This window comes from Electrophorus electricus, chromosome 11 (assembly GCF_013358815.1).
Source record: "Electrophorus electricus isolate fEleEle1 chromosome 11, fEleEle1.pri, whole genome shotgun sequence".
Lineage (NCBI taxonomy): Eukaryota > Metazoa > Chordata > Actinopteri > Gymnotiformes > Gymnotidae > Electrophorus > Electrophorus electricus.
This window is the reverse complement of record NC_049545.1, coordinates 15147313-15288300: the sequence shown is the minus strand read 5'-3', so window position 1 is coordinate 15288300 and position 140988 is coordinate 15147313. Positions and strand designations below refer to the sequence as shown.

General features: G+C 41.9%; 9 protein-coding genes across 15 annotated transcripts; 4 read left to right on the top strand and 5 right to left on the bottom strand.

The window, feature by feature from the left end:
- Positions 1–3843: 3843 nt before the first annotated feature.
- Positions 3844–5668, bottom strand: lhb (luteinizing hormone subunit beta). The gene is made up of 3 exons (XM_027027610.2): positions 5616–5668; positions 5177–5363; positions 3844–4255 (listed from the first exon to the last, which is right to left on the bottom strand). Coding segments are annotated over exons 1-3 (429 nt in total). The 5' UTR covers positions 5618–5668; the 3' UTR covers positions 3844–4015.
- Positions 5669–6198: 530 nt separating this feature from the next.
- On the top strand, positions 6199–8168 carry LOC113587690 (cytochrome c oxidase assembly protein COX20, mitochondrial). The gene is made up of 4 exons (XM_027026474.2): positions 6199–6344; positions 6641–6755; positions 6918–6981; positions 7795–8168. The coding sequence occupies exons 1-4, from the start codon at positions 6312–6314 to the stop codon at positions 7919–7921; spliced, it is 339 nt and encodes a 112-aa protein (XP_026882275.1). The 5' UTR covers positions 6199–6311; the 3' UTR covers positions 7922–8168.
- A 1681-nt stretch (positions 8169–9849) lies between these two features.
- Positions 9850–43314, bottom strand: arfgef3 (ARFGEF family member 3). 2 transcript variants are annotated; one of them, XM_027026455.2, is made up of 36 exons: positions 42821–43314; positions 41467–41518; positions 39165–39246; positions 38496–38627; positions 37223–37291; positions 36221–36343; positions 35740–35776; positions 35351–35435; positions 34942–35046; positions 34322–34649; positions 33917–34029; positions 32849–33807; positions 32407–32573; positions 32026–32191; positions 30465–30572; positions 29694–29909; positions 28576–28686; positions 27444–27594; positions 24999–25310; positions 24240–24373; positions 23872–24017; positions 23404–23583; positions 22928–23069; positions 22723–22845; positions 22487–22590; positions 21921–22065; positions 21609–21737; positions 20078–20254; positions 19711–19825; positions 19423–19525; positions 17347–17478; positions 17087–17217; positions 16456–16464; positions 14308–14647; positions 13009–13896; positions 9850–12555 (listed from the first exon to the last, which is right to left on the bottom strand). In XM_027026455.2, the coding sequence occupies exons 1-36, from the start codon at positions 42936–42938 to the stop codon at positions 12364–12366; spliced, it is 6624 nt and encodes a 2207-aa protein (XP_026882256.2). In that variant the 5' UTR covers positions 42939–43314; the 3' UTR covers positions 9850–12363. The 2 variants fall into 2 exon arrangements, with proteins under 2 accessions (XP_026882256.2, XP_026882265.2); XM_027026464.2 differs by lacking the exon at positions 16456–16464.
- A 712-nt stretch (positions 43315–44026) lies between these two features.
- On the top strand, positions 44027–50161 carry fbxo9 (F-box protein 9). Its single transcript, XM_027026551.2, has 13 exons — positions 44027–44181; positions 44754–44831; positions 44998–45120; positions 45278–45335; positions 45451–45550; positions 45844–45974; positions 46102–46216; positions 46407–46525; positions 46617–46707; positions 46967–47062; positions 47718–47811; positions 47964–48118; positions 48362–50161. The coding sequence occupies exons 1-13, from the start codon at positions 44179–44181 to the stop codon at positions 48468–48470; spliced, it is 1272 nt and encodes a 423-aa protein (XP_026882352.2). The 5' UTR covers positions 44027–44178; the 3' UTR covers positions 48471–50161.
- Positions 50162–50571: 410 nt separating this feature from the next.
- elovl5 (ELOVL fatty acid elongase 5) lies at positions 50572–63682 on the bottom strand. Of its 2 annotated transcripts, XM_027026572.2 has the most exons (8): positions 63161–63682; positions 61762–61826; positions 58031–58218; positions 55828–55905; positions 54543–54714; positions 53753–53877; positions 53426–53560; positions 50572–52848 (listed from the first exon to the last, which is right to left on the bottom strand). In XM_027026572.2, exons 2-8 carry the CDS (start codon positions 61823–61825, stop codon positions 52720–52722), a joined length of 891 nt encoding a protein of 296 aa, XP_026882373.2. In that variant the 5' UTR covers position 61826; positions 63161–63682; the 3' UTR covers positions 50572–52719. The 2 variants fall into 2 exon arrangements, with proteins under 2 accessions (XP_026882373.2, XP_026882365.2); XM_027026564.2 differs by lacking the exons at positions 61762–61826; positions 63161–63682 and adding an exon at positions 59053–59483.
- A 5200-nt stretch (positions 63683–68882) lies between these two features.
- gclc (glutamate-cysteine ligase, catalytic subunit) lies at positions 68883–80199 on the bottom strand. 3 transcript variants are annotated; one of them, XM_027027822.2, is made up of 17 exons: positions 79937–80199; positions 79555–79801; positions 78638–78750; positions 77889–78071; positions 77559–77672; positions 77386–77444; positions 76775–76911; positions 76567–76641; positions 73329–73445; positions 73073–73211; positions 72829–72941; positions 72590–72682; positions 71046–71150; positions 70776–70857; positions 70489–70601; positions 70292–70412; positions 68883–70072 (listed from the first exon to the last, which is right to left on the bottom strand). In XM_027027822.2, exons 2-17 carry the CDS (start codon positions 79702–79704, stop codon positions 69891–69893), a joined length of 1896 nt encoding a protein of 631 aa, XP_026883623.2. In that variant the 5' UTR covers positions 79705–79801; positions 79937–80199; the 3' UTR covers positions 68883–69890. The 3 variants fall into 3 exon arrangements, with proteins under 3 accessions (XP_026883623.2, XP_026883631.2, XP_026883614.2); XM_027027830.2 differs by having other exon boundaries at positions 80070–80199; XM_027027813.2 differs by having other exon boundaries at positions 79555–80199.
- Positions 80200–83837: 3638 nt separating this feature from the next.
- On the bottom strand, positions 83838–88012 carry klhl31 (kelch-like family member 31). Its single transcript, XM_027027839.2, has 3 exons — positions 87925–88012; positions 85829–87031; positions 83838–85732 (listed from the first exon to the last, which is right to left on the bottom strand). Exons 2-3 carry the CDS (start codon positions 87001–87003, stop codon positions 85000–85002), a joined length of 1908 nt encoding a protein of 635 aa, XP_026883640.2. The 5' UTR covers positions 87004–87031; positions 87925–88012; the 3' UTR covers positions 83838–84999.
- A 470-nt stretch (positions 88013–88482) lies between these two features.
- On the top strand, positions 88483–95598 carry eloal (elongin A, like). The gene is made up of 11 exons (XM_027028127.2): positions 88483–88572; positions 89620–89676; positions 89881–89993; positions 90144–90867; positions 90952–91054; positions 91281–91439; positions 91525–91622; positions 92097–92277; positions 94008–94128; positions 94693–94799; positions 95160–95598. Exons 1-11 carry the CDS (start codon positions 88501–88503, stop codon positions 95219–95221), a joined length of 1797 nt encoding a protein of 598 aa, XP_026883928.2. The 5' UTR covers positions 88483–88500; the 3' UTR covers positions 95222–95598.
- A 943-nt stretch (positions 95599–96541) lies between these two features.
- lrrc1 (leucine rich repeat containing 1) lies at positions 96542–130570 on the top strand. 3 transcript variants are annotated; one of them, XR_004776699.1, is made up of 16 exons: positions 96542–97134; positions 102007–102124; positions 102910–102988; positions 103929–104018; positions 121727–121783; positions 121880–121943; positions 122306–122380; positions 122566–122710; positions 123229–123347; positions 123748–123831; positions 126573–126688; positions 127022–127191; positions 128637–128785; positions 129032–129151; positions 129826–129892; positions 130473–130570. XR_004776699.1 is itself a non-coding variant. In XM_035531864.1 (14 exons), the coding sequence occupies exons 1-14, from the start codon at positions 96976–96978 to the stop codon at positions 129188–129190; spliced, it is 1584 nt and encodes a 527-aa protein (XP_035387757.1). In that variant the 5' UTR covers positions 96542–96975; the 3' UTR covers positions 129191–130570. The 3 variants fall into 3 exon arrangements, 1 of the variants encoding a protein (XP_035387757.1); XR_004776698.1 differs by having other exon boundaries at positions 129032–129892; XM_035531864.1 differs by having other exon boundaries at positions 129032–130570.
- The last annotated feature ends 10418 nt before the right edge of the window (positions 130571–140988 follow it).

Below are 140988 nucleotides of genomic sequence, written 5' to 3'. Positions count from 1 at the left end.
TCACAACTGCATATGCAAATCCAAAATTTCTACGGACAGCATACATCTGATAATATCAGTGCAGTGCTTAAAAGAACTATAGCACAAAGACCACAGAGAAACTGAGAGTGGTTAAAACTGACAACACAAACTTATTCAGTAAGTAGACATTCACTGGAACTCAGTATTGTACATGCTGGAGTGGCTTTCTGAGAAGAATGAAGTGGAGACCACAGCCCACTGCTAACTAGAGAGGAGTGAACTGTTTTTAACTATGGAGGAATTAAGCCTGATAAATAAAACACTGAGGCCATTTGAAGAAGATATTTGTGAAGTGTATTCTGTGTCTAAAGTGACTCCACTTGTCACTCATTCACAGAGCTGTAGCAGCATGTGAACATCAGGGCTGCTTCCTCACAGTTGGTGCAGCAATGCCGGTGGATTGAGAGCATTCACTGTTTTGCTCCCAGTTAATTTCTGGATGCTAGGTTTAAACACCTAGGATTCCAAAATAAAGACAATGTTGAGGCAATGAAGAAATGACTCCTCACTGAGATGAAGGAAGTCTGCCAGACAGTAGAGTCTGTTCATTACCCTAGCTCTACAGTAGCATCTACTTGTAGCTCAGTGCCTAGCCTACCATCTACTTCTAATTCAACCTCAGTGCTTAGCCTATTGTCTTGCTACTCTTGCAATGGTGCTAGTGCAGTGGTTAAGGTACTTGACTTGTAATTTGAAGATTATGGGTTCAAGCCCTGCCACTGTTGGGCCCCTGAACAAAGCCCTTAACCCTAAATTGCTTGACTTGTACTCAGCCATAATTGTAAGTTGCTTTGGCTAAAAAGTGTCAGGTAAATGTGCAACAAAATGAGGTTTATGGGCAGATTCTAATTCTTGTGTTTTGTCACCTCAACATTACCAGTCAGCTGAAACACATATAATAGCTGAAATGTGATATTACTGTGAGGAGAATCCAAAATCCAAAAAGCAGTCAACAAGGTAAACAAAACTAATAGAGAACAGGCAAAGAGGGTAATCCAAAAACAGGTAGAGATCCAATAAACCAGAGAAACAGACAATGATAAACAAAGGCTCAGAAACGTATCAAGCGATGAATAGACTTCACATCGACTGAACAGAAATGCAGGGTTTAAATACAAAGAAGACTACCAAGATACAGGTAATTAAAATAGCAGGTAATGGAACTAACTAGGGGGTGGAACCAAAAGAAACCAAAACAAGGAAAACGCGAGGAAACAAAACCAGGAAGTAAACAAACATTATGGCATTGCCGTGAGAACCACGACACGAGGGAGGGGCAAACGTGACAGAGCCCACCCCCCACCCCACCCCTAATGCACGGCTCCTGACATGCAAACAAAAAATGAACAAAACCCAAGAACCAGGGAACAGAACCAATAATAAATGGGTATAGACACTGGAAACATAGAAAAAGCAGGATGCTGAACCACTGAATAGATTCTAGCTTACACAAATAACAGCAGGACTGGAACATAGACAGAGACTGGCACTAGAACAGATACTGACACAGGTACCACAACTGAGACTTGAGTAACCACAGACATTAACATAGTGTCCAGAACAGGTGATGGGAGGAACATGAAGTAGAAACAGGAGCTGACTTGGCAGCCACAGAGGGTACAGGAATCATTGGGGTCTGGGAGGCCAACAAAGAGGCCTCAGGAGTCACTGACCGGCTGTGGGATGTGGCCTCAGGAGTCCTGAGCATTGTGGAAGGCCATTAGGGGCATAGGAGAGCCTCAAGGTGTGGCTGCTGGGACTAGCCTGGCACATGACGCGGGGACAAGTCTGGCATGAGGCGCGGGGAAAGGCCTGGCATGAGGCATGGGGACAGGTAGAGCGGCTTCCTCCACACCAGAGATAGGAACTGGCAGTGTGGCATCCACCACCCGGGAACAGGAACTGGAACAAGAGGGACAGGTTATTTCACGCCGAGCACAGGATCAAGCTGGGCAGCGTCCTTGACACTGGGAACAGGAATAGGAACAGGCTGGGCAGCATTCTTCACACTGAGAACAGGAACAGGCAGGGTGGCTGTTTACTTTAAAGGTTATCACAGTAGCAGGTAATGGAACTAACTAAGGGGCAGAACCAAAGGAAACCAAAACAAGGAAACACAAGGAAACAAAAACAGCATCACAGAAAATATTAGGGCTTATATTATTACACTATGAAGTTATGATGTTGTGGGCTTTTTTGTAATATTTAGAAATAATAGTATTAGTAATTAGAAATAGCAATAGAATTAGTATTTAGAAATAATAGTATTAGTAAAAAACAGTAAAAGTTAGAATTATTTTCTCCCTTAATTGCTATGGATCAGCGGCACCCCTAGCAATCATCTATACTACCTATACCGCGGGCCAGCTCTGATGTACCCTGATATGAATTTTGCATTATAGAGAGTGACTAGTATACTATTATTCAAAAAGAAATATAGCGAGGGAATAGCATGCATCTAAACACACTAATAAATCTCAGTTTACCAGTGCCAAAGCACTCAGATTCTTAGGTGAGTAATGCAGAAAGATGAATATGATGATTACATGATGGTGTCGATGACTTTTAAGTCAAAATTAAAAAATACTTTTTCAGACTTTTCAGCCTGCTCAATCAGACCTATAAGGGTCCCTGTTGGGACAGCAGGGCCTTTATAATATATTAAAGAGTGCAGAAATCATTTTGAAAGGAATTAAGTAATCAAGAACACATTGCGTTCTTGTTCGTGGTTTCAATGCTTCCTATTAGGCAGGTTTTTAGACCCTTTTGTTATAATTGTATAAAATATATAAACCACTTTGATGCAGAGAATATTTTTTGTATATCGTAAATATCCATGATTATTAATTGGTTAGCATAATGCTGTCAATGTTTGGGCAAACCACTTTGATGCAGGGAATATTTTTTGTATATCATAAATATCCATGATATTAATTGGTTAGCATAATGCTGTCACTGCTTGGGCAAAGGCGAGAATTAAAAAGTAACTGAAGCTAAAGCTCTAGAGCTGGACCTGGCTAATCTCAATCAAAGTCCAACCAACTTGCGAAGTACCCACCAAGCACTTCTCTAGTGTGAGAGAATTTTGTCGATTTCACTTGCATCCAGCTCCTCAAAGGCATCGATTTCCCATTCACGAAGAAGACCTCATTGGCCTTTCACTTGACAGCACTGAGCAACACATAAGAGCAATTGATTAATCTATCTGCAGACTTGCTGGTGTCTGCTCTTTGGACAAACATGTCTGGCACAATAAAAGTAAGTCAGCAGAGCGCTGCCAGAGCTGCGAATCGGTTCTCAGATCTCTGATCATCAGCTTCTTGGTTGAATTTCTGACTCCACATACCGATTCATACCAAGGCTTCTCAGTTACTGTTCTCAGTATGTATACCTTAAGAGTAATATTTTAATTCAGTATTTCATTTAATTATGTTTGTTATTGCCTAACTGTATCTTATTGCATTGTATTACTAAATAAAATTGTTACTAAATAATACACACATGTCTTGGATGGAAATCTGTCATTGCTGAGTATCTGGCCACTAAGTAAAAGTTCCCTGAAATGTTCCAGAAGTGAAGAACACTCCGCTCATAGTAATGGTCAGTGAAAAACATGGATGTTTGAAAGATGAAGGTCAATCAATATCAAATGTTATGTTTTGTAACAGAGTGTGATAAAACTATGATAATCTTACAGTCCACATTCGTTTGTTTGTTGCTGGTGGTGGTGTAGGATCCTTTGTGTCACTAAATTTCTCCCTCTGTGAAAATGTGTAACCTTTAGTCCAAGAAAATTTGTCCAAGAAAATGCATTTGGTTTTTACAAGAAATTGGTAGATTTCATTAAAGCTTTACAGTTAGTACTGGATTTACCTATTACAGTAGTAAGTTTAGAATATGGTCGAACATGAAATAAAATTGTCTTATTGAATTTATATTGCTTGCATCTATTTGTATGCAAATACATAAAAACTACACATTTACTGGTCAATGTTCAGTAATCAAATACAATCTCTCTCTGTGTCATGCAATAATCTGGCTTCAGACTCTCAATTGTACAGTCAGAGGTGTCCATGGTGCACAGAGAGCAGTCACAGCTGAGAGCAACAGGATATGTGACATGGGGGTCCACACCAGGAGGGCAGTCAGGCAGGCGGATGGTTTCATAACGGACATCTCTGTAAGTGCACACATGCTGATAGATAGTGGAGAATGGGCTCTTGTACACCGGCTCCTGTAGGGGACACATTATATGGGAAACCATTCATTACCTAGGCAGAGGAGTCTTTAGGATGCATTAGTAGATTGAGTGATGTAACAAAAAGGAGGTATTCTGGCTAGAAAAGAAGCTACTTATGCAGTACATCTTACTTAGGACATGCCAAATGAACTATGAACACCCCCGAAAAAGTCGATTTTTTTGTGCATACGTGCACACTGCATTCTCTTTACTGCTGCTTTAAAGTGGTCTGATGTTACTTTTCTGGACTGTTCAAAAGCCCCTCTTCCTTAATTATACACTTTACTGACAGCAACTACCTTGTACCTACACCTGGCCACTGTGTTAGGTACACCAATCTTAAGGGTGCTTGGTATAGATATACAGTTGCAGACTGTAGCAGATCTGTTGCTATATTTTTTCTCCACCCTGGTCATCACCATCACTGTAAATAGAATATGATTTGGGTAGCAAACCATTCTAAAAATGCCAGTAATACTGATGTGGTAGTGGTTGTTTTATTGATAGCTGTTGTTGGATTGGTGTATCGGACACAACAGTTTTGCAGAAGATTTTCCATATGTCAATGACACTGATGTGTTGAGATGTCTGCCACCATAAAATATATAGTCAACAAGCCAATAGTGGTCCTGTGGTATGATGAGCACGTGCAAATTATGCATGCCATAGTAACACAGGACTATAGACTCTATTTATGCCACTACAAGGTCTCATTGTTTCTAATAAAAGTGACTGGTGAGTGGATATGCAACTGCATGTCTCTCACTTATATTGATTTACAATTAAAATGCTTTATATCAAAAATATGACTGCTGTTTTCATGCAAAACAGGTGTTCAAGAATATTTAAGAATAGCATTTGCTTCATTCTAAAACAGGTATTCAAGAACAGCTCCCAAAAGAGCAGTGTAGTCACCTTGGTGAGGCAGTGTCCACTGCAAATAGTGGTTTGAAATACCAAGCATTTCGGACAGCCTTCTTTCTCCACTGACACGGTCTCGTTGACCAGCTCACAGGGCTCTAGTAGGTAACTTTTGGCAGGTGAGAATAAGGCAGCAGTGCAGCACAGGAGCAGAAGAGAGCAGACTGTAACCACTGACATCCTGTAAGAAGACAAATATAAATACAGTCAAATGTACACTGACAGGATAGTACATTAGAACATTAGGAAAACAAGAAGCTGGGGGAAGATATGTGGGGTTTATACAACAATATGTGTTTTGTGTGTGTGTGTGTGTGTGTGTGTGTGTGTGTGTGTGTGTGTGTGTGTGTGTGTGTGTGTGTGTGTGTGTGTGTGTGTGTGTGTGTGTAATATTCACTGCATTAAATGCCCACTATCAGCTTAGTGGTCTTACATTGGAGAATCCGCTGTGTGGTTGGTCAGCAGGCTGTTGTACGTTGTGCGGTAAGTGTTCAAACACTTGTGCATCTTGATCCATTTATATAGAATCGAAACCTTGGTTTGGATGTGTTGTGCTTTGAGTGACCTTATAAAAATCGTATTAATCTCAAATGGATTACATTTAAGTGCGCTGACATAATGACTTCCTAATTTCTCAAGGCTACATTGATTGTAAGAAGACACTAAAAACAGCAATTCTCTGTCTAGAATATCCTTTCCCAAGATAATGAATGAATAACCTTTTTTGACATTTAATTTAGAATTAGGATGTGTTCAGTAATGGGCAAGTGATCATTATCGCATGTATATTCTTAGAGAATGGAGTACTGGAACTAATCAAGATCTTCATTCAGGCAAGCTTGTCAAATATAATAGCTCAGTAATACAACGTATTAATGTCATTAATCATCTACGTGAGCATAATTAATTCCAACTCTATTTTTTCATTAAGTAATTGGATATTCAAGGACATTTAAAAAAAAACTGAGATACGGAACTTACGAACTTAGGTACATGTTGCAGTCGGGAATATTAGAGGACCGTAATATTGGTGGGAGAGTGATTGCCAGTCGGCCCTCAATGTCACTCATATTGTAACAAAGGAGGTGAATTAGAAACCGTATGATGATAAAAGTGTAGCGTTAAAAAAATGGCAGATCCGGATCCCGGGGACAAAAAACAGGTTAGTATTTTCTTTTCTTTTTTTTATTTTGGTGTTAGTCGGTAACCCTAGCTAGCTAGCTAGTAATAACAAATCTTTTAGCAATAGCTAGTAGCTAGTTAACGTTAGCTAGGTAGGATTATGTAGCCTATTTACATAACTACCTATCTTAGTTTAAGGAGTAACGTTATCAAGAGTGGTCGAAAGGTCTTTCAATTCGTAATGCAACATTGGTGTATGCCAACCCCATACAGTACGTATGCTATTGCGCTTATTGCTTTTTTGCCTTTCTAATATTTTACTATTATGCTTCACAGGGCTTCAGACTTTTAGGGATCATTGACATTGAGAAAACTCCTTGTTCACGAGATGCTATTCTCCATGGTGCCGGGGGATCTGTCGTTGTAGGACTCGTACATTTTTTGGCAACAAGTAAGTCTAAGATTTTAATACTTTGTTTAACGTCTTATTTCATTGCTGTTTATTTAACCATACAGAAGGCAGTATCTTATAAACATCAATTATTATTAGCTTTGTAATGGTCTTCAGCCTAGAAAAACATGGTTCTACTGCTTCTTTCACCCTTTTTTACAGGCAGAGTGAAGCGGTCATTTGATGTTGGCATGGCTGGATTCATGCTAACAACACTGGGTTCATGGTATGTGATCACACTGCTGAAGTGCATAATCATGTCAGGTTCCTCATGTTTTATTGTTATAATGTACAGATTATTATATATTATATACAATATGGCAATATAGACCAGACCATTTACTCTCTTCCTAGGCACTTGGTGTGTATATTAATGTGAATATTCTTTTTGAATAATGTCTGCAATGTGTATACCCTATGATCTAACATTAGCAGTAACACCATCACTGTTCATGAGAACTCATTTGCTAGTGTAAATAGTTTGACCAGTTTGTTCACAAAACAAAAAAAAATCTAATTTAAAAACAAAGTGTCGTTCACACAGTTGCAAGAGTATAATTATATCACTGTATCTAGGATTGTTAAAAAGTGCATAGTAATTACATAACAAACTTATGACTGCTTGTTGTTGTTACATTTGGAGCTTTTAAGAGGGGAAAAAAAGAAAATAAACATTTTTCTACCTTCTGGGATTTTTTTTTAACGTGGATAAATGTTCATAAAATGACAAAATATGGCACACCGATAAACTTGATTGGCAACATTTGATGAGAATATTTTCTTTCAATGAAAATATTACTGATGCTTCCTTTTATTTAGGTTGTGTAAACATCTTGGACAATTTCACTAAAACAATTTAATTGTTCAGTTATCTTACAATCTTCATTTTTACTTTTTTTTTGATGAAATAGTTTTGTAGGTATGTTGTTGGATGATCTGTAACTGAAGGCATCTTTAAAATCATCTGAACAAACTTTGAATAAAACTAATTATATTCCATATATTGAACATCTAATAATGCTGTTCTTATACATTGTAGGTTCTACTGTCGATATAACAATGCAAAACTACGGATTCAGCAGAAGATTATTCAGGATGGGATAAAGAATAAAATGATATACGAAGGGACAAGTCATGATCCCACACGTACAGCAAGAAATCAGTGAAATAATCTCAATGTTGAACTGCACTTTTATTTCTTCCTCATCTAAATCTTTGCATTTCATCCTTTCATCTAAATGTGGGTTTGTTCAGTTGCTTAAATATGAAACACATTTGCCTAATCTGTTAAATTTGGAGAAAAAAAATGTATGAAGTTAGTGACATAATAATACGTATATACTGTGTGCTTATTGTTTCTGTATGTAATGATAGTAATTACTGTTTTAAAAAATGAAGCTTGTTGTTTCATAATCTCATGGTTTATGAAGATATACCATGTATATCATAGCATGAAGGCCACAAGCAAGAACTCGTCAGTCATATCAGTACTGTTGCCAGATGGATTTTGTTCATCCAAAGTGGGAGCAGTTGGAGTCCTATTGGTGCTATCAAAATCCATCGCGATTATATTAGTTCCGTTCTCCTTGAGCCCCAAGCACGTTTTGTAGAGGAAGACTAAAACTCAGGAACAGCAAGGAGCACATTGCTATGACAACGTACAAAGTGACCTCCATTCTCCTGGCCTTGCATGCAGTCAGTTCATCCATTTGGTAAACCTAACAACAGTACATATTATTTTAGTAATGAAATAGCCTTTGATGGTATTTCATTGTTCTGGCTATGTGTGTAATATTTTATTCCATATATATATGGGCATTCACACAAGTCTATCTGTCAAGGTACTGAAAGAAACACCTGCCAATGCAAAATGGTACCAGATTTCCAGTAACACATTTTGTTATCTGTAAGCTCTGCTGGTTCAAACACCTGGACTTTTTGGATTTTTATCAAGGCATTATTTATTTATTGCATATTTGTCCCTCATTATACCTTCAATGGGCTATAACCCTATCCATTCATATAATTCATTATCACTTCATTCAATCATGCAGTATACCTCCACCTTTCCCCATTTAAAACTTGAAAAATGAACGCAAATGCAATAAACTCATTACCGTTTCATAGCATTATGCCTGTGCAACAGAAAAGGGAGGGGGAAATGTTGCTAAAACTGCCCTAGTAAAATGTGGCAGGTCTACTGTGCATCTCATATCTTAGTCTCCAGCTAAATCATACTCAGTTTACACTACCAGTCAAACACTTGGGCATATTAAAACAAAACAATTTGCACACAGAACAAGAATGAAGTTCAGAATTGAGTCTGGATTATGTGTTCCATTTCAGAACTGGACAAAATATGCAAAACTGCCCCCACCCCAACAGTGTGTGCTATGTGCACCCCTCCCCTACACTACTTAAGAACACATTTCAATCAACACTGCGTTTACAACCAATTAGTACATGCATTGGTGAGAAGCTGCAGCCAATCACACAGCATTCTCTCAACCAGTAACCACAGCCCACTGGAGGGCTGCATTGGGCAGAAACTCCACCCAGATAGGCACATGAACGCAAGGTCCTAGCACTGAGAGTGAAACATGCTAACCATCAAGCCATACCCTCATAGCATATGTGAGAATTTATTTTAATATATCATAGGTGGCTGCCTCATTAAGCTGGTTAAGAGAACACTGATAGCATTCAAAGTGGTCATCAAAGATTTAGATTTTGATGAACGTAAAATCTAAGAGTCAATATTTATTAAAAACAGCATAAATCACGTTATTTCACTGTTTTGATGCCATCACTTTTTAAAATGTAGTTAATAATTAAATATTAAACAGAGTAGGTGTGTCCAGATATTCCACTGGTAGTATTGCAGAAGGCTAATTTGAGCTCACATGTTCTCTTCAGATACAGATGATGGAGGATTACTGAGTGTGGGTGAGATGAGGTACATGCCTATTTGAAGATAGGAGCCCTGTTGACATCCTCTAATCCAGTGTTCTTTGTGTGATAGTAAGAACTGTAATGAGTGCAAGGTGTTAGTCAGGCAAAAAACAACCAACAAACCAAAAAAACAGACACCAAGTACTAACTTTGTGTTTTTATTCTATAACACATGAATTAACATCTGGCAAACAGGTATTCAGCATGTGCACATACAGTATGTCTACCGCAAGTTTGTTGTGGCACAAAAAATATGAAAATAAGGTTAAAATAAATAACATTTCTCCAGGTCTTTAAACATTCAGACAAGGTTGTACCATTATTATATAATCATAAGGCCTCATAATCAAGAGATTATGCGGTTCTGTATTAAACTTAAAATACATAGCACTAGAGTGTCACTGATTGATAGTTCATGAGCTGACTGAAGTCAACAGTAAATTCAGTGGGGAAAAAAAATCATATGGCATTACTTTATTTGAATAATTTGTTTGCTTTGCATCAATTGAGGTGAAGTGAGATGGATCACAGGTTCACACGTGTGAGGTGGATCACACTTTTATTTTTAAGGTGGTAGGGTCTCAGAAGTCAAAACAAATATGCAAGATCATGTGTATATGAGCCATTACTATACATAAAAGTCTCTTAAAGAAACAGAAAATGGTAAATATACACAAGAAATGACCAAATGACCACCTGTAATGACATGGTTGTTGAACTTGAATCATATTTATGAAAGGGTGAATTTGCACAAATATCACTTCTGATCTCCTACTAAGATAGCAATAAATATTATCCCCTTGGTTTAGAAATGTTGACTTGTTATTAATAAAAAAGAGGAAAACTCCTGACCAAAATACATCAATTCTGTTAAGACAAAATTTGCCTTAAAACACACAACAAAAACAGCTCATACTTTAACTCTTAGTTACAAACTCAATAAAGCACATAGAGTCACACTCCCAGTCATTTTAATAGACGTCTTTGGTCCTTTTCATTCACTGAAACAATCATATTTAACTGTCTGTCAAATAATGCACAGGAATTTGTGATAGGTTTTTACATTTGAATTCAGCATAGTTTTCCTTTGTGCAATACAAGCCCAACAAAACCTGTGCTTAAATACTATATATGAGGGTTGCCTATTCTAGGGTTACTGGATTCTGTCAGTTATAACTGCATAAAATTATCAGAACAAGTATTTTGTAGTAATTTTGCTTGGTAATTTATGGTGAACAAAATATATTAAAACATACATATTTTACTTAACACATAGTAGCTAAGCCTATTAATAAATCCTTGGATATGTGTGCTCCTAGATCACAGTCTTTGAAAAAGTCCATTGACACATACAGGTCACATGATGCATTGCTTACAGAAATGATTACTGAACAATCCGTTCTTCAGGATGCATGAAAATATCCTGCAGTTTCAAACATTTCTCCATTAAGCTCACAAACAGTACAGTAAATGTTTAAGTCACAGCCACTGTTAGAAACCAACTAAGAAACCGACATTAAAGCGACAAAAACTGCCAACTGAAGCACTTTTGAAGAGATACATTTGCTTCTGTTGCCCATTTAACAGCATTCGCAACACACAGCTGTGCTATATACAGTAGTAATAATCCATTCATAGATGTGGAAACTGTAATGAAAATGTATGACCAAAGGGCTCAAGCAAAAACCTAAGGAGCTATTAAAAGTTATTAAGACTTAAGTCATTAAGGGTTACGGAACCTGAGGCCAGCATCAAGAGGAGGAGGGTCTGTCCTGCAGTCCTTATATGTGGAGTTTTCAACTATTTCAACTGCCAAAGCTAATGGAAACTCTGAACAATTTCTCCTCACCTCAAAAAGTTTGAGATTTTCTTGTGATGGCAAAAATAGCAAAAATAACAGCAGAGCGCAGATTTATGTGCAAGCAACTGCGGGGATTCATTCTAAATCGAGAAGGAACTCACTTGTTTGCGCTTGTTAATCAGTCGGTCTCTGTCTTCAAAGACGGCATTAATTGCATCAGGTGTGCTCCTTCTGGGCTGGAAGGAAAACCTGCAGAAGAGCCTGCAGATATGCCTGCAGTCACTGTAGACTTATCGGATAAGACTGCACACACCTACAGCATACAGTGTAAGAATGCATGTTGGGAATGAACCCATTACATGTGCTTTTTTGGACATCAGAGAAGGATTTAAATCCATTTCAGGCTAAATATCTACAACCAGTGAACTATCATAGCATTAAAAAAACTTTATTATATCATAGACATTGGTTACCGAGTCAACAAAATTGCATGAAGTAACCATTGATTCATGGGCGTTAAATATTAAAGCTGATGGATACATAATGATAGATAAAATAATATGAATAAAGTAATTTCAAAAGACACTGAATAATAAATTATAGATTCCGTGTTGTAATATCTTACATTTTGCACAGCGATCACATAAATATGTTCTGCAGAGATTACAGGGATCAACAATAAATAAAGTAATTTATACAGAAGAAATCCTTTATAGCCCAATGAGTGCTACAATGTCAAGGCAAAAAAAAAAAATTACAATCAAATGGGACTACGGGCAAAGCCAATTCATGATACCAGCAACAACGACGACAAAAATAAACAATGCATCAAACAAACAAAAAACAGCAATCTCCTCACAGGATGATGTCATACACTCGACCTACACGTCCCAGCCACTCACGCACTGCCTGCCGCACTCTGAGGTCAGTCACATGACATGTCAGCTGACTGATGCACGGGAATACGACCGGCTGGAGGGCGATGAAGATGGGGTCTGACAGCAGTTGGATTTGGTTCAGGATGGTAAGGACCATATTGGTCCATGCCTGGATGTACGAGAAGACCAAGTTAAGACAAAATTGCTAAATGAACGCTTCATCCAAAGACATCAAAATCTAGTGGTCTAGTTTGCAAAATGCTAGCTGAAACTTACTGATGCTGTAATAGATTTTTAAATTTATGTTAATTTCTACCAGCTATGTAAGGAAACCATCCCCTCCCTTCAGAATCAGGCCCTTCATCTGAATCCAAAGCCCCTCCCACCACTTAACACTTACACTTAACACCTACTCAATCACCTCCCTGTAGGGACGTGTCCTGAATGGTTAATGCAAACTGTTGAATGTTTTGGAATGTTCAGAACCCAATGCAGTCACAGGGCAGCTATTTTCATGATAGCAATTGGAATGTACAGTATGACCATGGTCTTTAAGACTCCTTAAACTTTTATCAGACGAATACAAACATAAATAAGGTAAGCATAAATGCAATTCTCTTACTTGTATTTGTGCCTCCGAGTCTCTCAGAGAGACATTATGGGAGCTGGCAGTAGAGCCCGAGCGGGGCCGCTTGTCCTGCCGCAGTAGCTCTGGCCCTGCACTGAACGAGTGGCGCATGGGCCCCTGCTCCACCAGCTGCTGGGGCCTCTGGGGCCCCTGCGAGTCCGCTGTGTCTGCTCTCCTCTCACCAGCCTTTGCCTCCCTCACGAATGCAGCGTGGTTGTGCTGCTGCTTACGCTTCTTGTACTCGATCATCAGCTTGGTGATGGTTTTATCTGTAGCAATGCTGTACAGCTTGTTGCCGGCACTCTCCCACCATTCCTTCTTTCGGGCGGCCTCGCCACGCCTCTCAGCCCACTGCTGGAGCTGCGGCATGGTAATGCCTGGCCCAGCAATTGCCCCAGGGCTACGCCGCTCCTCGGGTAGCGCGTCAGCTGAATGAGGGCGAAGCCCATCCTCAGAGGGCGTGCCATGGCCAGAGGGCCCCCCGACTGAAGGCGTGGACGTCTCAGATGGGAAAAGGGGAAGGAAGAAGAGGGCGTCGGGCCGCAGGGTGGGCTGCTCCTCGCTGCCACTCTCCAGGTCCAGGTGCATCTGGATGTAGTTGTTGCAGAGGTCTGCGCAGAGCTTGTGCAACCGAGTGACCAGCCAGGCCCAGTCAGCACTGCTGGCTGGCTGTGTGCTCAACGAGGGCACGCGCACGCGCCACTGGCGCTTCTCCCGCCCACGGGGAGGGCTCACCTGTGCCGTCTCCTCGAAGATGTCCTCATCTTCAGACGAGCACTGCTCGGATGAGTCCGAGGTGCCCTCCTCCTCTTCGCTGAGGATCTTCTTCACCTGGTCCACCGTGATGTTGTCCTGGTTGACCAGCATGGCACACAGCAGAGCCTGAAGGGCCCGGCAGACAGTAAGGAGGATGAAGTAAATGATCATCGGGACTCTCTGTACTAAGATGGTGAAGGTCTGTACAGTAGATGCAGTAAATAACTGCTTCACTTTAAAATGCTTTCATTTTAAAATATTAATGTGGTCCAGAGGCTACGATTCAATAATAACCAAGGTTATTGAAAGGGCCACATTTACAGAAATGATTGTTAATGTACACTGTTTCTGTAAATCGAAATTGACCAAGAAATTAGTGTGCATGGAACCAGTTATTATGACCTCAAGTTCATCTTTAATTCAGCCTTAGAAAAATGTGCATTTCGGAATGAATTCCCTAAATCCCATTTCACCAAGAATTCACAACATCAGAAAAATAAGCATAGAAACACAGCCACCAGGCCTCAGAAACAGCACCTGGAAGTAGATGTTGAAGCTCATGGCGGACTGGCGGTAGAGGTTAGCAGCGCTGCACACCCCCGACACCTTCATAAGGAGGTACTTGAGTCCAGGCCGAGTATCAAAGTCTCGTGCCGTGCAATACGATTCCAGCAGCAGGTCGAAGATGATGGCCAGGTTCTGCATGGAGATATAGCGCAGGAAGCCAGCAGACTTGGGCTCTGACACGGGTGTGACCCGATCGTGGGCCTCAGTGCTTCCTGAGCCCTTCACAAACTCTTCCAGCAGGATGTCATAGAGGTTTTGTAGGAGCACTTGATGGGACAGCAGACTCACCACTATTGTCCGGAAAGGAATTCTGTGGAGGACAGCACAAGAACCCATTCCAGGAACCATTCAATAATCATTCAAAATTATATTAACAGCAAATATAATTAAAAAACTATTTTTAAGTCTTGGCTTAAAAGCAGTAACTGAAGGAGCGCATCTCATGTTCAGTGATGGGCTGTTCCACAGAATCTTTGCGGTAACTTCAATGGCACGGTCACCTTAGAGTTTCTGAGACCATCGAGCATCCAAAAGTAACTGATCTGAAAACCTCAGAAACCTAGGAGCTGAGTAAGGGTTCAAGAAAGTCATTCTTACTGGAAAGGGCTTTCCCTGAGCAAGGCCCTTAACCCTCAATTCCTCAAACTGTATTCAGTCATAATTTTAAGTCACTTTGGATAAAAAAAGCATCCGCTAAATGCCACAAATGTAAATTTAGCTGATTTTTCTCATCTTCAAGGCACTTAGAGACACTTCAATGAGCACAGATCATTAGGCAAATCATCCTCAGATGGCAACAGAGCTGAGTTTCATCAGCATAGCAATAGAAAGAGATGATGTACTTCTTAATGATGTTACAGAGTTGTAGAATATTTAGTGAGAAGTGTATGGGCCTTACAAAGGATCCTTAAGCAACTACACAGCTAGTTACAATGATGGGTAAAAAAAAATCTGTTAAAGTTTTAATAGAAAAAGTCTATGATGGCCTATGATGCAGGTCAATCATATTCTCAAGATATTAATTTGTTATAATCTATGCTGTCAAAGGTGATAGTGAGGTCTAAAAGGATCAAAACAGCAGTCACCAAACCTAATTATAAATAACAAGTCATTTCTCACATTAAAAAGGGTAATGTTTGTGTTTCAAAAGCTTGAAAGACTGAACATTCTATGAAAAATATGAAAAAATTTGTTTGGGTATGAGCAAAGTTGGGAAAGACTACCTAAAACTTTGAAGAGGAAAATAATATGGAAATAAATCAGAAATTACTAATTACCTCAAATTTGAGTTCATGTTTTCTAAGCAGAGGCTGCACTAATAATGATTGCAATGCACAGGAATGTTTCTGAAGGTTAAAGAAGTGTTTACAATGGAAAGCACTCTAGAGCATGTTACATCAAATCTAGCTGTTAATGGACATGAAGGCATGAACATCACAAGAAGACATAATGGGCTTCATGTGGCATACAATACAGACAGGCTCAAACTGATTAAAAACAGAAGTATGGCCTGAGTCAAATGAGTGATCATAATCAGAGGGCCTAATCTATAATTTGATATTCTGTAATATGAAAATGATATTCTGTAATAATTTCAGAAATTATTATTGTATTTACAGCTAGCTATTTAGAGGGTTACATACAATACTACAAGCATTGCTGATGCCTAAGACTTGGTCCTAGTCCTTGGTTTTAACATAGCAGTTCAATATCTCTATGACTATCAGTTACAGGATAAACTACATATTGCTGTGGTGCCTAGACAGCAGATTTAACACTTCTTTTAAAAATCATTAAAAATACATTAAAATGTATCAGAATGCATACAAAACAGGCCAAAAGTTATTTCCTAAATATCCTCAAATTTTGAACAGGCTAAACTATTCGTCTTATAATCAGACTTGCATATACCTCCTTAATGTTAAAAGCCTGAAAGTCTGAAGATGAATCCAAGAATAATTTTACATTTCATTGTTTGATCTGAATCAAACATAAAACGCTTGAACAAAGTTCTAAACGATTTCAGAAGACCTGTGAGGTCAGTGCTAGGGGGATCAATGAAGAGAAACCAGCAGAAATATATTAAGTGATTTTAGTGCAAGACAAACAAGCTCTTACCCAATTTTCCTGCATCATGGTGAGCATGTGGGAAAAGAAAAGTAAGTCAGCATGCAAATGTGAAATTCAATCAGTGCATCTGGGAATAATAATCAGGAATTACTGCAACTGTCATTTTTAGCACAACAATGGTGTTTTGTAAAATGTATATTATATATTCACAATACATTTACTATCCTCTGTTGATGTACTCTGAGGATAGCACAAAGAATTAATCAGTTTCTGATTAGGGCTTTTATTGTGTGTGTCTCTCTGTTATTTTGAGCTTTAGCATCAGTAGATGTACTTGTCTTGATTTTCTCTTTTTGATTTCAGGAATTGTCATATGTACTGTGTGTTTTAAACATGTTTTTAAAAATGCTTTCCATCCATCTGCCCAGGACAGCAGATTAAAATTAGCCTTTTGGTTAACTCTAGCTCAGTTTTTTATATTAACAAATTAAACTAACTTATGCACACTTTCTCTGGTTAAAGAAGCTCCCTCTTCTACCTTTTAAAAACTCCTAATATAAAAAAAGCATTCAACTCCATTAAAAAAAAGGAACTTAAATAAATTTAAGAGTAGAAGTGTTTTACAAAGCTATAAACAATGTGTTGGGTGGCCGTATTCATCTAACTAGACGTTTCCCACCTCTTCTGAGTGTGACCATTGGATTGCTGGTCTGCAGGAAGTTCAATGATGAGCACACAGGACTGAGCATGCTCAAAACCTTCTTTGCTGCTGGGTGTCTTAGGAGAGCACTGTGTATCCAGCATAAAGACCTATAAGACAAAAACAAATGAACAGCAAACTTCAGTATGCCACTGACCACTGGAGAAAAAGCTGTCTGGGTTTCTGTGCAGCAGCGTCTGTGACATAGGCTGAGGGACGTGTGCCGGACTGCGGAGCACCTGTTGTGCCATTGCACGAATCCTCAAGTACTCGGCCTCCGCGGAAGCAGAGTGGGTCGGCGCCGCTACTTTCACCTCACATGCGTCGCCCGTGAAAGTGTCTGAGCCACTCCGGAAACAGGCAAGCAGATTCTACAGGAGGAGAAGGGAAATGCTCAACAATGATAGCGTCTGGATCGTTTTCTGCTGCTTATACTTGCGTGCCACTGGATGGTCCACTTGCTGGATCTAAGTCCATTTACATTCAACAGCTACTTTATTAGAAAGGGCTACTTTATATCTACATCCACTGGCCATTTAGTAGGTACACCGATCTTATAGGTCTCACTTACAGATGTGAACAAGCGTGAACAAGTTATCAAATCAACCTCTACCCTGGTCAGGGCTCCTCAAGCTTCTATACATGTCCCTGCTGAGCAGTCTGACACCCCAAAGCATCCAGTTAACAGCAAATTTTGCCTGGCTATAGACCCTCACTATAAACCCTCAAGGTGCTTGTATTAAAGTGGTATTTCTAAAAAAGATATAATAATATCAATTATAGGGTATATTATTGTGTATAGTTTAGGCAAATATACTAAACAGAGCATCACTAAGACCATACTTGACGAAAACGTTCATGCCCACCTCAAGTACATAAAAGATATGTTGAGCTGAGAGCCCAGGGTATTATTCTGAGTGGTGTCATTAAACTGGAACCAGTCTCCCAGTACACAATGGTGACTTACATCAAGCCTCTTATAGCCAAGAGAGCTGAACGGGGGCTTCAGCATATGAACTGACACATTCAGACATGTCAGAGAGAGCTGAATGAGGGCTTCAGCATGTGTAATGAATGATACACTCAGACATGTCAGAGAGAGCATTTAAGAGATGTTCACTCCAAGACTATAAGCAGTTTTCACACAGTTCATTTGGAATTATTCTAGAATCATAACCATTGTGTTGCACAGGTTATTTTTGCATATAGAATATTCCTTTTCATAATTTTTATCATCTCCATATAAAACAGATAACTTCGTCTTTAAACATTATTATATCTGTCTGAATATTGTTGGTGATAGAGGACATTTTTGGCAAAAACGTTTTTGTTGATGACAAATAGCTTAATGCAACATGGACATTTATGTAAACATGTGAACACCATGTAGTGATTGAGCACACATAGAAAATGTTCTCATTTTTCCATGAAGAGTTTACTAACTGCAATCAGACACATTAGGGCAAAGACAATATTAAATTATGAATGTTCTTTTAGGCAAAGTTAAATACTCCAACTGTGTTAGCTTCTCCTTTAAAACATGGTGTTATGAGCTCTGAGGAATAGTACAAATCAATCACCTCTGTGAGTCAGTGAACGTTTGCACTTTATACATTGCAAAAGTTTGTAATGTAAAAAAACAAACATCCGTCTTTAGCTTTGGAGTACTGATCATCTCCAATGTTTTTCCCATACATGTCATTTTTCAAATAGAGCTCATAAGTGCATCCATATAAGACTATTTTGTCATTCTTATTGAGCATGCAGTTAATTTCAAATGGCAATTGATAAATTCTCTCACTTAATGCCAGAGATTGAATGAATTCAGAGACTGAAGGAACATTCCGTTTCATAAAAGTTTGCAATTTCAGAGGAGGTGACAGATAGAAACACAATGTATAAAAGCCATAAGTTGTTAGCTAAAGAATACTTTTCATATATTTTAGGTACGCCAGTAGTTTCACTGAGATGATATGCAGGGTGGCTTGTGAATCTTAACAGCTTTATAGTAGGCCCTTTGTCTTGTTTGCCACATTTACCAGGCAAAAACTCAATGATCCCTGCCAATCTAAATAATATCCACTGTGGCACAATGCCTTAACCAGCAGTATCAGTGCAGACTTAAGTTACTAGAAGTTAGTGCTAAGGTGATGCATGTTTACCTTCCTATTTCTTGGAAGCAATATGCATTGGGTGCATCATCTGCCTATCTTGGAACAGCCACTGCACATTACTGAAGGAATCCAATCATTCAACAAGATAACAGGACCAAAACAATGTGCTACAGGGTTCCTGGATGGTAGCTGGTGGCCTACCTTCACTGGTTCAAGGGTGGCTGAGAAGGCATCTTGCAGGGCACAGCAGGCCAGCTTCCACATCTCCTCAGAAAAGACAGGCCCTGCTGTCACCAGCACATACCTGAAAAGAGCCCACTTCTAGCATTTGCATACTCATCAAGATGCATCATCGTCATGTGAACACCTGCAATGTGACCTGGCCTCCAGCTCTGCCTGCCATGCAACAGTAGAGCAGGGGCATCTGAGGAACTGGAGGTTGAGCATTTTTTAGTAGAGTTCTGCTGCGCTGCACACAGCCGTACTGACCTGATGCAGGAGCAGCCCACGCGAGAGATGATCTCTGCAGGCTCAGACACACACGCCACCAGCAGCTTGAAGAGGTCCTTCAGCATCAGGTTAATGAGACTCTCATAACCCATGTCTATAGGAAGACATGAGCACACACAATACACGCTGAATGCAGGACATTACACAACATGCAATGTAAAGTATTTCTAGTGCATCATACTCATTAAAGTAACAGTGCTCAATTCTGTTGTAAATGCATGACATGTAAATAATCTCCATAATTTGTATGGCTGAATTATTAATAAACAGAATTATTCAGGACATAGAAGCTGTCTGTCTTTTGTTATACAAAGCAGAAGTTGTTTCTTTGAAGTGGCAGTCCTACCTGAATGTATGAAGCTTTGAATGTGCTCCACCACCAGTTCACAGGACAGGCCGATGGCATGCTTGAAGTTTGCAGCAGCAACATCCCAGTATGAGTAGTCTCCATGGCTACGCTGTAGCCATAGCGACATGACTGGCAGAAGAAGCTGGATGACAGAGAATATGGCAAAGCCTGGGCCTTTGGAGGTAAGCAGAGAACAGTACATATGGGAGGTGGATTGTCAGCAGAGAGAGCCCTTAGATAGCAGAGTGTATCCGAATAGTAAGGCACAGGTGATCAAAAATATTTAAGAGCTTTTAATTAAGAAATATTAAGAATTTTTCATATGCACAGAATCAGAAAGGGGGTATGTATGGATGGAGGCAAGACTGGAAATTAAGAAAGCAAAGTTAGAATACAAGGATACATTTGAAAATAAGTTCAGGATTAAATGGTAAGGAATAACAAGACTGGTCGTAAAGAGAGAGATAACAAGCCTATTAGACTTGATGGTTTTAAGTGTAACAGAACTGGCTGAGGCTGAAGTGATGCATTTTAGATTTGGAGCAAGAAAAAAATTCAAACATTGTGGAAAATGTTCATTATTGTACCCATTGCCAAGTGATAATCACCCACAGAGATGAATGATTTTCACCCTGTAGCTCTAATATGAGTGGTAATGAAGGCATTGAAGTGAAGAAACTCATTAAAGGGGAATTATTGGGCTTAGTGGAGAATCATTGACCGAATGCAGTGTGCATATAGATCCAGTAGGGTAGAGCATGATGGTACTGGTATTCTGATGAATCTCCTGTACAGACATCTTCAATGTTCAAAAACTCAAAAAAATCTGCCTTCAACACAACAGCGCCTCAAATTTTAGTTAACAAACTTATTACAGGTCAATGTAGGTTCTAACCTAGCAGTTTGAATTATGGATTTTTTAAAATATATAGAACACAACTGGTAATGTTAATTGCTTTTTATCTGTAAAACATCTCTTCTCCATTGGCTCCCCTTAGGGCAGTGTTTCATCTCCACTTGTATGTGCTTTATATAAACAATAGTAGGAGTCAACTTCAAGAAGATAAATCCTAAACTGAACATGAGCCAGTGGTTGAAGACTTGGTTGAGGTGCAATGGAGTACACCCGTCGATCGCAGGGTAGACTAGAAGGTGATTAACCCTTTTTATATGTAAATTAATTAAACTTTCATTACATTTTAAATGATTGCTTGGAAACCAGAATTGAATAGACCCAATAGTATAGTAAAGGTGGCAGTAAAACTGTGACTGAGTTTCAGCCTCTTACTTCTGGATGTAGATCCAGGGTCACAGTGGGGGAAGAGTAATAGATGGAAAATCTCTTTTAAACATAAAGCTATAGGTTTTTTTTATCTGCGATAAAATGTCTTAACACTATTTGACTGAATATAGGATATGAGATGTGTTTTTGTGAAAGTTTGTGTGTGTTGTTTTTTTCTTCTCATTGTCCCTTTGGGGACAATAAAGGAGCTATCCTGAATCACCATTGTTCTGAGTTGCAGTTTACCTGGCGTTTTGGTGACCTCTCGGAGTAGCTCAAACAGCAGCTCCAGGGTGGGTGGTTGGTGCTGACGGGGGCAGTTAGATACAGCTGCAGTCAGCTGCTCCAACAGGAGGATCCACACCTGGATTAGACCTGCAGAGAGAGACATACCCACACCGACACCCCCATCCACACCCCACCCCCACACACCCCAGGTTGAGAGTTGCCTCCAATCAGTTCAACAAGAAACAGCCTAAATGCGACATGCATAGCACACGGCTACATTTTGCAGCCTGTGCAGAGGACGACAACACAGCCATGAGCTCAATAGGTCACCTGTATCATCGTCGAACTCAGCTAGAATGCAGTCCAAGCCATCTTCGCTGCTCACTGAGCGTTCCTGGGCTCTCATTGGCAGGCTGGCCAGCCGTGCCCCCAGAAACACCGGCTTAGAAGGCATCTTGTAGATCCTGGCCAGTAGCTGGAACCCATAGACATCATGTTGCACATAATGTTCTATAAAAAGAGCATTTCACATCCAAACTGATTTGTTCTTCTATACTGAGTGTACTTGAGTCTGGTTTAAGGCAGCAGAGGAATTATGGCTGAATTTGTACTTGTGTCTCAGAAGATGCACAATGCTTGTGACATTGGTAACCTGTAGAAAAACTGGGTAAAATTATAAGTAGAAATAGTAGTAGTAGTAGTAGTAGTAGTAGTAGTAGTAATAATATTATTATTATTATTATTATTATTATTATTATTAATACCAGAAGTAGTAGTAACAACAACAACAACAACAACAACAACATCTAGGGGGTACCAGCATGACTGACCATGCATGTTGTCTGACATTAGTTTTGGGTAGCTGCAGGCAGCTAATAAACGAGAGTGTTACTTACGTGTGAGCACTTCCTCAGGTAGTCCAGGGCAGGAAGGCACAGGTCTGTAGAGCTATATCCACTCATGTGAACACAATCCCCAATCTCCTTATAATCCACTTCACCTGAAAACAAGTTGGTCCCAGAGTAACACAAGTCCACATGGCCAGAGGTACAAAAATAAGACGAAAACTCTCCTGTAGTCTTGTGTGTGTGTGTGGCTTTTCACCAGTCTCTTTGTAATGCAGGTGCCTTACCTAACCCTTTCACGAATTTCATAAGGCACATGATGTAGTCAGTTGCTGCGTTGGCAAAAACCTGAATGTTGTCTGTGTTAATGAAGGCTTCAAAGACGTCGAACACAGGTGCCTGGGATTTGCCTGAAATTATGCAAAATGAAGCAGTAAAGGCTCTGCATCTGTGGTACGGTAATGACACGACAACCAAATATTCGACACTGACCCATAGAGTATTCTCCAATCAGATAGTCCTTCATGTCGCTCTTGCTTCCGTGCACGGTGCGGAGGGCGCTGAAGAGTGGCCTCCAGCCGGACTGGATCTGAGGAGAGCACAGTTCCACCAGCTCCCCAATGGAGGTGATCACCTGGAAGCCAGGACAAACAGAACAGGGGTGAGGGTATGGGTGAACACATGTTGTGATCACATACAGAACAAAATGTATTTTTTAAAACATACATGTGTTCATTGGCATGAAATGGTAGAAACAGGCAAGTATTAGTTTTGGTAATTAATGTATTGGATAATAAGTGGATAAGGTCTGATTTTGTAAAGATGCATTAAGTGAAGTGTTGGACTAAATTATATGGTAAATGGCAGCTCTATATGTGTGTAAGAAAAAAACATTGATAACAGCTATGACTTTTAAAGTACAAGCGCAATGCACTGGTCATTGCATGTGCATCAGTGAGCGGAGTCACCTGGTCCTGCACGTCCTCATCACACAGTTCCAGCTGCATGATGTGCTCAAAGGGCCGGAACAGTGCCTCGTTGAAGTGGAAGTGCGCTAGCTCTGCCCAGCTGGTCAGCACCTCCACCAGCACATCGTGGATGAACGACACAGCCTTCTGTGACACATGTCGTTCTTTGTGACAGGCGGCCTGCATAAAAAGTGGAAAAAAAAAAAAATAGTGGCTTGATGGTTAAGTGCTGTAATGAGGTTGAGTCATTTCATTTTTTGAATATCAGTGGTATTCTGTACAGAGATATAAACCTTCAAAGCTTCCAAAAATGTCTGTTAAAGTCTTCCTTGAATACGTATGTGAATTAGTGAGCACCAAAAAGGCCTGGTAAACACAGGATGAAGATTTGTCATTCCCGTAACATTAGTTAATTGAGAGTCATTTGCAATGAGCCATTTTGTCTTTAAAAAATTATTATTTTTTTACCTCTACCAGGTGAGGGGCCACCACACTCCAGGCTCTCATCATGTGCAGTAGAGGTCTGCTTCTGTTCCGCACGACGTGAAGCATGGCCTCTCCCAGCCTGAAGAGATGGAGGGCACTACGCTTGTCGTGAGTCGATTTCGCCTCCCCTTCAGTGCAAGAAACAAAAAAGAAGCTTGTAATAAACAAAAAACCAAACTACACCATCCCGGCAAATTCTTCAGCTGTACTGCTCTGCTGTTTACACAAAACAGTACCCCCTTGAAGTCTCAAACAATTTAACTGAAGTCTTGGTTAACAAGAAATGAGGAACATCAAAATAAAGAGAGCTGTTGTTTTTAACCTAGCAGGCAGTGAGATACTTTTCCTACCTGGCATGGCTAAGGAGTAATCTCCTGTCTCTGTGACTGAATCAAAAAGCTGTGACTGGGAGGCTTTCCTCAGCTGGTGCAGGAAACCCACCAGACCCACCAGGTTAAGTTTGCTCACTGCATCTTCATACAGTCTACAAGATAGAAGCAAGAAACAGATTATGCACACATATATAGTTAAAAGATGATGAAACAAGAGCAGGAGTGTCATAAAAGAGCATAAAGTAAAAAAATTGTACATTTACATAAATTCATCTACATAAATTTAATATCAACTACTTAGTGAGCTGTAAGTTAAATAAGTGAAATAATTCTCATTTTCCAACTTTAAGAGCTAGCAAATCAGTTATCCACAGCGCTGCCATTCAGATAGACTTAAGAATACATAAAATGAATTTAAAATGATCATACATTTATGCATGTCTTAAAATTAATTTTCTAAATTATGATTGTCACTTTTAATATCATAAATAAAAAACATTAAGCAAGCATATCTGTACACTGAATTCAAGGTTGTTATGAAGTCTGATTACAGATTTTTTTTTTTTTCATTAAGTAACTAAATAAAGATTTGGAGCACAATTTTAAAGGCACTTTCCTAGCCAAAAGCACTTGAAGGCCCCTAGCTGCAAGAGGGATCACAGCAGGATTCATGCAGGAGGCAAAGATGTAAAAGCAGCAAAAAGAATAAAGCAGAAGACGAACAAGAAACACAGCGACCCCTACCTCCCAACCCCACACCCCAACCTGGCGCAGTACCTGTCTGCCTGCGTTGAGAGTGCGTACACGGCCTTGGCGGCGGCAGTGCCCATCAGCAGGCTGCCCCCCCGGAGGTCGAAGCCTCTGGCTTGGCTGCCTTCGCGCAGGAGCTCCTGTATGGAGAGCGGCTGGATGACCGGGTGGCCCAGGCTGAGATCCAGGGATGGGCCACACTCGGCGTCCAACTCCACAGCTGCGCCTGCCAGCCCTGCTACCGACACCTGCTGCGGTGTCTGAGTGATGGCCACCGGAGGCTGTGGGGTGCCATCACTGAAGTGGGTGTGCTCCAGTGAGCTCACATACTCCATCACCCTGAAATGGAACTAGTGAAGGTCAATGGGCAGGACAATGCTTGTGAAGCCTACTTGTTTGTGCTAAGATTTTAATTTAAAGTTAGAACTAATATTAAAGTTAGAGCTAAAAGCTTGAACTAATATGTACAGGGCCTTGAAGTATTCATACCCCTTGACCTTTTCCACATTTTTTCATGTTACACCTACAAACTTGTATTTTATTGGGATTTTATTTTATAAATGAACACAAAGTAGCAAGTAATTGTGACATGAAAAGAGAATTATACATGGTTTTCAAATGTTTTAATAAATAAAAATCTGGAAAGTGTGGCATGCATTTGTATTCAGCCCCCTGTACTCTGATACCTCTAAATAACATCCATTGTGACCAATTGCCTTCAAAAGGTCACCAAATTAGCAAATAGAGTCCACCTGTGTGTAATTTATTCTCAGTATAACCACAGCTGTTTTGTGAAGCCCTCAGAGGTTTGTTAGAGAACATTAGTGAGCAAACAGCATCATGAAAACCAAGGAACACACCAGACAGGTCAGGAATAAAGTTGTGGAGAAACGTAATGCAGGGTTAGGCTATAAAAAATATCCCAAGCTATGAACATCTCACGAAGCACTGTTCAAGTCATCATCCAAAAATGGAAGGAGTATAGCACAACTGCAAACCTACCAAGACATGGCTGTCCACCTAAACTGACAGCCCAGGCAAGGAGAGAACTACTTAGAGAAGCAGCCAAGATTCCCATGGTCACTCTGGAGGAGCTGCAGAGATCCACAGCTCAGATGGGACAATCTGTCTACAGGACAACTATTAGCTGTGTACTCCACAAATCTGGCCTTTATGGAAGAGTGGCAAGAAGAAAGGCATTTTTAAACGCAGGCCATAAGAAGTTTGCGGTTTGCCACAAGCCATGTAGGGGACACAGCAAACATGTGGAAGAAGGTGCTCTGGTCAGATGAGACCAAACTTGAGCTTTTTGGCCTAAATGCAAAACGCTATGTGTGGCGCAAAACTAACACTGAATATCACCCTGAACACACCATCCCCACCTTTAAACAAGGTGGTGGCAGCATCATGCTGTGGGGATGCTTTTCTTCAGCAGGGACAGGGAAGCTGGTCAGAGATGGATGGAGCTAAATACAGGGCAATCCTAGAGGAAAACCTGTTAGAGGCTGCAAAAGACTTAAGACTGGGGCGGAGGTTCACCTTCCAGCACGACAACGACCCTAAACATTCAGCCAGAGCTACAATGGAATGGTTTAGATCAAAGCACATTCATGTGTTGGAATGGCCCAGTCAAAGTCCAGACTTAAATCCCATTGAAAATCTGTGGCAAGATTTGAAAATTGCTGTTCACAGATGCTCTCCATCCAATCTGACTGAGGTTGAGCCATTTTGCAAAGAAGAATGGGCAAAAAGTTCAGCCTGTAGATGTGCGAAGCTGGTAGAGACATACCCCGAAAGACTTGCAGTTGTGATTGCAGCAAAATGTGGTCCCACAAAGTATTGAGTCAGGGGGGCTGAATACAAATGCACACTACACCTTCCAGATTTTTATTTATCAAAAACTTTGAAAACCATGTATCATTTTCTTTTTACTTTACAATTACTTAATACTTTGTGTTCATTTATCACAAAATCCCAACAAAATATATTTAAGTTTGTAGGTGTAACATGAAAAAAAATGTGGAAAAGTTCAAGGGGTATGAGTTCAAAGTTCAAGGCCCTATAACACACAAATCACATCTTGAAGTAATCATTTTTCTGCAAACCATTTAAGAACATAGAACTAACTGGATCTTTCCAATCCCACAACAAATTCAAATATACTGGTAGTAAAAATTCTACAATGCAAACTTTGTGTGTCTGTATAGGACATAGCACAACTTTATCAGTTCAGTCTCTGAGAAACCATTCTCAAGATTTTCAATGAAATCTTGGCTCAGGACTTTCACTTAAACAGCACATTAGGTCAGATACTTTCATTTCATTCCATTCCTGCCTTCGACGCACACAATTCAGGAAATCTGAATAATTATTTACCAATTCCCCGACCAAGGGTCAACACAAAACCTGCACAGCTTGGGGTGAGGAACCACTCGAGTAGATGCAGTGGGAGAAAATCCCACGACCCCATACCTGAAGACATGGGGCCAGCAGTCGTAGTTATGGCTCCCCATCTCTAGTCCCACGTTGAGAATAGCGTCCATGCACAGCACATGGGCCGTATGCAGCTTTACTCCCTGACAACGGCTCATCTGCTCCAGCTTCTGCTCCATTCGCTGTTTGACTAATGCCAGCACAGACAACCGCACCATTGCTCTCAGCATTGTATGTATATAAAGCTTGTGGTAGGTAAAATATAAAGTGATGTATATGTAAGGAGCCAAAGGTTTCATGTCCTGTTCTGAATGTTTATTGCTGAATGTAATGTCATGGCTAAGATGAAAATCAGGAAAATAAAACTAAAACAATATTACTTCTCTGCTCAATGAAGTGTTGACACTTTGTTGTTTTGACTCTTCCCCAGCAGATTTGTTATCAAGGTAATGTGTAGACTGTAAAGGTTAAATTCATATTGTATGCACATGCATAACTTATTAACTGAATTGGAGCAATTTTTATACATGGCCTTCCCATTTCCAAGGACCCAGTGTACTTAAACAATTGTCTGCTCATTTTTTTATTTCTTGTTTCTTGCTAGGCGTGTGTACCTGTATTATTAGTTCATGCACAAGAGATTTGATGTTGCATTTGTAACACGGCTTGAAAATGCTCAATTGAAAAAAACTCACTGGAAGGTTTACCTACTTCACCTTGTAGCAGGACAATGCAAACACTCCGAAAGGAACCGTGTGTTTCTCAGAGCCATAAAATTGAATGTTGCTGGCTGGCCAAGTCAATCACATGACCAGAAACCCACTTTGCATGCAATTCACTTACTGAAGACAAGAAAGGAGTCAAAAACTCCACGCAGGAAGAGAAAGGTCCTAGCAGACCATCACAAGGTAAAAATACTCAGGATACCCAGCATTTGCACTCTGGCACCTTTAGTGGCTATGCAACCATGTACTAAATGTGGTCATTAAAAAGAAATGAACTTAAATTAAAAGTTGACATTCTGTACAATGACATTGTTGTTTAATTTCAAATCCAAGCTGCTGGTGTACAGAGACAAAACAACAAAACTGTGTCACTTTATTAAATATTACGGACTGCATGGTATGTATAAAAGCATAACAGGCCCCATACCCTATATGTGGGTGAGTACCTTGAGTAATAGCATCTCCAGCCTCAAGCAAATCTCTCTCTTCCTTCTCCTCCTGAACGCAGGAAGCCGCTGCCATCTGGGCTACAGCTGACGCACAGTTGGCAGCCACGCCTACTCGTGAGCACACATCAACGCACATTTACAGTCATGGCCAAAAGTTTTGAGAATAGCACAAATTTTGGTTTTCACAAAGTTTTCTGCTTCAGTTTTTATGGTGGCAATTTGCATTAACTCCAGATTGTGAAGAGTGATCAGATGAATTGTAATTAATTGCAGTCATTACTTGCCATGAAAATTAACTTGATCACAAAAATGACTGCATTCCACCCACTGCATTTCAGCCCTGCCACAAAATGGCCTGCTAACATCATTTCAGTGATCTTCTCGTTAGCTCAGGACAAAGTGTTAACGAGGACAAGGCAGCTGATATCAGGTGATATTTGTCAATAAAAGCTTAAAAAATGAAATGCTTATAATTGTACATCACTATACCATATAAACATGTGAAAAATTTATATAAAAAAAAAAAAAAAAAAAAAAAAACTGATGCAGTGAACTTTGTGAAAACCAAAATGTGTGTCAGTGTCAACTTTTGGCCATGACTGTACACAAACACACACATTTGATCAGCACTCAGAGGCAACCATGTTCTCCAAGTGCCAATCTGCATCAGTTTTGCCATGGAGCAAAATCTTTGTTTGAGGAAATTTCATGTGAAATAAAGTTCTACACTGTCCTGTATCAAAAGGCCAAATTTGTAAGACTATTATTTACAATTTTAAATTGGTCTTAGTTTAAATAATTGTAAGAAACTGTAATAAAAGATGTCAGTGTTAGCAGTTACTAAAACTTAAACAGCCACCAACTGCAGACACTGCAATTTCCAAACACTATTTTCTGATGATATCTTATTTTTTGTATTTGTATTATTTTTTGCATTTTATCTCATTTATTTTAATGCATTATTTAAGCTAATTTACTTCTTTCCTCTTCCACTTTGTTCTTTTATCATCTTCTATTTTTTTCTTAATATAATCAGTTGAACTTTATTTCTGCTGTATCTTTTCTGTAAAGCACTGAGTAAACCTCAAATAAAATGCAATGGGGCGGGTCATTACCCAAAGCGCAGCTGAGCGCAGCTGCCTTTCTCAGGCCGTCCAGGCTTAGGCAGATGGTGTCACGCTCCCTCTGGTTCTGCACCTTCACACCCTCCGCCCCCAGGATGAAGGCCAGCCCCCGTGAGCTCCCGGCCATGCGGCCAGTGAGGGGCGTGGACAGGGTGTCGATCAGGTTCTTCCAGCAACCAGTCAGGATGTAGCGGGCAAAGACAACACCTTTGAGAAAGAAAGAAAGAGAGTGAGTGAGTGAGTGTGTAAAAGGCAAATACTAAAATAGCAATAAATAAAAAGGTAGTGGGGGCAGCTTCACATTATATGAATGAGACCATCCTAAATAATCCTTATAAGCTTATGATCACTGCTATCTATGTTAGCATTCCTAATGGGTTGAAGCATTCACTATTAGTTTCGTTTTGTGACTGACAAGGATATAATATGGGAAAAAACTGGATATGGTAGTACAGGAGTAAATGGCCCAATGTATAGAACATTATCCCTGAACAATAAAGAGGCATGGAGATTTCCAACCAGCAGAAAAATGATCACACACCATATAATCTGCTAGCCGAGCTATAGCAATCATGGAGAAGACTTTCTTTGTACTGTTTAGGCTTTATGCTGACTGGCAGCTGTTGTCATGGGAAGCAGGCAACCGACCTGCCTTTGATGTGAGTGCTCACAGAAGACGACAGCCACCCCCACGCAGCTCCAGGTGTGCACACACACTCACTCACACAGGGAAGTGGTGGAAAGCACAAACACTGTACCTACCTGCTGCCATGGTGTCACTGCCATTCTTATCACTTATAAAGGGTGATTGCATTGAGGCCCTTCTGATCAGTTGACCTCCAATAGCACTGCTGCCAAGACCATCAATATCTAGAGAGAGAGTGCATGTGTGAAGCCTGTTTGATATCCATCACCACAATCACATTATTGGTTGGGGTAAATGGGGCAAAATATAATATAGGTAAGATATTGGCCTACATTCATATTTTATATATATATATATATATATATATATATATATATATATATATATATATATATATATAAATGAAATATGTAACAATGTGATGCTTTATTTTACATTTTTAATTCAATCATAAATCATTAATATGTTTCACAATAAATATCAATATACACTACATGGTCAAAAGTATGTGTTCACCCCTCCTATTTATTGAGTTCAGGTGTTTCAGCCACACCTCTTGATAGTAGCTTTAAAAGATTAAGCACTTAGCCATGTCATCTCCATAAACAAATATTGACAGAGAAATGGGTCATAATGAGGAGCTCAGTAACTTTATATGTGGCACCTCTGCCATAAGTCAGTGTGTGAAATTTCTGCCCTGCCAGATCAACCCCAGCCAGCTGTAACTTCTATTACTGTGAAAAGGAAGCATCTAAGAACAGCAGCAGCTCTGCCACCAAGTGGTGTGTCACGTAAACCCACAGAGTGGAGCTGCCGAGTGCTGAAGCATGCAGATTGTACACATCACCTGTGCTTAACTGCTTAACTGCTTAAACACAAACTCAGAGTTCCAAACTACCCATGAAAGCGACATTGGCACAAAACAGTGCATTGTCAGATCCATAAAACAGGTGTCCATGGCTGAGCAACTGCACACAAGCCCAAGTCACTAAATTCGATGCCGAGGATTGGTGGGAGCAGTATAATTTTAAACAATTATATATTTTCAACAGTCTGAGGAAGGTTTTTTTCTGCTCCCACATGACTGCTCATGTGCACAAAGCGTGTTCCATAAAGACAGGATTTGATGGAGTTTGGCGGCAGAAATTCCAGTCGCCTGCACAGAGCCCTGACCTCAACCCCACTGAATACCTTTGGCATTGGAAATTTGACTGCGAGCCAGGACTTCTCGTCCCTGACTCGGTCTGAATGGGCAAACATTTCCACGGAAACACTATAAAATCTTATGAAAAGCTATCCCAGAAGAATGGAGGCTGTTATGCAATGGGACTCCACACTACTGCCCATAGGTTTGGAATGTGATGACTAACAAGCTCTTATAGGTGTGATGGTCACTTATACACTGTGTTGCTTGGCCATTGTTTGGTCAAAAGTATGTGGATATAATCTGCGTGAGAGCAATAACTGGCTGTAGATATGAATGCATTTAGCAAGATCTGTACTGGTCTTCACTCATCAACTAATAGGTAATTATTTTAGAAAAGGTTATGGGGAACACAGTTTTATATATTTCTATATATTTTGATATACATCATACTACGGAAAATATTGATGCTCAAACAATATACGAGATCATATTTCCCAGTGCTACATCAGGCCTCAGGCAGTATGTGTTACCAGTAAGCATGGTGATGAGAGGGAGGGAGTGGTTCTCAGGAGAGCCCCAGTAGTCAGCCTCGCCCAGTATGTTCCTCTCCAGTACCTGGTGGTACATTTCCTCAATCCAGGCCTGAGAGAGCACCACCAGTACTCCACTGCTCTGGATCTGACGCACAAACTCTTTCTATGTAGAGGGACGCGAGCAAGCATACAGATACAGTTTTCATTTAGACCTTCAGATTTCAACATTGTAGATTTCAACATTGTGTGTGAAAGAGAGAGTTCCTGCAGAAATACATGGCTGGCAGTGCACCAAAAAGCATTTAAACAATGTAGATGTTGTTTATGCAGCCACCTGGAGTGAAAAGCAGTGATCTGGATGCAGCTGTGGGTTTTTACCAGAGTGATGGGGGCTGGCGTGGGCTTCCTGTGGTAGTAGTCGCAGATGCAGAGTTTGAGGTTGAGGAGCAAGGCATAGTAAGACACCAGATACAGTCCGTCAGCGTTCATCAGAGCCTGGCAACTCAGATTCTCACTGCCCTCGAAGCCAGGAGAGTGGATGCCCCCTGGATGGTAAACACAACAACAGGACTTCCACAACTACTAAGAAGAGCCTAAGAATCAGTTGTAACACAATAAAAGCAATGTTTCCACAGCTAGAAGAGCCTAAGAATCAGTGGTAACACAATGATAGAAGTACTTCCATAACTACAAGGGAACAGGAACTAGTGGAAACCAGAGCGTGGTCTTGGAGTTCAGCCCCTACGAGCCTTCATTTACCACAGCAATAGCTTATTTCTGCTTGGCATTGGTCCATCTTTGGCTTCTTTGCACAACATACCTGCTTGCAAGCCAGAGCAGAAGGTGGAGGAGAAGCTCTGGAAGGCCACGTCTACATCGGTCGGGCTGCACATAGCCAGGAGGCGCGGCAACAGCGCGGCTAGCGACTTGACGAAGAGGCGGGCACTCTGCTGGTCCGCCTCCTGGTTCTTTAGCAACTTGAGTGAGAGTGCGGCTGTGCGCAGAGAACGGTGGCCAGGGAAGTCACGTGGCGTCTGCTCTTCATCAGCCAGCGAGCAGTTGTCTGAGCCCATGTCGGAGACGTCCGAGCGGCCCGAGTCCTTCTCAGCCGCCATGGAGTACTGGTCACATGAGTCAAACTCAGTGCGTGACAGCTCCTGCTCGTCCACGCTGAAGTTGCTCTCGCTGTAGCGTGAGCCATGTGAGCGTGCGCGAGTCTCCACCGACAGGAAGTTGGTGATGTCCGGGTAGGCCAGGGCGTGGCTGCGCTGCACCACATCAGGTGGGGCGGTGCTGCCAGAGGTGGGTGCATCTTGGCCAGCACTCTCCCGGGTGCACGCTGGCAGGTCTGGTGCGGTACCCGCTGCTCCCCTACTAGAAGAAGGCGAAGGCAGACGTGGCTCTTCCCCACACTCCTCTGGAGTGGTTTGGCCTAGATCCCCCTCCAGAGTGGTCTTGCCTGTGTCGGTGGTGACGCTGATACTGATGTCAGGGCTGCACTCAGGGATGCCTGGCTCCCACGGGGCATTTTCATTGGATAGCACGCGCCGCTGCCAGCGGAAGTCAGCCTCGTTCAGCTCGACTGATTCCCGTGCTGACTCTACCCCCTCTTTCAACTCGTCCAGTCGCCGCAGCAAAAGGTGGGCCTGGTCTGTCTGCAGGCCCCGCCCCTGGCTGAGCTCATCCAGGGCACCCAATAAGGCACAGGCACAAGAAACTGATGAATAGCAGGCTTCAATCCCACCTTTCACACAAGCCTCGGTCATCCCATCCATCACCCTGTGAAAGCAGAACCCAGGAATGACATGTTAACAAAAATACCATTCAGCAGCATTAGTAATTATCAAGCTTGTGTTAATAAAGAACCTTCATAAAGTTTGACATTTACAATTTGAGGAGGTCAAGATGTGACTTCCTCTTCGAGAAGGATCTCTTCCTGGTTTCAGGCTCAGTAACACATGGGCCAGCGAGGTCAAACAAGCGCTGTGGGCTTCCAAGGATCTGGGCAACAGACCAAGGCAATGAGCCAGGTACAACAGATAAACTTCCAAAACGTTGCTCCCAATACCAACACAAATGCTAATAATCCATGAAAGTTAATTGGGGTGAGTTAGCATTAGCTCATGTTACCACTAGCTTTTCACCTATTTGCCATACTATTAGCCACAGTTAGCCATGTTAACATTTGCGAGTGAAGAGAGTCTTTAAAAAGGTCCCAGGGTCCACCACCACACCAGTATATTTAACCAAAAGACAAGCCACAAACTTTAAAGCCATAAAAAATAATCTTCACCTCCCTCATGATCTTGATAGCCTCTACCCTGTGCTGTGGTGGTGGGTAGAGCAGGATGCGATGGTAGAGCGACTGCAGCACGGGCTTCATGGACTCCACACAGCCCACCAGGCGGACCAGCTCGGCAGCGATGTAGCAGACGGTGCGCACCACGGGGCCGATGATGGCGGGGGCGCTGGAGGAGCAGCCCGAGCCCCTGCCCTGGTCGGTCACCCCTGCCCCGCATGCAGGCTCCGACTCTGGGCAAGGGCCTCCATGAGCTGAAGTGATGGTTTTGTCATTGACAGGGTTCCCTGTGATCACCACCAGCGTTGGACACAGCTGTTTCCTATGTGGTGATACATTTCAAAAAGAGTTTCAAAGCAGTTAAGGCAGTTTAGAGTGAGAACAATTAATTACCAATAATAGTTAAATCAAAAGCTAATAAGTATATGCATAAACAGTAGCTACTATTCAAGACTCTAAATAGCACCCATCACCAATTAAGTGCAAATGCTCTTGGTCGACACCTGTGCCATTTTGTTACTTAGAAAATTAAATACTACAAAAATGACCACCCCACTCAAAAGCATTTTGCATTAACACACAGTGTTACATGGATGGCTGGAGCAGTAGCTCACCAGACAAGGTCCATGAAGAGACGGTGCAGGTGCATTGTGGGAGGACAGCTGTTAAGCATGGCTAGAATGCACTCCAGATACAGCAGCTGCAGCAGTTGGTTCTCACTGTATGGAGGGGAAAAGAGCAGCCGTTTAGGAACGTGGCTTGCTTCGATCTCTCAGAGCCAGACACGCCAGCAGAAACACAGAGAGAGTTCAAACAGGCTGCCTGTAGGGCAAACACCTGCCAGAGATTCACAGTTAGCACCAATTGCATTTCATTATAAAATGTGGTTACAAATTGCTTGAGGGTAACAGTGATGTTACTGCACACCTTTAAGAAGAAAAATAGAAGTCTATCAATAGTGGACCAAAACTGTCTATTGACACAATAGGGTGAATCAGCGCTCTCATTAAGGTGGATACGTACTTTGAAACAGACTCCAGTTTATCGCAGAACACAGTGAGGACGGTCACCACATCCTCAAACAAGGCTGCAGTAGTGGGAGAGATGTCTACACACACACACACACACACACACACACACACACACACACACGCACGCACGCACGCGCACAGCATTACTGTCAAATCAAAGCCAGGACCATCGTCTACACTGTTCAGAGAAGCGTGTTTCTATCACATATCTTTGCTGGCCCTTCTCTTGTTAGTACATCATTAATTCAATTAGACGTAATTCACTGTCTGGTCAACATCTCAAGTCTGGGATGGCAGTATGTGGAAGTCTATGGGATCTGTTGAAGGGAACATTCATTCAACTTCTAGCAGTTTATGCTCCATCAACATGACCAGAAGTACCTTTGCGCTGGGGCAGAGACTCCACTCCATCTGCACCCTACAAGACAGTACAGATTGCTTAGAGTAAAGGTTTGCTGCTTATGTTTACTTGAGGTTGAGCATCTGATTATAAGAGCCACATGTCGTCATTAAAGATTAAAATAATGGTAAAATAATTGTATAAAATAGCGAATGTATCAGGCCTAAATATTTGACAAATAAGTCAGCATTGAAGACAATGTCACAAAAGTATTGGTCAAACTTTGAAAGATGAGTTGACCTTTCATTTAAGATGCTGTAATACACATATGCAGCTTATGCTGTTTTTCCATTTATAATGCAGTACATAATGGTAAATATTGTTTAATGGTGTATAACAGGTAGAATGCAAGGAAGCTAGCACTTAATTAGACAGGCAAGAGTGTCTGTGTGTTCTTGATGGAGCTCAATTAGTGTATGTATGGGTTTGTATGTGTGTGGGAGGGTGTGTGTGTTGACTCACTGCATTCTCATGTCTATGGTGCAGTTGGAGGGTGAGATCTCCAAGTATCTGACTGAGTGTGGCCCTCACTGCTGTGTTGATGCTTCTCTGATGACAACTCGATATGTATGTGTCGATACACACCTGCAGGCCACACCCACACACCCAGAAAATATCATTTGTAAATGTTGATTTGGTTGGCTTGAATAGCCAGTGATGTATCACTAAATAAATAAACAAAGAAAAACCAGGAACTCCTTGTACCTTGTAGAAACCTATAAAATTATATAATAAAATTAAAAACTCTGAAGAAGTGGTCACATTCAGAAATTTCTAAAATGTATATAACGAAATGTCATATCCGCACAATCTTCTGCAACGGCTAACCAGCAAAGAAAGCCTCAAATGGAAAACTCCTCATTCTGCCATTAAGTCACTGACATGACCGCAAATAAAGTCTGCACCTGCTCATCCACGTTGCCTGGGAACCCATCGCCCCTCTGACTATGTCATGGAAACAGGACCTTGTACGTGACATATGGCGCCAACGTAGTCACATCAGTGACACCATGGCAGAAATGTTAAGGATTGGAAAAGAACATTTCATTCACAGTGATTAGCTTCCATGGGGTAGTCAAGCCTGTGTACTTCAGGCTGATCTGGCCGGATACTGAGTCATACATACACGTCACGGGGGGGATGAAAGAGTGATGGAAATACTAAGCAAGAGATTGCTGATGCTCCTTCTTTGTGTAGCAGCCCTCTAGCTGTGTAGGAAGGTTACAAATGGAAGCGTCTTTCAGGCCCAGACTGATTTACATGCTGTTTCTGATAGTGCTACAAGCACTTGCACACTCTTTGAATTACAGACCTGGATCATGGGGCTATGTTTTGAGAATACCTAATAACTAAAATATCTCAGTATTTTACACCATTTCTTAATGTTTCTTATAACCAGGTATGAGCTTTGCTATTTGTGTGGTTTTCCTCTCCTCTGACACACCTGTATTAAAATGGCCTTACCTCAGCAATGCTCAAAATGTTGTTGCCATTGACCTCAAAGGCAGATGAGTAGGTGACACACAGCAAGACCTGGACAAGAACAGGAAATGACAACTGGTCTTCAGATGAAACTGCTGCTCGTGTTAATGGCAGTAAGGAAAGTCACAAACAGATTCCCTGGGCTGACTTAGTAGTGTTATCACCACCAGCAAAAGCAGAAAACCCACCCATGGACAGTACATTGAGCTACATTTAGGCTATCAGTTAACAATAGTCCTGATACTACAAAGACAGCCAGTAATAGAGCAAGCTGAATTAACAGTATGGTGATACCAAACTGATCAGATCTGCTAGAAGAAACAGCACATTTGACATTAACGCCTCACATGGTGCTGAGTACATTTATTTCCAGCAGACTGTGACTGAAAAAAATTTAGAGTTAGAGACTGAATTGACTTTTTTTTTTTTTGCCCCAGTTCTTACACATGGCTTGCCTTCTGTCTAGCCAAAGGCTAGTGTTCATAAGAACTGCAAACCACTTGTAAATTGCATATTAAAGCTGTTTCTTAGGAACTCAGTACTGAATAAAATTATTCCAATAAAAGAGAATTAAAAAAAATAAATACTTGTCTTAGCTAACTTCTAACTTAGAAATGTTAGCAAAAAACAAGAGACCCAAAGAATGAGCTCCAAATCGGACATGACTCATAATATTAATAATAATAATAGTATTATTATTATTATTATTATTATTATTATGAAAGCATAATTGTCTAAAACATCTTTGTATTCTGTAGCATTAACAGTACACTTCACTAGAGCAAAGGAGCTCAAAAAATCGACAAAAACAGCTCCAGACTATTAGCCTTCCTTTTTTAGTCTTGGCACTGCATTCCAATAGGCAGTGTTCTACTGGCACTTCCCAGACACTTCCATTTCACAATCATATATGACTTACAGTTGACTGGGGCATTTCTAGCAGGCCAGAAATTTCATAAAGTGACTCCTTGTGAAAACAGCATTGCATTACATTTGAAGTCACAGAGCTTTTCAGTGCAACCCATTCTACCAACAACGTTTGTCAAGATTTCATGGCTAGGTGCTTGATTTTAGACAGAGCTCAGCAATAAGTTCAGCTGAAACACCTGAATTCTAATTACAAGGGGAGTCCATATACATTTGGCCATGTAACTTCTTGCTGGTAAATCTGTAATTAGAAAGAACAATTTAAAATATGTTTTATGCAGTGAAGTAACACACACACACACACAGACACACACACAGACACACTAACCTTCATGACCTCCACCTGTAAGTCTTCATTCAGAGTGGGAGTCACGCTGACAGCCTCGAGCACTTGACTCAGCAGTTGCTTCCCTGACCCCTTTGTTTCCGCAGCAACAAAGCGATCCTCACAAAGGATCTTCTATCATAGGACCATGGCAAAAGATCCATGATAATTACAATATCCATGATCAGTACAGTATTCCTTATATGAAATCAATTTATTTCCCCCACTTATATGTACACAGCATATGGTCTCCCAGCTCTAACAAACAGAATATGTATGCCTACTCTGTATTACACTAGAAAACTTAAAAATTAAAAAAAACTCTTAATAAAAGTAAACAAAGGTTGATATATAAAAAAACAAATATATTAGGTTTCATATGCTTGTATACTCTTAAAAACCCTCTAAACATTTAAAGAACATTTACTGTCCCTGAGAGGAATTCTTGTGGCCACGCAATTGTGTTGTCAGGACAGTATGTTCACTTGCATTATAAGTAAAACACACTGGTATGTTGAAAATGTAGGATGAATTATTTCATACCCACAAAATCACATACATTTTTTTTTTTGTTTGCTTGTTTGTTTAGGATTCTCTGTTTGTTTTTCTCCATATTTCCTGATATGCAATTTGGCTGAAGAGGAAGCTGAATAATCAAAATAATTCTCTAACCTGCATTCCTGAGAGGGCTGTCTGGGCCAGCTTGGGGTTTTTGGACTCCAGGGCCAGCTGCAAAGGGAAGAGGCATCTCTCCCTAAAAGCACAGTGCAGGTAGTAAGCAGAGGATCACAAACAATAGCATGCTTCACTAAGCACTGGCTTATGAGAATAATAATCCATGAGTGTCAAAACAGAAGAAACAAAATTTAACTCTGTGTTTCTCCATTTTTCAAGCCTCAAAAGCTTCGGGGTGGATCGAAATTTGAGAATATTTTTCCTAAATTTCATAGTCACTGTTTAACATGAATAGAAGAGATGTAGGCAAAGCACATTTCATGATTTTAAAATATTTTGTATCACAATATAAAAAACTTAAATGTGAAATCTGAAAGAGAACAGTGTTCAAAATTAGATAACACTTTGGGATACTTCAGTTATTGCAGGTAATATAGCAACTAATTCTAATGCCCTTAATTATCTGACAAGCCCCATTTATCTGACAACAATCACAGCCATTTTGCAAGATGGGGAGTATCTAAAACATGACTAAAACCCTGTGACAGGGATGACACTTTCAGCCACTGCATGAGAACTCCGTCATTCCAAGAGTGTGATTTCTAGAATAAGAGGAAAAAAATACACAAGAGAACAGGATGATACGGAGACACTCACTGGGACCTAACTCAACACTGCAACTGGAGTTGCTCGCCGATTTAGCACTGAATGGGTCAAGGCTGTCTTGGTGTACAGCGAGTTGCCGTCTGATAGAATTCAGACTGAAAGTTCATTGCACTGTAACCAAGCTTCTCATCAACAGAAAAAATCAAAAGGCAAGAACTTTGCTGAAGAAAATGTTGTGTAGGTGGAGGAGAACTGGTCCAAAGTCACTTTATGACAAAGTCACTCATCACTTTAATGATGAGAGCAAGTTTAATTTAGTTGGGTCATATGGGAAACATGTTCATTGTCAAACTTGGGACACCCAGAACCCAGAGTGAGTTAAAAAATTGTTTTTTTGGAGAACGAAGTGATGTGGTTTGGTGGATGCATTCTGCAGCAGGAGTTGGACTTCTAATCCAGTTACATGGCAAGGTACTGCTAACATTTATCAGAAGCTCCTTCAGCAACATGTGGTTCCTTCCCTGTGAACACTTCCCAATCAGACAGCAATGTGTATGCACAATCATGCCCTTTGTCACACTGCAAAACAGGCAAACACTTTCTTGAAGCTGAGTACACTGAAATAATGAAATAGCCAGCCCAGAGCAACAAAGTTATGGTTAGAAAACCCACTACAGTTACCAAACTGTGGAAGAGACTGGTTGACGATTGGAACAAGTCCAAATGAGAGCAGTGTGAGAAACTGGTGAAGTTCCGTGGGTGCAGATAAGCTGAAATCATCCAAAACACTTCATACTACTTTCCAAAAGCTACAACTATCAAAATTTCCATTTGTAAGCTTTTCTGCTACAATGGTTATTTTTCTCTAATTTTCATCCCTGTATTTTCCACATATAAAAGCTTTGTAAGTGTCGATTTTGAATAACAACCAAGTAGAACAGTGTTTCAAGTGAGAAAGATCAGAATAAAATCAAGTTTAGAATAAAATCAAATGTTTATGAATCGATCTCTAATCTTGAGCTATACTATACTTTGGACATCACCATCTTCCTGCACATCCCTAGAGGCTAGCTAGAGGATAACCCCATCTTGCACTTCACTTGTATATTTTGCCAAAAAGCTACCAGAGGTAACAGTGATCAATGTACTCGCTCCTTTCTGCAAAGATGTTTGAGCAGGTTCAGCACAGCTTTGAGGCTTTTTTAAAAGAAGCATAGTATGTGAACTACTTTAGTAGTTTGTCATTTTTCTCTTGCCCAAGTTTAGGTCTGCAACATATCAACTAGTGCTGCTAAAGTCAGCAGAAGCTTAATTTTATTGAATGTTACATTTAATAAATGTTTTATTCTTCTTGATGTTGCCTCATTTTTTTGGCAGGTCTTTTGGCAAGAAGCAAGCCCAGTTGACTGAAAGAATGCCCTGGTGTTTTCTGAGAATGTAGAGAGACAGAAGAAATGAAACAACTGATGCAGGAGTTCTCATCTCCAGCATCATCTGCAGCATCTGCAGCCATGGGTTTGCAGCCCTGCACGGTTCCAGTAATGAAGAAGAAGTCATGGCTGGTGCGGAAGCACACTTTTACAACAAACAGCCAATGTGTGGATGCTGCAGTGCTCTGCAGATACACATGGGTACAAACAGGGCCACAACTGATATGCCTGGAAGACGTAAACTCAAATGAAACCCAACTTACCTGAGCTTTGATGGTGAGGTCTTAGCTGAGCCATTTTGAGCATCTAGTGTTTCTGTTGAAAGCACAAAAAAATACTTGTAACTATATTTACAGAACTGTTTGCAATCTTGTGCACTAATTCCGAAGACAGGTGTAATATACAAATATTAGACCAAATTAGACTGGGGGGGGGGGGATCCCAAATCGCATGGAATATTTCAGAGTTGTTCAAGACAACCTCACTCTCTGAATTAATTAGTGTTCTGCATAAAATCTGATTAATCTCACATGTGCGTACCTGCTCTGTTATTAGCACATCAGCAAAGTCTGACTGCCTAGTGCATGAAGACTTGGTTAAGCCAGAGAGAGAAAGGTGACAAGGGTTCTTAAAAGATCTGCTAAAAACCTATTCAACAGCATAACATCATTGATTGGTACAAATGTCAGTTTGTTGGTATACTACATACCATATTCAGCAGTCACACCACCATTACTGTGATATTAAGGTATTAAGTCCATCGTACAGGTAACATCTGTCTTTTACAGTACTGAGCCTACTTATTGATTGCCAGTTTAATTTAGTGTTAATTAAAAACAGCAGTTCTGATGTAAATCATTTAAATAGCTGCAATATGACATGGCCTACACTGTTGCTTTATGACATCCCTGTATTGGCTGTTTAGTGTTTCCTATGCTTACAACTGGTTCACTTTTTTTGTTCACTTCTTCAGCACTAATAATTTATTTCTAAATAAATAAAGGACAGCTTTTAATCAAGCAATGGAGAAGGGGACTGCCTCCTCTATAAACTTCTAATGCAATCATTGGAAGGTTATCTGTTTATTTATTTCTCCCAAATGAATAATGAAAGTGAATTCAAAAATCCTGTAGATTTAGTCTGCCCTACACGCTTTTGGCCTAAATACGGCTAAGCTGTAAAGGGAAAGACGAAAGATGACCATCAATAGTTAAGCCGGTGTAATGTATTCAACTGAAGCAGCGCAAAATCTAGTCTAAAAGACAAAAATAATTCTACAGATACAAATTGGAGCAAGAAATAAACACCTCGAAGAGTGACGGAGCTTGATCTATTCATTAAAAGAAAATTAAGGCAGGCGTTTGCTCTTTCGCCATAAGCTATCGTCCAATGACGACCAATAAGTTCCAAATATTAAACGTATTTTAGGTCGCGTAGTTTCGAAAAAGAAATCATATAGGCTACATATAGACATAATGGTCTGCGATAGATAATGATGTCAATATCAGATACCCACAGCTAATATTTATACAACTGTATAAATGCACACTGTAAGCTTGTGCACTAATTCCGAAGACACAGCTGCTGACAGGTGTAACACGCAAAAATTAGACTTACCGCACGCGAAGGTACAAGCATCCCGAATAGCTTTATATTTACTCCCAGAGGCATCTTTTTGAAGCTTTCGAAGAATTTCCTCCATTGTGAGACTTGTTGGTTGAGATTCAAACGGCATAAAAGACAGTTTTAGGCCTCCTGTTTAATGCAAGGCATCCCTACCGCCTGTAGCTAGGCTAAAGATGATTCACTCTTAGCCAGTGCTGTATGACTAGACGTCAGTGTCTTAAATTAGGAAGAATCCGTTTATTCACTTTAATTACAAACGAAACTCTTGTCCTTTTTATGGGCTATTAACAATCTAATACCCCAAATATTTGTGAGTAAAACGCTGGTATAAATACATTCCTGCTCTGAACCTGAAATACGCAGCTGTTTCATTCCCTGAATCCGACCACCTCCTTCCAGTCGGAAACGGTGGAGTGAGGAAACTGCGGGTCTGGATTTTCAGGAGATTCAGTGATGTGGGTCTTCCATCGTTTAGTACAAGGGTTGTTGAGGGATGTATCCACATAGCCTACCTGGGGGGTGGGTGTGCGTGTGTCTATATATATATATATATATATATATATATATATATATATATATATATATATATATATATATATATATAAAAGTACATATTGGCTACATGGTGCTGGTGGTTTTATTGATGATATGGTTTTATTATGATATATATATATATATATATATATATATATATATATATATATATATAGAGAGAGAGAGAGAGAGAGAGAGAGAGAGAGAGAGAGAGAGAGAGAGAGAGAGCGAGAGAGAGAGAGAGAGAGAGAGAGAGTGAGTAAGAGAGAACGTTTCGGACAGAGATCTTTTATCAGCTGTGCGAGCAAAGTGCGCATATATATATATATATATATATATATATATATATATATATATATATATATATATATATAATAAATTGGTAAATATATAACATAAATATATAACGGTGGTGGAATTTGCTCATTATTTATGATATTGATGAGTTTTATTATGATTATATATATATAAACATAAAATGTGACATTATGTGACATTCTTCTTAAATGTATTTATTAATTTACTCTTTAGTACTTTAGTCCTCTATGTGATTATACGTTGGAAAATAAAACTTTTATTTTGAAACAAAAAAAATACTGTTTTACAATATTGTTTGCTTCACATTTCTAGGATATTTTAAGTAAGCAGTCTTACGACCTTGCATCCTAGATTTCTGCAACAGTTCCCGTGATGGCTGCCGTGTGGCGAGCTCGTAAATTTGTCCGCTGTGTGGTCCGTTTCTCTGACCGTGATCTGTAAAAACTTCGACCTTACACATTTCACGCGTCAGAACAAGAGCTCGCAGATAAAGCAACATGGTAAATATGTTTGCGTACCTATTTGTATTAACCAGATAGCTAGCTAGGCTAAGCTGGCTAATTTTACTCCCCTTATTTAGACAGTATGACGTGTACATATACACCAACGTAACGCGAGGTGCTGAGCTCACTAACTTAGCTTAGCTGGCAGGGTTCTTGTTTACCCGCAGCCAGTCATGTCTGGCACCATAAACTGAAGGGTAAGCTTATCGTTGTCAATTTATTTCTATCTGACGCATAACTTTAAACTGTTCAGCAGCCTGTCAACTACTTAACTATTTAGCTAACAAACAACTTGATGTCGGATACTTTGCTATCTATATATAAAATACTTAGCTATGTATATAGATCTTTTGCTATATATATATATATATATATATATATATATATATATATATATATATATAGAAGACCGTTATCGCCAACAAGCCAGTGAAGTCATAGTCGATTTGTGTTGTGCTATCATAGGTTAGCTAAATTATGCTATTTGCACTATTTAGCTAGTTAGCTAATGGTATTCTACCAACCACGCATTTACCCAAAGTCGTATTTGTAACCTCACCTACAAATAGGCTGAAAGCAACCAAAACGCAGATGCTGGTTCTGTCGAAGAGGGTGAAGATGAAAATTCAGAAGACTCTAATTTGCAGGTCAGTTGCACTCATCACCGTCAGACAAGCTTGCACTGTCTGAACTGTCTTCATCTTCTTTTACCTACCTAAGACATTCCTAGTTTTGGTGTGTTTCAGCTAACAGACAACTGGGTAGTGATTTTGGTGATATATGTTAATGATTAACCACATGATTTACTTCCAGCTGGAGCTTAATGCTTTCAGGGCTCAGTGGATGTCTGAGCTACTTCCCACCTCTGGTGTTAAGAGAAGTCTTTCCAGGGCTGCTGAGCTGAAAAAGAAGCAGGAGCTGGCTAGAGAGGAAAAGGTATGTGTTCAGTGTAGTAGTCACTGGCACTGCAATTAGGTTTTGTGTTATGACACAACAGTACACAGTTAGCCTTTAGGTACACTGTTTCAAATCATATAAGGAGAGCTCTGAATAAAAGTTAACATCTGATTAATTGGCATGTATTCTGCCATAGGCCCGAGAGCTGTTTCTTAGAGCTGTTGAGAAGGAACAAAATGGGGCCGTTTATGAAGGTACTTTTTGATGCTTTACTTCTCAAAATAAAGAGCAAAACGGGGGAAAATGAACTTGTATTTTAAGATTGGATGGATATACCTGGATATGTAACTGCATCTTTTGATGTTGCAGCCATCAAGTACTATAAGAGTGCAATGCAGCTTGTGCCTGACATTGAGTTTAAGATCAACTACAGCAGATCTCCTGATCCAGATAGAGCTGGTGGGAGCTAGTAAGTCCACTGGACAGTATGTTCTTACATGCGTAATGGTATGATTTTTCTTTATTGGAAGGCCAGTGTAATAGATCACAAAACGCACATCTAGGAGGTGTTGCGTGTAGTTTTTACTCCTCCCCGCCCTTTTTAATTTTTTTTTTAGCCGCAATTTAAAGCGCTTTCCTCACATGGTTACTACAAAGTACCTGACTTGTGATGCAGTTTACTTTTGTTTCAACAAGTGAAATTTCTTTCTAATGTTTTATTTCTCTTCGCTCTCTCACTATTGCTTTTCTCTCTTGCTGTAGTTTGGAAGAGAATGAGAATGACGGTGAGATCGATGACCTCCTCGCCTACTTCCAGCAGCAGCTGACTGTAGGATGCTCCTCTCTGAAGATCTGTGAGCCTGAGGCAGAGACTTCCCAGATGCACATTTCCGGTAACGCATCAGCATGATTTTGCTGAAGTGTCCCCGCACAACCCCTCTCCTGACCGTTTGCATTACGGTGTTCCTGCGAGGTCGCTGACATTTCAGCGCACGGTCCTCGGGCCAAATTTGTCCACAGCATTGCCGCTGGAAGTGCTGATGTACATCTTCCGCTGGGTGGTGTCCTCTGACTTGGACATGCGGGCTCTAGAGCAGCTCTCCTTGGTCTGCAGGGGCTTCTACATTTGTGCAAGGTGGGGCTTTTGGGACATCTGCATGCTGTTCGCAATGTTAAAGTTAAAACTTTACTGAATTTAGGCAGCAGCAGAGGGAAAAGCAGATTTATGAACTTTGCAGACCTAGTGTTTTACTTCATAGCTTTATAAACCATGGTCGGCACTTTTGGGAAGTTGGATGCATATGAGCTGTGATGTGTCCTCACAGAGACCCTGAGATCTGGCGCTCTGCCTGTTTGAAGGTGTGGGGCCGGAGCTGCACTAAAATGCTGCCGTTTACCTCCTGGAGGGACATGTTTATAGAGAGACCACGCGTGCGCTATGATGGTAAACCTTGTGTGTGTATGTGCGTGTACTTAAGCCTCATATGTAAAATACTCATGTCCAGAATACACCTTTTCTTTCATGTTTCTCACAGGTGTTTACATTAGTAAAACATCATACATTCGTCAGGGAGAAGAGTCGTTGGATGGGTTCTACCGAGCATGGCATCAGGTAGATTACTACAGGTAGGCTAACTGCTGCATTGTTGTACTGCAAGTTTGAAAGTTTCACTGCCTTTCCTCTCATGTCCTATTAATTTTAAAAGCACATAATCTCTTTTATTCAATTAAGTCATGAGTTGGCAATAGGAAAAACACTACGTGTACAGAAGAAAGAATGGGGGGGGGGGGGAACTCTGCTTTTAACTAATTCCATAGCAAGCCTTCCCTAATGTGTGGGTGTGTGTGTGTGTGTGGGGCGGGGGTGGGGTCTGTCCATCCCCAGGTATCTGCGCTTCTTCCCTGATGGTCAAGTGATGATGATGACCACACCTGAGGAGCCTTTGGCCACCGTTCCACGTCTACGCAGCAGGAACTCGAGGTGTTTCTCTTTGGATCCTCTAACAAACCTGTTCTGAGCTCAAACATTGTGCAGAAAGACCGCCCCTGCTCCTGGAGGTCTACCCTATTGCAGTCCTTGGTTCCAACCCTTCTTGAGTTTGTTGGAGAATCCATGTCCTGCTGAAGACCTTGATTTGTCTGGGTAGAGTAGGACAGATCCAGAGAAAGAGCTGGGGATGCTTTTATGCCATTTGGTTGCGCTGTACTCGGGAGCATTGGACAGTGCATCACAATCAAATCAGGCGATATTTGCCAAGTATGCTCACACAAGGAATTTCTTCTTGGTTACAGTATCAACTTGGTACGGGATAGTGGTGGATCTAACTACCTGGGGTCCTTATTGGCTGTTCGGCCTCCAGTAACCTCAGGAATAAATGGATTTTGGCTTTTGAATTTTTATACTCTTATTATAACTATAAATAATACCAGACTGTCTTGCATGATGAGTTCTGTTTGTCTGCGTGTTTTCCTTTTTGTTTTTTTTTCTTTTCTTTTTTTCCTCCCCGCCTATGGTGGAGAGTTGGGACAAACTACTGTGTAGACTCCCAAGATTTGGTGCTATGCCCCTGGCTGTACTCAACCTTTTTTTTTTGTGAAATTGTCATGTAATCACTCTGCATCTCTGGCCGGCACAGGATGGAGTCGATCTTGTTTGGCCACTACCGGCTGTCCCAGGACCCGGACAATCAAACCAAAGTTTATGTTGTTGTCTCGAAGAGAAAAGAGGAGGTAAGCTACGGTGGTGGGAAACTGCAGTGTTCCCAGAGATTTGAATGTGGACATGTTGGTAGACAGAGGCGTGGTTTTTTGTTTGTTTGTTTTGCCTTTTTGTGTTCACATTCAATAGTGATAAATCTGCCTGTGTTTGCATGCTGCTGCAGAGGGTACCTGACTACCAGCGGAGCCGGTTCTGCAGGCGGAACCCAACCCCTGACACTGACCGCACCTTTCATGTTGGGCTGCAGTTGTCCTCTGGGGGGCGCCAGCGTTTCAACAAACTGGTCTGGATCCACCACTCTTGCCATATCACCTATAGGTAAACTGCATTGTTGGCTGTAACTTGTATGAAATGCAATAAATTTTTTTGTTGTCACATCACGTTATTTAGCATCAAGTAAATGTGAGACAATTTGTTATTAAAATGCCAGCTGCTTGTCCCGCTGGATCTATAATCCCATGTCATCAAGGCTTAATACTGATGATTTAAATGTCTGTCTGAATGTGGCTGTCTGCATAAATGGTTGAGTTGGCTGGCTATTTTCTCTCTTTGCTCTTCCAGATCAACTGGGGAAACTGTCATCACCGCATTTGACTTGGACAAAATGTACACCCCTTTGTTTTTTGCCCGTGTGAAGAGCTACACTGCTTTTTCAGAGCGCCCCCTGTGAGGTGGTCCATGAACTGCATGTAGAACATCTGCCCACCTAAATGTTTACGCCCAAATGTCGCCATGGAAATGCAAAGCCCCCTTCTCCTTTCGCTTTGATGCGCCTCCTTATGAATGTAAGCAACATTTTTGTGAGTATTTTTAGTAACATGTAGAGTACCTGTCCATTTTAACTGATGTAGGATGTCACTGATGTCCCAGTATAACCTCCATAGGTACAGTAGATCTGTTGTCTTCTGGGATGAAACTAAAGCAGAAGGAACACAGCTGTCTTCTGCTCACTTTATCCCAATAATGATGGGGGTTTTTTTTTTAAGCGTGAGTGTCTACTTATGACTTGAACAACCAAATAAACCAGTTAAAAGCTGTTTAGCTTGCCCCCCTTTTTGTTTTGTTTTTTGTTTTTTTTTTTCCTTCTTCTTCCCCCCACACAGCGCTTTTTACATAACACTTGCAGTGTAGCTTGAACTCTGCATGTTTTAAATTGGGGTTTGTTTGGTTTTTTTTTTTATATAAACCTGGCATCAAAGATCACTTGCAGCTATTCAAACTAGTTAAAAGCATAAGCTGACTTGCGATTGTCTGGCCATTTAATGCAAATATCATTGCAAAGAAGGTCTGTAGGTAAAGTAGCTGGTAGTGAACATGCAGCACAACTGGTGTAAGTTACATTTGCATTTCCAATCAGAAACCCTCCAAAATCAAACTCCACTTCTGTGTTGAAATACCACAGGACTTGCTCAGGCAGATATGATAGTAACAGATGCATACAGTACATTCTGCAACTTGGAGGGGTGCAGAGAGTGTGTATTTAAAAACTGTCCAGACCTGTCATGGTAATTAAACACTTAAACTGCAATGAGAACCACCATGGGAAAAATAGCTTTATTGACTTATACATTGTCCTGTCTCTATATAGGACTGACAACAATAAGCTAAGAAGTTTCAAACTTTCTCGTGCTGTTTTTCATTTCAAAGTGGAAAACTCATACACTGAGGTGCTGAACAGTTAGGAAATGCAATGTGGGCTGAATGTTTGTTTGTTTTTCCACATTCTCGGATGTAAAACCCAGAAAACTAAACAGTGAATCCAGAACATTAATAAGGACATGGTGAAAGTAAACTCTAGTCTAATACCATGATGGCTAACAGGGATGCTGGCTCAGGTAGTTGAAAAGTAGTCAATAAATTACAGATGGCACCAGCATGAGCAAAGTCCAGTGTGTGGTTGTGCTACGGTAATGCTATAATATTGGTATACAAACCCTTTATTAGTATATCAAACCTTTGGCCATTTTTACAGTCAGTATAATGCATGATTTACTGTATACTAGACTGATAAACTGGATGTTTTCCTGCCCCAGTGTCAAAAAAGCACAAATTAAAAAAAAGGACAAATAAAGGAGAAATGCATAAAAATTTAACAACTTGAAATGAATAGAAAATGTTGCATTACAAAACAATTGCTGCAAGATTTTTTAAAAAATCACTGTACTTCAGTTTTGTTTGCAATGTAATTTTTTTTTTTTTGTGACTGACTGTGGCTTCATGTTTGTGACAGTTTTCACTTGTCCACATCTAAGACCCTGTTTTGACTCCATAACACTGCTGTTGACTTTTTATGTGGATCAAGAAGATTATTTGTATATGAGTTGATATGAGTCTGATATAAACAACCCATTGAAAATTTTACACTTTTCACAGTCCTTTGTAAGTGTTCTGCATCTATCACACTTTGGATTTAAATGTCATTCATACTGTCTCCACTAAGACCACTTTTGTGCTTCCTAAGCTAAACTGTCAACTGCATAAGCTCCTTAAGGGGACATTTGGGTTGGGACAATGTGTGTTGAGAAAATAATCCAAAATCGTGCAGTAAAAAGGAAACATAATTCATAATATTTCTGAGTCATGTCTGACGCCTGTGGAGATCAAGGCAGCACAGCACAGCTTTCTTTGCAGAAACCTGCAAGGTTGTCTGAAGCAAGGCAGCCATAACACTGCAACCTAGGCCAAAGTTTGAGCCTTCATCTTGAAAATACAGCAAATAATCCCGGCAAGTAAAATGTAATTAGTGCTGAAATCAAGCACAAATGGCAGGATAAACACTAGTGTCTTTATTCAAACTACTAAAACAGACCACTGTGTCTATTGCAGCTTCTTTGCAGCTTTGTATGTCTGATTTTAATACAATTAAAACACCTTAGAGGGACACAGCACTGCAGAGTTAAGAATCAGATATCAGATGGATATTTTTGGCCCAAGTGCTGGCATTTAAGGCATTTACTGGCTACATCATATTACCAACTCAAAATATTGTGACAGTACTACAAAGAAAATACATAAGTTACAATCACAGAAACTGGCGACGTGATGTCTTTTAAGGCAATTTTGAGATCATTTTAAAAGTTTTTTTTTAAGTTGACTTTAGTTGGTTAATTTACATTAGTGGCAAAGAAACAAATGTCTCAAATTGTCGAGTCACACATTAGCACATTAAACTTTAGCAGGTAAATTATCTGTTTGTTGTGCAGAATTATTCTTTTTTTTCCACACTTCAAAATCAATATTTCTGTGTTCCCTATTCCTAATTAAAGCTATTCTTCTAATTTCAGTTTTGATGCTTCTAACAATGCTACACTGAAAGAAACACTCTGAATACAATATTGTTGCTTCATCTTAGCACATTATTTGCCATTGCACTGGAATGCATTATGACTAAAGGTAATTTCCATGGTTTCATTTGTTGACACATTATGGCTTGATTGACTTTATAATTTCTAATGTATGATACTTTAGTAACATACGAACTAATTAAAATAGTACACTAATCAAACCACTGATGTCTTATTTTGAAAACACTGGAGATGAATTAGAACAATTCTACAATTAGATCTGTGGACCCAAAGCATGGATACAATCCTGCCTGTGTTAAAAAACGCATGTCATAGGCCTATACAGCATAGTAGAAATGATGCCAGTGACATCATCCATGCAATTGATGATCAAGTCGAGTTCAAACAGGGCTCTTCTGGGTTAGCTTCTGGCTTGATCCTCAGCAATCAGGTGAGAGGATTATGACATCTATGTGGCAGCTGATTGCCACTATAAAATGGAAGGATGGAAATGGTGCTATGGCTATAAAGTTTAGAGCAAGTGTCAATGAGAGCAGTGTGTGTCTGCACAGACACAGTGTGCACATCTATAGTGTCATTTGCAAGCAGCTGCCACTTTGCTAAAATGAAAATAGAAATATGAAGCACTAGTGTTTATTAAGATCTCATACATTTAATCACTTCTCAGTACTAAATATGAAAAACACACTATATATCATGATTTATTGGTAGTTTTCAATGTGTATGTAATGGCTGTAATGCTGTTTAAACATCCAGTCTTGGAGGTCAGGTCTTGTTAGCAACTAAGCCTCCCAATGGGTGATTCATTTTTGCCAAGTCACACTGCTCTGGACACAATGATTTGAAATACATCTTAGTTGATTACTGTGTAAACCTACAGTATAATATAAAACAACAACAACAAAAAACAAACAAATAAGCAACAACTCCAAGAGCAGTCATAATGTAAAAGTGGTCCACTTTTACAACAATCGCTAACAAGTTTCATCAACCAGGAAAAAGGACCCAAAATCAAACTTGCCAACTTCACATAATTTCTTCTACTTTGGATTTTTTTTTTTTTTTTTTGCTGAGATCAATCCTCTCCACAAGTGAATCATGTTTAATAATTTTGATTAATTTACAATGATTTCCAATAAAGATATAATTCCAATAATAATACAGTGCTGAAGTTTTTTTGGTCTATTCTATGAAGTCATTTTCCCCCTAAATCCATGCTTTTTCCTACATCTATTAGAAATGTTAAGACTTTGTTAGAATGCTAAATAAGTTTAATTTTGTGAAATTAATTCACCTTTGATACTAAAAATGTCCTATGTAACTTGAACCCTGTTTTTAAAATTAAGTAATTTTACTTTTACTTCACCCTGTCTCTCCTTTCTGAGTGTTATGGTCTTTGATTCAATATGAACAATAACAGGTTATAGTATGCAAACTGTTAGGAATCTCTTAAAGATTAAAACTTCAGTTGTGTTGTTTTGTTTTTTTTCTCTATAGTGCATATACTAAGCTCTTGTGGTGCAAAGTCCTAGATCATCACTTTGACAGCAATGTTACACAGACGTATAAACCATGAGGATCAAAAGACGACTCAGAAAGCTACTGGACAATTGGTCAATCAGCCCTTGGCTTCCTATGTTTTAGTTCCTCTGATGAAGCAGCCCCGTTCATGTGGCCGTTGTGGGACGACATGGCACCATGCCCGAAGTCCTTTTCCCAAGTGATTCCACGTCTCTTATAGGTCTGAGAGAGAGTTCCACACTTAGAATTAGATCACACTTCTTGCCATATTTGCTGACCATTCCACCACCAGATTTTATGGACTCCTTTCTCATTGATTTTGTTTCATGAAGCCAGTAACACAGCACAAAAGGTGGAATAAGATACTGTTGCTGAAAAAAACTCACACATCCAAGTCCCATTTGAGAGTGTGTGAAGCCATTTTTGTTAACATGAACATAAATAAATAAATAAATAAATAAATAAATAAATAAATAAATAAGACTGATTATATGCACTGATTCTTGGATGATCTTAACTCTAGTGCCTGCAACCACTAAAAATGTTAGCATGTTAAGACATTAACACTGGCACTGGTTACTAGCCCTGCACTCAGAGCTCAATTCATGACTCCATAACTGTGGAATATGCCCCGTAGCTATTCTTTCAGTGGCATCGAAGTCTTAACATGTCTCTTACATTTGTAAGCTGCATTAACATTTCATTTAAAAGAACTTTGTTCTGAAAGAGGCCTTAAAGTGAGTCTTACAAGCAGAGACAAAGACAGGACCACCCCCTAAGAAAAAAAACACTGTCCTACCTTTACGTAGAAGTTCATGAAGAGAATGATGAGAGTGATCATATAACTGATCTGGAAATACAACCAACCCATTGGGAAACCGCACGTCCAGACCACAGCACAAGCTGTCTGGATCATGGTCATAACAAACTGGATCTGTTGGAGTGGGAAGGAGAACGCAGAAAGTCAAGCACACTGACCGGGAACACTTTGTCAGCCATAGTTGTATGTATTCATTCTGAAAACATGACTGCGTAGGAAGGACAGCGATCATGATGCATATCATGATTTTACGCCACTTTCGTCAGTGTTTAATGAAAACATTTTCCAAGTTGGTAGGCAGCTCACCAGCTGCCCTTGGGTTATATACTTCTTCCACCAGAGGTATGGTCGTATAGCAGGAATGGCAGAGAGCCCGTAATAGGAGTACATGAGCACATGGATGAAGCTGTTGAACGTAGCGCCAAAATAAGCTGGAGAAACAAAGGAAAACAGACCATGAGATGGTGGGTCTTCTTAGAGGGCTCCTCATTATTACCCTATACTCCACAGGTCCTTGATAGCAACTGCTTGTATTTCAAAACATGCCCATGCAACTGTTTTGATTGACCAATTTGAGTCTTCATCTGGGTTGAGCTGAACCGTGCATGTTGTGAAGTCTATAATAGTTAATCCATCTCAAGTGCATTTACTACAGGTTAGAGCAGCAGTTTTTATTTGCAGCCATGTTTGAATGGGACCATGCTGATAAGGCAGGGTGCACTACAATTTACGGAACATTGCGTTCTAGATAAGCAACCACCGCAATCATACAACAATCAGTGCACCTTCAATGTATGGGCACCCATCTTATCATTGTACACATATGCATATCTCTAAAGTATAAATTATCCATGATCTGCTCAGTAAGGTGGCAGTAGACATACATGCCACAACTCTATGGAACATGTAGAAAAAATGTTCACCTCTTAAGTGGGGTAAAACCAAGAATTACATGATGCTGCACTTATTTTCAGGAGCAACTGGACACATTTTTGTCTTGGTGCATTTGCTTTCGCGCAACTGATTTATTCAGCACATAACCTGTGGTCCTCAGCGCTTTTGGAGCTGGAGCTGAGAGACTAAGTCGGAGACTCACAATGGCCACATGGCACCCAGTTCATGACGAACCACCAGATGTTCAACATGGTGGCATGGTGGTAGACGTGCAGGAAGGTGATCTGGTGGTTGTTCTTCCGCAGGATGAAGAAGAATGTGTCCATGAACTCGATGACCTTGGAGAAGTAGTACCACCACAGTACGTGGATGATCTGCCGGGGAGGCCGTAAAAGAGAACGAGGTTAACAAACCAACACTTGGAGCAGCTCAGCTTGCCACTCAGCTGAGCATTCCAACTTGCTACTCTTGTGTGTCAATCCTTTGTATTACATCAATGAAGATATTCCCATAAACACAACTGGAATAATGCCTCACTGCCAAAGGTTCATGATTGCCATTTTTAAATCATGCCCCTTACTGATTGGTCTTACCTCAAAAACGATAATGGGCTATTTCAGACTTTGCATAAATTTACAGCATCTGGCAGATCCAGAGTAACTTACATATTTATCAGTGCGACAATATGTGTGCTCCCTGGGAATGAAACCCCTCACCTTGGTGTTGCTAGTACCGTGTTCATCCTGTTCTACTATATGGGATGTGCGAGTGTTATATTCAAGTGACTTTGACTTTGTTAGCATGTTCTGACTAAGGCTACTGAATCGACACCTTTATAGGTAGATATGATCAAATCAACAAATAAAATCATTGCAGTGTGATCAGAGGGACAAATTTAGAGTCACATGGCTCATTTATCTGTCTCGAAAAAATGCAGGGAATAACTGATAGTCTATAGATCCCATCAGTATTTGATACTTGATATAAAAAAAAAAACAATAAACATGTTCTAAAGAAAGAACAAATGCAGGAACATTCAGAGTCTTTAGGTGTGCACCGATGGACATTATTATTGCTACATTACTGCAGTGCTTAACAGAGACGCTGTGCCTGCTGCTGCTACAGGGGTGGTGCATGACGACTCACGGTATTGTGATTATCACAGACTGGCCTGCCTATCAAGGTGTTTGGGGAAAAGGTTTGCAGCAGAGCTGTGAGCCCTACTGAGACTTGGCAATCATGATGCAATGCACCTGGTAACGGCTCAGGCATCCCAGGAAGCTAATGAAAAACAATTCACCTGGAAAAGATTGCCTTGCACTACGTGACGTCTCAGGAGGATGTGAGTAATATCGAGGTGTGTGACACTTAGGTGCAAGAATAGACCAATACCCAATAAGTTACTGGGGGGGGGCGGTTAAATTTGATGAACGCACGAACTGACTAAATGTGTGAAACAGGAAACAAGATGTGTGTGCTTGTCTTACCTTGTCATCAGCCTCTCCGGCGCTGTGAGTGTCTTGACAGAAGAAGTTATATCCACCTTGCCAGACAGCGGTCACAAGCTGCAGAAACACATGGGGGTGGAAGGTGGGAGGGTTCAAAATCATTAACACTACAAAGCCAGTGAGCCTTAATGTTTATGCAACCAGAACCTGGGCCTTTCAGTGCACCGTTTTGAAGTCTTCCACTGAGATTAGTGCCCATGCACTGCAGCGCAACACATGAACATAAGGAAGCATAAACAAAGGAATATTGGTTCAAAGAGGAAATGGAATCACCACAGATTACCACATGGCTGTATGCATTGGTGTTCAGGGGTGGGAAAGAGGCACTTCTACATTTAAACACCAATGTAGGGATGAACCGCTCTTTGTCTCCCTGTGCGTTCATCAGTGGGCGGGACCTTCTACACTGAAGTGTCCTCTGAGCTCGTGACCTGCCTTTGTTTACTGTGTCACTTCTGCGGCATTCTTTTTTTTTAACCTTCTCAATCAGATCTTTGTTTCTTCTTTTTGTCCAATTTTTGCATGCAAGCAGCCATATCGAAATCTATCCTTTTCACATGACAAATACTTGTACAATAGGAAGTGGCTTAAAACTTCGTATGGGTGGAGATCTAAACTCAAACAAATTTATCTAAACTCAATCTAAAAGACAGTTTCAGAGAAGCTAAGAAGAAAGTTAATTAAGCTTCCAGTTACAGGGCATTGATAAACCACAGCAAAGTAACTACATATAAACATCTACTTTGTTACACTATAATAAATTGCTTTTAAAGCAGTTACCTACTTTGAAGTTCATGAGAAACAGGAATGATTGAGCAGCATCTAGCCTAATAAGGATGACAACAACTGGATCTCCTAACTAAATGACACTTAACATGGGTTGCTGACAAAGGCTTGCCCATAGTGGCCTAATGGCACTTATAACAGAAGTCATTCAAATTCTACTGCCTCAAACTGGACAGAATTCAGAATATTTAGATTATAGGACTAAGGACCAGACTAACCTGGTAGCAACTTCTCTACATCTTTCCTATACTTATATACTATATTCAGGTGAGGGCATTCAGGTGACACAAAACACAATTAAAGCTTTTTATAAAGCTTGATTACCTTGGCTTTTGGAAGGATGGCAGATTGACATGACAATAAAGGGAACTTTAGTCTATCTGGAAATCTACCCTATTCAACTCATATGAAATCATCCAGCGCTTTTGCTATGCCCTGTCTCTACTTCTCCACATGAGACCCCTGAGTCTGGTCCTACTTTTGAGTGAAAACAAGAGTCTCATCCTGCTAATTGCACATGGATGGACAAGTGGACCCCTGCAAAGCCTCTGGCAGATAAACATCAGATCGATTCTCTATGGGCCAGGATGGAAAATTAGCTTAAAACTACACCTCTTCTGGAGAAACTACAGCACGCAGACCGGTTAGGAATACTTTCTTCTCTATGCTACTGTTTAGATTAAAAGATTATTTGCATATTTTGGGTATGTTTTGAAATCTAACAGTTGACAACGAGCAAATGAGTTTTGAAAAAAACGATCAACTACTAATCAAGACAAGTCGTTCAACTTGCAGGTTTATTGAGAGTTTAATCGATTAGCCAAAGTAAATGAACCTTCTCTGAAGTATTTTTTTTATAAAGGTCAGTCAAATATTTATGCTGATAAAATGAGACTGCTGAACGTACTACAGCACAAAACAACTTTTAGGAAGGGCGAGCAATCATTTGAAGCTACTCCAAAGACAACACAGCAGTAGTGTGCTAGCTGTGAAGAGCCAGCGCCTATGTGCTTGTTGAGGCAACAAACGTGGTGAAGGCCAGAAGCCCCCCCCAAGGGCCTTTCAGAACACAGACAGCAGCCTGACATACGCTTATGAATATAAATTAATTAACCAACTTTGCACTGATTATTTAGCAACAGGAATTCTAACTAATGCTGCACTGCTACTTGCCAGTGAAGCAGTATGTAAGAAATCATAGGTATATAAGAAGTCTATATTTTTGATGCAGAATAAAAATTAATAATATTGTAAAACAATTTGTGGTTGAGCATAATGCTTGTGTGTAGCCACGTTTTTGCACGTTTTTGATTTGCATAATACTCACTGTATGAGTAGCACACATAATATCACAATACTGGCTACAAAGTGAAGAGAACCCATACTATTGACCCACCTGGTGAAACATGTAAAGGGAGAGCAGACTGAGGGCCAGGTTATACACCACTAAAATCCTCTGACAGGAGAACGCCTTCCTGTTCCTCATGCACTTGGGCCCCATCCACACAATCAAGAGGTATGTGATGGTAAAAGCTAGAGTGGGTAGGTAGTTGTCTAGCAGAAACCATCCTTTCACACGAGGATCTGAGAAGAAAAAAATAAAACTTAATTGTGCCTGGTTTTCTCCCTCTGGTGTTGTCATTTCAATCGATCACATCCAGGCTGGTAAATTAGGCCATATAGCAAGATGTTTAAAAGAAAAAGGGAGAAACACTGTACTACTCTGTGATATGGTCCAATTTAGATCACTGTATTTTGAAACAATAATGCATTGCTTCGTCAGTCTTAAAACTAGTCTGAGACTTTGTCAAAACAGAGAAGAAATCAAACAGTACAAACAAAGCATTTTGGAATTTCAATCATTCAAATGAAGAATTAATACTAAATCCTGTCAATCCTACAACAAAGTGTGCTCAAACACTAAAAACAAATCAGGAACTGTCTATGGTGGAAGAACAAACAAATGATATACATAAAAAGCATTTTTAGTGTGAAATTAATGTATTTCGGAATAGGGCTGGGCAATAGAACAATCTCAAAATAGGATCGCAAGAAAATGTCAAAATCGATGTTTTTTTATATTTTTACTCGATAAGGATAGATGTAACAGCATATAACGCAGCAGAAATAAACACAACAGGAGCCAATCAGTCAGTTTTGGGTTGCACATCAAAGTATGTTTATTCCCTACTGCGAAGCCTTGTTTGAGCTACCAGCGCTGAAAACTAGGAACTCTAGGAAAAAATTTGTGAAATGTGCAATATCCTCCAAAGCTGAAGAAACTCTTGAAAAAAAAGTTAACAGGATATATGCACATGGTTTGGACATCTAAAAAGTGATGAACCACGATTAAGACAGTCAGCAAACTATGCCATTGGTCGGTGCATACCAAGACAGGAAACAAATCTTTTCCATCACCTGGAAAAGTGCCATCCCAGTGACCACAGTCACTATATCCAGAGTGGGAAAATGTGGCCCATGTTAGTCCATCCATGTTTAATCAGCCCTAGTGGGACTGTGGCAAAACAACAAATTGTGTCATCTTTTGTGGTCATTACCCCATATGAAACGTAATTAAAAGGATCAGATCTCAAAAGCACAATTTCAGTGATATAAAAAGTGCAGATGTAGCATATTGACTGGTTTACAGTGTTTACATTTTGCACATTTTACACAGATTTCTATCTTTAAAATGCAAAACCAGTCTATAATTATTACTTTATTTTGTTAAAATACAGTTTGTGAAGTGTTAGAACCCTCTGGTTTCCTTAGGTTTCAGTCATTAGCAGGATACTCTTCAAGTTGGCAGCATTATTCAATTATATATCATGATAAATATTGATATTGCTCAATATGGGAAAAATTATCATGATCATATTTTTGCAATATCACCCAGCCCTATTTCAGAATCATATCAGCATATTTGTTAATACATGTTAGGTTTCTGTTAATTGTTAGGTCTCTAACAATCACAATCGGAGACCTAATGGTGCATTACCATTAATATCCCACAAAACTCCTGTGGCCCATGATATGACAAGAATTAATTGACAATACGAACTGACCTCATAAAGAATTTAAAGCAAGCAAAGATCCAGCTTTACTTTTAACTGTGTTCTATTGAACATGCCATGAAGTCGAATTAAATTAAAATTACCTTTTCAGAATTTGGCAGACATCCTTACTAGAGTAACATATATTTATCAGTATAACAGTATGTGTGCTCCCTAGGAATGGTACCCCTGACCTGGTTATTGCTAGCACCTTGCTCTGTCTGTTCTACCAGGTGGGGTACAGGAGGATAATTTACATAGGCATATTTACATATGCACATATACATAAACTGAATTAGATGCTCTGTTCTGGAGCATAGTTGATAATAAATACTAGTAAAGAACTCTAGCAAGTACCTGTAACTTAGGGATAATGACTTTACCAGAGGCAACTGCCCAGGCTACTCACTTCCAGTCATCCTCTGTGTTTCCTGGCATGTCCTCGTCCAATCAGAATGGTTTATTTTCTGCAATTACAGCCACTGTCCTCAACGAGACCAAAGCCGAAGTTCACACTGTTCCCTTTTTTGCATGGAAATTGGATTTCCTGATGCTTCAGGAGGATGAGGTGATCAGTCTGTCTTTATGTTTTAAATAAGCACATACAGGTCTACTATTACAAAGAAAATCTTATGGCTGCAGTCATGGATTTGTCCCTGAATGGACACCAGGCAAAGTTAAAGAAATTTCCCCAAATGCAATGTTTGTGCACTGTTATGTACACAGATTAAACCTAGTGTTGTCCCAGTGGACAAAATGCTTGCCTGAAGCTAGTGTGTTTTCGCAACACTCACTGGATTTGCCACATTTTTTGCTAAATCTACAAAGAGGATGGCCTTTCTTGTGCCTCCAGGATGTTCACGGTTTAAATTACAATACATGACATTTTAGAGGATGAGACCATAGTTGACTAGAGAAGGACACATTCAATGCCGCTAAAGGCTTCAATCAGGACATCAGAGGACATGAAAAAATCTCAGAAATTGCTGCGGTCTTTGACGCTGTGCAGCAGAGGAAGTCCTCTTTTGCAAACATACAATAGAGAATCTTCTTTCTTTTTCAAAGGGGAAGAGGTCAGATCCTCCAAATGAACCTATGCAAAAGATTCAGTGTCTGTCACAGTTGTCGGATCTCGTGGCCATCTTAGACAATCTTAGCAATCAGATTTCTCAGTTCAGAAAGTATGTGCTTCTTCGAAGTAATCAAGCCAAGCAAATTTGTTTAAATGAGTGGTGTGTTCCTTTCCTGAGGAGGCATTCCAAAACTTGCTTAAAAGTTATGGCCATTTCTCTGGTGCAGGGAGACTGAATTCTGAGCAATAATCCTTTACTCATATCATGACCTTTAGGGCAACAGGGTACAGCTGTGTAACTGTCAAGCCTATTGGTGTTATATAAGAAGTATCAGAACTATGGTTTAAAAATATATTTGTAGTACAATTGTTTTCTATTTATTTTGATTTAAAAATTATTTGTTTAGTTGAAAAGTTTATTTTGATGGAAAAGTCATATGCCTGTTATGCGCTTTTTCAAGAGCTCATGTGTAATGAAATCAATTGGTCACATTACAGGTGTGGACTGACCAAATACGCTTTTCCACATGATATTTGGACAACTCCAGCAAGTTGTTCTATACAATATTTTAGTGAATACTCAAAAAGTGGTTGCAGGAAAAAGTAGGAGGAAGTCAGAATTCACATATGAATAACAACAAATGTAATAATTGACTAATTTTATGATATGGGCATAAACTGTGCTTCCCCTATTTCAAAGACTGCCAGTATCCACTTGTCTTTAACATGTCTGTTCATGTGTTACTGATGTGCCAGTACAATAAAACAGTTACTAATTACTAAGAACATTAAGCATACATGACTCATCAACAAAACTTTCAAGTTTGAGAATAAATGGTCTCTCCAGCATTGTTTGATTGTTTGCTTTTGAAAGTACAGTAGAAAGCAGCAAAACACAGGTGCTGTCCAGATCGAACACAGCAAGGCCACCATGCACTCCTGGACTGGTTCCTTCTCATAGGAGGGGCTGTGTGCGAGTTAGGGGAGCCATGCTGAACTTACCTCTGGGGCCCATCCATGAGTCAATATATGTGTTAAGTCTGTGATTAAAGGTCTCCATCTCCATCCTGTGGCAAAAGATAGAGTGAGATGCCTGAGTTTTTGCTCTCCCCTCTGAAGTGAGCGAGCCATCTTTGACAACTCAAATAAATGGGATCTATATAAGGATACTACAGAACATGACCAAAGAATTCCTTTGGAGAAAGAGTCAGGTTTGGCAACGGTGAGCCAGGATAACAAACAGTCTTTACATAAATAAAGATGAATAAAGTCGTAGTCATAGGGACAATTCAACTTTGTTTCCAATTGTTAAGTTCATTTCTTAAAAGTATTGTTTTGTAATATTGGATTCTAGGAGCCTTACACATGGGTTGGCTATTTACATTTACCTGACACTTTTATCCAAAGTGACTTACAATTCTGACTGAACACAACTTGAGCTCAGGGGCCCAACAGCAGCCGTGGTTGTGGGGGGACTTGAACTGGCAACCTTCTAGCTACTAGTTAAGTACCTTAACCACTGAGCTACCACCATCCCCAGTTCATGTGTTCCACTAGGGTGCATCCAACTATTGCTGAAAACTGATCCATTCAAAATCAGCTGTCATGCTCCATTTTATTATGAGAGTTCAACTTTAATGTCCTGCCAACCACACACAATTACACAGCATTATAGAACAGTCCTTCACAACCCCTTTAAGCATTTAGATACAAAAAAACAGAAATACATTTTCCAATATGTATATACACAGTACACCCCCCCCCCCCCCCCACACACACACACACAATAAGAGTATCCTTAGAGTTTTTTAAGTGGCATGAAAGGCATGACAATTATGCACATTTAGATCAGCCTACATGAAGAAATATAGCTTCCACTACAATTTTAGCCTCCACTACATCAGTTACATCAACGGCAGTTGCGATGGACAACAGTTAATCATTTCTTAAAAGCCATTGGGTGTGCAGAAATCTAGTTTTGCAATCACAACATGGCATGACATTCCAGTATAAAACTTCTTGCCAGGAGGCACACTTAGACCTTAGACTTATAATGATACTCGAAAACTATCCTAATACTGAAGATGTGGTTGTAGCCTTACGTCTATCTCAGATCCTATCGTTGAGGGTTTTTTCCTGGTCTAAATCCAAAATAGACTAGCTTCGTATTAAAAGAGTGAAGTGAAATTAATGTTTTTTGTCATACGTAATACGGGTAACAAGACATCTCTGCATTACAGGTCATTAAAACAGGCATCAGACGAACCTCCGTATCTTATTAGTAACGATCCATCTCTTAGTCCATAAGGACTTACAGTTCAACTAACATGTTTAACACAGTGGGCTGAACATCAAAACATTCTTGCTAATTCAAAAGAAATGAATGAATTAATGAACATACCTATTTCCGGATGTCCTTGGGTACGTCCTGCCGCTCCTCGCGTACCTACCCAACTCCTCGCGAATCTGTGCGAAGAGTGTAAAAGCTTCGTGAACTAAATGGCCCCGTGCCCTTAGCGTCAGAAGTGACGGTGTCCTACCTCGAGGCGTATAACGGGATGGGAACTAAATATCATAGTAACCTGATAGGACAAAGTCTACAACGCCTTGCTTACTCAGTTGGGATGATAATTTCCTGATAATAGAACAAATTGTAGGGAAAATGTAAAGAAAAACTATTATTTTCCTTTGTGCAAGTTATTATAAGCCGACCCTTCCACGAATTATCCTATTGTTAAAAATAAGTAATGTTCTAAACAGAAACGCACTTCGCTCTCAATCTTTTTCATAGTTAGTGAATTTACACTTGGTAGAATCGTGGATCGTATTTTAATAGGATAAAGTTTATATTTAATGCGTTACTTCGTCTACACTTGGTTTAGGAACGCAATGCTGGAACTATATGTGTTTTATGTATGCCTACCAATACTAGCTACAGAACCTACGTAACAGTACCGTTGTACGGGTTTAGGGCCCGTGTCAGAAATCATGACGCTTCATAGGCGTTGACCGTCTCTGCTACATAGTCACCCCATTCGTATCGAGTTAGAACGGGCCAATCACAGCGCTGCCCTCCTGTTCCTGTGAAAAGCTGTGCGAGCAGGCTGCGCGTGACGTACTGCTCTTTGTGTGAGTTAGGGATATCTGCGGCGTTGCGCGAAGCCCTCACCTTTGGGCTATGTTTACACAGTAGGTATAAGTGCCCCAAAGCCGATTTGTTAGGCCGTTCACAATATCTTTTTAATTTGGCTGTATCCGTCTGAACAAACCACGCTCCTAAACTGGCCCGCCTGCGCAAAAGAGGGATGCTTCACGTGGCACGCTTATCCTGAGCTAATGGAGTAAAGAGTAACTGAAGTTAATGCTCATGTTAATCTGCAGGGGAGGCAGTGACTTTAGTAACACCTAAAAGGAGGACATATGGGGAATGTGTATACAATACTATAGCACACAAAATTAAGATCATAACTTATCTAGCTGAACAGTCTCAGCTAGAAATCCTAACGCTAAGTGTAGGTAGGTGTTCTAGCATTTGACATGCTTGGAGCGGTCCTTGCTGTGGTTATTGCGGATGCGCACAACGGTTTTAAACCTCGTGATTAGTCGCGTTCCCATAAAAACATGCTACTTTAACGAAGTTTTGCCCCACTTATAATGGCTTGTTTATCAGCTTTAGTATAGTATAGTATAGTATAGTATAGTATAGTAAAGTAATACCTTGTGTCTTGTAATGTTAATTGTGTATTAATTCAGACTTCTAGTACATTGTATGAGCTCACTGTAAATGTTGCCATTTTCTCTAGTGTTCACAAAGCGTGCAAGGCGAATCAAAATGGCCAAAAGTGGTCTTTTGTCGTCTTAGCTATTTCTCAACATCACTTGTGATTTTTAACGTTTGTGTTTTTTACTTTCCTGAAATATGTAAACCCAGCTAAATATATACAGCTAAATAAGACAAATCCACATGGACAAAAGTGGTCGATTTGTGTCTCAGGTAGCTTTCCCCCTAGCTATGTCTAAGTGTATGCGTATGGGTGCATGTATTAACTTGACGCTGATGTATTAGAGCTCAAGCAGGCTACTGTACAAGAAACAAGATCTGAACTGTGAGGCAACAGGTGACTCTATACAAATCAGATATTGTTTGTAGATATGATATGTAATCATATATGATGATAGATCATGCATATGATCATGTATCATTTCTATTCTATTTAACACGGAGCGTTTCCGGATAGTGACAGACTTGTCCTGCATAGTTCTAACACGGGGAGCATTTTCTGATGGTTTGATTTATCCTATCAAATTGTTCACCTCACCTATAGTTTTGTAGCAAGTGCTATAAGGACATCTAGACCAATGTAGGTTGATATAATTTTCCAGTAACCTCACAGGAGTAAAGCAAAAAAAAGTAGCACAAACATTGTGTAACTATATTCAAACAAGGTAGCACGTATTGATAGATAGGATCTATATATGGGGTGCAAGAGCGGCCCATTTCTCGTTCTCTTTGCCTCACTTTCCTAAACTGTATGTGCATCATCCATACGTAACACGAGTGGCTATTTGCTAAAGGAATAGTGGAAACAGTAGGTTTTAAAAATGGATCACATTCACCTCCTCCACCACTGACAAGTATGGAGGCAGGTCAGCTTGTTTGTTTTTTTCATTTTTAAGGGCAGTGGTAGTTCATTAAGGTATTTGACTAGTAATCAGAAGGTGGCCAATTTAAGCCCCACTGCTGCCAAGTTGTCAGTGGTACTCAGTCCAAATTGTAAGTTGCTTTGGATAAAAGCATCAGCTAAATGTAATTTTAAAAAAATATTATTTTGCAGATAGTGAAACAGAGTAGGACCAACAAATAAAATAAACCAGAACAGGTAAAGAGTGACTACAACCAATAGCAGCAGACATAAAAACAAAATGCATAGAAAGATATCAATTAAGGATTTGCCCAAGTTCAGTGTTTTTACAGCTTTATTATAGCAACCAGTAATTATGTTCAGGTATTATTGAGCTTCATTAACAAGATATTTCAGAGAGGGTTTTTGATTTGATTTGCATTTATGAATATGGAATATTGGCTAGCAATGAAATAAGACTGATTATATAGTATTTGTCTGGCTTGGTAGGGGAGATCGTTTATGAACCAAACAACACATGTTCCAAACAGAGAAGTTTATCAATTTCTTGCCAAATAAATGAACAAACATCTATTCAAAAGAGTGGGCACAGGTCCAAAATAAATTAAACAATTTCTCAGGAATTAAATTATAAAAAGAGTAATTGACATCTATATTGGCTTTAAAACTTTACAAAAAAAAAAAAACTCTTGAGGGGTAACATGTAAAATTTAAAGGACACTTTCACTTTATTGACGAGTAATATTTTGAGGGCAAGTTCCAGATCTTTCTTTCTATATAGGCCATCATTTGTGCTTTTTCAGCACAAAATATTAACTGCACTATAGCAGCAAACCACTATCAAAAAAATCAGTGAATTTACATGTTCTTAATCCGAAAACTATGGGGGTGGAATTGTTTTTTGTTTTGTTTTTTTCTCCCAGTAATCCGATTGACATGTTTACATGCACTTGGGTATACAGATAATTGGAAAACTCTGGGTTTACATGATTCTGGCAATAATTGCATTTCTACTTTGCAACCAGCCAGGTATATCACAGAATGATGTGATGTAAAGTTTAAACTTCCTGCCGCTGCTTTTTGTAAACATAGACCCACTTTAGCCACAAATATGAATATTTGTTTCTTATGGTTATTAATAGTGTGTAGTGCTATCCTTTATACACCTTTCTCTGTAGTGATGCAAAGACAGAAACAAGCTTATTTTTTAATGAGAGGGTGCTGCATTTAATTCTGCTAACCAGTTCTGGGGCAGCTCTAAATTCCGTGCATGTCCCACATATCAAAATTGATCTGGCCCACATACCCAGTAAGTTCTGGTCCAGATCCATAAAACTGGCTTTTGGCACAACAGGCCAGTACTGGCATGGATCTGGTCTCCGGATCTGAACCAGCTCCGAACCAGCATAAGACCAGAGGTCACAGATTTCTTTACCAATACAGCCCAAATTTATGTAAGATCCACAATGCTAATTTCAGATCTGGTCGGTTCTTAACCAGATCTGTATAATCTCCATTTATTTACTTACTTAAATTCAGTATACTTCATTAAAATGTGTGAAATTATATTAACAAAGTATTATACCATCTAGATTTTAAAATGAAACCTATGAAAACAATTCTTTCAGGCCTTTAAAATATGAGCACAATATTTTATTTTACTTTATGAATTATACTTTATACTATAATTTTTTAAAACAGCAGTCGTTAACCAAATTACATTTTTATTCCACACAACATACAGAGATGGAGAACTTTCCATTTGCAGCTAGCTGTATAGCACTTCCATTGAGACCTGTATTACTTGTCATGGTGTATAATTTATGTAAGCAACCAAGGAAGAGATAGCAAGCATTTGCGTGCATGCACAGACTGGTATGTAAGGATATACATACGCTGAGAAATCAGATTACTGAGCTAAAATCCAGCTCTCATTATTGGATTTCTTAATCTTCTTTCTAGGCCATAGTCTGAAATTGGAATATGCTGTTTACGTGACCAGTTGAAAAATCAGATAGGCCTAACTGGAGAAATCCAATTAGGTGCATGCAAACACACTCAATGTTATGTTTTGTTCTGCCTTTTTGTGTGTGTATGATGGGTGTACTTTGCTTTTAATTAGTGAGACAATCTTTTTATGTAGCTGTTTTGAGGAAAAGAGATTTCAGTGTTCCAAAACAAGACAGCTGAACAGCTATGTATTATACAAATGTCCAAGCATGCACACATTTAACTGACAAGGAATTTGATGACCTATACTTATAATACATTTTTAAGGTAACCGTTTTGTGACGTTCATAGCTGCAATAACAATGGATTGTTTTTGCTATACTGATCTGTCTAGAAGTTGTAAGACCTACACTTTTACATAGCTAAGAAATTGATCTTTGCTAAGTAAAGGTATAACAGCTGAAGCACTAATCATTTTGTAATTTATTTTAGATAATGTAAAATATTTATTTCACTCCTGATGTGCATTATTTTGTTAGTAATGTGAAATTACTGATTGTTTTGTTTTTAATTATAGGTACCCAAGCTGTGAAATCGACAAACTCACATTTAAATATAGAAAAGATACATGGTTTGTTTTGCTGCAGTTTAATCTTAATGTTAATGGACAGTGTTTCACATAATTTATATTTCTCGTTTGTTATGTAACATTAGTTTTGAAAAGCCTCCCTGTAATGAAGTGACCAAAAAATAATCGGATTCAGGTGTGTCTAGTGTGCTTTAGCTCAGTAAAAATTATCTACAGGCTTTTTTTGTTTGTTTGTTTGCACAAAGGTAATGCCATGAGTATGAAAATAATATAAAACAATTAATTGCTTTCTGTGGAAGAAGCACAAAAGGGAAAACAAAAAGCTGAAACGCATTAGTTATATAGTGTTGACCCGTTACACCCATTAACTTAGAAAACGCAATAAGAAATCTAAAAAATAACTCCTTTTTAGCACAAATCCTGTAATGTGGGGGGAAATATGTAAAATGTAGCGAGAATTTACTTCTTCACTTTACAATCTAGACACGGTCCGTAATTCCATCTAGCCTTTGATCGTAGAACTGCAGGGTCCTGTAGCTACGGGACTGAAAGTGCAGGCCTTGATCCAACCAGTGCGATCATGTACTAAGGTTTATGCCATCATGAAGTAGTCAATGACCATCAAATGCTCTATATAGTCTATAACTCTCTGTCCAAGTTTTCAAAGCTGGTTACTAGAGATCCACCGCCCTGCGGCGTTCAACTCCAACACACGTGGTTTTCACATTCAGCTGCAATGTTACTAAAGGGCTTGAATAAATGTTTAAATTGAGTGGGTCACCCCTGTATAAACTGTTAAAAACAACATAATGAAATTAATAAATGTACAATTATTTTAGACATCAAGTTTTTTAATATCAGTAAATGTGCCATGAAACATTAGTCTTTTGAAACTTTTGATTTCTGATAAAACGTTAGTAATATGGTAAACAGGGAAAATGTGCGTTATGAATATTATTTTAATCATCAGTGAGGCAGATTTGAGCTAAATCATCCCCACCACCAAGAAATATTATAAATTCTTCATTCAGAGCCTGAGTCCTGTGTGCCATCTAGTGGATGACTTCAAGCTATAGCTGACAGTGAAATATACTAACTTTAATCAATAAATACCTACATACCAAACTTGATGGTAGAGATAGAAAATGGGTAGTTTAGCCCATTTCTACATACAATAAAACCAGACAGTTCTTGCTTTGAAACTGATGACAGTCTCAAAGTTAACAATCAACCAGTTTTATGATTATTACTAAGAGTCATTGCACAATGTAACGAAGTTACATGTGTCATTTACTAAGTGTCAAGTTACACATGGAGATCTGCACGGACACATGCAACATTGGTTCAGTGCTGTCAAAAGAGCAGTTCTGTATAAAGTTCATGTCACTTAGTTTTCATACAACAAACCTCAAGCCAAAAAAAAAAAAAAAGTCTAAAGAAAGCAAAATCTGTTCAGGGGTTAGTAATAACAGCAGCTCAAACCAATAAACCCATGTCAATGATAAAAAGAAAGTACATTTGTTAATATCTACTGAAATCAACTATATTTACAGTGTCTCATTTACAAATGTATTGTTTCCCACATTTATATAATCCCACAAAGAAATCAAAGATGGATCTGAAGTCAGGCTCAAAAGAGAATTATGTACACATCTAATCTCAGTTACATACTCGCTTTTTTAAGATATTAAAATAATTTTGAGAATCATATAAATCTTCAAATATATACACAAGTTTGAAAAACATTCCACTGAGCCCTGCAATGCACACATGCATTTTTTTTGCTTCTCTTATTTAATGTTCTCTGTAAAAGCAGAGTTTGGTCTGGACCACTCTTCTAACGTTCATTTTGGTCTTAAATTTTCATGCAGCAAAAAAAAACAACAAACAAACAAACAAAAAAACCTTCAGTAATAATGCAGAGCTTCCAGTCGCTGAGGTCAAGGACATCATTTGCCTCTTTTGACAGTATCACCTAGCAGTTTGGGGCATCCCTCCTCCCCCTTGGCTATTCGGTCGCACTTCTGGAGCAGGTCGTAGTTTATTTTGTTGGTGATCACGCTGTCTTGCTTGTACTGCGGATGCTTGGCAACAAACTCCCTCATCCACTTGGCCATGGTCATCAGTTCCCCTGAGGTTAATTAAGAGAAGTGCACAGTCAAAAGAGCAAGTAAATATCTAGTGAAGCGCCGGTGAAATAGCATGTAACAGGTAGCATCCCGTTGAATCCCTAAACTATTTCTCCCAGAAACCATTACCACAATTGGTCAGTAAGTCAGCCTTTGTGCTAAGACATTCGCTACCATGGCTGTGTGCTCAGATGGACACTGCATGTGCACGTGCTGCCTACCAGAAGCTCGCTTCTTTATCAGCTTCAGGTAGTTCAGGATGGTGCACCGTGTGTCCACGTCCACCTCCATGTTTTCCAGGTAGCAGTTCAGGATGGGTATCAGGCCCTGGAACACTCCTTCCTGTAGACATGCCGTGTTACCGTTAGCGCCTTCTGCGTGCTAGTGCACGCAGGTCGTGTGGCGGAGCAGGCTGTACCTTGCCGTTGATGATGGTGTCGATGCTCATCAGCGCATACTCCTCGTGCTGCCCATCACTCTCCACACCGTTTTGCGCTGCCTTGGAGGTTGAGTCAAAGACGGAGTTGCAGCCTTGTGAAGAGAACCGGTTTGTGCGCGCGCCAGACACGGAAAGCAGGTAAACTGTGTCAGTGTTTATGGTACATGAAGGCGGATTTATTTTTTGGTTTTTTTTAGCTACAACTGTTCAAATAACTGGCTGTTCAAATAACTAGCACAGATGGATGTTCAGAAATGTTCCTTCACCTTTGAATATGTCCTTGCGGAAATAAAATAGGCCTTCTTGCACTGCATTTCGCTTCTGGGCAACCTTCATGTTGTCGTCCACCTAAAACAACACTCATTTCATTTCAAGCATGCCAAGTTGAATATGGTGAAAAGATCTGTTGCCATTTCTTATAGTAAACCCTGATATAACTATAGAATTAGGATTAGCCCATAAATCTATAACATGCAACATTTGAATAAAAGCAGAAACATTACAGCCTCAATGACATTAAATATAATAAAACAAACCTTTGACAAGGGAATAAGGAAGTCTAACTTGTAGGACAGGATCACTCGGGTAAGAAGGACGATAAAAACAACATATGCAGAGTTCTCGAAATCTGTTAGCTGGACCTGTGGGGCAGAATGTATCCACATGTACATGCTTGGAGCAAGAAGACTTTTCCAAAGAAAATCAATGCTGACAGTGTAGCAACCTAAAAGGTTTATTGGTTTATTAAGCATCACTGAGTATATTAGTCAGTCTAATGTATTTATATAGCTTTTTTTTTTTTTACAACAGCTGTTGTCACAAAGCAACTTTACACTTGTCAGAGTCCAAGCCCCCAGGGAGCAAGCCAAGGGCGTCAGTGGCAAGGAAAAACTGTAGCGCATGAGGAAGAAACCTTGAGAGGAACCAAGACTCCAGCAGAGGATGAGTTTATTACCATGCGATCAATAAATTTCAGCAATGCATATACCATTATAGATGAATATTAAAGTACTGCATGTGCAAGGTGCAATGGCACAGCAACTGGCTGAGAAACTGAATGTCTGTAGCAGCAGTCATAGCATTATATACACAGTATCCACCAGAGGGCAGCAGTTGCTATGTTGTTTTAAACAGCCTTGGGTAAGATGAGGACACAGGAATCCAGCCATGTAAGTACATGCTAGAACAGGCCCTCAGCTATGAGCTATTCAGATGGGATTAGTTTTACATGGACATTTGTAATGAAATATTTTACACCTCCACTCAGTAATAAAGCTCATACATTTGTACAGAATTAAAATTACTACAGGACAAGCTACTTTAAAGTATGTTGTATTTTCCACAAACCTGGATGTTTGCAGCAGTTTGAATAAATGTTTAGTTTATCAGGATTTAACATTAGATCTTTAAGAAACTCAGCAATACAACTAGTAGCTGCAATTCAATGTATAGTCACCCCTTTAATAAACCTTAGAGATCTTTTTTTTTGCTCTGGGTAATACTCTCCCACTTAGCGTATGGAGTGGAAGCTTTAATACCTAAGTAACTGGTGGAGTGAGTCTTAAAAACTATCATCCTTTTCATTTTGCAATTTGGGAGGGTCAGCTAGTAGCAGGGGTCAAAAATCCCCCCCCCCCCCAATGGGAGGTGACCTCTACCTGAAAAGTCACAGAGATTTGTATTTGGAGGGGACTAAAATGATCTGAGAAGCACTAAATCTGATGAAAAACAGGTAATTCTTCCTGTAATTTTCCTCAGGGGAAGAGGGAGAAAAACACAGACATGGCTGGAAATAAAGTCACAGATGAGCACCTGTGAAAGAAGAAATTACCCCAGGAACCCATGTAAATTTAATCCTGTCCAAATAGGGCTATAGTCAAAGAAGCTAGAGCCTTACAATTATATGGGGAGAATGTGTGACAACCTGACTAGCAATCAAGTTAATATGCTGATATAGTATTAAACTGAGTTGATTTATTTTGCATTGTAACAACATACTGCTAGCTACAAAGGCGCCATTTTGGATAAAATATTCCTTTAAACAATCTCCGATGGAGAGGAGTCTAATCAGGACATGTACCTCCATGGGACGGAACTCCACTCTCCATCCTATATCAGAGTTTGGAGGAGGTGGTTTGAACCTCATGGTCTGCCAGTTGGTTGACTGAAGATTCTGTGCCATAATGAAACAAAAATAGGCAGATAAAACAATTTCCAAACTTTAGTCTAATTCTGAGTCTCAACATGGTTTAAATGTTTCAGAAAGGAAAATGCATTGGAAAGATGGTTCCAACTGATAAATGTTTATATTTGAAGTACCTCAAAGTGGTCAGATTCATTTGCATCATCCAAATGAATCTTCTCTTCGAAGAGCGACAGAGGGTCCCGAATAAAGAGGTGTGCAATGTGCTGGGCCAGCAACTTGTCAATCCCTGCAATGAAGACATCAGGACAGCGCTGTGTTAATGCAAAGCCATAATAAAGCCAACAAATTCAACTTACCCATTACTAATTTTTCATCTTACTGATACTACTAATATGTAGAACATTTCTATCTTTCTACCTGCATCGAGGAGCTGTTTGTAGATTTCTTCATCTTTCGTCAGCTCTATATCATTGTACTTTTCACCGCAACAAGAGAGGTAGCTGTCAATCGAATCATATCTGGACTTGTGGATCCTGAACTTGTTGTTCTTCAATGGCTGAAAAGCAGGATGCAAACAATGCAAGTGGGAGAGAGTGAGCACAGACAGAACTTGAGTCTACATCTCAAAAACACCATGCGAGGCTCAAATTGCATCATCGTATGTCACACTCACCTCCAACCCCCTCTCCTCCCGAGTCCTGTCGTCCACGGAGGCCGAGATCACACCCCAGCGGCAGTCGATGTCTGACACGTAGCCGCGGTAGAATGGTGAGGCGGCGCTGAGGGCCATCTGCACACAGTGGAACACATTTTGAACCGATAACGCTAAAACCTTCAACAGCAAACTGAAGCTAAAAACATGCCATGATGTGAAATACACAGCTAATGACACAATCATACTGTACAAAAGGAAATAGTTTTAATATGCTTGAATTGAGTTGTATTATATGTATACATGTTTTATAAGTGTATGTATTTATAGTAACTGTGGTTTTTAATGTTTTGTGTTCCTTAGCTCAATGCTTTGATCATATTTTGATGCAAAAACGGAAATCTCTGTTTTTCAGTATGCTTACTGTCTAGGAAATGTTCACAGAAATAGTGCTGCTCAGAGGGAAAACGGCAATATATGTAAATCAAGATGGCTGCATGTGTGTGCAACATGAAGCCCAGTGTCTCTCCAGATTTTGTAATCTTAGTAGTTACGTCAACCGTGTCTGATGTGATCAGTCCCTTCAGGATGGTCAATGCACTCAAAGCACCTGGTCCTGATGGCATGCGATGTCGTGTCCTCAAAGCATGTGCCAGTCAGCTCTCACTGACAGCTTTAATTTCTCCTTTAGACTGTCTGTGACTGCCACATCCTTTAAGAAGACCATCATTGTCCCTATGAAGCCTTGTCTGAATGTCTACTGCCCTCTGGGCCTGACTGCTACAATCAAGTGCTTAGAGCAGCTAGTCAAAACCCACATCTGTTCCTCCCTTCTGACCACCATGACCCTGCTCTAATTTGCATACCACACCCACAAATCCATAAAATACTCTAGCTATACAATATTCTAGTGATATGTAGTGTTCTCCCACACCTGGCTTTAAAAAAAAAAACCTGCTACACAAGAATGCTGTTCATCAACTAAAGGTCTGCTTTCAACAGTCTTTCCAGCCAAACGTTTCACAAAGCTCAAGGACCTAGGACTGAACACTCATCTATCCAACTGGATTATGGACTTTCTGAGGAACAGACCCCAGGTGGTGATGTTCAGTGATTATCTCCATTGCACTCTCTCTGAACACAGGTGCTCTCCAGGGATGTGTTCTCAGCCACCTCCAGAGCAGTTATCAAGTTCCTCTGAGTGCACCTCTCTCACAACCTGACCTGGTACCTTCACAGAAACACAGTGGTGAAATCTGCAAAGGCCCAATGTCTAAGAAAGGCCCAGAAAAATCAGCATGGACTGTTTAATAGTATGTCATTAGGCAGATACTATTACAGCATTCAGTCCAGAACCAGCAGGTTGAAGAGTAGTTTCTACCTGTAGGCTATCAGGATCCTGATTAAACTGTAATCCAGTCATCACATCCTCCCACTTTTCCACTCTTGCCCCCAGTCAAACTGAACCTCAGTCACTCCTGTCTCTTCTCTAATCTGTCACTTTTGGACATACTGCTTTTAGAAATACTGCAGTATCATTACAGCACTGTCGCTAAGCAGCCAGTCTTATCATACATTTTTTTTTTATATAGTTCATATCTTATTGCATCAACTTTCTCCAAATCATTTTGTACTGCTCCTTCATCTGCTCATTGTACTCTTCAATATTCTACATAGTGCACATAGCCATTTATTTTTTACTACCCATGTCACCTCCTGTACACACAATATTGCCCAGTTAGTATCTGCATATTCCTACATAATCCGAGCATTATACTCCTGTGCCCTATATATTCTGCACGTTTCTGTATTTTATTGTGTATATATAAAAATGTATAATTGTATATGAAAGTGTAATACAATAAATATTAAGTATAATACTTTTTCCTTCTCCTTCCCACTCACCTTCTTACACACATGAGAATATATGTATAGTGCATTTCATAACGTATAACTAGTGTTCCTGAGCATCACATATGCATTTTAATCTACAACTGTCTGACATTTTGTGTACATGGCAAATATACCTGAAACATCCTAATCTGTAAGCATATACCACGAAAACGTTTAAAAAACATCAACCAGGCCAGTTAAAGTGTGGCCAGGAGGCACTGTTTCCTCCCTACAGCATTGGTTTCTGAAAACTGACTGAAGCAACCATAAACTCTCACACAGACTTGGATACATACACCTCCATGGTCATGAACTACATCAACATCAGCTCATGTATTGACAATGTCACCTCCAAAAAGTAGCCCCTTCTTCTGGACTGCAACCCTATCACACTCCACGGCAGATGCATGTTCAGTACTGAGCAGAATGAACACACGTAAAGCTGGCTACCCTGACGGCATCCCCTGATGTGTCCTCAGGGCTTGTGCTGAACAGGATTCTACCGATATCTTCCGTCACTGGCACAGGCTAATGTTCCCACATGCTGAAAGACAAACACCATCATATCGGTGGCAAAGAATCCTGATGCAGCATGCCTGAACAACTTCTGCCCTGTTTCAATCCCACCCCTCAAGATGAAGTGCTTTGAGAAACTGGTTCTCAGTCACCTGAAGGCGATTCTTCCACTGTCACTGGAACAACACGAGTTTTCATACTGCTTGAACAGATCAACGGAGGACGCCATTTCCATGGCCCTTCATTCTGCCCTCTGAATGATGGTCATCGACTTCAGAACTAACTTCAGCGCCAGCTTCAACACTGTCGAACTCTGTGAACTGGAAATCAGCACCCCCATGTGTCATTGGTTCTTGGATTCATAACAAACAGACCCCAGTCTCTGACGGCACGCAGTCACAGGCCTCCAGCTTAATTCTAAACACTGGTATGTCACAGGGCTGAGCCCTCTGCTCCTCTCTCTGTTCACCCATGGCTGTGTCCCTATGCATAAATCCAACATCAAGCTTGCAGACAACACAACAGTGGCTGGTCACATCAGCAGAACTAACGCTGGGCCTACAGGGAGGAGATCTGGCACTTAACAGTGTGGTGTTTCTTCAGCAACCTCTCCCTCAACACCAAGAAAGCCAAAGAGCTTACTGCTAACTACTGGAAAACAAAGACTGCACACACTCTTCTGTCCACATCAATGGGGCCAATGTAGAGTGTGTCACCATCTCAAAAGTTCTTTTTTATATATATATATATATATATATATATATATATATATATATAAATAAATGTGTATGCATGTGTGTGTGTGGTGTTAATTCTAACAGAGTGCCCCCCTCCCAGCACCCTCACTCACCACGATGGGGCAAAAGGTGGCCAGCTGGTCATAGAGGTAGCGTGCCTCGCTGATGCTACAGGCCTGGAATGTCACCTATAATGACAGCAGCTCATGGTCATTCCTCCTGCCCCAGCAAGGAAGGGCATTGAGGTAACTCGCAAGGCTACAAGCAGTTACACCTGTGGCAGGGTGCTGGAAGGGGGCCCATCCAAGAGCCGGGATCTACCTGCAGGCAGCAGTTGCCCATGCCAAAGCCCATGGCATCCATGTAGATGTGGTCAGGAAGGGCGGCACGTGCAGCCTCCCCATCGTCTTCCGGAAACGTCTCCGTGAATGGAGATGGAGTGTTCTTGTCTTTAAAGACTATTTAAGACAGATAGAAAGGGACGATTTCTGAGACAATCCCAAAAAACGTGCAATGCCGATGTTATTACATATCATAAAAACAAGTATTTACAAAATCTAATTCCACAAAACTGAATCTCTCACACAGTAAAAATTTTCCTTAGGCTGAGTACATGAACAGGTTTCTTGATGATGAATTTCATGAGGAGGCCTGGCGATTTTCATTTATGCACCAATGACTCAAAGTGTCATTTAAGCTGCATCATTATTGAACAATACTTACCTTTTTAGACAAACCTCAAAGAAAATATGCATTACATGGCTTTTAGAACCAGGGTAAAACTATGCACTCAGCCTTCTCATGAAAAGGTAAGCAAACAATAGAATTTTCAAAATTGCGATCTTATGTGATTCATCCCTAAGCAAGAACAACATGTTTTCAGTAAAAGACACATGCAGTGATGAAGTATTTCCAAATCATCAGTAACTCACTTGGTACATTGATCACCACTTTCTCCCCCCTCCGGTGACGAATATTTCTGGTCAAAGTGCTGAAATGGATTAAATTTGTTATTATGTGGAACTGCTGGAAATTGCAATACCATCATCTTAATAAAGTGCTGGAGCAGCAAGATTACCTGGGGACAGGCAAGACAAAGACATACCTGAAGCGGGGGTGCCTGTTGATGGCTTCGTCAGGGAAGAACAGGGACTTTGACGCTCCTTTTTCAACAGGGGTCGGCTTGCACTCTGGCTTTGTGAAGCCTGAGCAGCCCAACCTGAAACACATGAGGTACCAAATGGCCAGTTTCAAATTAGTGCAAATTAGTCAGAATAGTGTAGACATATCCTGGATCTAAACAACTTTGCCTATAAGGTTTCACATATAACTAACTTTATCTATACCATAGAAGCAAAGCTGTCAGGGCAAAAGGGTAAATACTGTCTCTACAGTGAGGGCCTTCCATAAGCACCTGATACCAGGCCAGCACTACCTGGGGAATGATGTAACGGTGCAGAGGGTCTCGTTCTCGCCGAGCACTGAGGATGCCTCCCGGCGGCGCTTGCCCATGTTATCCTCCACGGTGTTGAACTCAGACATGGTCCCGCCGTAGGGCTGGCCTGGGGTACCCTCGATCATGTAGCTGCTGTACTCCGGCCTCCACAGAGTCGGGTGGCTGCATAATCATGAAGGGAGGGGACATTGTGTTTAGCATATACAAAAGAATGCAAATCAAGCACATAGGAAAGGAAAAATTAACAGCATCAGCCGCTCACATATTTGTGTCTGGAAATTCACCATACATCGGCTTACATTTTTGGATTAATACAAGTCCAAAGCAAACAAAACACCAAGCATGAAATAAAAGGAGTCCAACTAATGGATCAACAATTCACATTTGCAAACATGCTGAGCAGGAAGACATCTAGCACACTGGGCAGGATGAACAAGTTTCTGACATGGGGTGTGTAGGAGACGAGTGAAAGGTGACGTAAGGAAAAACAGTTATGAATAGAAAGATAATTGTTTATTCTTGTGCTGGATGCATTTACAAAATGGGACATGTCGCAAGGCAGTCTTTTACTGCCTGTATGGGAGTGAGGAGCATATCAGAGTGCAACTCCTGGATGGACACATTTAGATGGATTTTGTGAAATAAGCTTTCTGAAAAGAATCAACTCAGATAAAATGTAAGCATAATTTACTCTCAAACTTTCATTTCAATGGACAGTAGTTACTCACTTGGGGTTGATCTTTTCACCCTTTCCTTGGAGTGTCTCAAGGACTTCGCTTCCATTCAGAACCAGCCGAACTTTTTCATTTTTGTCATCCAGTTCAACCAGCATGTACTCAACCTGCAAACAAATTTTGGACTCAGTTTAACTAGGTCCCAAATTAGGATAACTTGTGACAAATATATTAACTATTTCAAATGAACAATGTTTTGAAATTCCATTCACTTTTTTTCTGGTGAGTATACCCAGTGTACCTTACCATTATTAATGAACAAATTTCCAAATGTTGCCCTGTGTCATTCTAATTTAAAATTAATCTAAAACCAACACCATTCCTTCGTGTTTACATCGTTGAAGGCCATACGACACTAAGGTTTTATGTAAACTGCAGGTAATAAACGCGAACTGCTAAAATCTCGAGTAAATTTAGAAACAATACATCGCTGTTTCTATCTTTGTTATGCCTACATTAGAGTTTAATCTATGCATCAGTGAAATAGCCTGGCTGCTGACTGACCTAATTACAAGATCATAAACGTAAAGATAAGTTACGGTTGCAAACGGCAGGTTTACTCAAACCTTTTCATGTACCGTGGTCAAGCAGCTCTATCTAGCTCATATGACTAGCTAGCGTTAAATTACAATATAGCCACAGTGGACCCAAATAATAGCAAGTAATATTGCGTCTGTATCGTGAGACGAGCCATGCACCTGCTGCGCTCGGCTTTTCTGGGTCCACTGATTTAACCGGCAAGCCAGCCATGTTCTGCGTGATTCAGAAAGGACTGGAACACAGATCATCGTTTCCAAAATAGTAACAGTAGCGTTACCTTCAATTGATGTATCGTTAAACACGAACTGCTTTCAAACGAAAACTAATGCGTGTATGTTAGGTACTAGGATTTCGAGAGTACATCCTCTTACCTCATCGCCCCATTTCAGAACATCCTTCTGTCGATCCTTCACCTTATTGTAGATGTTGAGAAACTGAAGAATACCATGTTTCCTGACATGGTCAGCATACTTCTTGGTTTCTACCCAGTTAAGTGGTGATCCTTGAGACAGCAAGCCCATAGCACAAACTTAGGAACAGTGAGAGGACTGACCAGGGATGGTTATTCGACTGCCTGAAGTTCACTTCCGCTTGATTCGGATAACACGTAACTCAAAACTGCGAAAACAGAATAAAACATAAGACGTGGGGTTATCTTAGCAAGATGTTCCTGCTAGCTAGGCTAACTAGTAGGCTAGCAAAGAGAGGCCTTAATTGCTTTCAAATATGTTGCGACCGCACAAATGCCCTCACTTTATTTCGTGAGGCCGTTACATTTATTTCCACGGACAACTAAACCTCCCAATTATGTAGCGAGTAGCTGCGATCGGTTAAGGGGATACCAAACTACACGACTAAGCGATACAGTTAACGTTAGCGAATTCACCCTGCCGGAAGACCCGCACAACGCCAAGCCGTGTCCTATATGCATACAGTCTCTTTTCTTGCAGAAAGGTTGATTTAGAACACGTGACTATAGGTCAGGCGTGAGGCGCGTCATCATATGACTCAGCAAACACCCTTTCCCCAGCTTTTCCAAGCTACTGAAGCCGCGCAGCTCATTTCCCGTTGGCAAACACGCTAGACTTTTTCCAAGACAACAGTCGTAATGATTGTAATCATGACACTGCAAAATCCTAACGCCAAACATAAGTCAGTGAAAAAGTCTTGAATGAAACGAAAAACGAATCTGTATTATTGCTGCTGTTGTTGTTGTTGTTGTAATGTTTTTTTTATTATTATTATTATTATTATTATTATTATTATTATTATTATTATTATTAGTTGTTGTCAGAATGCATTTCAAGGGAATAAAGCAGACCTAACACTCGTAGCAGTCTCTGCTAGGTCAAGGGAGCCTTATGTAAGGTTTTGGTGAGTTGCCAAAAATTAATAAATAAATAACACTGGCAACCACACCTGTAGATGGGTGCAAGAACTTTTTTACTACATGTGCTGTGTTGAAGCACATGGTGTGAAATTCAACCTACCTAATACAGTATATCATGTAGCCTTTGGACTTCATCTCATTTGACAGCAACCACAATGTATGGGCTACAGACTATGTGGTGTTGGAAAATAAGCATTGAGACTGTTCTCTGCCCTGGCTCCCAGATGGTGGAACGAACTTCCATTGGCTGTCTGGACAGAAGAGTCCATTGCAATCTTCAAACACAAACTGAAGACTTGTCTATTTGTGGAATATTTAGAATGACCATTGATCCTGCACTTGTTGAGTAACCAAAACTCTAGCAAGCATAGTTTGATATTGTTTGTTATTGCACTTATTGTTGTCTGAGATAGACTTATACATGTTTTGCGCTTCTAGGCATCAGCATTGATCCCTGTATTTCAACTGTATTCTTGTTTAACGGTATCTTGAAGTGTAACATACTGTGCTAGCTAGTATACATTCTATGAGTAAATGACAAAGCACTTTTTAAAGTCGTCCTAGATAAGAGCGTCTGCCAAATGTCATAAATGAAAATGTAAATGTGCTGTAGACAAGAGACCTCCTATTATAAGTCAAATAAGAAATAGCACTTTTTTTGTTATGGCAAATTATGAATGTTGTATAGATATATTTATAATATATGTATTCATATAACATATTTTAAAACAAGTCAAGTCCTTATAAATAAAAGAAACATTAAATAGCTAAAGGTGATATTAAAAATGTCAATAAAATGATGGAAAAACAGGCAATGTATTCAAAGACTAGCCAAGTATTGCTAAATACTCTGTTTGAGTCTTTCCCACCCCTTTTCTCCTTTTAAAAGGTTTACCACTGAATACCAACCAGGCTTCCTACTTTGAGTGTAGGGCATCTACATCCCTTGTAATCCTTGTATAATGTTTTCCACTGTAAGCAAATTAATGATGTTTCCTACTCCATTTGACAAAGTTTTACAGAAAAGTAAAATAGTTAAATTAGGCTAAATTAAATTAAAATACAAAAAGAGGGAAAAAGAAAAGACCAAGAAATATTACAATTTTACAGATACAATACAATAAAATGGTATAATAAAATAACTAAGCTTTATTAAATACAATATTACTCATTACAAAATGTGTGCATTTTAAGATGTTTTTAAAAGGCTGTTAAGTAATCAATTAAACATTTCATTAAATTAAATTATTATAAAACTATTACACATTAACCTTTTAAAAATGTATTGCAGCATAGTATTTTGAGTTAGGAAACACTACATACTTATACTATTAAAATAATATATAGATTTTATAGAATTACAATGCAATGCATAAAACATTGAATTCAATAAACTACTCAGATTTTGGCTCCCCTTACTTTGACGTTTCTGAGAATTATACTACCCCAACTGAGTATCTACAACCACGACTTCAGAACTAGCTACCATTGTTACTACTATGGTGACTGTTGTAGGCCAGAGGAAGATGGCCCCCCCATTGAGTCTTTGTTCTTCTAAAGGTTTTTCCTTGCCACTGTCACCCTTGGTTTGCTCACTGGGGGCCTGGACTCGGATATTTGTAAAGCTGCTTTGTGAAAACATCATTTGTAAAATGAGCTATATAAATTTGATTTCATTTTACTTTGCGAAGGTATACATAAAAACATAACAACTTTATTTATTATTTAAGTTTATTTTTGATGGCATTGTCACAGCTACAGTTGACAAAAACAAAAACACATGTAGCTAAGTTATCCTGCATGTGTGCTAAACACGTGTGTGTCTACTTTCCCAACCTAGGCCAGTACAACGCAACGGGATTTTCCTAATAGAAGGATCAATGCTAATTGTCCCTGACAAAAAGAGGGACATGTGGCTATCTAGCTAACTAAACTATTTAAAAAAAAAAATACTTAGCTCTAGAATTGTGAAAAACAAACAAACAAAAAAATCCAAATGTGTGTGGAAACTAACAAAGTTGTGAAATATTAAGTAGTGAAGTTAACTCCTTGGGTTATGATTGCAGAAACACTGTTACATTAATAATTTTATTTATTTACTTTAGTAAATTAAAATGTTTACTGGTTACGTTGAATCAAATCCTGAGATTTTTCATCATCTTGTGCTGATGACTGCAAACAGCTATTAAGCTAGCTGATGATACTTGAACATATTTACTTTTTGGCACTTTATGCTAACACATTTTGGAAGAAATCTGTGAAGTTCATGGTCCCCTTTTTGCTTTCTCTCTCTACATTCTTTTGTTTATGCTATCTTGCTCTTTTACTGCCTTCACCTGTTCTTTGTCCCCTTTTCCATCTTTCTGTTCTTCTTCTCCTCTCACTCCTGTTTCTTGCTTATTTACTGAGACCTCTCACTTCTGTCATGAGAAAAAGTACATTTTTGTGTGTAATAATTTGCATCTCAATTTAATAATAGCATAACATATATATGATAATAATTATTAATAATTATTTTGAGACATTACATGGGAATTATGAGATTTAGTTTTTGTCTAATCAGCTCATGCTAGCTATGCAACAGAATCTTGCAAAATGAAGATTTACTGGTTATATTTCTCATTTTATAAACTTGGGTTATGTAGTTAGCATTGCACCCTTTTGCTTACCTTCAGTAACTTAGGTACCCAATGCCTTTGTTGTAGACGTCTAATATGTTTTTGGTAGGTTTAGCTGTTATATGTAGATAGTCTTAAAGGCAATGTGTTAACATGTCCTTGTGTTCTGCATAGCAGCTGTAGTGAGTTTGTGCAGTGCTAAGGTTAGTGTCATGTAGTTCTGCTCAACAATACAGGTTAAAACATAAAGCATTATGGCTTTTGTATTGACTTTTGACCCCTATTATTACAATGTGGCATGGAAACAATTTACTATGTTTCATTAATTTTGGTGTAATGATGGTGGGAATCAAACTTAGAAAACAAAATGAATATATTTCCGAGGCTTTTGGAGGGCCCTCATTCAGGGAAGGTCCTAATTAGTCTGGTCTATCATAACACATGATCCAATGCTTCTGGGTGTACATACCTACAATGTAGGTTTTTTATACTAAAGTGACTGTTGAATGGCATAACATGCTGGAGATTTTGTATTTCTGATATATGAAACTTTTATTTGTGTGGCCGCTGAAGGCAAGTTGACTTGTCTGGTATCAAGTCTGGTATTTGCAACATAATTCAAGACTACAAAAAACAGACCACAGCAGGAATTTATAGGAACCTTTAATAAATATGTAGAGCTTGGACAACATGTATGGTAAATCAGAATAAAAACAAATGTTTCTCTTCTAAAATCTGTCACATTTTTAAAAAAATATAACACATTATGTGTGCATTGTCACATTACTCAGTTTCTAAGAACATTTAAAGTCATGAGCTGTCAGGAACTTATTGGAATTTATTATCCAACTAACCAAAACAGACCAGGCACAAAGCTTTGGTTCCAGTATCTATTCAGTCAGTTTACAAAACATACCATCCTTGTGGAACCTTTCATGTCCTCACACTTCTATCATGGCTCTTCTAACATTTTCTGTCTTTGAAGGTGGTTTTGTCAACCTTATGCTGAAGTGTCCTCAGGAGCCATCTTCTACACTTCTGATAGAGTGTTGAATGAGAAAATAGATCAAACTGTTTCTAAAACACGTAATCCTGATTGGTAAATCTAGGCAAGTAGAAATATTCCATTTTCTCTCACAGTGCACTTCATGTTTTATGGAATAATATGGTGAGCATATTTTTCATGAATTGCATGATATTTCCATACTTCTGAGTAAATGCCAATCTTTGTTCTGGAAGTTATTTTGTGACTTTAAAAAGACCAGATTCAACATGTTTGAGTATGCACCCAGCCTCTGCTATGTGTTACTGAGAAGCGCTGATGAAACAATTTGATAAAAATTGGCCCCACTTGAAAGCATAATGATTTATGTTTTTGATTTGACATTTAGAAATGGTCTTCCACTGGAACAACCTCGCCCCCAACCGACCACTTCACAACCTCTAAACAATGTTTTAACTTCTCAATTCATTACTTCTCAATTAAGCACATTAAAAGTACATTCCCCCCCCAAATTTAAAAGTATTATATTTAATAACAAATTGTTCACAACATTGGTGATATTAATTATTAAGCTGATATGACTTTAACACATACATGCCTTCTCTCTTGTGAAGGCTGATTAAATCTGACATTACAACATTTAAACCTCTGTGATAATTATTAAATTTGATGGTAACAATTCTGGGCTTACGTGGTTGGCATCAGTGTTTGTCACAGCTGAGAGGAAAGTTAGAGGTTTGTGATTTGTTATCTAATTCAGCATTTTCAATTTAAATACTTTTTCCAACTCCCTTATAAATATTACCTATATGCTGACTGGAGCAGATGATGCTGAACTGGCCCTTGACTCTCGTGTTTTGCGGGTGGGGATGGTGATGACACAGCATGAGATGCCAACTGTTGCTTCAGGCAGCTCATCATCCTCAGTCCATTCATTAAGGTCAGGGTTATACACTTGAGTGCATTTCTTGTACTTCTTCTCCACCTCATTCCAGCCACCCAAGACATAAATCTTGTTATTTAGTGTGGCAGCCCCTGCTGTACTCACTCCAGTGTGCAAGGGGGAGACATAGCTCCACTGACCAGAATGAGGGTTGAAACATTCCACAGTAAGGACATCCACTCTTTCCCCCCGACCACCGAGCTGACTGCCACCAAGAACATAAGCCCGATCACCAACAGTGGTAGAACAGTGCCAGCCTCTTGGCGTGCTCAGACTGTTTTTATCTTGCCAGCTATCTGTCGATGGGTCGTAAGAACACACAGCTCTGGAATAGGCATTGTTGATATAACCACCGGTTACCAAAATTTTACCATCAATGACTGTGCTAGCATGGCAGCATCTTGGAACTTCCATGGGGGCCTTCATCTGCCATTGGTTGGAGGATGGAACATAGCACTCTACAGAGGCCTGGCAGCCATCTGAGTTACGTCCTCCAATGGCAAACAGCAGGCCGTTAAAGGTGTTCAGGCTGAAATGTGTACGCTTTTGAATCATGCAACTGAGATGGATCCATGTGTTGAATCTGGGGTCATACCTGTATGAAAAAAAAATGAATTTGATCAAACACATTAGGGTAAAGTTTTACAAAACAAATATGAAAACCAGAGAAGAGCAAAAAATAAATAATTACCTGCAGAAATTGCTCACAGCATGTTTAGCTTGGTTCCTGGCATCATTCTGGTCTTCACCACCAGCCACATAGAGGAAGCCATCCAAGACAGCTACACACTGGTTGAAGCTCTTTGCAGGCATTTCAGTCAGCCTGTTCCAAATGTTGTCTTCATCTCTGTAGAGAATATCCCGGCTGAGGGACTTTTCAGTCAAAGCTGGTCGTCCACCCACGGTAAGCAACACTCTTTGGCCACCACGGACTTTGGTTCTTCTGGACTGCAGGATGTTCTGTTGGTATGGCAGCAGATGGTAATTCATGGCATCCACCAATAAACGGTGACATTCTGCATCTTGCATCATCCTGGGAACACTCTGCACATGGCTGACCAGGTCCTGGGCTGAGATGGTGCCAAAGCGAATGTGCGTCAGCAGGTCAGGGGCATATTTCAGTCTCTTATCATCAAAGTCCAACCACTTGATGGCAATCTGGAAGGCAGTGAGCTCAGAGGGTAGCTGCAGAGAGTCATCTGTTAGGAAGTCACTAATCTGCTCATAGGTGAGCTTCAGGAACTGTTCCATCTCTGAGAACTCAATGAAGTTCTCACGCATGAACTTCTGAGCTGCGTCCTTCGTTTCTTTAAGGTTGTACGTGTCAGCAATGTTGACTACATACATACAATTTTCCACACTGATCTCTCGCATTAGGAAGTCACTGCACATCTTGACCAGGGTGTTGATCTGTAAAAGCATGGCTGCTGAAATTGTGCTGCCAATGGTGTAGAGTGACAAGGTCAGCTTTCCGGAGTAAGCATATGTGATAGCTGTTGCCAGGCCAACTGGGGAGACATCGCTGAGGTCAATTTTTTGAAGGCCTGGGTCTTTTTTGAGAATATTGTGGATGTATTCACTGCAGGAGGCCATTACAACTTTGTGGACGTCGAAAGACTTGGTCTTGGTTGCTATTGTCAGATCACACAGGAAACTATCTTGTCTCATGTTACTAAGGCCTTCCAGGAGGTTAGGGGCATAGCCTGGGTCAGTGACCTCCGTAGAGATACAACTAAAGCCATTGCCACCTTCCAGAAGAGTGTTTAACCCATTGATTTTATTGATTGGACTGTCTTCCACCATGATTGTCATCTCATTTATATCTGCTTTATTCTTCTTAGCAGTCTTGTTCTTTTTGGGTGCCATGACTGTAGCAGTTGGTCACAGCCAAGACCTATAATGAATGAATAAACATATTAGGAGATGATCCTTACAGAACAGAGTTTGATGATGTGATATTTCTTAGCAATCAGTGCCATTACAATTGGGATCAAACCATTACACTTTATTAAAAAAAGTCAAGATCTCACTAAATATTTTAAAGTGCATAGCAATCTTTATAGATCCTGCTATTTTATGGAGAAATATAAAAATATACAATGCATCCATTAGATTTTGAAACCATGTCAACTATAGTAGGCTACAGGTCAAACAATTTAATATCAATAGATGAAAAAAGCAAGTCTATCCTGTAATATGTATCCTATTACTGATTATTCTGTATGTGCGTAAAGAGCAGAATTTACTCCTAAGAGCTATTATAACATAAAACCATGTCAACATTCCTGTCTGTGCATCTGTCACAGTTTATCACAACCACATCCAGGAATAGCAACGCTGAACTGCTCTGGCCCAAAGTCCTTTTATAGTCTTTTTGTCAAGGCCTACAGCCGTGTGTATACTTGCAGTGTTTTAGTATATCATTTTTGTTATATGCAGTTTTATGATGTGTTTATATCAAAACATAAAACCCACACAGGTGCCTAACATATTCTGATTTTGACATCCTTAAAATATCTCCTGGATAGGTGTTAATTATCTTAAAAACACTGTCATATGATCCTAGATGATAATACTCTAAGAAAAAAAGTAAAGTAGGCCTGCAGTTAATAGTGGTAGATCTGTCGTCTGTGTCCATGATTCGTATGATTCAAAAAAATGTTTTTAATGTTGCCAGTTAGTGTCTGTCCGTTAGGCTATTTCTAGGCATATATTTGAAATGATTTATATTTACATTTACACCATTTAATCGTATAAACAACAGTAAAAAGGTTAATACTGGCCTACCTATGCCGAGATGAAGTAGGTGCTGGCGCGGGACAGACTTGCACCTCCAAGGTGGTGTGCAGGAGAGAGAGAGAGACGCTCTACGAGTGGTTCGAAAAGACTGCCAATTAACTCCTCCTCTGTCCCTATGCGAAGTGAAAGATTGATTGCGCAATACGGCCGGGCGCAGGACACCACCTTCCGTTTTGATAAAACCGATCTTGTAATTTAATTATATTCAGAAAATAAAAGAAGACATATATAAATGCAGTGGAGTAGTTATTCCATTTTGTAGGCCCACTTTTAGAATTTTAATAATCAATATGAAGTTGTGTTTTAAGGAACGGGTAAATAAGAATATTCTACTTATCACATAAAACAGACGAGTTATGATTTTAATGGACAAATTATTTGTATACTACAGGGTCTCTACAGAGCGTAGCCTATAGAAAAGTTTAATGTATATTTATTGGCCTTTGAGTCTTCGTCTTTATGATGGTCGGGCAACACTGTCAACGTCTCCGCCCATATAAAGATGACGGCTGAACGTACATCGTTTTCACATGAGCAGGTACATCACGCACGTGAGCGCCCGTCATGGCCTCGGCAGACGTGGAAAAAGTGTTACAGTTGAAACTTCAGCTTAAAGAGAGCAGAGAAGGACGGACGGTATTGTTTTCTTTAACTGTAACACAAAAGCTAAACCATTTATGCTCATGGTGCTACTAAAGTATTTTGCATAAAACGTTTGGCGTAGTTATTAGGGTGGGATTTGATCAGCTCACAGCCATGTTCATGTCACCTCAGTGAACTAGCACTGAGGAATTCCTTAGCGTTTCTCGTGTTTGAAGATAAATCAGGCTGTATGTAGTAACAAACAGACATGAGTTATTAAGGTCGTTACTAGACTCTCATATTCACTCTACCTGAATAGGCCTACAGCCCCAGACGTGTTCTGGAAAGATAATTATAGATTTGATGCTTTAAACTTCGTATTGATCATAGAATAGTATTTGTAGCGTGTGATGATGCATAGCCTCTCTTCGTGTACATTCTAGTAGGTGCTACGTTTGGGTGTGCAGCCTGAGGGTGCCTGCCTTTTGCTAGTGGGGACATGATGAAGGGGGTTGGGGTTTGAGTGGTTCCAGGCTAAAAATACTACAGCAGTTGCCTGTCCTGTTGACTGACTGTCAATGTGAGGAAAAGAATTAGGAAGCTGTGAGATGACTCACTTATAAGATCTGCTTAATTACAATGATGTATTGTGCAGTTTAATTTTATTTTTGTATTTGAAATATTGAATGTTTACTAAAATGTCTTGGTACATGTGACTCCTTCCACGTGTGTGGTGGCAGGTCTTTTACAACCTGTGGCTGTTGTGGCATTTCCCAATTATAGAACTTTGCAAATGGAGCAGCTGCATATTAGGCTTTTCCATACATAGGGTCTACTTATCCAGCTGGTTTAGCATATCTGGTTTTCCAGTGTAGCAATGCAATGGATCTGGCTGGATATTTTCCTTAAATGGAGTGTGTTGGTTCCATGTGTATCGAGGAAATGAAAGGTATAGACTTTATTCCAGCAGTCACTGCTAGATGAAATAACTAAAGAAGCCAGTAGATGAATGGTAATCTGCTGACAGCAAACACTTGTGCTCTTCATTGTATATTTTGATACATATGCATAGTGGGGAAAAAAAATGTTTTTCCACTTCAGCTGCTGAAAACCTTGAAGAAGCTTCAAGAACTGGACATAACGCTTGATATTCTTGCTGTAAGAGACAATCCCCTTTTTATATTCCCCCAAGGAGGAAACCTTTATTTTAGTTTTTTTTCCTTCATAAATTAAGCCATTATACATTGTGTGTATGTATGTATGTATGTATGTATGTATGTATGTATGTATGTATGTATGTATGTATGTATGTATGTGTGTGTGTGTGTGTGTGTGTGTGTGTATATATATATATATATATAGGAAACTGGAATTGGTAAAGTAGTGAACTCCTTTCGAAAACATGATGATGCTGGGGAAATGGCCAAAATGTTAGTTCATCGGTGGAAAAAACTGGTTCCAAAGGAGCCTTCAAGGTACTGCCTCTCCAAATAATAATCACTTTTTAAGAATACATTAAGTATATTATTATTTGAAATATACTTACAATACCTCTATTTTTTTTCATATTTACAGTGCTTTTCAGTTTACCATTTGAATCATTTTCCTCTGTGTTATTGTTATAGTTCGAATGTTGTGCAGCTTCAGTCTCCCTCTATGAAGGAAGAGGTTCAACAAACGGGCAAAGAAGAAAACAGTGAGGCTTCAGGGAGTACGAAAACGTCTGAAGCGAAGCACAAGAATGAAAACATTGGCCTTGAATGTAAACCGTCGAAAAACATTGATAGTAAAAGTAAATTCAAGCAGACAGTGATTAAATCAAAAGATTGCACAGACGGCGAAAAGAAAGATTGCACAAAGAAAGACTCTGATGTTGGCCATAAGCCACAGACACCTAAAAAATCTTCAAAAGAGATGTTAGCCAGTGGCTACCATAAAGAGAAAAAAGATTGTGAGCAAAAAAATATTGCAAAGGATTCTGACGTAATGAATACTCAGCTACCCAAGAACTCCAATAAGCAAAAAAATAGTCATTTGAAGGAAGATGATTTGTGTGAGCGACAGCGTGAAAAGAAAAGAGATGCCTTAAAAAAAAGGGACCACGAGGAGAAGAAAAGGACAGAAAAGGTATTGGAAGTTGGCAGGGACCCAGAGATTGAGGAGTTTGAAATGCCCTCCATGTCCTTTGAGGCATACTTAAACTATGATCGTGAGGCCCCTAAACGAAAGAAGAGGGCATGTGATAGAAACCTAAAGCATCTTAAGACTAACCAAAAAGAGGATGGCAAAGTACGTGAAGTCTCCAATACGACGCCAAGCGATTCAGCAATGGAATCATCGATTACTTTGGTAGTTACTGGCACCACTTGTTCATGATTCATAGACTGTGATTATTTTGAGGTTTTGATTTGAAATTATATGAACTCTTCAAAGGGTTCAAAGGGATCAGTGTTGGACTTGCTCAAGGTTCCATTGCCTGTAATTTCTCCTGAAAGTGAGGATCTTTCTCAGTATCAGTATTTAACAGAAAAGAAAGGTGAGTCATTTGATTACTTTCATGTTAACATATACTGTATATCAAAAATTTATAATTTCATCTCATTTAAGTAGTATCATTTTTATTAGTGCCTTTGACAGTGGCATAATTTTGTCCAGGACAGGCCTTGATCTGTGACATGATTTTGTGCCTGTCTGTGTTTGCAAAAAAAATATATAATTTTTTTTTTTTACAATATTTAAGCCTTGAACTTTGGGGTTTGTAGTTCAGAAGGCCACAGATACCTATGAAGAAGCTGCAGTGTTTACCGGTCAGCGGCTTAATAAGAAGATGCAGGTGTACTCTGGAAGCAAGGCTGCGTATCTTCCCACTATGATGACCCTATACCAGCAATGCATCCGAACCCTGCAGAACAATATTGACTGTGAGTGAGCCGGACATGTGGGGTTAGCCCTTACCCCTTGAGCTCTGATGACTTTTAAGGGGTTTATTGCCTTATCCCTGTTTAGCACTCTACGAAATTGGAGGGGTTCCATTTGAACTCTTGGAGCCAGTGCTGGAGCGTTGCAGGCCGGAGCAGCTGTTACGGATTGAAGACTGCAATCCTGTAAGGGATTATAATGGATAGTCATACCAATTAATTCTAATGTGACCAACAATGAAAGATGGCAATTGCAGTTTGCAAAATTAGGATTAATTCATGTGGTGTTTTCTCTCTGAACAATGCATCTGTTTGAACAATCTCTCCAAGTCTTACCTGTAACATGCACATGTCTATTAGGATTTTCACACATGAGTTCAGGGTCATGTAGGTTTTAGCGACTAATATAGTTTTGATAATGGGGACAGGAGCTTTTTAATTACCTTAAAGGTGCCTTCTGTGAATTACAAAGGTTGGAACATGGACAGAGAGACACCTGCTGAGTTTCTCTTGAGTCCTCAAACAATCAAAGCTAGTTGTACTTGAGTTTTTTATTTTTATTTTTTTATTTTTTATTTTTTTTTTTACCCCTACTTCTGGTGTTTCCATTGACAAGGTGGTGTTTGGCACTATATGTTGCTTTATATGTTGGCCCCACAGGTGTACATAGGCGTAACTGACCACCTGTGGGAGAGGCACTGTCGCCGGGACTTCCGGAATGCTCAGCTGGAGGAGTATGAGGCTTGGAGGGAGATGTACCTCCGCCTGTCTGAGGAGCGAGAGCACAAGCTCCAGCAGCTCACCAGAAGCATTGTGTCTGCTCATTCTGGGAAGCCAAAAGGTAAAGACCAAAGGATTAGGGCATGAAAAGGCTCTCCTGCTCCAAAACCTCAGCCCTCATTTGTAGATGATTTGGCTTTTTCCTAATGAGTTCACACAACTGAAACTTGTGCAGTTGCTGTGACCAAGAAGTTGTTAAATTGGATAATATTGGGAATACTGTTGTGGTAGGAAAATTTGCCATTTCAACATGCTTGTCATTTACGGGTTAATCCAACACATTTGATGTATTAATAGATAAATGCTGTTTCATGTGTCGAACTGGAAGACCTTGTTTGATCAGAAACGCACCGTCTTAAGTTCACCTTTTAGTGCTTTCACAGTAGCAGGAACAGTGGTGTAGTGGTGAGATGACTTGGATAGCCCCATTTTTTTTTTTTCCTCTATGAATAGTCTAAAGTGAAATTAATCACAATCAGTTCATCAGCAAAATCCTAATAGGGGAATATGGTATTGGTCTTGAATTTGAGGAACCTGCTTTGTACTCACATTCTTGCCTCAGCCAGAAGGTGTAGTATATGGCATACTCAATCGCCTGTCATTCACCCGAGTCCCCTCTACAAAAACTTCACCCCAAATGGCCTTTTGATTATGGCCTCAGTAGTAATAGTACCTCAAATAGGCATTACTTTGCAGCTCCTACTTTTAAAACATGATTTTGCTGATTTTTCTAAATTTTACAAACACGCTCTTATCCCACCAGGTTGTGATTGCTGGGTACCACGTAGGGTTGGGCTGATGTCATTGTCCATCAGTGATGGCTGACTGATATTGCGGTCTTGAACTGGCATTGTGTTGTCATACACCGCCCAACCCCAGCCAAAGATCAGCTTGAGCCATAGAACTGATGAATATGGTTTTTCAAACATTGTTGAAAACCCATATCAGCCATTTCCTTTTTTTGGTGTAATGTTTTTAGTTAATTTTTTTTGTGCAACCTTTTACATTAAAATGCTAAAATGTGCATTTAAAAATATTTGCAATAATGCTTTATATTATTGTTTTTATTTTGTAAAATGTATATCTCTGGTACTGAAAACACTTAATGGCAGTGGAGCTTATATTTTTCCACGTGAGCATACATTTATATTTAAATATTGCCTAATAAAAAGAAGAGAAACTTTAGTGACTGCTTTATTTTAAACACAGGGCATCACAGTCGTACCAGATTTAAGATATTTTTACAAAAAAGACAAATGGGCTTTTTGTTGCAAGGACTCAATTAATTAATAATAATAAATGAATTGTACTATTCAAATGTAACTATTTGAATAGTCATTGAGAAGGTGTAAAAGAAAATATATAAAAACCTAAAAGTATTTTAAGACTTCCAATGTAGACCATTGTGATGTAGACATTATATTCTACCAGGTAGGTAGACATTGCCCAACCCTAGAGTCAAGTTATTCCCTTAACTTTAAATTGCTGATTAAGTTTAAAGTGCATGCTGACCCTTTTTTGTTTTTTGACCTTCACACTTTTATAACTAGTACTACACAATAGTAGAACTGGCATGATGGTAATTTAATAGGAGTAAACAGAATAGAGATTTGGCCTACTGGACTCAGGTAGTCTTAAGGAATATCCACAGATATGTTCGCTAATCAAAAGCTCATAATTGCAGCTTCCTTTAAAAGCCTAACTTCTTCGGTGTAATAGTCTGTATGTCAGATATCGTCCTTAGCTACTGCCAGCCCTCACAGCTGTGCTTTTCTTTTGCTTCCTCTTCAGGAAGACAGGTGAAGATGGCATTTATACATTCAGCTGCCAAGCCACCTAGAAATGTGCGTATGCAGCAAGAACTTCATGGCACTGCCAGCCCTGGCTTCCCTCACCCTGCAGACAAGGCCAGGTCAGTTGTGATCAGATCTGTTTGGATTGGGCTTCATCATCTATTCAGTGCCATCCTGTGGAGTCAAACATTCTCATAATGACCTGCTTTGTGTAGTGTGATGACATGTTTCTAGAAGTTGGGCAAAATGACTAATTGATCTTCAAATAACCAATTATGTTTGAAGGACTTTCAAAGTTCTATCTACGCTGTTTAGAAGCATAAGTATAACCTTGAATAAGTGTTGTGGGTTTTTGTTTTTTTGGGGGTGGGGGGAGGGGGTGTTGGAATGCCTGTACTCACTGGTTCATTTGGGTTCGTGAATAGGTTTTTGGGTACAGTCAAAGTGCCTAGAAAAGGTCGGATCAGCATGGCTTAAATGCTTTTCATGTGCCATTGATGTATGAGCAAGCATAGAAAGACAAACATTCATATAGAATAGTAGTGGGAACTGGAGTGTGTAAGCATCTCTGCTCAGAGGTCAGTCACATGTTTGGCTTTATGGCTTTACCTTGGTCCTGTGTTTGGTCTATACGCCGACTGTATTTAGTCTGTGTTGATTCCCCATACTGTGTTTTTTCTCAGTGGGAAGAGTCAAGAGGGTAGAGGGAGACCCTGCTTCAGTGAGCCCTCCAAGCCTCCCAGCACAAGTTCTGGGAACAACCAGTCCCAAGACCCACGAAAGATCAAAAGTGAGAGATCCTGTCCTTGTTTTAACTCAGGCTAGTTGGTATACTGTTCCTACAATAAGAGCATTACTTTGTTTACCATAGCACAGCCAGTTGGCCTTCAAGAAAGTGTATAATGATGTGCTAAGTGTGTTCTTACAGAAATCAGCCATATTTACGGAGGAAAAAACTGCAGTCTGGTTGATGTGCCTTCAGTCTCATCATAATTCTGTTTGGTAGCAGGAAGTGGATACTGACTGTAATCAGAGCAGTGCTTTGATGAAGTTGTTAGCTTTGCCTTTATAGAATATATAGAAGGTTGTTATTCCATGAGAAAGGTGGTGTTTGAGTTTAGACTCATTTTAGAATGTTTTCTGTTTGTAGGAGTGGCTCCAATGATGGCAAAGTCTTTGAAGGCTTTTAAGAAGCAACTTGGACGTAGATGAGTGTGGAAGGTGACTGACTATAGAATACATACCAATCCTTATAGACCCATGTAAACCAAGTTACCTCTTTTTTCTGATGCTGTAGAGGTTAGGGATAAGTTCCTACTAATTTTGAGTGTTTGTTTTTTTTTCTATATGGAAATAAAAGTATGCACTTTCAAATGATATGACTACCTATTGTGCTGTGATTAAATGCACTGGTAAAATAAAATAAATGTTATGATTTAGCTTTGATTTCTTATTGGGGTATTGACATGATTGTATAACGTTTTGTCTCCATCTAGTGGTTATAATGGTAAATACCTGCTGTAGTCCTTATTCCATGGACCCTTGGATTAAATATTAGGACCACCTTTAAAAATGTGATCCGGTTGTCATATTTGATGACTTGTTTTCTTAGTACGTGTACTTTTGGAGGAGTGTAGACCTTTTGAAAAGTTCTTAAAGGATTCCACAAATAGGCAAAGCCAATGTGGAAGCCAATTATACAACTGGAGAGATTTTTTTTTTTTCTTTTTTTTTTTTGGATTGTCAGAACTCCCTCTTTTTTAAAATGAATGATTCTTTGACCTTTTTTTCAAAATGGAAAAATTATTTGAATGGAAGATTGTGTTCTAAACTACAACCAAAATAAATACACAAAATACATGAATATGTCGTATCACTATAGTCAGGTTTTCTCAAGACAAAAAAGCAAAATGTATCAGAAAAGGACATTTGGATCGCCTGTATTCAAATTCAGCGACTATAAGTTAATCATTATAATCAGCATACACGTTTAATGTAGGTTCTATTATGTGCTTCCTGGTGCTTTATTCCTGCACCGATACATTACTAATTTTTTCTTTTTAATTTAGCTCAAGTAAACGAAAAAAAAAACCCAAATATCATGTATTGATGCATTGTGTATTTGTTTTTCTGCAATCTATTGCTATTCTCTTAGCAAAAGAACATAAATCAGTTTATATATCAGTTTTCATTGATACTCAACCCGTTTTTGACGAGACCGCCTTTAACTCTCGGATACTTAAATCGTGATATCCTAGAGGAGTTTATTCAAGTAATTTAGACTAGAATATTAACCAATTTTCTTTCAGGAATGTATTGCAATGTTCATGTATCCGCCATGGACTGACCTCTAACCAGCGTGTTAAATATATCGTCTCTTAAAACACCGATTTTAAATATACTTCAAGCAAGTAAAAACGTATTTGTAAACGCACTCTAAAGGGGACAGAGGGAGATTAAATCTTTTCCAGGGAAGGGAGGGACCAAATCAGACCAAATTGCGACGTCAGTTCGCAATGAGGGAGTCAGTGTTCCGGGTCACAAACGGGACTACGAGGAAATAAACTCCTCAACACAAGAAACACGACTCAGATCTAACCAAACAAACATGTAATCGCTTTAGAGAAGAGGAAATGTGAAATGATCATTTCCACTAAAGACGGGAGAAAAAAACAACTTTTTTTCGAATGATAACGTCTAGAGAAGTGGACTTTTGGACAACGTTTTAACCCACGTTACTCTACACTGTTTAAGTCCGGGCTGGGAGGAGGTTGTTTGGCTGCGTTTGAAATTGCTTTTCATGGTAGGGCAAACTAAACCAGGAGTGGACGCTTTGCATTTCGTAGTTGAAACTTCTTGTGTCCGGTTGGTTGGTTGTGTGTTGTGGTTTTTTTTTTTGGTTTTTTTTGGTGTGTGTACTTACTTTCCAGTACGGATTTTTCCGGGGGTAGGATTATCCCCCCGTGATGTTTCAGTGTATACCCCTGTGGCGGTGTAACCGTCACGTTGAGCTGATCGACAAGCGCCACTGCTCTCTGTTATACGTCCCAGATGAGATTTTTCGCTACAGTCGGAGTTTGGAGGAGCTTTTATTGGACGCAAACCAACTTCGTGACTTGCCCAAGGTAAGATCACAGCCATGGTAATTTAAAGCCGTGAAGATGCCGAATGATTCAGCTTGTAATGGGGACCACTGCTTGTTGGAAACAACTATTCTGTTACGGATGAATAGAGCATATCCAGTATCTGGTGCGCCCATGTTGACCATCTGTGTCTCACTAGAAAATGCCACGACTTACCTGCAATAGTTTAGCTGACCTAACATTGATGGTGGCAGGTACGGTCTGCGATTCTTCCGGAATTTATGCAATACTAGACCGAGAGGCTCACGCATATTTTTACGTTTATCCTCGACAAAGGTTATAGCCGCCTTCTGGTTATTCTTCAGTCATTATTAAAAGTGAAGGCCCAGCAGTTTTAAATATTCCTTAAATCAGCATTTTCTTCTGTAGACTAAACGTTAAAGTCCAGTATAAAGTTTCCAACACTGTCCAGACGTGCTCAAGGAAAATCGTTTTCATAGGAACAAGCCATAGAAAGGGAATTGTCTAGGTGTTCTCAGATGAAATGTTTAAGGATAGCACTAAGTGTTTGTCAGAGTTAAATTAATTCCTCAGTCTGATTCACCTTGGAAAAGGCTGTCCTAAATATGGCTTAAAATGTATGATATTGGCTAGTTTTCTTAATAACGATTTTTCTTTCAGGATATTTGCAATGTACTGAAGAAAAATCAAAAGTTTGATACACCACTAAAAATTGGTCTGTGGAAAAAACATGGGACATGTATACGTAGTACATGAGTGCTCATGCATGCAATGTTGCTAAACTGATATTAAATAGGGCGAGTCTTCCATGTCATCTGAATCCTTATTCCAGATTGGTCAAACAATTTTTTCACGCTTGCATTTGATAAGAAGAAATGCATTTTACCTCTCCAGCTAATCACCTGTAGAGAATAACTTTAGTGATCTTCAGGACTCATTAACCTCATTTAAAGATAACAGTGAATATAGGAATAATCAGTGACTTCAGAGATCTTCAGGAGTCTGTAACATCGTTAGAATGTTATCAACAGTGACTATGTAAATGTTTCAGCAGCAAATTCTTCACTGTTATGTTTAAACAATTTTTTTCAAGTTATATTTCTTTCTAGATGTTTATAACCAGCATGTCAGCACTGGAATTTGCGTGGAACATGTTGAAATGTTGGCTCACAATTTTTACTTTGCAAATGCATGTGGCACATTGTAAAGAGAGAATTTTTGTTTGAAATATTTCTGAGATACAATTATATAACAGGTCAGTGTAATAGAAACTTGTGGTGATGTCTGAACTAGTAACAAGAATTTTTGCACGTTAGCCCTTAGAACTGACACCAAATTGGGGAACTCATCACACTCCTTAACAAAAGAAAGCAAATAGTCAATTGAACTGAGTAGTCTGGTAGTTTAATGCTGTTGCCTTTTAAAGCAGAGCAGCAACATAGGAGTCCAAGCAAAACACAAAGTTGCTTATTTCTAACAACTTAAAAAAGGTCAGTAAATGTATAAAAAGTAACAATGCATTTTGTTATCTACAAGAAACATGAAAACAAAAATCAACCAGCAGTGTTTCATGATTTCCCTTTAAGGGCACTGTGGTTGTGCCCAAAGAATCCCTGCTTTTAAACATTTAATGAATTAGTCTTGCTTTAAAATTATTAAAAGACAATTGTTTGGTTTCTCCTTAATATCTACTTATCTTTGGTCATGTTCCCGCTACTTGTAGTCTGAAAACATGGTGATAACATGATGGTTAAAACATGATGGTTTTATCTTTACCTTTTAATAGAAACTTAATAGAATATGGGATTGTTTTTTTTATGCTGGTGGAAAGCTGATGTTGAGTCATACAGCACATTGTACAGAATGGCACTTTTATGTGGCACCTTTACATGTGGTGGAATATTTGCCATTCCTTTATGGAATTGCTGTTATTCTTGTGTTTGTGTCTGCCCTCTCACTCGCTTCCCCCTCTGGGCCTAGCCTGGGCACTATACTTTGTTGAGATAAGTTAATGATGTTGTTCAGCTGGTCACAGAGAAAGCAAGAGTACCACTGCAAAAGTTGACGAGCTGCAGCTGACGAAGGAAGGAAATTTCAGGATTGCTTTAAAAATTTTTTCTCACAGACTATTTTAATCAAAAATGCCACCCAGATCCTTGAGCTAGTGTTCTGTTCCCTCGCGGTTACTATTCAAATCTGTGGTGAACTCCTGAGTAGACTTCTGTCAATGTCAAATAGCATACAATGTGGTATGTGATGCATCATTTGGGTTGGGGTAGGGTATGGGGGTTCATGTTGCTCTAGGTTGTAACATCAGATGTTTTTAACTCATAAATTCAGCATTTAACTAATGCATTCCAGGTATAGCTATTTATTCAGCTTGTAGAATCCATAAATGATTAGCAGGTAACAAACAGCATTGTTTGCTGAACTAGTGGCCTGTTTCAGGCTGAACAAGTCCTAATCAAGTTCCAAATATTGACAGAGGGGGTTAAAAGTTTAAGGACTGTTTGTCACATTGCAGGTGGTAGAGTGGACGAGGGGTCAGTGAGGCCGAGCACAAAGTGACAGGAAGTTAGATGGTGAACAGGTTCACTGAATCCTATCTGTTGTCATCACTGACTCTGCATAGCATGTCATGTCATGTTTCATTTATGGTGACTGCTTCTTTGTCGGAATATTTTATAACCCATTTTGACTACAGAACAAATGCCAAAGTTTTGGTCAAAAATGTTAATATTGCTCCAGGATGTCTAAGGTAGCCCACATGGTGCTGCTGCTGTTGTTGTTTGGGCAGTTTGTCTCTCTTCTGCTGTCTGGAGAGACCACCAATTTATCAGCAAGACAGAGAACAGGAAGAGTAACATTTTACAGGGTGTATGCAGTGCTGTGTGAGATTGTTAGGCCTATATATAGGCCTTGTTGATATTTGAAAGCAGGCTGAAATGTCAGTTTTTTGTCTGTACAAGATGCTTGCCATTTCAGTTTTCTTACACTGGCAGGTTTTACAAAAAACATAACTCAAAATGCTGTCAGCTAGCCACTCACCTGAAAAGGGATTATGTGTTGGAGGACAGAATAGCCTTTGAGCCTTGTAACCAGTATTGCTGATAAGAAATGTGAAACCTGTGCCTAGTCAAATTGGCATTCATTGCTGTTTTGAATTCAGCTTTACTTGTTCAGTTTTGGCTGTCTTTATCACCTTTGGTCATTGTGGTTGAGTTTTTATGCCAGTGAAGTAGCTTTTTGCAAGTTTAATAGACAAAAGTCTGTTTTGCATATTTATCCTAAAGACTATATTTGGGGTGGATTTAACCCATTTCTCTGCACCTACAAAAGTGATGTGTATATTTGACTTTTCTGACACTTGCTATAAGGAACACCTATTTTAGATAGCGTGCCCCGGCTACCCTGGCAAATACCGAATGCCAGTGGTGCCGGCAGTGCTGGATGAGACTGATAAAATGCGTTAAGGAGTCAGTGGATTTTTTTTATTTTTATTTTTTAAAAATTTAATTAATTTATTTTTTAACACGGCTCAGAAACATGAAGCTCGTTCCATCATCTACCTAGCCATGGAGCTCTTTCTGTTGTATGCTGACACTGCAGAGTCAGTCAGTGGATATGAAAATGTTCTGTGTTATATAGGATTTCATGTTTGACAGGATTAGCTTTGTTGAAAGTGTGGGTTATGCATGTTGCCTCAAGCAGCCCTTTGTAGTAGTTCTCCCAAAAGGCATGTGAAAGTAGCCAGGTAACCTGAAGCCAAGGCAGAATGAATGATTCACTTAAATGGTCATCGCCATTTTTATTTCAGCTAGTTAATCAAGGATAAGACATCATAAGACCACACTGAATTGGTTATTGGTTTCCAGTCATATAACTGTACTTGGATCACAAGCATTTATCTATTTTGAATGTAATCGCACCAAAATATTATACTTTTGGTTTTAATTGGGTGAATGATGCACTTTCCTAGGCTTGCTAGTCAGGTAATTGAAGTCAGCACCTGAAAAACTTGTTGATGATTAAGTACATATGTATATTTGAAGGAAGGGCAATTTGTATCCTTCTGGTGATTTTTTTTTTTTTTTTTTTTTAAACTGGTTAAAATGCAGCAGGTCAGGTCATGGTACTATCTGGTGTTGGGAGGAACCACAGAAGTGACAGGCAGGGAGTGACGGTTGAATGGTTGATCACTTCAGAGGTGGGGGATTGACTATGTGGTTATTCCCAGACACAAGTTGTTTTTTTGTTTTTTGTTTTTTTTGAAACTGAATCATTAACTGATTGTGAAATGGTCTGCCTATAGTCATTTTGAAATGTATTTCCCAGACCATCAAAGCATTTTGACACTTTATTCCAGTGCTATTAGGAAATGCACTGAACATTGCCTGCACTGGTATGCTGAACTGGTATCTCCTCTAGTCCTCAATGACCTTTCTTTTTCCACTCTATAGCTTGAATGAATGAATGAATGAATGAATAAATAAATAGACAGTAATACATTTAATGAATGTAAATGTCTCTCACCAGTACAGACAGCAGTGCGGAGTAGAACCTTTCTGCTGGAGTTCACATCTGAACGGTAGTTGTAACGTGTTGCTTGCTGAGAGTGGAGGGAAGAACTGCATGGTTTCCCCCGCTTCCATTTATACATAACAGCCAATCTGGTGTCTACATGGGCGCCTGGATTATGTTAAGGTCCAGCTAGGAGGTATTAGCTTTGGAACTCTTGTATTTAGTCATGTTGATTATGATAAGGAAGGTTTTTCTGTCTTGGACGTAGCTTTTAGCTAAATGGAAGGCAGTGGACAAACAAACAAATGAAATATTGCTCTGCCAGAAGCAGAATTCTCTGCAACTTGCTTACAACTTGTTTATCTTTTTCAGCAATTTTTCCAACTGGTGAAGTTAAGAAAGCTCGGACTGAGTGACAATGAGATCCAGAGACTTCCTCCAGAGATAGCCAACTTTATGCAGCTTGTAGAACTTGACGTCTCACGCAATGGTAAGCAAAATGGCTTTTCTCTGTCCCTTATCTTTAGGCTGTCTATAATGTCAGTTTTAGTGTGGCACAGGTGGTGCTGTGTATATCCCACCATTATAACACTACAGTCACAGGCCAATCATGTATACGTCTATTGCATCACTAGGTAGAACTTTCATTCCAAGTCCTGACAGAGCTTAAGGTTCTGCATGGTTTGTTACACACTATGCATGGGTACTCAAATGGTGACCTATATATGTATTTCAGTAAAGTGGGAAACGGGTTTGGTTTGAAATTTCTGGCCTCTCCCATCTACTTGGATTCAGACGCCCAACCTATTTTTGCATCTTTCCCTACTTTAGCTATGGAAGTGACATCAGTCTGGTGATTTCTCAGTTCACAGAAAATCTCCCATGTGAACACGGGTGGAATGATAATTATAATGATAATTCTTTCTGCTTACTATTTTCAAAGTTCAAATGGCGATTTTGCAGCCAGGTGTCTATATTTGGCACAACCCTTAATAATTTGTGAAGGAGACTTCTGTGGTCTAAAATGGTAGTTTCCCTCTTGAAGATGGTTTATGCCTTTTCTCTGTTTACACTAACATTGACTAACGCAGTCCTTTGGGTAAACATTGACAGTAAATTGAAATTGATCTTTGACCTCCTTCTGAATCGTTTGGCTGCTGCTTATTGGATTAGTAAAGTGATACAGTTAAAGTGTTTGAAGTTACTGATATGAATGTATAATATTTTATGGAAGTGACTATAACCACTTTTTAATTTTTTTTTTATTTTACACAGACATTATAGAGATTCCAGAGACCATTTCCTATTGTAAAGCTCTTCAAGTAGCAGACTTTAGTGGAAACCCTTTGACAAGGTAATTGAGGAGTGTTTGGCCTTAACTTTTGACTTTATGATGCAGTTTTTTATTCTGCTATTGTCTCTTCCTGTATAGAAAATAATTGGTTTGTATTTTATTGGGTGTTGAGCTGACTAACCAACAACATTACACTCATTGTTTATTATTGTCTCTATCCTTTGGGGCCTAATCAACATTTAATCTTTTTTAATCGTGTTCATTTTTCTGTTTCAATACGTCTGCACATTAATTTATTCTCTTTGGTTGGTGGGTTCTCATCTATTCTACCTCACAAATACAATGGATTTTGATTTTTTGGTAACCACATGTATTTTTTTTTTTTTTGATTGCTTGTATATTTTCTTTAATTAGCAACAGTGCCTTCCCACTGAGCTGATTACGTCAGGCTTGTACACTGCCTTTGGTCTTAAGAGAATCTTAATATGCCTGCAACGCCTATATAGTTATTTATTGATGTCCTAATTTGACTTAGGAATGATGGAATAACTAGACATTTGTAGTGGGTTCACATGGGTTGTCAGCTCTGTTATCAGCATAGTGTTAGAGCTTAGTAGTATTCTGGTTCAACAGTATCCTTTACTCTACTCTAGCCTACTGTATTGGATACATTCTATGACTAGGTGACAGCACTTTTTAAATTGCTCTGGATAAGAGGATCTGCTGAATACCAAAAATGTCAATTTAAAAAGCTTACTGTGATCTCCTCTAGCCATATGCTGTTTTGGTTTCTGTTTACACAGTCACTTGGATCCATTTTGAGACTTGTCATTTCATAGCCCTTGTTATTGGTTTAAAGTATGTTTACTTTTAGTTTATATTACAAGTATGTGAAGAGCAGCAGGAAGTTTGGATTTTAATGGCTTTTGTTTTTGTCTGTTATCTACCAGTGTTTGGGCTGCATCAGCATTGCTTAATGTCAAACCCCTCTTTGTTTCAGATTGCCGCAGACCTTCCCTGAGTTACGGAATCTGACGTGCCTTTCCATCAATGACATTTCATTACAAGCACTTCCTGACAACATTGGAAAGTAAGCAACCCTTTACTTTATACCTCAGCTGCTTTTCCCCCCAAACCAAAAGTTCTGCTCAAAAACATGTATTGATTACGGAAGGCTTAATGATCAAATCCTCTGCTAAAGACTCATGGTCAGATTTTTATTATTTTTTTGGCTTTGGAAGCAATGTATTTTTATGTGTTTATTTGGATTCGTCAGCTTTTGGCTGCCCCTTCTGAGTAGGAGTGTTTTCAGGTTGCACTTCACATCCCTAAGTACTTAAAGGAACAATGTATAATATATTTACTGTAGTAAATTATAAAATGACCATGATGTGTCATCAGAGATTAAGAAATCATGTTAAGTTGAAATACAGGCTTCTGCGAAAAGAGTGCTATAGCCAGTATGTTCTCCTTTGTAATTTCCATTCTGGAGTGGAAAGTCTGTTTGTGTTTTGACCTGTGATCCTGTCTGCTGCCCAATTCCCAATACCATTTTGACAGCCCGGTTGGCCACATGTGAAACAAATTGGCCAGCAAATGCAGCGTGCTGCAGCCATGGAAGCAAGCAAACAAGCTGAATCAACAGAGTTGATGTTAGATTCTGCATGACCTAAAAAGTTCCATGACCAAAGAGTTACCTAGTAAACGCTAGTAAAACGCTGGCGATGCATCTGAAGACGGAGACAGCTTAGAGCCAAGAAAGATTTTGACAGATGCTGAGCTAATTTTCTCCTAACAGGTAAGCGTTAGGCAACACAAACCTTCACTAATTTATCACAGGTACTAGCAGTGATGGGTATTTTAAGTAATTTCAGCATTCAAGTACTTGCATACATACTCTTTGATCCATGTTCAGCTGGATTATTAAGGCGAATATTTGAGACATAGCCAGTGAAGGGAGTAGTGCTGCTAACACCGCCATGCTAACACATGCTAATATTAATGGCTGTTGGTCACACCCGAGGAGCAGAAAGGCCATGGATGTTTACTACCTTGGCAACAACCAGCATGACTGAGGTTCCACTGTAGACCCACTGGAGTAAACAATTCACCCACCATAGAACCACTGGAATAACCTAGGCTCCACCCTAGAACCACTGGAGTAACTGTGGATCTAAATCTACAGTCAAGTGCTCTGATCTGATCTTATAATAAATTATGGACTAGTACTATCTGGGCTGCCAATGGAGGATGGGTTCCTTTTTGAGTCTTGGTTCTGTCAAGGTCTCTTTCTAAATCCTACCTAGGGTGTTTTTCCTTGCTACTGTTTCCACTGGCTTGCTCATTAGGGATCTGGACCCAGACATTTGTAAAGCTGCTGTGTGAGAATGTGTTATAAAAAGTGTTGTATAAATAGATTTGACTTTGATGTCCAAAGGAGGTCAAGGGTGAGGAGAGGGGATTCAGTCCTTGTTTTGACATATGACTGCAGGAAGTGGCTGCAATGCCATCCAGAAATGGCATGCATGTCACAATCAAGTGGCACCTGCCTTTTAGAAACTGTGCCTGCCTCTGTTGACAGGTATCTAAAAGACTGTACTTTCGGCCATTGCGAAATGTGGAATGTGTGAAAATGTAAATAGTTTATAGGGTTTGTTTTTAATTGTGTTGCTGGGTGGATGATTTTAGCCAACAATTAGCTAGCTAGCTTTAAAACTTTATCTAGCTCTCACAAGCAGAATGCTATGTGATGTAACAGTAATAGTTTGGGTTTACAATATAGCAGGCTACGCTACAGTGGCAGACAGTTGACGAGAGCACAGTAAGTTTAAAAATTAATTATTAAAGAGGCTATATTATCGGTGTGTTCATTTTATTGACACCATTAGCAAAATTAAATCTACCACAAAGCTGATGACTTTCGTTGGCTGCTGCAACAACTGCAAGGCAGATGTTTACGGCCAGTGCCACTCATGAGAGACAGATGTCAATAACTGGTGCCACTCACGGTGGTTGGCGGCTGATGCTATGCTTTCAGTTTTTAATAGGGATGCTGATGGTCACCAGCTCTTCATCCAAGTTCTAATGTTTTTTAACTAATAACTATTGGTTGGGTTACAGGTTAAGAAACAAAAATGTGTGGCCTAGTTAATAGCCTAAAAACTGTCTAGGCTACATTTCCACACATCTACAAAAATTAGCCTATAAATGATCTACATTTACACAAATCTACATTTACACTTCTGGCTGGCATAGCTGAGTGGACGATGTGTGTTAATCAAAGCAGTTCGTTTAATGCAGGGGCAGTCACCGTTTCTGAAAGGTAAGTACTACATTCAAGTGGCACCTGCCAATACATGCCAATTCCAGATGGCATAGCGGCCACTTCCTGCTGCCATGTGCCAAATGGTGACCGAAGCCTTGCTGAAAGCGTTACACATACCCATCCCTGGATGGTCACATTTCGGTAGCGTTAGATTACTAGGTAGACAGATATTTTAGTGAAACAATGCACAATTTTATTTTGGCATATTTTTACCTGTGAATCCTCAAGCACTGCCACTCCTTGTAAAGGCTCCATGACTGTGATCGAGCTGCAACAAGAAAGAGCAGTAAGCTACTATGCTGGCTAGTTATGTTGCTTCAAAACAACTATGAAGTTATTTATACATTATCTGTTAAATTGAGCAGCATGTTATCAGGGTCTGGAAAAAACTCCAGAGTGAATTTTCGGAGCAGGGTTAGCATTTTCGTCCGATAGCTAACGCTAAGAGTGTTATAAAAAGCCACATGGGCTAGTTTATAATGTGCAAACAAAATCATTGCAAACATGTACATTAACTGATCAACTTGCAGTGTTCGACTTGTCGTGGCTTGCCATTCCCAAAATTTAAGGTTTTGCTTATTTTGCGCTCATTTGCCTCAGTTCATTGTCCTCAACCATGTCAGCTTCGAGTGAGGGGGGGGGGATGAGGACGTGTAGGCACGCCAATATATACTCTCTGCAATATTTAGAATTTGGACTGTTGTCAATATTGTATATATTGGTACTTTAACAAGGCCTGCTAGTTTATTTTTCAGGATAGTAACCCTGATAAATGGTGGTTGCTGATATTTCAGTGTAGTTTTGGTGTGTGCGTGTGTGCTCGTACGCGAGTGCGTGAGCGCGCGCACGAGTGCTTGCGCGAGTGTGAGTGCGTGAGTACCTGAGTGCGCGCGAGTACGTGAGTGTACGTGTGTGAGGTGTGTGTGTGCACGAGAGTTTGTGTGTACGTGTGTGTGCATACATGTCTATGTGAGTGCATGTGCGCGCGTGAGTACGTGAGTGAGAGTACGTGTGTGTACGTACGTGTGTGCGTGCATTACGTATGTGCGCGTGAGTGAGTAGGTGTGAGAGTAGGTGCGAGTGTGTGTGCATGCGTGTGTACGTGCATGAGTACGTGCCTGTGCGAGTACATATGTGTGTGGGTGAGTACGTGTGAGAGTACCTGCATGTGCGCGTGAGTGAGTACGTGTGTGCGCACGAGTACATATGTGAGAGTGTGTGTGTACGTATGGGTGTGTGTGTACGTATGGGTGTGTGTGTACGTATGGGTGTGTGTGTATGTACGGGTGTGCGTGCGTGCATGTGTGTGTGTATGTGTGTGCGTGACTGAATGCGTGTGTGGGCGACTGAGTGCGTGTGAGGACGTGCGAGCGCGTGTGAGCGAGGGCGAGTGTGTGTGTGTGTGTGTAGAGCGAGGGCGTGTGTGTGTGTGTAGAGCGAGGGCGTGCGTGTGTGTGTGTGTAGAGCGAGGGCGTGCGTGTGTGTGTGTGTAGAGCGAGGGCGTGCGTGTGTGTGTGTGTAGAGCGAGGGCGTGCGTGTGTGTGTGTAGAGCGAGGGCGTGCGTGTGTGTGTGTAGAGCGAGGGCGTGCGTGTGTGTGTGTAGAGCGAGGGCGTGCGTGTGTGTGTGTAGAGCGAGGGCGTGCGTGTGTGTGTGTAGAGCGAGGGCGTGCGTGTGTGTGTGTAGAGCGAGGGCGTGCGTGTGTGTGTGTAGAGCGAGGGTGTGTGTGTGTAGAGCAAGGGCGTGCGTGTGTGTGTGTAGAGCGAGGGCGTGCGTGTGTGTGTGTGTAGAGCGAGGGCGTGCGTGTGTGTGTGTGTAGAGCGAGGGCGTGCGTGTGTGTGTGTGTGTAGAGCGAGGGCGTGCGTGTGTGTGTGTGTGTAGAGCGAGGGCGTGCGTGTGTGTGTGTGTGTAGAGCGAGGGCGTGCGTGTGTGTGTGTGTGTAGAGCGAGGGCGTGCGTGTGTGTGTGTGTAGAGCGAGGGCGTGTGTGTGTGTGTAGAGCGAGGGCGTGCGTGTGTGTGTGTGTAGAGCGAGGGCGTGCGTGTGTGTGTGTGTAGAGCGAGGGCGTGCGTGTGTGTGTGTGTGTAGAGCGAGGGCGTGCGTGTGTGTGTGTGTAGAGCGAGGGCGTGCGTGTGTGTGTGTGTAGAGCGAGGGCGTGCGTGTGTGTGTGTGTAGAGCGAGGGCGTGCGTGTGTGTGTGTGTAGAGCGAGGGCGTGCGTGTGTGTGTGTGTGTGTAGAGCGAGGGCGTGCGTGTGTGTGTGTGTGTGTAGAGCGAGGGCGTGCGTGTGTGTGTGTGTGTAGAGCGAGGGCGTGCGTGTGTGTGTGTGTGTAGAGCGAGGGCGTGCGTGTGTGTGTGTGTAGAGCGAGGGCGTGTGTGTGTGTGTAGAGCGAGGGCGTGTGTGTGTGTGTAGAGCGAGGGCGTGTGTGTGTGTGTAGAGCGAGGGCGTGTGTGTGTGTGTGTAGAGCGAGGGCGTGTGTGTGTGTGTGTAGAGCGAGGGCGTGTGTGTGTGTGTGTGTAGAGCGAGGGCGTGTGTGTGTGTGTGTAGAGCGAGGGCGTGCGTGTGTGTGTGTGTGTAGAGCGAGGGCGTGCGTGTGTGTGTGTGTGTAGAGCGAGGGCGTGCGTGTGTGTGTGTGTAGAGCGAGGGCGTGCGTGTGTGTGTGTGTAGAGCGAGGGCGTGCGTGTGTGTGTGTGTAGAGCGAGGGCGTGCGTGTGTGTGTGTGTGTGTAGAGCGAGGGCGTGCGTGTGTGTGTGTGTAGAGCGAGGGCGTGCGTGTGTGTGTGTGTGTAGAGCGAGGGCGTGCGTGTGTGTGTGTGTGTAGAGCGAGGGCGTGCGTGTGTGTGTGTGTGTGTAGAGCGAGGGCGTGCGTGTGTGTGTGTGTGTAGAGCGAGGGCGTGCGTGTGTGTGTGTGTGTAGAGCGAGGGCGTGCGTGTGTGTGTGTGTGTAGAGCGAGGGCGTGCGTGTGTGTGTGTGTGTAGAGCGAGGGCGTGCGTGTGTGTGTGTGTGTAGAGCGAGGGCGTGCGTGTGTGTGTGTGTGTAGAGCGAGGGCGTGCGTGTGTGTGTGTGTGTAGAGCGAGGGCGTGCGTGTGTGTGTGTGTGTAGAGCGAGGGCGTGCGTGCGTGTGTGTGTGTAGAGCGAGGGCGTGCGTGCGTGTGTGTGTGTAGAGCGAGGGCGTGCGTGCGTGTGTGTGTGTAGAGCGAGGGCGTGCGTGCGTGTGTGTGTGTGTAGAGCGAGGGCGTGCGTGCGTGTGTGTGTGTGTGTAGAGCGAGGGCGTGCGTGCGTGTGTGTGTGTGTAGAGCGAGGGCGTGTGTGTGTGTGTGTAGAGCGAGGGCGTGTGTGTGTGTGTGTAGAGCGAGGGCGTGCGTGTGTGTGTGTGTGTAGAGCGAGGGCGTGCGTGTGTGTGTGTGTGTAGAGCGAGGGCGTGCGTGTGTGTGTGTGTAGAGCGAGGGCGTGCGTGTGTGTGTGTGTAGAGCGAGGGCGTGCGTGTGTGTGTGTGTAGAGCGAGGGCGTGTGTGTGTGTGTAGAGCGAGGGCGTGTGTGTGTGTGTAGAGCGAGGGCGTGTGTGTGTGTGTAGAGCGAGGGCGTGTGTGTGTGTGTAGAGCGAGGGCGTGTGTGTGTGTGTGTAGAGCGAGGGCGTGTGTGTGTGTGTGTAGAGCGAGGGCGTGTGTGTGTGTGTGTAGAGCGAGGGCGTGTGTGTGTGTGTGTAGAGCGAGGGCGTGTGTGTGTGTGTGTAGAGCGAGGGCGTGCGTGTGTGTGTGTGTGTAGAGCGAGGGCGTGCGTGTGTGTGTGTGTGTAGAGCGAGGGCGTGCGTGTGTGTGTGTGTAGAGCGAGGGCGTGCGTGTGTGTGTGTGTAGAGCGAGGGCGTGCGTGTGTGTGTGTGTAGAGCGAGGGCGTGCGTGTGTGTGTGTGTGTAGAGCGAGGGCGTGCGTGCGTGTGTGTGTGTAGAGCGAGGGCGTGCGTGCGTGTGTGTGTGTAGAGCGAGGGCGTGCGTGCGTGTGTGTGTGTAGAGCGAGGGCGTGCGTGCGTGTGTGTGTGTGTGTAGAGCGAGGGCGTGCGTGCGTGTGTGTGTGTGTAGAGCGAGGGCGTGTGTGTGTGTGTGTAGAGCGAGGGCGTGTGTGTGTGTGTGTAGAGCGAGGGCGTGCGTGTGTGTGTGTGTGTAGAGCGAGGGCGTGCGTGTGTGTGTGTGTGTAGAGCGAGGGCGTGCGTGTGTGTGTGTGTAGAGCGAGGGCGTGCGTGTGTGTGTGTGTAGAGCGAGGGCGTGCGTGTGTGTGTGTGTAGAGCGAGGGCGTGTGTGTGTGTGTAGAGCGAGGGCGTGTGTGTGTGTGTAGAGCGAGGGCGTGTGTGTGTGTGTAGAGCGAGGGCGTGTGTGTGTGTGTAGAGCGAGGGCGTGTGTGTGTGTGTGTAGAGCGAGGGCGTGTGTGTGTGTGTGTAGAGCGAGGGCGTGTGTGTGTGTGTGTAGAGCGAGGGCGTGTGTGTGTGTGTGTAGAGCGAGGGCGTGTGTGTGTGTGTGTAGAGCGAGGGCGTGCGTGTGTGTGTGTGTGTAGAGCGAGGGCGTGCGTGTGTGTGTGTGTGTAGAGCGAGGGCGTGCGTGTGTGTGTGTGTAGAGCGAGGGCGTGCGTGTGTGTGTGTGTAGAGCGAGGGCGTGCGTGTGTGTGTGTGTAGAGCGAGGGCGTGCGTGTGTGTGTGTGTGTGTAGAGCGAGGGCGTGCGTGTGTGTGTGTGTAGAGCGAGGGCGTGCGTGTGTGTGTGTGTGTAGAGCGAGGGCGTGCGTGTGTGTGTGTGTGTAGAGCGAGGGCGTGCGTGTGTGTGTGTGTGTAGAGCGAGGGCGTGCGTGTGTGTGTGTGTGTAGAGCGAGGGCGTGCGTGTGTGTGTGTGTGTAGAGCGAGGGCGTGCGTGTGTGTGTGTGTGTAGAGCGAGGGCGTGCGTGTGTGTGTGTGTGTAGAGCGAGGGCGTGCGTGTGTGTGTGTGTGTAGAGCGAGGGCGTGCGTGCGTGTGTGTGTGTGTAGAGCGAGGGCGTGCGTGCGTGTGTGTGTGTAGAGCGAGGGCGTGCGTGCGTGTGTGTGTGTAGAGCGAGGGCGTGCGTGCGTGTGTGTGTGTAGAGCGAGGGCGTGCGTGCGTGTGTGTGTGTGTAGAGCGAGGGCGTGCGTGCGTGTGTGTGTGTGTAGAGCGAGGGCGTGCGTGCGTGTGTGTGTGTGTAGAGCGAGGGCGTGCGTGCGTGTGTGTGTGTGTAGAGCGAGGGCGTGCGTGCGTGTGTGTGTGTGTAGAGCGAGGGCGTGCGTGCGTGTGTGTGTGTGTAGAGCGAGGGCGTGCGTGCGTGTGTGTGTGTGTAGAGCGAGGGCGTGCGTGCGTGTGTGTGTGTGTAGAGCGAGGGCGTGCGTGCGTGTGTGTGTGTGTAGAGCGAGGGCGTGCGTGCGTGTGTGTGTGTGTAGAGCGAGGGCGTGCGTGTGTGTGTGTGTGTGTAGAGCGAGGGCGTGCGTGCGTGTGTGTGTGTGTAGAGCGAGGGCGTGCGTGCGTGTGTGTGTGTGTAGAGCGAGGGCGTGCGTGCGTGTGTGTGTGTGTAGAGCGAGGGCGTGCGTGCGTGTGTGTGTGTGTAGAGCGAGGGCGTGCGTGCGTGTGTGTGTGTGTAGAGCGAGGGCGTGCGTGCGTGTGTGTGTGTGTAGAGCGAGGGCGTGCGTGCGTGTGTGTGTGTGTAGAGCGAGGGCGTGCGTGCGTGTGTGTGTGTGTAGAGCGAGGGCGTGCGTGCGTGTGTGTGTGTGTAGAGCGAGGGCGTGCGTGCGTGTGTGTGTGTGTAGAGCGAGGGCGTGCGTGCGTGTGTGTGTGTGTAGAGCGAGGGCGTGCGTGCGTGTGTGTGTGTGTAGAGCGAGGGCGTGCGTGCGTGTGTGTGTGTGTAGAGCGAGGGCGTGCGTGCGTGTGTGTGTGTGTAGAGCGAGGGCGTGCGTGCGTGTGTGTGTGTGTAGAGCGAGGGCGTGCGTGCGTGTGTGTGTGTGTAGAGCGAGGGCGTGCGTGCGTGTGTGTGTGTGTAGAGCGAGGGCGTGCGTGCGTGTGTGTGTGTGTAGAGCGAGGGCGTGCGTGCGTGTGTGTGTGTGTAGAGCGAGGGCGTGCGTGCGTGTGTGTGTGTGTAGAGCGAGGGCGTGCGTGCGTGTGTGTGTGTGTAGAGCGAGGGCGTGCGTGCGTGTGTGTGTGTGTAGAGCGAGGGCGTGCGTGCGTGTGTGTGTGTGTAGAGCGAGGGCGTGCGTGCGTGTGTGTGTGTGTAGAGCGAGGGCGTGCGTGCGTGTGTGTGTGTGTAGAGCGAGGGCGTGCGTGCGTGTGTGTGTGTGTAGAGCGAGGGCGTGCGTGCGTGTGTGTGTGTGTAGAGCGAGGGCGTGCGTGCGTGTGTGTGTGTGTAGAGCGAGGGCGTGCGTGCGTGTGTGTGTGTGTAGAGCGAGGGCGTGCGTGCGTGTGTGTGTGTGTAGAGCGAGGGCGTGCGTGCGTGTGTGTGTGTGTAGAGCGAGGGCGTGCGTGCGTGTGTGTGTGTGTAGAGCGAGGGCGTGCGTGCGTGTGTGTGTGTGTAGAGCGAGGGCGTGCGTGCGTGTGTGTGTGTGTAGAGCGAGGGCGTGCGTGCGTGTGTGTGTGTGTAGAGCGAGGGGCGTGCGTGCGTGTGTGTGTGTGTAGAGCGAGGGCGTGCGTGCGTGTGTGTGTGTGTAGAGCGAGGGCGTGCGTGCGTGTGTGTGTGTGTAGAGCGAGGGCGTGCGTGCGTGTGTGTGTGTGTAGAGCGAGGGCGTGCGTGCGTGTGTGTGTGTGTAGAGCGAGGGCGTGCGTGCGTGTGTGTGTGTGTAGAGCGAGGGCGTGCGTGCGTGTGTGTGTGTGTAGAGCGAGGGCGTGCGTGCGTGTGTGTGTGTGTAGAGCGAGGGCGTGCGTGCGTGTGTGTGTGTGTAGAGCGAGGGCGTGCGTGCGTGTGTGTGTGTGTAGAGCGAGGGCGTGCGTGCGTGTGTGTGTGTGTAGAGCGAGGGCGTGCGTGCGTGTGTGTGTGTGTAGAGCGAGGGCGTGCGTGCGTGTGTGTGTGTGTAGAGCGAGGGCGTGCGTGCGTGTGTGTGTGTGTAGAGCGAGGGCGTGCGTGCGTGTGTGTGTGTGTAGAGCGAGGGCGTGCGTGCGTGTGTGTGTGTGTAGAGCGAGGGCGTGCGTGCGTGTGTGTGTGTGTAGAGCGAGGGCGTGCGTGCGTGTGTGTGTGTGTAGAGCGAGGGCGTGCGTGCGTGTGTGTGTGTGTAGAGCGAGGGCGTGCGTGCGTGTGTGTGTGTGTAGAGCGAGGGCGTGCGTGCGTGTGTGTGTGTGTAGAGCGAGGGCGTGCGTGCGTGTGTGTGTGTGTAGAGCGAGGGCGTGCGTGCGTGTGTGTGTGTGTAGAGCGAGGGCGTGCGTGCGTGTGTGTGTGTGTAGAGCGAGGGCGTGCGTGCGTGTGTGTGTGTGTAGAGCGAGGGCGTGCGTGCGTGTGTGTGTGTGTAGAGCGAGGGCGTGCGTGCGTGTGTGTGTGTGTAGAGCGAGGGCGTGCGTGCGTGTGTGTGTGTGTAGAGCGAGGGCGTGCGTGCGTGTGTGTGTGTGTAGAGCGAGGGCGTGCGTGCGTGTGTGTGTGTGTAGAGCGAGGGCGTGCGTGCGTGTGTGTGTGTAGAGCGAGGGCGTGCGTGCGTGTGTGTGTGTAGAGCGAGGGCGTGCGTGCGTGTGTGTGTGTGTGTAGAGCGAGGGCGTGCGTGTAGAGCGAGGGCGTGCGTGCGTGTAGAGCGAGGGCGTGCGTGCGTGTAGAGCGAGGGCGTGCGTGCGTGTAGAGCGAGGGCGTGCGTGCGTGTAGAGCGAGGGCGTGCGTGCGTGTAGAGCGAGGGCGTGCGTGCGTGTAGAGCGAGGGCGTGCGTGCGTGCGTGCGTGTAGAGCGAGGGCGGGCGTGCGTGCGTGTAGAGCGAGGGCGGGCGTGCGTGTGTGTGTGTGTAGAGCGAGGGCGGGCGTGCGTGTGTGTGTGTGTAGAGCGAGGGCGGGCGTGCGTGTGTGTGTGTGTAGAGCGAGGGCGGGCGTGCGTGTGTGTGTGTGTAGAGCGAGGGCGGGCGTGCGTGTGTGTGTGTGTAGAGCGAGGGCGTGCGTGCGTGTGTGTGTGTGTAGAGCGAGGGCGGGCGTGCGTGTGTGTGTGTGTAGAGCGAGGGCGGGCGTGCGTGTGTGTGTGTGTAGAGCGAGGGCGGGCGTGCGTGTGTGTGTGTGTAGAGCGAGGGCGGGCGTGCGTGTAGAGCGAGGGCGGGCGGGCGTGCGTGTAAGAGCGAGGGCGTGAGGGCGAGGGCGTGCGTGAGGGCGAGGGCGTGCGTGTGTGAGGGCGAGGGCGCGCGTGTGTGTGTGCATGCGTGTGAGAGCGAGGGCGTAAGGGCATGAGTGAGAGCGAGGGCGTGTGTGCGCGTGTGTGAGTGAGGGCATGAGTGAGAGCGAGGACGTGTGTGAGTGAGAACGAGGACGTGTGTGAGTGAGAACGAGGACGTGTGTGTGTGTGAGTGAGAGCGAGGACGTGTGTGTGTGTGAGAGCTGGGACGTGTGTGTGAGAGCGAGGACGTGTGTGTGCGTGTGAGAGCGAGGAACATGTTTGTGTGCGTGTGACAGCGAGGAACGTGTTTGTGTGCGTGTGAGAGCGAGGAACGTGTTTGTGTGCGTGTGAGAGCGAGGAACGTGTTTGTGTGCGTGTGAGAGCGAGGAACGTGTTTGTGTGCGTGTGAGAGCGAGGAACGTGTTTGTGTGCGTGTGACAGCGAGGAACGTGTTTGTGTGCGTGTGAGAGCGAGGAACGTGTTTGTGTGCGTGTGAGAGCGAGGAACGTGTTTGTGTGCGTGTGAGAGCGAGGAACGTGTTTGTGTGCGTGTGAGAGCGAGGAACGTGTTTGTGTGCGTGTGAGAGCGAGGGCGTGTGGGCGGGCGTGAGAGCGAGGGCGTGCGGGCGGGCGTGCGTGTAAGAGCGAGGGCGTGCAGGCGAGGGCGTGCGGGCGGGCGTGAGAGCGAGGGTGTGCGTGTGTGCGTGCGTGTGAGCGAGGGCGTGCGGGCGGGCGTGAGAGCGAGGGCGTGCGTGTGTGCGTGCGTGTGAGAGCGAGGGCGGGCGTGCGGGCGGGCGTGAGGGCGAGGGCGTGCGGGCGGGCGTGAGGGCGAGGGCGTGCGTGTGTGAGGGCGAGGGCGCGTGTGTGTGTGTGCATGCGTGTGAGAGCGAGGGCGTAAGGGCATGAGTGAGAGCGAGGGCGTGTGTGCGCGTGTGTGAGTGAGGGCATGAGTGAGAGCGAGGACGTGTGTGAGTGAGAGCGAGGACGTGTGTGTGTGAGAGCGAGGACGTGTGTGTGTGTGTGAGAGCGAGGACGTGTGTGTGTGTGTGAGAGCGAGGACGTGTGTGTGTGTGTGAGAGCGAGGACGTGTGTGTGTGTGTGAGAGCGAGGACGTGTGTGTGTGTGAGAGCGAGGACGTGTGTGTGTGTGAGAGCGAGGACGTGTGTGTGTGTGAGAGCGAGGACGTGTGTGTGTGTGAGAGCGAGGACGTGTGTGTGTGTGAGAGCGAGGACGTGTGTGTGTGTGAGAGCGAGGACGTGTGTGTGTGTGAGAGCGAGGACGTGTGTGTGTGTGAGAGCGAGGACGTGTGTGTGTGTGAGAGCGAGGACGTGTGTGAGAGCGAGGACGTGTGTGTGTGAGAGCGAGGGCGTGTGTGTGTGAGAGCGAGGGCGTGTGTGTGTGAGAGCGAGGGCGTGTGTGTGAGAGCGAGGGCGCGTGTGTGTGTGTGAGAGCGAGGGCGCGTGTGTGTGTGTGAGAGCGAGGGCGCGTGTGTGTGTGTGTGAGAGCGAGGGCGCGTGTGTGTGTGTGTGTGTGAGCGAGGGCGCGTGTGTGTGTGTGTGTGTGTGAGCGAGGGCGCGTGTGTGTGTGTGTGTGTGAGCGAGGGCGCGTGTGTGTGTGTGTGTGTGAGCGAGGGCGCGTGTGTGTGTGTGTGTGTGTGAGCGAGGGCGCGTGTGTGTGTGTGTGTGTGAGCGAGGGCGCGTGTGTGTGTGTGTGTGTGAGCGAGGGCGCGTGTGTGTGTGTGTGTGTGAGCGAGGGCGCGTGTGTGTGTGTGTGTGTGAGCGAGGGCGCGTGTGTGTGTGTGTGTGTGAGCGAGGGCGCGTGTGTGTGTGTGTGTGTGAGCGAGGGCGCGTGTGTGTGTGTGTGTGTGAGCGAGGGCGCGTGTGTGTGTGTGTGTGTGAGCGAGGGCGCGTGTGTGTGTGTGTGTGTGAGCGAGGGCGCGTGTGTGTGTGTGTGTGAGCGAGGGCGCGTGTGTGTGTGTGTGAGCGAGGGCGCGTGTGTGTGTGTGTGAGCGAGGGCGCGTGTGTGTGTGTGTGAGCGAGGGCGCGTGTGCGAGGACGTGTGTGTGCGTGTGAGAGCGAGGAACGTGTTTGTGTGCGTGTGAGAGCGAGGAACGTGTTTGTGTGCGTGTGAGAGCGAGGAACGTGTTTGTGTGCGTGTGAGAGCGAGGGCGTGCGGGCGGGCGTGCGTGTAAGAGCGAGGGCGTGCAGGCGAGGGCGTGCGGGCGGGCGTGAGAGCGAGGGTGTGCGTGTGTGTGAGCGAGGGCGTGCGGGCGGGCGTGAGAGCGAGGGCGTGCGTGTGTGCGTGCGTGTGAGAGCGAGGGCGGGCGTGAGGGCGAGGGCGTGCGGGCGGGCGTGAGGGCGAGGGCGTGCGGGCGGGCGTGCGTGTAAGAGCGAGGGCGTGCAGGCGAGGGCGTGCGGGCGGGTGTGAGAGCGAGGGCGTGCGTGTGTGCGTGCGTGTGAGCGAGGGCGTGCGGGCGGGCGTGAGAGCGAGGGCGTGCGTGCGTGTGAGAGCGAGGGCGGGCGTGAGGGCGAGGGCGTGCGGGCGGGCGTGAGGGCGAGGGCGTGCGGGCGGGCGTGAGGGCGAGGGCGTGCGTGTGTGAGGGCGAGGGTGCGTGTGTGTGTGTGCATGCGTGTGAGAGCGAGGGCGTAAGGGCATGAGTGAGAGCGAGGGCGTGTGTGCGCGTGTGTGAGTGAGGGCATGAGTGAGAGCGAGGACGTGTGTGAGTGAGAGCGAGGACGTGTGTGAGTGAGAGCGAGGACGCGTGTGTGTGTGAGAGCGAGGACGCGTGTGTGTGTGAGAGCGAGGACGCGTGTGTGTGTGAGAGCGAGGACGCGTGTGTGTGTGAGAGCGAGGACGCGTGTGTGTGTGAGAGCGAGGACGCGTGTGTGTGTGAGAGCGAGGGCGCGTGTGAGAGCGAGGGCGCGTGTGTGTGTGAGAGCGAGGGCGCGTGTGTGTGTGAGAGCGAGGGCGCGTGTGTGTGTGTGTGAGAGCGAGGACGCGTGTGTGTGTGTGTGTGTGAGAGCGAGGCCGTGTGTGAGAGCGAGGCCGTGTGTGAGAGCGAGGCCGTGTGTGAGAGCGAGGCCGTGTGTGAGAGCGAGGCCGTGTGTGAGAGCGAGGGCGTGTGTGTGAGAGCGAGGGCGCGTGTGTGTGAGAGCGAGGGCGCGTGTGTGTGAGAGCGAGGGCGCGTGTGTGTGAGAGCGAGGGCGCGTGTGTGTGAGAGCGAGGGCGCGTGTGTGTGAGAGCGAGGGCGCGTGTGTGTGAGAGCGAGGGCGCGTGTGTGTGAGAGCGAGGGCGCGTGTGTGTGAGAGCGAGGCCGTGTGTGAGAGCGAGGCCGTGTGTGAGAGCGAGGCCGTGTGTGAGAGCGAGGCCGTGTGTGAGAGCGAGGCCGTGTGTGTGAGAGCGAGAGCGAGGGCGTGTGTGTGAGAGCGAGAGCGAGGGCGTGTGTGTGAGAGCGAGAGCGAGGGCGTGTGTGTGAGAGCGAGAGCGAGGGCGTGTGTGTGAGAGCGAGGGCGTGTGTGTGAGAGCGAGGGCGTGTGTGTGAGAGCGAGGGCGTGTGTGTGAGAGCGAGGGCGTGTGTGTGAGAGCGAGGGCGTGTGTGTGTGAGAGAGCGAGGGCGTGTGTGTGTGAGAGAGCGAGGGCGTGTGTGTGTGTGTGAGCGAGGGCGTGTGTGTGTGTGTGAGAGCGAGGGCGTGTGTGTGTGAGAGCGAGGGCGTGTGTGTGTGTGTGAGAGCGAGGGCGTGTGTGTGTGTGTGAGAGCGAGGGCGTGTGTGTGTGTGAGAGCGAGGGCGCGTGTGTGTGAGAGCGAGGGCGCGTGTGTGTGAGAGCGAGGGCGCGTGAGGGCGCGTGTGTGTCAGAGCGAGGGCGCGTGAGGGCGTGTGTGAGGGCGTGTGTGAGAGCGTGAGGGCGTGTGTGAGAGCGTGAGGGCGTGTGTGAGAGCGAGGGCGTGTGTGTGTGTGTGTGAGAGCGAGGGCGTGTGTGTGTGTGTGTGAGAGCGAGGGCGTGTGTGTGTGTGTGAGAGAGCGAGGGCGTGTGTGTGTGTGTGTGAGAGAGCGAGGGCGTGTGTGTGTGAGAGAGCGAGGACGTGTGTGTGTGTGTGTGTGTGAGCGAGGACGTGTGTGTGTGTGAGCGAGGACGTGTGTGTGTGAGCGAGGACGTGTGTGTGTGAGCGAGGACGTGTGTGTGTGTGAGCGAGGGCGTGTGTGTGTGTGTGAGAGCGAGGGCGTGTGTGTGTGTGTGTGAGAGCGAGGGCGTGTGTGTGTGTGAGAGCGAGGGCGTGTGTGTGTGTGAGAGCGAGGGCGCGTGTGTGTGTGTGAGAGCGAGGGCGCGTGTGTGTGTGTGAGCGAGGGCGCGTGTGTGTGTGTGAGAGCGAGGGCGCGTGTGTGTGTGTGAGAGCGAGGGCGCGTGTGTGTGTGTGAGAGCGAGGGCGCGTGTGTGTGTGTGAGAGCGAGGGCGCGTGTGTGTGTGTGAGAGCGAGGGCGCGTGTGTGTGTGTGAGAGCGAGGGCGCGTGTGTGTGTGTGAGAGCGAGGGCGCGTGTGTGTGTGTGTGAGAGCGAGGGCGCGTGTGTGTGTGTGTGTGTGTGAGAGCGAGGGCGCGTGTGTGTGTGTGTGTGAGAGCGAGGGCGCGTGTGTGTGTGTGTGTGAGAGCGAGGGCGCGTGTGTGTGTGTGTGAGAGCGAGGGCGCGTGTGTGTGTGTGAGAGCGAGGGCGCGTGTGTGTGAGAGCGAGGGCGCGTGTGTGTGAGAGCGAGGGCGCGTGTGTGTGTGAGCGAGGGCGCGTGTGTGTGTGTGAGCGAGAGCGAGGGCGCGTGTGTGTGTGTGAGCGAGAGCGAGGGCGCGTGTGTGTGTGTGAGCGAGAGCGAGGGCGCGTGTGTGTGTGTGAGCGAGAGCGAGGGCGCGTGCGTGTGAGCGAGAGCGAGGGCGCGTGCGTGTGTGCGAGAGCGAGGGCGCGTGCGTGTGTGTGAGAGCGAGGGCGCGTGCGTGTGTGTGAGAGCGAGGGCGCGTGCGTGTGTGTGTGTGAGAGCGAGGGCGCGTGCGTGTGTGTGTGTGTGTGTGAGGACGTGTGTGTGTGTGTGCACTTGAGAGTGCGCGCGTGGACGTGAGGATGTGAGTGTGTGCAAGGGCGTGTGCGCGTGTGAGTGCATGTGTGTGTGAGTACACACACGCGTGTGTGTGAGTACATATGTGCGCATGTGAGTGCGTGTGTGCGCGCGCCAGAGTGCGAGCACGAGCGTGTGCGTGAGTATATATGTGTATGTGTGTATATATAATATATAGTATGTGCGTGTGAGTGCGCGTGTGTGTGTTAGGACGTGTGTGTGTGTGTGTGTGTGTGTGTGTGTGTGTGAGTATGTATTTATTAATTTAATTCTACCCAGTTTTGACCAGTTTCTTCTTGATAACCTGTCTCCTCCCACGAGGAAATGTATACATTTGTAAACAGTTTTGGCCATTTCAGCTGGCTAAAATAGGCACAAGTCTGGGCTATTTGGGCCTGCCCTGCTTTGCCTAGGCTTTTCCCCCTTGTGTCGTTCCCCGACCTCGTAAATTTCCTGTGTAATTTCCTCTTGCTAGTCCAGCTCGTCTGCTCTAGATAGCAGTCTCACACAATCTGATTGTTGTTCCACCGGGCTGCATTCCATTGTATAGTTACGGGAAAAATGTGCTTTTTTGTAGGATTTGTTTTTCCCCGTCCTTTCTTTTTTAAAAGAAAATTATTGGCCAGTTGCCTGCCTAGCTGCCATGTGTTTCGGAACATTTATCATCAGTGTTTGTTCAAACATTCCACCTTTTTGTTTTAATTAGACTTTGTCTGTGACTACTTTCAAATTTCTGAGAGATACAGCATTACCCTCCTCCACTGTCCAATTCTAGCAGGTTCATCCAGTTTCAAAGGCATCATGAAAAACCATCACCTCAGCGCTCCATATGAGAACGTGTTATCTTTGGCAGTGCCTCCAGTTCATGCCTTAGGCAGTGTTCAATAAAACTTTTTCTTCAGTAGCACAGTCCAACTGTGGCTAGAGGGGAGGTGCTTAAGACTGGGCTCTTCAGAGCTGAGACTGCCATTGAGGATATATTATTTATAGCAGTAAAACACACTGCTGTGCACTTAATCCTGTGGTGGGCTTCTTTTATAGGCCACATTTATCCCCTGCCCTTCTCATGATGACTAGCACAGAGACCACAAGGTTTTACACAACAGATCTGCACTGCTTGGTGCTTCATTCAGAGCAGGAAAGTGCTTCAAGAATTAAGTTGTGCAAATTATATTACTTGTGAGCATTTTTATGGTTTTTCCACCTGGCAAAATACAGTTGAGGGAGGTCACTGTGTTAGTGTGGGTCGGTAGGTCTTTTCAATTGGCTCGTAGTATTTTGTATGCAAGTAAATTTGAAACAATGGCTTTCAATGTGGAACGTTTTACGGTGGGCTTTAGTTTAAAAAGGCCTCAGGTATGAAAGCAGCTTTTGTCCACTGCTGTACAATAATGCATAGGAGTGTAAATGTAAAGGTTATAGTAGATTGTAAAACACTCCTCTGAGCTGTTTGCTCATAATCAGGTCTGCTGATCAGCTAAAATGACCCACTTTTTAAGACTTTGTTCTTTTTCAGGGCTTTGCTCATGGTTCATGAGTTTGAAGCCTGTAATTCTAGAAAATATAAAACAGCAGTCTATACTTTTTGCCAGTAATCCTTCCTCTCTCTGCTTGGAGCCAACACTGCTTACAATGTTGTGTGGGACCTTTAACAAGAGTGGAGTGTTGACACAGCTTACTTGTTACAGCCTTAAGCTGAAGGTATATTAAAGAGTCATGACATGGTCCACCCAGAGTTGTGATTTGATCAGGAAGCATTTGCCTAGCACTGACTTTTCCCCTGCTGCTAAATTAAGCATATGCCGAGTCTGACGTGACAGGGCTTCTAGTATTTATGTTGAGGCATGCTGGAATCTAATTGGTTGCTTCCGTTTTGGGGACTTGCAGTAACCCCCCCCCCCACCTTTAAGTGTTGTTCTGTAATGAGGGAGGAAGTGGGATATAAAACCTGAATGTTGACTGCTGATGTGATGCAGTATCATTACCTTATGGTAAAAAAAAAAACTTTGGATGTTATCATATGCACCTTAATATTAATTCAGAACGCTCTGAGTTTTAACGAAGCCGCCTTTTGTTTTTCAGTCTCTGCAACTTGGTATCACTGGAACTCAGAGAAAACATGTTGACATATTTACCAGAGTAAGTATACCGTTCAAGAGAGAGCGTGTGTGTGCATGTGTGTATCTTACAAAACCTGTAATTGCACACTTGCATATTTTCAATTGCTCCTGCCAGATCTCTCTGTCAACTACACCGACTTGAAGAACTCGATCTGGGGACCAATGAACTGTATACTTTGGTAAGTTCCTCTGCGTTTATGAGTAGAAATTCTTCCAAGTGTGCATCTGACCAGGAACATATTGGATATACATTCACATTTTGAACCACATCATTAATAAAAGGCTTTAAAAAACCTTTAGGCAAACATGTCTGTTGCATTCTCTAGTGCATAGTTTTGCCTGTTTTCCTCCATCCATATTCACATTCACGGATGCAAGAAGTGCTTGCGGCAGTACGATTACCGTTGGAGAGCACAAAATATGTGGCCAAAGACTGGCAAAACGTTTGCAAATGTTCTGCACAGCACCGCCTTTCTGTTCACACTGCTCACCGTCACCTGCTCTCACTTCTTATGTGCTCGGGATGTGTTTCTGCTTCCAGCCTGAGACAATAGGATGCCTTGTCAGTTTAAAGGAGCTATGGCTGGATGGAAACCAGCTGGCCGAATTACCATCGGTAAACTTTTCATTGTTTTCTTACTGGGGAATATGCTATACAATTATTTTATTTTTGGCTTTACATAAACCTAGCCAAAAATGCTAACATGAATACAAGTGAAACTTTGCTCTCTGTCTCTCTCACTCTCTCTCACGCATGTGCACATATGTACACACACACATGCACACACTACTCTCTTGTAGGAGCTGGGCAGTATGAAGAACCTGCTGTGCTTGGATGTGTCGGAGAACAAGCTGGAGCACCTCCCAGAGGAGCTGGCTGGGCTGCTGTCCCTCACTGACCTGCTGGTGTCCCAGAACCTCCTCGAGACTCTGCCAGAAGGCATAGGTCAGTGAGTTTGCTTGCTGCTGCATATTGCCAGGCACGTGTGTGTTTGCGATTGCATCATCCATTTGTGTCTGCGGGAAAATAAATAAATAAATATAAATAAAAGATAATATGTATGTTTCTCTCTGTGTGCATTATAGTAAACACACACAGAGACAGTATAAATTGCATTGTACACAAGGGCAGTTTGGACAGAGCAATGCAGTCTGCAATGCAGATTAAAGTCCTATGTCTGAAAAGTTCTGTTTCTCTGAAGACATTGTGTTCTACCCTGCAGTCTTTCTACAATAACTACTAGTACTAGTACAATAACTATCTACTATGAAAAGCACTTGGAGCGCCCTGTGTGAAAACCAAAAAAAGCTTAACGGCACAATTACCTGTAGACTAATTTTCCTGCTGATCTTCATTTTGTGAACTTGCACGTCAAACAGCTACCGGTGGATCTGAGCATCCCTCTTCCAGAGCATGTGATTGTGCCTGTAACCTCATGCAGCCCCATGTGTGTTCTCCCACAGGAAGACTGAAGCAGCTTTCAATACTGAAAGCTGATCAGAACCGCCTGGTCCAACTGCCCGAGAGCATTGGCGGCTGTGAAAGCCTGACCGAGTTAGTGCTGACAGAGAACCAGCTGCTGGTGAGCCTTCCTCCTACCTATGCTCCACTGAGCTTGTAAGTGAAAGGGGGAAAAACATGCTACTGTGTAGCACTGCCTAATGGTCTTCCCGGTGGTGACCGCCGTCCAGATCGACAGGAATGGTTCCTGATGAGTGTGTGTGTAATTGAATAGGGGCGAGCCATGCCCTGTGGCTGTGTGGAACTCGTAAAGTGGCTTCTCGTTTGTCTCGGTGCACTTGGGAACAGCTTATTGCCCCAGTCCTGCAGATCATATAGGAGTGGGCTGTGCTGCTATTGGTGTGCACCCACTGAACATACCAATACCACCACACTAGAGTTCTTGTGTAATGCTAATAAGCTGTCAAATACATATACCCCTTCAAAAGGATTAGCCACATGATGCATGTTTGTTTTCTCAGCGCTTGCCCAGAAGCATCGGAAAGCTTAAGAAACTCTCAAACTTCAACTGTGACCGGAATCGCTTGACAACTTTACCCAAGGAGGTATGTAGCATTTCCTTATCTAAGTGTTGAGGACTACATGATATTAACTCTTGGGAAATATTAAAATAATGGTGTTCAGTTGCTGCTTTATTGAATTGATCTGCACCCATTCTGCTAAGTTTGATGTAAAGTATGGTGGCAAAGTCCACAGTCTCCACACCAGCTGTGATGCAACTGGTCGCTCCTGGAAGTATGCATGCCTGGTGTCGGGTACGGATCTTGTCTGCTTCTGTACTGCACATCACTGTGGTCAGAATTCCAACCTTCGCATTTCATGGAAGACATTTTTTCTTTCATTCTCGTCATTGAAAAGGCACCCAGCTTGTTTTACGAGTAGACTGAGTTCTTCATGAGTTATAAACAGACTTCAAGTTAACCATAAAATCTAAGCCTTTTGCAAGTTTGCAAGAGCTGATGATTTTTAATTGGCTTATTTAAATTAAATATTTAAAACTTTGCAGGCAAAGCAATTAAACCTACCTTGCATAAAAACTTAAAAACTGTGTTGGAACCTATGGTAATGTTGCAGCTCTGTTATCTTTTGAATGCTTTTAATACATGGGTTTTTTAAGGTGTTTTGAGTTCTTGAAGGAACACATTTTGGTTATTTTGGTTTTAGTTTTGTGGCGGGCAATTGGTCATTAAAGTCCCTGCCACTTCTTTCTATGCAGAAACTCACCCAGTGATCATACACTGGATCCTGAACCATGTGGAAATCTAGATGATCAGTCCTCCTTAAATTATGATACAGGCTATGTTATGTTTGTTGAAAAAAATCTTATTGACAGAAAATGGCTGTTCTGCATGTGGTTTACCCTAAGGATTTATTTTCTGGTGTTACAGCTAAACCTTTGCAGTTGGAGTCTCATTTTCACACTACTAAATCAGTCATTTGGATATGGAAACTTTCATTCCATTGTTCATAATTTTGATTATATATTTTTTGGATGCACTTTGCTGCTTGGAGAAATAGCAGTGCATGTGTGTGTCTGTGTGGGTGGGCGTGAGGCTCACATGCAGATTCATCTGAATGGGGATATCCCTCCTGTCATTTTATTGGGCCTTATGAAATATGAAATATAATCCTAACAATTGCTAGTCAGCAAATCTGGTCCCTGTGTGGCAAGCCTTAACAGGTAAAGTGCCCTCTGTGGTCTATGCCACACAGGTCCCTCCATTAGCCCAGTGATCCGAAGCAAGGTCGGCTCCCTTGGGTCATGCAGGAAGGGTGGGTGTGTAATGATTTCTATGTTGTCACCTCTGAGCACAGTGGTGCGTCTGTGGCATGTGTATCTGGTGAAACAGACCAGTGTATTGGTTGAACATGTTCATTTCTTACCACTTTATAGTCTTTCTCATCAACTATTCTTACTGTCATGCTTCTACACACCATTACACGAACTTTAGGACTGTATTTAAATCTCAATTAATGATTTATTTATTTATCTTACTTTTTTTTTTTTTGAAGGCTGTGCAATATATGATACTGTGTTTTACTTTTTCAAATTTTACTTTTGAACAGTGTAATTTAGTGATATGGCCCAACTTCAAGCAGATTGTTGCTGCATTTTATTATATTGATCTGTTTTACTTTATAAAAGTTACTTTTGTATATTAATTTTTTTCACTTTATTAATTGAAGATATGCCTTCCACTTTATGCTCAGTGCCTGTTAATTTTAGCCCCTTTGCAAACACTGTTGTTTGGATTATGCCTGTTCTGCAACTGCCTAGCTATTCTCAGAAAAAAAGACTATTTTAAAATATCCGGTTTCATATGTTCCATCATGAGAATATCTGTATCATGATGCTGCTGCATTTCCGTAGTTTTGTTCGTCTCTGGTTTCTTGTCTCTCTCCCTCTAACCTCTTGTGTTGTGGAGAGGCAAGAACAGCCTCTGGTGGCATTGTAATGTGAAAGGCCGTTTTCTGGCCTGAAACAATGGCTCTGTGTCCAGGGACCCAGACTGGCCAGCGAGAGCCTTCACCACTCTGCTGTTTGTCTGACCTCATCCACACATTCCCACCACCATCCACTACACATTCAGCAATTCTGCCCCTCTGCCTACCAATTACATTCTGTTCACCTAGTGCTTAGGCTTTTCATAAAATTTGAAGGATGCTTTGTTGGTGTTTAATAAACTGTTGTTTTGAAGAGGACTTGAACCAGAAACATTTTTTCCCTCCTTTCCTTCTGCAAATACAAAGGCTCTAGCCTTTAATGCATACGCCCTCAGTCTGCTGTTGAGAGAATGCCATGAAATGTCAAGGCATTATTGTACAGTTCTGGTTGGTTTAGTACATCTCTGTTCACCATTTAACTGTCTGCTATATTTCCCATTGATTGCTTGTAAATTCCTATTATCCAACCCCATCAACAGTCTATAGATCCTAAACAGAGTACCAGATGCTCTTTTTCATTCATCTATGCACTCACTTTTATGAATTAATTCACTAAAACTAAACAACCCCCCCCCCAAACATTTCCCCCAAAATTCTCTTGCTATACCCCCCCCCCCCTCCTTTTATCACAAGGTGAATTAACTTATGATTGATTGTAATGGAAATTCAGGCTTACAGTGCTGATTTTCACAAGCTATACTGGTTATAAGGAGACATTGCCATGGTAGCTGTAAACCAGAGCTCTGTCTGGTATCCCTGTCCACCTCATGCTGATGTTCTGTCTGTGGCAATTAGATCTGCATATGTGTGACACAGTTCTGTCTCCTGTGACCTTTCACAGATTGGAGGCTGCAGTAGCCTGAATGTGCTCTGTGTGAGGGACAATTGTTTGATACGCATTCCTTCAGAACTGTCACAGGCCACTGAGCTGCACGTGTTTGATGTGTCCGGAAACAGGTTTGTTGGAGCGTGCTCGCTGGCTAGGGACTGCCCGGATAATTAAACCAAGAAAATCATACATATTGTACTAACGTTGCTTTTATAAAATGCTAGTGTAGCTAACTGTAAATGAAGGCAAGCAGGGCTCAGTTGAACATTTTATGAATGTGAGCAGCAAGCTGCCATTTTCACAGGCTGATATTTTTAAATACATTTTATACTTACATGACTGATATGCGAGAGTGCTGGCACATGTTTGCATTTAGCAAGTTTGTCTGAATACAACAGGCAAAATGCCTGCCTGTTAACTTTGCGGGCCCGTCCTCCATCTCTGCCTGTCTCTGACCGCAGGCTGGCCTTTTTGCCCATGTCCCTCACCACGCTGCGGCTCAAAGCTCTCTGGCTGTCAGAGAACCAATCTCAGCCACTGCTCACCTTCCAGACAGACGTGGATCCTAACACGAGGGAGAAGGTGCTCACCTGTGTACTCTTGCCCCAGCAGTCCTGCGAGCTGGACAGAGGTGAGTTATCTTTGCTAAGATGATGCTATCTAATCATAGTGATTTTCAAAAATGTCTTTCAGATTATTGAGTTCAGATTCTTTATTATTTATTGAGTGTCTTAGAGGGGAAAAAAAAAAAAAGAAGTGATCTGATTTTGGCCCAGAACCTTGTGTTCACATAATTATATTCATAGAGAAATAAGAGAAATACTTTTGAAAAGTTATAAACATGGCTTTGTAGTACCTATATAATTAATGTATAATATAGTTCAAATTTGATTTATATTTTAAAATCCAGATTTGTATGCGCTTGTACTACTGTTGTCATAAATATATTAAAGTACAAATATCACTTGGCCAAATACGGCCCATGATTACTGACTTCAGCATGCAACACTGGCCAAATGTTTCCATTACTTGTTAGCTACAATAGCCTTGTAGCTCCATGGAAAAACTATAGAAGCAACAGTTGGACATGTTGGCTGATCAGTTACATTAAGGATAAGAGGAAAATTTGTCATTTTTCCCACCCTTTTCCTCAAGCATTCCTTTAAATGTATGAACCTCTGGTATGTAAGTAACCTGTGCACAGTAGTTTATATCATGGTGTTATGGAGTCATCCAGCTGTAATTTTAATTCTTTTGGGTGTAATGCTCTTAGAACATTTTACGTCAGACTGCTATACTGCTGCAGAATGTTTGATGAGTAGTGTCCACATAGATGCATGGATGAATGCAAGGACATTGGATTGGATGCTGTAACATGTCTGTTTAGAGGGACAGAATCTATATAGGTGGTATTTGATGGATGGAGAGAGCCTGAAATCCTCTCCTCTGCCTTCTGTCCATACTCCCATGCTGTGTTTTACATCCACCCTGCAAACCAGACAGCTAAAGAGGCTTATCTCCACCCAGCTTCTCTTACCCCTGTCCAAACTGCACTAAGCCCTCACAACAGCGGTAGCGCCACATCGCCCCACAGTGGCCGTTCCAGAACCCACAGCCCATCTGCTCTCACTAGCTCTTTAAGAATGGCGTTATCTCTGGTGATGGAATGGAGTATGAAAGTTGGCCACTGCGTGACCCCTCCCACCTCAGTTGTTTCTTGGTCGGAGGGTTTGTGTTCATCGGTGGTGCTGGTTGGCTGAGCAGATCAGAAAGGAGCACCCGTGAAGGCCTAGCTTCTGAGAGCCATGAATGGTGCTGGCAGGGGATGCAGCTGGTCCAGCAGTAATCCTCTGAGTACGCCAGGATTTGAAAGCATGATCCAACATCTCAGCACACACATTTTCTCTCCCCAAGGCCCAGATGTTCCATGCATCAAGCAATACAAGACAACATACTTTTGGTGCTAATTGTACTAGTGTAGTAGCCCACACTAAAATGGCAGTAGGAAAATGGCAGGGAGGAAGTGGTGGAAAGTGTGTGCTTATGAGCTGTGTGTGTGTGCATGCATGTGTCTAGACTCCGATAACCTAGCACGCTGTGGAGCTATGGAAAACCTTGTGAACGACATGGCTGATGATACCTGGGACAACAGAACCATTAACAGGATCAGCGCCATCCGCTTCATTGAGGAGGAGGAGGGTGATGATGATGATGACGAAGAAAAGGTGGGGGGGGCAGTACCTCTTGTATGTTTTGCATGTTTACATATCAAGAATTTCTTTTAAAAATTGGGATGATGTGCCTCGTGCTACCTAGCAGTTTGTTAGATGCTTCTCGAGTTCAGTAAATAATTATAAATGGAACCACAAGTCTAGTCAAGGTCTGTTACAAAGGCTCTTCAGATGGATTTTTCTCTCGCTCTTTAATTCTTTCTTTTCCTGACACATTCTCTCTGACCTCTGTCCCCTCAGGGTACATTCTTGCGACGGGCCACGCCCCACCCAGGTGAGCTAAGGACCATGAAGAAGGTGGTCGAGAATCTCCGAAATGACATGATTGCTGCCAAAGGTCTGGACTCCAACAAAAACGAGGTCAATAATGCTGTGGACCGAGTGACCACGTCTGTGTGACTGCTTTTACCTCTGTGGCACCTCCTCTCGTCTGTACCTATTGCTCGTGAACCCCACATACATCCCCTCCTGGATGTCACCCTTCTTCCCCCATTCCTGGGCCTGTCTGACACTCGGCTTCATCTCCTCCCACCCTGAATCAGAAAGCAATGTCTACAAAAGGGACATGCTGTTCTTTCAACGACCAGAGCAATAATTTGCACCGAAGTGCACACTTTATAATATCTTAAAATCCAGTGCTTTTAAATCTATCCCGCAGACACTTCAAAGTAGTTAGACTACATCAAGTCTTATAGTACATTAATATCCTGTGAGTATTGACTATACATATACTGTATATACACACACACACACACACACACACACACACATATATATATAATTTTTTTTTTTTAGTTAAGTTTTTTTTTTAAACACTGGGTGGATATTTTATTTTTTCAATTCTTTCGGGATATGAGCCCATGCGTTCTTGGACCTACTGATTTAAAAAATATATTGTATAGATCTTTGTGAATATCGATTCTTTTGTACTTATGGCAGCTCAGATGGTGTAAATTTGTAGGAAACATATGTATAGCATGATTCTTAATCAGTGAGCATTTGTACTCTTACTGTAAAACCTTTGTTTTTTACAGAGAGACATTTTATAGAGAAAACAAATTAGCTGGTAGAAAGAGGACTGCTTCTCATTTACATTTTCAGGTTGGGCATTTTGTCTTCTTAAATCAATCTAATTCTTATTCTAAATAAAAAGGTTTTTATACTGAGTAAACGGGCTAATGCAGCAAACATCTACCAATCTCCTTCAACTGGACTAAGCAGCCCTGTTTACTTATTGTGGTTCACCATGATTGTGTGGTGCTCCACTATTAATGGTTTATTCTACACAGAAATGCTACCCTGGCTGGTAGTGGGTGAAAATTATTCGGGGCTGATTAGCCTATCTTGTTAATAATTCTAACCAAAACCTGACCCTCACATTAATTCCAAAAATAATCATGTTGGATTGATACTCCTGGCCTTGTGTACATTTGGTACAATAATACCTGCTAGTTGTCACTTTTGTATCATAACTGGGCAGTATAAGTGCAGTTGTTGGGGAAGTAGAATGCACTTTTGCAAGACTGTTTTATTAAAATTGCTTGTTCTATGGTACACTACAGAATCCATTTTTGCATTGCATGATGCAAATCCAAGAGGATTGCTTTTTTAATGTTAATTTTTCCTTTAATAATAATACCAATAATACATATTATTAATAATTTATTGTTTATTTTCACAGATAAAGCTGCATAGAAAACCCATGTAGGTGCAGATTCTGGGCCTACATTTTAATGCCTTCTAACCACTGATACAATAAAATCATTTTATGAAATCAAAGCATATGATTCATTATCACTAGGTTCTGATTCTAAAGATTGGTTTCCTTTTTTTGGGGGGGGGGGGCTTAATTAAAATGCAGCTTTTTTTGAGCCATGCAATTTTTTTTTATGATAAATTGGCAATATTGTATAAAAAGTGGAAAATTATAATGGATAATTTAATGAATCACTGATGAGCAATTACCATTTTTTAAACTGTTCTTTAAAATGCTACAGAGTTAATATTGCTATTGCTATAATATGCTATAATAATAATGCTACTTTTACATCGTTACCTGTTGTACATTTGTTCAGTGTTCACTGTGGCATCTCCCTTACTCCACATTTGCTGTGCCATTGACCTTCCTAAACAGAGATGCATACACATATTTAAAAATCTACCTTCCTGCATTGTCATGATTTTTGCTGAACAAAAAAAAAAAAGCCATGCTGAACATGGCTTTCAACAAATCAAGAAATGTCTCTGTATAAGGGAGAAGTCTTTCCTGCCTGTCAATTATTTTGTGCCTGCCTGAAGCACACAGAAATGCAGGTTAGGGAAAAGTGTGTGTGTGTGTGTGTGTGTGTGTGTGTGTGTGTGTGTGTGTCTTGGGAGACAAGTTTGGCTGGAGGGCATGAGACAAAGTGAGTGGACTCGTTTGTTGGCTAGCTCTACAGGAAGGGAGTGGGAGGACTCGTTTGGTAGATAATGAGAAAAGCATGACTGGGCCACAATGCGATATCAGATCCATCCAGACACCAGTAAAAAGGTGGTCTTCCATTAAAATTCACTGGTTGCCTCCTTGTGTCTTTTGGGTAGAAATGTGGGTTATTGATGGTGTTGTGGTATGTCCTTTTCCACATAGTCCTTCAGCTGTGGGACTGACTGAGATCGAGGTGATATTATCATACTTTTTTTTTTTTGTCATGGAGAACCAGTTTATATGTGTAGCAGTAGAAAAAAAATGGTCTGGCAATTCGTGGCTAGACAGGGGACATGGCAATTCAACTCTGGTTCTGATTAGCATTTCAAAAACAGATAGGGGGTCAAGCGTGTGGTAGACCTTATCTGAACATCTCACACATCTGACCTGTTTCCTGTCGTGGAGCCCACTTTTCTAGGGGAAGCTCTTGCCTTCTCAGTGAGTCAAATGCCTGAGCCATTAGCAAAGCAGACAATGCCCAAAGACAGTACATAATGTGATATAAGCCCATTGTTCTCCCTTTTCGGTTGATGTGAAAAAACATGGATGGATATAACCCTTGACCTTAGTTGATGGCAGTGCTGCAGTGTTGTCAAGAAACAGCTCAGTGTCTGAAGAACCACATACAAGTCCACAAGTGCCATCATGGAATGTGGGTCTAAAGTCCTGTGATCTGCATGGTTGAAACCCAAATTACAATCAGGCCACACACTTTGCGTTTGCATTTTTTCACACTCCGTGTGGTGCACAGAGACAGGTGAGACAGTTGTCTAAATAAGGAAGGATCTTCACACACTTCATCCAAAATGGGCCCCACCAGAGAATATCCTTGGTGAATGCTAGGGGCTTGTGATGGTAAAGGGTAGACTACAAAGACAAATTGTCTATTGGCTGAGGTGATAGGAGCATGAAAATAAGTGGCCTTTAAATCTGTAGTTGTGAACTACTTGGTTGGCACAGCAGTTAGAGCCTATGACCCTTTTTTTATTGGGGGGATACCATTCCCTCACATCTCTCCTCAAATTGAGTGCTGGGTACAGTCTATTCTTGGGTCAGTCTTGGCCTGCCTCACTTGACAAACAAAGGTCAGTGGTTAACCTAAGATAAGCTCTAACTGCACCTCAGTGAGTTGAGTGAGGAAGCATTATTGGCTTCCAAACAGAGCTAAGGAAGGTTCAGCTGTAGTGCCACCAGAGCACTTTGGAGCCTATTGCAAAGAAGGTTAGGGTTGAGTTTGATTGTCCTTAGGGCTATCACTGCTGTATTTATTAGACTGTTAGGTTATGTACTGTCATCTCAGACAGTGAAGAAAATAAGCAGTTAGATAGCAAATATGTTTAATAAAATGACTTTTCATTCATTTGTTTCATTAGTATGTGTAAGCATCTTTCTATTCAAATGTTTTATTCATTTTGAAGTAAACGTGTTTCTTCCTTATTCATCACATTGAGTAAATGTAAGTATATTCAGTGGTATCATATTAAATTGGTGTCCCTGGTCGCAGCCTATAAAACAATGTTGTTAAGTTGGGTCATTTCCATTTTCCAAGTATACAGGCACTATAGCATGAGAAGCTCATTATTGAAAATGCATGAGGACATCATTAAATAAATATCTATAGTTCAGTGATAGGAATAGAATCTAAAACCCCAGGCACAAATGCAAAATATTGAGTTTTTACATGCCAACATTTTAGGCCAGTGTGAATCTAAACAGAATAAACTACAGAAACTGATGAGAAACTATTTTAAAAGAACACTGTACTGATTTTCAATTAATAGTCATGTTCCAGCTGCCAGATGTTCCAGATGCTTTTTCAGACATTTCTGTTATTTGCTGAAATAAGACTGTACCTTTTCCACCACTTGTGTATCACACCTTCAGGTTCTCTGAAAAATTATTTGCTATTCATTCAACTCTCTTAATAATGCACTCTCTCGTGATGGTTTAAATGTAAAAAACTTATCAGAATGTAACTTATTCCCTGTTGAAAGTGTGTATGTATGTATGTATGTATGTATGTTATATATATATATATATATATATATATATATATATATATATATATATATATATATATATATAAACATACACACGTACACACACACATACATATATATATATATATATATATATATATATATATATATATATATGTATGCATGCATGTATGTGTGTATATATATATGTATGCACACATATATACACATACATACATACCCACAGACCACACAAAGTATTCCTGTCCCTTTAAGAAAGTACTCTTAATCTCACCATGTTATGTGTATTAAAGACACCTGTCACAGAATCTGGCTCTTTCATTCAAACCTCTCGACCACCATGGGCAAGACCAAAGAGCTGTCAAAGGATGTCACGGACAAGATTGTAGACCTGCACAAGACTGGAATGGGCTACAAGAACATCAGCAAGAAGATTGGTGGGAAAGAGACCACTGTTGGCACAATAATTCAAAAATGGAAGAAATACAAGATAACAGTCACTCGTCCTCGCTCTGGAGCTCCATGTAAGAGCTCACCTCGTGGGGTAAGGATGATTCGAGGGGCTGATGAATGGGGCCATGTACTATAGAATCTTGAATGAGAACCCCCTGACCTCAGCCAGAACACTGAAGATGAGTCGTGGATGGGTCTTCCAGCATGACAATGACCCAAAACATATGGCCAAGGCAACAGAGGAGTGGCTTAAGAAGAAGCACATTAAAATCCTGAAGTGGCCTAGCCAGTCTCTGGACCTTAATCCCATAGAAAATCTGTGGAGGGAGCTGAAACTTTGAGTTGCCAAGTAACAGCCTCGAAACCTTCAGGATTTGGAGAGTGTATGAGAGTAGTGGGCAAAAATCCCCCCTGAGACGTGCGCAACCCTGGTGGCCAACTACAAGAAACGTCTGACCTCTGTGATTGCCAACAAGGGTTTCTCCACCAAGTACTAAGTCACGTTTTGCTTGAGGATCAAATGCTTATTTAATTTAATCAAATACAAATGAATGTATAACCTTTATTTAATGTTTTTATTTTGGATTTCTTTGTTGATATCCTGCCTCTCTCTGTTAAAATAAACCTACTATAAAAATTATAGACTGTTCATGTCTTTGTAAGTGGGGAAGATTACAAAATCAGCAGGGGATCACAGTTTCCCCACTGTATATACACCTTTCAAAATGGCAAAAAAGAAAAATCCCTGAAAATGTCACAAGACTGATCAATTTCTTGTCAACAAATAAGCTGTCATTCACTTAATGCTCCTGCTGTTTATACAGCGTTCTTACCAAGAAACTGACAGGTGTCTCATACTGGCTGGTTACCATCCATCACTTTACTGGTGACCTGCTCTTCACAGCTGGCTTGCAGGAAGCTGAGGGCTTGTGGGTAATTCCTTAGCTCCATCTGTCTATCTTGTTGTTTTCACATGCAGGCATGCCAAGCTTTTAAGCCTGCTGGGAGTAATGGCCTCCATTGGTGGCCAATTCCTGCCATGCGTTGGGTGACAGGAAAAGTGAGGCAGCCTGGAGCTTTCAGTCTCTCTGCAGTTAATGACAGTGCACACCACCATAGCTCCTGTGCAGAGAAAGACACCCAGGAGATGGAGGTGTCTGTGGATGAGGTCAGGCTGCTGGCTGTGTGATGTCATAATTTTTGCAATGAAAGCATCTTTACAAATGCAGCCATAACAGCTTTTCATCTGGGAGACTGTGATTGTCTAAGTGCTGTTCTTATTTTGGACTTTGTCTTGATCACAACTGACATGGGATGTGGAAGTGCAATCATTCCTGTACAGTTTGTCTTGTTGTTATGTGCTGTGTTCGTTTGGTGTGTGTGTGTTCTAGGTTCACTGCCAGGATTTTCCCGTTTGAGACTCCGCCCCGTTCCTGGCCGGGTTTTCAAGCCAACTGCTTCAGCTATTTAATGGCTCCTCCCAGAAGAGGAAAGGAGGAAGAGAAGAGAGAAGGGAGACAGCGTTATTAGTTTGGAGTTTGGAGTTTGTTGGTTTGTTTGACTGTGATTGAAAGTTTTTATGACTTTTTGTGTATGACCTTGTTTTCCCCCATTTTTGGACTTCGTTCTTTAGCTTCGACCCTCCTTCTTTGGTAGCTATTGTGTGTGTGTGTGTGTGTGTGTGTATTTTGTATAGAGTGTGTGTAAATATTGTTGTGTTTGGTACTTTGGTGTTGGATACTGGTGGTAGGGAGTGACTGCCATTTTTGTTTTTGCCACTGTTTGTGTCTGGTGGTTAGGGAAGTCTGTTGTATGTTTCTTTTGTTGTTAGGATTATTTAGTGGGAAGTTTTCTTTCATTAGTGTGGGTTTTGTTTATTGTTTTGGCCTGGATCACGCCTGAAGATATTGCACAAGTAATACTGTTTGTAAATAATATCCTGCGAAATACACCAAAAAAAGGAGATTTCCATTTGTCCTTCTGTTTTGTTGCTATTTGCTTTTCACAACTTACATTCTGTTAGCCGTCATATTTTCTTTTCCATTATGACCTCGCAGCCTAGATGGGGTCGTAACACTATAAAGATGTATTGTGATATTTTAGAGTTGTACAAAAACAACAAGGGGTGGGGTGTTGAATGGCCCAGAGTTTGATCTAACTGTGTTATGTAAATGGGTTAGCTCTCTTGTTTTATTGGTGGGGAATATGCTATACAGTAATCTTAGCTTGCTATTCTTAAATTTAGGCAAAAATTAAAACATGAATGAATGCTAATGATGGCTCTCTCTCTCTCTCTCTCTCTCTCTCTCTCTCTCTCTCTCTCTCTCTCTCTCTCTCTCTCTCTCTCTCTCTCTCTCTCTCTCTCTCTCTCTCTCTCTCTCTCTCTCTCTCTCTCTCTCTCTCTCTCTCTCTCTCTCAGCACATCTTGGCTCCTCTCTCAGAGGGGATGGTGTGGAGACCTGAGCAACGCTACTGGGGCAAGCAGCAGGACAGGGAGATGCAGAGACACGAAGCCAGTGTCTGGCAACTCATCTCCAAGGAGGAGCAGCTCATGACTACCACCAAAGTTCAGTGAGACTCATCCAATCACAAGCAACAGAATGGCCCCACCCACACAAATCATTCATATTCTAAGTGCCACTAAGAGTAAGGCATCAAGAAACAAATGGAGCTTCATTAAAACAGCTTGTCTTGATGTCTTTGTAATGATATTCTGTACATTATTACTTCACATATTGCTGATTTATCTTTGCTGCCAAGGCATAGGTGGCATTTCCAAAAATGTAATTGCATTAGATTAGTTTTAGATGTTCTCTCTCTCTCAGCTCCATATCAAAGTCAATGGGTAAAGTGATGGACTTGGATCAGCATCGCAGGTGGGAAGAGCTCCCTGCCATACAAAGAGAATGATGAGGTGGCTTATTTCTCTCTGTTGCTACTGCTCCTCATCCTCTCATTTCACATCATTAACACAATTATGGTGTGGCTGTAATCATTACCCACATGTGTGTATGCACCTAAGTGCCTGAATGAGTGTCCCTAGCCACTTAACTCAATCAAAGCTGTGAAGATGCTGTATTGAACCTGTAATGATTAATATTTTTTTTTTCCATTAAAATGCATGAATACATCACTAAAGTCAATGCAAACTAATACAAACTAACGGTTTAAAAAATGCTGTGGTGATGAAAGTTATGAGCATGTAACAGAATCAAAGTAATTCTGCAGTCTCGGCTAAAAACACCACATAGCCTTGCAGCTGTTCAAATTCATTCACCTTAACAAACAACCAATTTGTGTAGTGCGGATATGGTCCTCATTACCAACCAAGTCTGTCTAGCTACAGAGAAACCAAGTCAATGAGGTGCCAGTCTACTACAGACGCCGAACGAAACAAAGTATGAGCTATAATGTGAACAGACAACCACTGCATCTTTGGCTGTACGTGGAGAGGCATGAAGACTTGGTGTTTTAACTTTGGTGTCTCATTTATTGTTTTAACTTTGGTTATACATCAGATGTCATTAAATATTTGCAGGGGTTGACCATGATACCTTCAAATGGTGAGGCATTACTGCAGGGCCTGCTTACAATACAAGGTCATCCTGCCCTGACCTCAATTTGTTCTTTATTTTCAAAGGGCATCTTCATTTCCAGGGTGACCAAAGGAGGGCCGGCAAAGAAGGAAGGGGTTCACACTGGAGACAGAACCAATATTCAGCAACTTTATATATGATTGTTATTTTTAGGAGTATTGACTTTATATAGGCTATCATAATGCATAATGCATTTTAAAAGCTGGACTACAGTTTTGAGCTGTCAAGGAACCTAGAAGTAGTTTTCATTTTCAGGACCAATGGATTGTATAGACTGTAACAAGTTGTAAAATGAATTGCTAATCAAAATGAAAGAAAAGAATCAATGGAGTAATTTGTTTCAAATGAGTAACTTTAGAGGAGTACCTCACCTAAAAATATCTCACCTAAAAATACTAACACGGCTAACAGAGGAAGCTAGGTGCCTGTATGACTTCTTGATTGCAACATGCTAATGCCTTTTCACCATGTCACCATTTTTAGCTGCCCTGTTTCTTTACAACAGGGCTGTGTGAATAAGCTGTTTTAATATCATAAATCCAGTATCACACACACACACACACACACACACAAATATATATATATATATATATATATATATATATATATATATATATATATATATATATATAAAGAATTGTAAAAATTAAGAAATGATTTGTTTGTATTCACCTAAAACTAAATTTGTATGTTTAATACACATCTTTTTTTCATGACCACGTGCTGTGTTACAGTCCGTGGAGCTATGTCACAGCTGGTCATCATCTAGTTGCTGCCTTAGTGAATGCAGTGTAGATGTGTCATGCTCAAAATTTGAGTTTGCGTCTACTGAAACATGAAGCTAATTCATATCTAGGTGTGTTGGTGCTTCAGGCTGGTCCAGACAGAGTCTTACAAGACTCTTAAGTTGCCTTGGTACAAGTCAAGCTCCCTAATAGATTCAGTGAGCAAACCCACCTGTTGCTTCATGTCTCATTTGTCCTGTGCACTGACAGGGCAGGACTTGCAGGAGATGCAACACCTTCAGGCGGTTGGTGCTCTCCGCAGTGTGGGAGGCTCCATTAAAATGAAAGTGCTCCGTGAAAGGCTGGTGGTCCCGGGCCACCAGAAGCTCCGGGAAGCCACCCCTGCTGAGGTGGACACCGTAATGAAGCGACAGCAAGCTGAGGCTCAGAACAGCGGGCAACCCTGCCCCATGCAGCGTCCCCCAGATCCCACGCCAGACCGCCTGTCGCCTGCTGATAAGATTGAGGTGGTGTGTAACAGCAAACGTTTGATGAGTGCAAATCCAAAAGAAGTGAAGGTTATAAAATGGAATGTTAAAAAATAAACATGTAAACATGCCATTACATCTTCACTTATGTCCTCTCCTCTCTCCCTCAGTCCACCTTCCTCTTCAGATACCTTGCTTCATTCTGACTCATCCTTCTACCTCAGATGAAGACGTGGAGCCTTTAACCCATGGCACAGCGGGTGACACTGATGATTGGGACAACCACAACAAGCATGTCTATTCAGATCCAGACAGTGCTTTCTGTTTGCTGTGAGAGATGTTTGAATACAGAGCTTCTGCCTGTGAAGCATGAGCTTCTGTTCAGCTCATAATGAAATAATGTATTCTAAAGTGAGGTGTTTCTAATTGTGTTTAGTACTTATTATGAGATATTGCAGTCAGTGTTCCAGTGTAGTTATACTGTTATTGCAATTAAGAGTATACTGCTCTGCCAACAGGGGGCAATATAGGCATCAGCAAACACAACCAGCACAAATTAAAACTGAAAGCTTCCTTGATAGTAACTCATGCCGTTTTGTTTCTTTCCTGAGAAAGATGACACTTGGCTGTCACTTCTCTACTGGCCAGCTTATTAAGCAGTAGTGTGAACAGCAAGTAACCCTGACATTCTCAATAATACCTTGTGACTTGTAACAAGCTGATTACAAATCTTTAACAAACCTGTGACAAATGTGAGGAGTGTGGATGGTATTTGCAGAGGTGCAAAAATATGTAATGGTGACTTATTTGTGTTGAAAGCAGACCATTTTTCCTATGTCTCTTTCTGTTTTTTTCCCAGGTACCAGTTTTACAGGTATTTCAGTTTCACTCAAAGTAAACTGAGATCCCATAATATTTCCCACAGTGATAAACGTGTGATAGGTTCAACTGCCTTAAATAACCTTTTGCATTGTAAAGTAAGCTGGCAGTATCTGTTTTCATGTATGGTTTATTTTGTCTTTGTAGTGTTAGGCTAGTGTTACATTTTATTCTTACATTTATTTATTTATTTATTTATTCAGTTTGTTAATAGTAATGAGTACAATTTCAATAAAATAATGTTAATAAGGTTTCAATAAAATAATGAAACTTAAAAGATATTGTCTTAGTCCTTGCTCCAAGCATGTGTAGAAATTACAACCTACAAATAACCAAATATTTTTATCCATAAGCCAGTGTATTTGCAGCAAATAAATTTGATTCACTCAATACCTACTGAACCAAGTAATTGCAAGTGAGGCAATCCAGCTCACAGGCTAGTGATCTAGCAAAGTCAATACTGCCAAAATATCACTAGTGAGAATATCTTGCTATTTGTAACAGCAAAAGTACAAGAGATTTCTTTTGGGAGACTATAAAGTATGTGAGCCCTTTGTACCTACAGATGCGATTTTGTATGCTGTGTAAGAACTGGAGTGCACAAACATATATATTTATCTTTAAATTTATTTGATTAATCTATACTTTAGCCTTATATTTTAAAGGCACTGATTGTATATTTAATATACTATAAATATTGAAAACATTTATATATGAACGATTTTCATTGCACCAAGTATAGAGTGAATCCATACCTTTAATACCAAAAACTTGTCTCTTTGATTATAAACATTTCTTGAAATGGGTGAAAAGCAATCGTGTGCATAGGAAAGATGCTTAAAAGAGAACAGACTTGGGCTACAATAAAAAAATGTGACGCATAAAAAATGTTAATATGTCAAAATACTTTGCTGTGGCTTCTCAAACGGAATTCCATTTCGAGGAATCATTCATGTTTTCAGTTCAGTACGATAACACACACATCTCTGTGCAGTGTATTACATTGAAAATGCTTTTTTTTTTATTCTTTGTGACTGGAATGTTAGTGCCTTGCAATGCAACAATATTTTATGTACATATGTACTGCAGTCCTGCATCTGTTATGGTCATATGTGAAGAATTGTCAATTTGATTAAATAGTCCTTATTATGGCTTACATGTTCATTGTGGTCTCCTAGTAGCCTCAGAGTTCTCAATATTAGAACATTGTAATATTAGTGTGTATTATAGCACACCAGCATGTGCAACAATTAGAACAACTAAACCATCTAAAATTTCTCTCGGTTTATTTGCTGGCACTACATCCTATCCCAACTCAAATTTTCCCACACAAATTTTATGTAGCCTATGTCTGAGACTTGCTGCGAGGCAGTCCACCTGTTTTACAGTTGGATGTTTGCATATCACATGCAAATCTTTTATTCCTTCTGAATGCTACAAAAATTGTCTATTAAAGTTAAAAGTAAAACTCCCAATCATGTTGTTCTTCATAGACACTATATGTAATGGAATCATTTTGAAATGTCCTGCCGGGTGATGTGCTTGGAGCAACCCCCTTTGATGTGTCCAAGTATACGCAAATGCTCATGCGC

Bases quoted from the DNA above. Each gene is read 5' to 3' on its own strand.
- klhl31 (XM_027027839.2), bottom strand. From the start codon at position 87,003: ATGGCACCCAAAAAGAACAAGACTGCTAAGAAGAATAAAGCAGATATA. The intron at 85,733-85,828 runs GTAATTATTTAT...TTTTTCATACAG, and splicing joins GCTGTGAGCAATTTCTGCAG to GTATGACCCCAGATTCAACA.
- arfgef3 (XM_027026455.2), bottom strand. From the start codon at position 42,938: ATGCCGTTTGAATCTCAACCAACAAGTCTCACAATGGAGGAAATTCTT. The intron at 25,311-27,443 runs GTATGGGGTCGT...GTTCCATTTCAG, and splicing joins TGCTGGCCCCATGTCTTCAG to GGTGATGGAGTATGTGAGCT. The intron at 17,479-19,422 runs GTAGGCCACCAG...CTCCTCCTGTAG, and splicing joins CCACCCTTGAACCAGTGAAG to AATCTGCTTGCCTGTTTCCG.
- eloal (XM_027028127.2), top strand. From the start codon at position 88,501: ATGGCCTCGGCAGACGTGGAAAAAGTGTTACAGTTGAAACTTCAGCTT. The intron at 94,129-94,692 runs GTCAGTTGTGAT...GTTTTTTCTCAG, and splicing joins CACCCTGCAGACAAGGCCAG to TGGGAAGAGTCAAGAGGGTA. The intron at 94,800-95,159 runs GTGAGAGATCCT...TTCTGTTTGTAG, and splicing joins AGACCCACGAAAGATCAAAA to GAGTGGCTCCAATGATGGCA.
- fbxo9 (XM_027026551.2), top strand. The intron at 44,832-44,997 runs GTCAGTTGCACT...ATTTACTTCCAG, and splicing joins CAGAAGACTCTAATTTGCAG to CTGGAGCTTAATGCTTTCAG. The intron at 48,119-48,361 runs GTAAACTGCATT...TTGCTCTTCCAG, and splicing joins TCTTGCCATATCACCTATAG to ATCAACTGGGGAAACTGTCA.
- elovl5 (XM_027026564.2), bottom strand. From the start codon at position 59,128: ATGGATGGACTAACATGGGCCACATTTTCCCACTCTGGATATAGTGAC. The intron at 55,906-58,030 runs GTGGGTCAATAG...GTGTTTCTGCAG, and splicing joins CCCTTTACATGTTTCACCAG to CTTGTGACCGCTGTCTGGCA. The intron at 54,715-55,827 runs GTAAGACAAGCA...CCTCCCCGGCAG, and splicing joins CCGGAGAGGCTGATGACAAG to ATCATCCACGTACTGTGGTG.
- LOC113587690 (XM_027026474.2), top strand. From the start codon at position 6,312: ATGGCAGATCCGGATCCCGGGGACAAAAAACAG. The intron at 6,345-6,640 runs GTTAGTATTTTC...TATGCTTCACAG, and splicing joins ATCCCGGGGACAAAAAACAG to GGCTTCAGACTTTTAGGGAT. The intron at 6,982-7,794 runs GTATGTGATCAC...TATACATTGTAG, and splicing joins CTAACAACACTGGGTTCATG to GTTCTACTGTCGATATAACA.
- lhb (XM_027027610.2), bottom strand. The intron at 4,256-5,176 runs GTGACTACACTG...TGTCCCCTACAG, and splicing joins GTGGACACTGCCTCACCAAG to GAGCCGGTGTACAAGAGCCC.
- lrrc1 (XM_035531864.1), top strand. From the start codon at position 96,976: ATGTTTCAGTGTATACCCCTGTGGCGGTGTAACCGTCACGTTGAGCTG. The intron at 122,711-123,228 runs GTCAGTGAGTTT...GTTCTCCCACAG, and splicing joins GACTCTGCCAGAAGGCATAG to GAAGACTGAAGCAGCTTTCA. The intron at 127,192-128,636 runs GTGAGTTATCTT...GCATGTGTCTAG, and splicing joins GTCCTGCGAGCTGGACAGAG to ACTCCGATAACCTAGCACGC.
- gclc (XM_027027813.2), bottom strand. From the start codon at position 79,704: ATGGGCTTGCTGTCTCAAGGATCACCACTTAACTGGGTAGAAACCAAG. The intron at 73,212-73,328 runs GTGAGTGTGACA...CCTGCTTTTCAG, and splicing joins GGGAGGAGAGGGGGTTGGAG to CCATTGAAGAACAACAAGTT. The intron at 70,413-70,488 runs GTACAGCCTGCT...GCATGTCTACAG, and splicing joins ACACCATCATCAACGGCAAG to GAAGGAGTGTTCCAGGGCCT.